General features: G+C 32.2%; 1 protein-coding gene and 1 long non-coding RNA gene across 2 annotated transcripts; both read left to right on the top strand.

Annotated features, from left to right (window-relative positions):
- Positions 1 to 58,864: 58,864 nt before the first annotated feature.
- On the top strand, positions 58,865 to 63,969 carry LOC127730820 (uncharacterized). Its single transcript, XR_007995314.1, has 3 exons — positions 58,865 to 58,980; positions 60,946 to 61,037; positions 63,825 to 63,969. It is a non-coding gene; the product is annotated as an uncharacterized LOC127730820 (long non-coding RNA).
- A 2,107-nt stretch (positions 63,970 to 66,076) lies between these two features.
- LOC127730814 (MAM and LDL-receptor class A domain-containing protein 1-like) lies at positions 66,077 to 117,390 on the top strand. Its single transcript, XM_052239404.1, has 12 exons — positions 66,077 to 66,255; positions 67,239 to 67,320; positions 68,009 to 68,182; positions 70,209 to 70,300; positions 96,485 to 96,635; positions 97,874 to 98,058; positions 99,757 to 99,838; positions 104,020 to 104,253; positions 104,710 to 104,804; positions 106,003 to 106,132; positions 114,808 to 114,986; positions 117,022 to 117,390. The coding sequence occupies exons 1-12, from the start codon at positions 66,103 to 66,105 to the stop codon at positions 117,109 to 117,111; spliced, it is 1,647 nt and encodes a 548-aa protein (XP_052095364.1). The 5' UTR covers positions 66,077 to 66,102; the 3' UTR covers positions 117,112 to 117,390.
- Positions 117,391 to 129,684: the final 12,294 nt, after the last annotated feature.

Genomic DNA, 129,684 nt, shown 5'->3' with positions numbered 1-129,684 from the left:
GATATTTCCCAAATGATAAGAAAGTCCTTACATCACTAAAACTAATCCATAAATGACATGCCAAAAAACACAGTCATGCATCAATTATAAACATTGCACTGACAAAGAAACTAATTCTTGAATAAAACCAATCAAGAGATCATTTAAGCCTTGAGCACTTTCCATATTCTAAGTTTGTAAGAGAATGATAATCCCTTACTTCATGATAAGTACTCGCTAACGCTCGTACTTAATCATGAAGAAAGGGATTATCATTCTCTTACATATACATAATGAAGAAGAAAGTGAATAGTAATATTCACTACTTTTTAATCTTATAATCAGTAATTGAGATGGTTTTAACATATGTATTTTAGTATGATGATTAATTTCTCGGTTGAATTATGATTTTTTTATGAAATTATACATATCTTACCATTGCTTTTATAAAAATAATACCTTCATACATTCAAAACATATTCGTCTAAGAAGCCCTATTTACGTATAAAAAAGAAACATAAATTATAAAAGTCTCTGTTTACACTGGCAGATTGTGTTATTGTATAATAATTATGATATACATCAAAATATTTTGGAAGTATCTTGTGGTGTAATACCACCAAATCATAGTACGTCACATCCGATTGCATACGAAAAAGGGTCGAAAAAAAAAATTTCCTTGAATTTGACAGTTGTAGGAAATTCATCCTTCATTTCATTGAAGTAAAAAATTTCTGAGTCATAAACATATATCTTTGGTGTTTCAAAGCACCATTCTTTTTGTTATGTGGTGTTTCTAAAAAATATTTTGGAAATTTGAGGTTACATGGTTACTAAAGCTTGTAAACAAGAAAGAAAAGGGTGGACATTTGATTGGTTAACTTCCAGTGATGGTTATTATCTTATATGCAATGAAGTGTTATGTGAATTGTTGTCTGTAGTACTGGACAGGAAAAAAACTTTACTCATCCCAAGTATTTCTTTATTTGAAACAAAGATAAATTCTGCACAATTTTTTGAAAAGTGCAAATTTAACAAAGACTTATAGGGGAAAATCAATCAGTCGGAAAGCAAGCCCTTAGAAACGACCGTTGTTGCTACTTTCTTAAGACAACAATGGGACTGATATTAAAACCCGCCATTCTGAAATTGCGTTAATTTCGCGGAAAAAATAATTTGGCGCCAATTTGGAATTTTTTCTTTTTTCTGTTTCTTACTTGCCATTAGGGTCAGAAATAGATTTCTTTCGATTTTTCAAGCATGGTTCTAATTATCAAAGAAAATAATACTTAAACATGTTATAAATTGTCCGTCTTTTAAAAATAAAGTAATGCCTTTGATCGTCGTTTAAGAATTATGCAAAATTGTCTGTTACTTTTTTCTTCTATTTTTTCCAGATAAACAAAGAATATACAAACTATATAAAAAATTAATAATAAGTATCTCAAAGTTAAAACAAAAATCAAGTCTAACGTTCTATCACCCCTTAGGAAACCCCGTTCGAACTAAATTCCAAACGAAAGACATTTTTTGACATTGTAGTTTTTTTATCTTACACATTGATGTCAACTTGCATCTTTACACAATGTACACACATTTAGTGTGTTTGTTTGAAAAAGCAATGGCGAGTTCAGCTGTGAATATTTGACTGGATTAATTTCGAGAGAAGCTCTACTGTGATAGTCGAGTTTGGCATATTTATACACCTTTATTGCTAGGATTTCAAACTCCTGTGACTTAGCACTCAGAATCTGCTCTGAAATACTTTTATATAAATATAAAAATGCATAATTGTTAAAAAATATTAAATAGAAGAAGAAAAATATTAGACCCAGTCTTTTTTGTTCTTATCTATTTTCAAGTTCATGATTAGAACCACTTATTTATTGGTTTAGTGTTTTTTTTTATAATTTGAGTCCATTCATTAGAATCTGCATGGAATCAGTGAGACAAAATTTATTGTTATATTTAGTTTGTTCATACAAGAATTGCAAACTAATTTCCTTTAATTTCAAATAATGAAGAATTTACATTCAGAATACTTTCATTATGGTCTCGTTTAAGTTTAAATGAAAAAGGTAGGATCAGGTATCAGTAATGAAAAGGAGTTCCTGTATTTGATCATTTTAATCCGGTCTTGATCCATTATTCATGAATATTTTGGCGACCCCTTGTATGATTAAAGTAGAAATTTATTTCTGTGTTGAAATAATTTGGTTACAGCAGTATAAATACTTACCAAAATATAAATATTAAATTAACTCTTGGAATAGTAATATTATGGCACATACTGACATAGGGCCTATTTGAGTATTTCACTGAGACTGAGTTCTGAAAAATGATAAAATGTGTTTCGCTAATTTTTTTGCACATGTCTTTAGTATCAAAATATATTCAATAAAATTATTTTAATAATATCCTCATGTAAATAACAGCATATGGTGCTTAATATAATAATAGTTTGATCATGAGAGTGTCAAACAAAGGGACGTAACTCGTAAATTACTATCGGCCCCGCTTCATCAGAAATATCGACACATCGAAGTGGCACATTTGCGTATTACAGCGTATTAAGTGGCACAAATTTGACATATCATAGTCAAAGTTTTGTTACATAACATAATTTAAATTCAGAATAGATTCCCGAGAAGTTAAGAAAGATAATTACGATTTTAATTTCCAGTGACCGATTTTTTTGGTCAACACCTAGACTTTGAAGACACATTTCGAGAGAAAAAATTAGTTTAATCCATAATTGAGTGGATCAATATATTTCTTATATACTCAAAACTGTTCACTTAAAAGCAAATTAATTTTAATTCATGCAAAAAACTACAAATTCCAAAAAAACGGGCTTCACTTTTTTTGGTAAAAAAATGCCCATATATGGTAATCACATGACTTCCATTGTTGCTTTAAGAAATGGGGTCAAACCAGGGTCAGCTTTCCGACTGCAATGGTGGTATTATACCTTGTTTCAACAATGAGATTATTTAACAAATAATACCACTAGACCAACGGGAATCTTCTCAAAATGTATCATCGTACCACGAAACCCTCTGGATTCTTCACCAAATGTAGCATATATATCATACCATCACACCATACAACCGTCCCCTTAACATTTTGTTTGAAACCCGACAGTAACAACCATGTACTACTGTTTTCATTTAGCACCAGAACGTTTATTTTTGCATTATTCCTTTAATTCTTCATTTTGTAAATGAAATTGACTGTTAATTGTTCAGTTTATTAAATAATATCAACATAAAATTCACAGGATTTATAATAATAATAAAAACAGCATGTTTCCTCTTGTTTTATTTCTTTTTATTTCGGAATGTAATTGAATGTCTATATAATCCCCTTTGCTATCAATGACGTTTTGATGACAATACAATTGATATAACTCGATCGTATATGACCGTATATGCAATATTGTAAAAGAGTAAAATTGAATCAGATACATTAATGATTTTTGTCTCTCAATAATCCACATTTTAATGAGTGCTCACATCTCATAAATCCCAGGATATCGCTGAAAGAAGTACGCCTGCTTTATATCTTGATCTTTTACTAGATATTGATACTTATGGACGATTTCAAAGTAGAATCTACGACAAACGCGATGATTTCAACTTTTCAATTTTGTCAACTTCCCATTTCTCATCAATAACATTTTAATACGCTACGCTCGTGCATGTTCATACTATACGGAATTCATTATCAGGAATGGGCTCCCTACACAAAATCCGCGCCAACAGAGTCTTGAGTAAGAACCACTAAAATCGACACTTCGTAAGTTTTACGATAACCTCACGAATCGGTTGACCAATATGATGTGTTAGTGTCTCATCTCACTAGCGACATGTTTTCGCGGTCTTAGATATTAAAATACCTGTTTAGATGTTTGATCTGTAATTTAACCGATTGGGTTCTTTTCCCAAATCTGGAATTTTTAACGAGTGTAAATTCGCATGGCGTTAAATGCATACATAGCCTGAGACACTTGCCCTGTCGACACATCCATTCTCGCTCCTTCTGCAGTTCATGCGATTCCTTCAGTATTTGGTCTGTTAGCCTAATTTGTCTCCTTTTAATGTATTTGCGCGATTTGAACATCGGTAAAGTACTGTTGTCTTAATTAGACTACCAAAACCGTTTTAGAAATCACTGCAAAAAAAATGAACAAATGACAATGAAAAACGTGATATCTATATGCCAAACCATCGATAGTTTTGGGGTTGTAATTACATTTAGAATTTCCTCGGCCGATTTGAAACCACAAATCATTCAACATGACCAGGATTACAAGATCTTACTCTCATTGAAAGAGTCTCTGATTTTGCCCATGTGATTTCATCGAAGCGCTCAAATCTAAACAGACAATAGCTTTTACTAATTGTCATTTAGGGAACACGTGTGCTTATACATATAAATTTAACATTTGGGTTGTTAAATGAAAAGAATAAAGAATAAGAAAACCATTAAAATGAAACATCAAGCAATGATAAAAGTTTAAACTTTAAAATTTTGACATTGACTTATATAACCGCATTTATACAATCATATTTTAGCTAGTATAAGTAACTTGAAAAAACGACTAACCAAAGACAAAGTCGTTTTTTCAAGTTACTTATACTAGCTAAAATATGATTGTATAAATGCGGTTATATAAGTCAATGTCAAAATTTTAAAGTTTAAACTTTTATCATTGCTTGATGTTTCATTTTAATGGTTTTCTTATTCTTTATTCTTTTCATTTATGCGAGATTTTTCAATACCAAAGAAAATGTTTTTAATGTTATCTTAAATGAAAACCATTCTGACGTTGCGCACGATGTTGGTACTATACTTAGCGTTACACGACGTTCTGCATAATGACGCGATTTCGACGATTTCAAAGAACGTTTCAAGCGTTCAAGTTTATAATTGATGAGGTCAATTTACTGTTGTGAATTTGGTAACCGATTTTGGTTTGTCTGAAAATGCATAGTTTAACAAATAAAACTCAAAGTGGTCGTACACATATTTTTTTTTAATGAATATTCATTTATAGGAGTTGTCAGTCTTTCCAGGCCATAATTGATCATTTTACTTTTGGCAGCAGTTCGCATTAATGAATCATACATTATATATAGTTTCCAAATTTATACAGATTTCTTTTTAATATAAATTAGATTTTGATTTTATTTTCCCTTTTTAATGCATGTTTATACATACTCCTTTTGTTGCATTTCTTTCCGTTTCCGTTTCCTTTCTATATTTTATCATTTCTTTCTTTGTCGCAAAATTTCTAGGTAGTTAAACATTTTGGATTCATGTTTTTCTCATTTCCGTATTTTTGTGGCATTATTCATATCCTTTGTTTTGTTATAATAACCAGCAATGGCTTTTCTCTATTTTATTTTATTAACAAAAAAATTATGCATGTTGCTTTTGATGATTTAAAACTTGCAGATAGACAACGTTCCTTGAATAAAACAAATGTCATGAATGTGCTGAAAAAAACTAAGATCCCGATATTTTTTATATCAATCTCATTTGGTCAACATTTGAATTAAAACTTAAACTTTTCCTTTATCATACATTGGTTATATTATAACTTATATTTTTATTTTCATTCGAATTAAACTGGAAACAAATAATTATGATATAAAATTAAAAACCCGAGCATGACATCAATTACGTTTTTGCGAACGTTGGGACAAAACGGCTATAAATTTTGAAACGATATAAACATCTTGTTGCCTATCGAAAAAATGTTGACCACTATATTGTTTAAAAAGAAAAAAAAAAACTTTTACCGCCAAGCTTTATTTTCTTCGATCTAACTATGCTTATTCAATATACAGCCAGTTAAAGCCTCAATTGTAAAGAAAATACAGCGTTTTTTTCGTTGGGACAAGATGGCTATACTTTTTGAAGTCATTGCAATAGAAACTATACGCATGGTTTCCGGCAAAAAAATATCATGAACCAGGAGAAAAGTAAAAAAACTTTCAAAATATCATAAATATTTTTCCTCTCAGCTTTTCCAATTTCACGGTATAAATGCGCAAACCCGATATATGCTTACCTTGCATATGCTTGGACATTTTTCAGACCGTTTTAAAAAATAACATTATCCGGTTTACGGTTTCAGTGATATTGATTTTGCTTTAACAATAACAATAGCAATACTTTTGTGAAGTTTTGCGATGGTCAGAAAAAAAATACTGTATGAAAGAAACGGAACTCCGATCTTGTGCACCCAAAATGTAACGTTGGACATTACGTTTTTGCGTAAGAATGGGATAATTAAGTGTTATAATTCTTGATATTTTAAATTTCGTTTCCTTTTTTTCTTTATTTTCAAGTCTAATGTAATAAATTCAACCAAAAAGTCTAATGTAATAAATTCAACCAAAAATCACTATATTTTTATCGAACTGACCAGTCTACGTATTTATTTTCATGCTAATCTATAGCAAAATGGAATTCGTACCAACATCGTGCGCAACGTCTCTGCTATTTGCCCCCAGGTATTTCATTAAAGTAAATCGTCATTATCAATTTCCCTCTTATCTGTACTGCTGTCATGCATTATATCATTAATTGTTGATTTGAAGAACAAAACTTGCAACCCTAAATAGATAAATGCATGTTTATTGAAATATAATATCTGGCAAATTGATATTGATCACCATAGTAAGGGACTTGTTTACATGTCAAATATTAAGCCCTTCATCGTCGCGGATAAACGTTTGCCTCTACTATCAAGGATGATAAGCTGACATTTTGAAAACTTGTGACCAGGACTCTTCAAACTCGTTTTTCGAGAGTTTATCTATGAAACATACAATACTTTCGGTAGTATTAAGATTGATGGAGAAATTTCTTACAAGAGAATGACAATCTCTGTCAAAATCGTGTCATCCTTCTGGATATTTCGATCCCAGGTTAATATTTCCAATCAACAGGAAGGGAATTTAAAAGGCCTTTTGTGTAGATATGCAATTCTAGCACAAAGTAATAACTCGACGACCTTATACTTTTTTAAAATCTTGACGTTAACATATATAGGTCTAGACTTTAAAAGAATCATATCAAACTGAGTCCTATCTTGAAAAAAAGACACGGTTGAATTTACAACTTAGCGTCTGGCGTGCCAAATAATAAGCCTGATAATATGATCAGTCTAACATATTTATAGCCGCGTGTATTAATGAATGCAAGTGCAACTATTTCATTACAGAAAATCTGAACATCAAATCTTTGAAATTATTTTTACGTAAAGGCTCATCAACCATACAAGGCTTAAAATGTTGTTCGCCAGACGCAGAGGAAAACATTTCGGATTTTTTCTTATATGCTGAAAACTAATAGTGTTTACAAAATACATTAACAACATCTTTACTTATCATCATATGCTTATATAGAAATGACAGTTGGTTATCTTCCAAAAGATTAACTTACGACTATGCAGTGATTTTCACAAAAGACGTTATTACATTAATTTTAGTCTAGAAGTTTAACGAGGTTTTAGTGTCAAAATGATAAGTACAAGAGTACGTAATAACAAGCGTCATGAAAATTTTACATTTGGACTATTTATTGGGCAGGTTTTGTTTATCGTTCCATTAACACGAGAACTTATAATTTTACTCAGAATATACAGTGGTATCGTAATGTATTTGGACCTTTAACATTTTTTTTTATTCGAGCGTCACTGATGAGTCTTAATTGTGCAGACGAAACGCGCGTCGGGCGTACACAATTATCAGCCTGGTATCTTTGATGAGTTTTTTTTTATCATTACGATTTTATCAGCATTACTTAAAGCTTTATCGAGTTTGTTTTTATATATTATATTTTTTTTAAACTAAATCCATTTGCTCACATTTCACATTAAAAGTATAGCTTAACCATGCCAAATGTTAAACATCCTGCAAATAGAAAGCTAGCAGTCATTTTATATGCCAATGAAAAAAACTCTCTACTAGAGACCAAATGACGTAGAGGTTTACAACTATAGGTCACCGTACGGCCTTCAACAATGAGTAAAACCCAAACCACATAGCAAGCTTTAAAACGACCCGAAATGACATATGTAGATAATTTCAAACGAGAAAACTAACAGCCGTCATAACAATAAACGAAAAACAAATATGATATGCAGCAACAAACTACAACCACTGAATTACAGGCTCCTAACTTGGGATAGGCACACATAGAATAAGGCGGTGTTAAAAATGTTTGCTGGCGTCATCCCCCTCTTTTCGCACTCCTAACCTTGGACAGTGGTGCAACAATACAAAAGAGGCAGAAGATTACAAATGGAGGAATCTGATGTTCAGTAGTTGTCGTTTGTTGATGTGGTTCATAAGTGTTTCTCGTTTCTCGTTTTTTATATAGATTAGACCGTTGTATTTCCCGTTTGAATGGTTTTACACTAGTAATTTTTGGGGCCCTTTGTAGCTTGCTGTTCGGTGTGAGCCAAGGCTCCGTGTTGAAGACCGTACTTTGACCTATATAGATTACTTTTATAGATTTTGACTTTGATGGAGAGTTGTCTCATTGGCACTCATACCACATCTTCTTATATCTATTCAAACTTATAAGTCGAAAATAAACTGACAACGCCAAGGCTAAAAAAGAAAAAGACAAACAGACAAACAAAAGTACACAAAACACAACATAGAAGACTTAAGCCTGAGCAACACGAACCCCACCAAAAACTAAGGGTGATCTCATGTGCTGCAGAAGGGTAAGCAGATCCTGCTCCACATGTAGCACCCGTCGTGTTACTCATGTAAGTACAAAATGTGATATGTCTAATTCAGTAGGTGTGATATGTCTAATTCGGTAGGTTATAACATAAGAACAAACTTTAAAAATCAGTAGAAAAGGGCTTAACTTATCAGTTCGACAAAACACAAAAGACACAAAGTACAGATGAGAGAGTACTCGCAGTTACTGAAAGCTAGATCAAAGGCAATAACAACTATTAATAAAATCGTATATCTAAAACTAAAATATCAATCACTACATATCTGTTAAGTACACATTTGTTAAGGCTATGTTACATTACAATACACGTTGATTGGTCCTTTCGCCCTGATATAGTATTAATATCGTGCTAACCGCAACATTTCTCTGGTGCAATACAACAGTTGACCTTTATTTTTAGATAGAATGTGTTCTATTCATTGAAAATTGTTATTTCTGTACCAAAAAAATCTGAGTAAGAGATTCATAGAGGACAGAGTTTCATCATTTAGAAGGGAAAAAACTGCAATTAAGGTGGTACATAACACTACAGGGAGATAACTCTGTAAAAATCAGTTGAATGTTTTAATCACGTTCTATTGTTAAGGAAATATTAAGCTTCTCAATGATCAAAATTAGTGTTTGTCAAACTGCTATATATTCAATGCAATTTTTCCGATAAAGTGTGTAGTTCAAGTTTTTATGAAATTTTTAAATTTTTGTCAAAAGGTCAAAGTAAATATTTTGTCAAAATTTTATGAAAAATAAACTAGCCAAATTAATTTTAGTCAAGGTGTTTGGTACCACCTTAAAAGAAGAAAAAAAATGATGTAACAGAAAAGAACTGACATCAGGCAATATAAGTCTTTATGGCCAATGGCTGTCAAATCCAAACTTTCCCCAAAATTTTATCACAGTATAAGAAATATTATCCAGGGACAGATTTACATGAATCCTGGTATGAATCAATTAAAATCATCTACAATATCAGGAGCCTGTAATTCAGTAGTTCTTGATGGTCGCTGTCTGTTATAGTTTTTTTTTATTGTTTTATCATAAATCTGGCCAGTGGTATTTTGTTTGAATTGTTTCACATATTGTCATGTCGGGCCTTTTATAGCTGACAATTATGATATGGGATATGTTCATTGTTAAAGGCCGTAAGGTAACCTATAATCGCTTACATCCACGTCGTTTGGACTCTGTTGGATAGTTGTCTCATTGGCAATCATACAAGTTTATATACAAACTAGAGGCTCTCAAGAGCCTGTGTCGCTCACCTGTATCTACTGTGGTTTTGGAAATCATGTAAAATAAGGTTAAAATCATATGGATACCCTAATAACGATTGAGGCCAAGTTTGGTTTAATTTGGCCAAGTAGTTAAATTAAAAGCAGAAGATTTTTGAAAAAATTTACAAAAATTACCAATAAATTGCAGAAAATAACTTTAAAGGACAATAGCTCCAATAAGATGTCAATTGCCAATTGGTCGTGTTAACTTATTTGTAGATCTTTCTTTCCTTGATATTTTTGCTGTTAACAGTATATCTCAATCTATAATGATATTCAAGATAATTAACAAAAAATTAAAAATTCCTTTCCTCCGCTCCAAAATTATTTCACCCAGGGCCTGTATAATGCTGAAAATGCCTTTAAATGTTTTTATGGAACACCCTTCGGGTCTGGGGGGCATTCACCCAATATAAGTATGCTGAAAGAAAAGATATAATAATTGTTTATAGAAAAAGAAACACTGAATAATCCGGAAAATGGAACATATCAAGGAGAAATTATTAACAATCCCCTCCCCCCCTGAAAAAAATGCACCCCCTGGAAAAAAATCAAGTCATCCCATTGTAGTCTTACAATAGTTACTGAAGACCCCTTATCATTATTTAAATTAGTTTTCAAGTTGTGACCATTTGAAATTGTTTTTTACATTTTTCCCATAGACTTCTATAGTAAACCCCTATGTTCTATTTTTACCAATGGGGACCATGTTGGTCGTAGGGCAGGGTCATCGGATACATTTTTCAATCAAGATACTCTTATAATAATTGTGGCTAAGTATAATTCCATTTGGCCAAATAGATTAAGAGAAGATTTTTGTAAAAAATTTACGAAAAATAGTGAAAAATTGACTTCCAAGGGCAATAATTCTTTATGGGTCAATTGACAATTTTGGTCATGTTGACCTGATGAACATTTTAACCCCGTTAGATTTGCTCTAAATGCTTTAGTTTCAGAGATATAAGCCAAAAACTGCATTTTACCTCCATGTTCAATTTTTAGCCATGGCGGCCATCTTGGTAGGTGAGCGCGGTCACTGGATACATTTTTTAAACTAGATGCCCTAAGGATGATTTAGGCCAAGTATGGTTTAACTTGGCCCAGTAATTTCAGAAGAAGATTTTTGTTAAAGATTACAAAAAATAGTTATTAATTGACTTTAAAGGGCAATAACTCCTTAAGGAGTCAATTGACAATTTTGGTTATTTGACTTATTTGTAGATCTTACTTTGCTTAACATTTTTGCTGTTCACAGTTTATCTCTATCTATTATAATATTCAAGATAATAACCAAAAACTGCAAAATTTCCTTAAAATTACCAGTTTAGGGGCAGCAACCCAACAACGGGTTGTCTGATTCGTCTGAAAATTTTAGGGCAGATAGATCTTGACCTGATAAACATTTTTACTCTGTCAGATATTAGCCAAAAACTGCATTTTACCCCTATGTTCTATTTTTAGCCATGACGGCCATCTTGATTGGTGGGCGGGGTCATCGGATACATTTTTTAAACTAGATACCCTAAGGATGATTTAGGCCAAGTTTTTTTTTAACTTGGCCCAGTGGTTTCAAAGGAGAAGGTTTTTGTAAAAGTTAACGACGACGACGACGACGGACGACGGACGACGGACGCCAAGTGATGAGAAAAGCTCACTTGACCCTTTGGGTCAGGTGAGCTAAAAATGTGTTACTAGGAGCCAATCCCGTTTCTTCATTCATAGTCGGTATCGAAAAGTTGGTGAAACTTATTGTAATTGGATCATCAGAAAACTCAAATGAAATGTTGCGAACTATTTTTTACTCTTTTCCAAATATCCCTGAAATTGGGGGCATTACGTATGGTATAGTCATTTTTCTATTGTTGAAGATATCCTTTTGTCTTCTTGTCTTTTTATTGTGGTATGACGATTGTCAGAATTTGGAATATCGATTGCAGGTCATTCAGTCTCTTCAAAATATTAGAATAAAGTACATCCTTAAAATTGATTTTGTTTTTTCTTTAGAGAATATTTTTTAGTGGACTTCTTTAATAAACATTTTTGAAAAAAATGCCAAGCGGTATTGGTAGCTCTTGAAATTCAAAACATAGTTCTTTTGCCATGGTTTTAATATAATGAAAGTTCCATTGGTTATAAATAAGATGAAAGAACAAGTAAATAAATGACAATTTTTTGGCAAATATTGACCGATAAAAAACACGTCTACTTTTTGGTATAAGTATTTTGATCAACACGAAAAAGGGCAGAGTATAAACAACATGTGATTAAGAAATTACGCAATTACCACTTCCCGTGAGTATCCTAACTGGCAAATCTAAAAGAAATTTAAAAATTTGTAACATCATTACAATAGATATGTTAAGCTAAGGGGACGACCATTTGATATTCTGGAGGGGGGGGGGGGGGGGGGGGGGGCAGGAGGATTTGTTTTGGATCGGTTATTTATTTTTGTAAACTAAGAGGACAGATTATCTATTTTCTGCACTATTGAAGCAAGATTTTTCATTTTCATTAAAGCAAGGGACTGATTATTTATTTTCACAACTATATTTATAATATTCGAAAACATACAATTTTTAAATTATTTGTTTATTATAAATAATTCATGTATAGTCAAGTCATTATGTACCATTTAATCAGAATTAATTATTAACCTCTGCAGAAATGAATCTTCTATATTCCCCAATGCATATACATGTATTGCATACATACACAGTATTAAAGTTTGGTTGTAAGTAAGGCTCTTTTAAAAGTATTGGCAAACATGTTTCGCCGAGCGGAGCGAGGCAAAATTTTTTTTGAAGGGTTTTTGAACCGCTGAAGGCCCAAGAAGCTATAGAACAAATGATGCAAAATCATGCCTTCTGGGTGTTCCCCAGACCCTTTCTTAAACTGAAAATGCAAGTTCTGTTTTAATAATTTTAAGACAATATTTTGGTCTCAAAGCAAAATCACGTTATAGATTCAGTGTTCTAGGAACAACATCAAAAGACAAATATGCATGATAAAGCAAAAATGTAATTCACATAGTTAAGTCTGTGGCTGCTGTGTTTTTTTAAACTCATGATCAAGTTAATAATAAAATTACTAAATTACAAAATGAATGCAACACTAACAGAATACAGAAAGGCAATCAATGAACAAAAGATAAATAAATAAGAAACATTGATCCCGAAAAATCAGGGGCTACGTCTGAGGGAGAACAGAACTTGCTTCTTGCAAGGCACTCACTGTGAACACAATTTGATATGGAGACAAGCGTTTGGTTTCGAAATTTCCTACATGAGGCATTTGTCTCAATGTATTTACGGCCCTGATTTAATAAAAGTGAGGTAAGTGTTCCTGAGACAATTAACCTCAAGTTAAATGAAACCAATTTTCTGACATTTCAAGTATATTTAAATAATATTTATACTTTTATTATTAAAAGATATGGGAAGTGTTTCCCGATTTTTTTTTTGGAAAAAAGATGAATTTATGAAGAATCTGGTGCCATCTCATACTTTCGATTAGACCTGCTGAGTTATTTATTTTCAATACATTGCAAGTCAGGTAATTTATTTTCAAACTACCACAGAACAAACCATTTATTTTTGTGATTATCAAGGCTGTGTTATTTATTTTCAAAATCCTCCTGGCCCCCCCCCAGAATATCAAATGGTCGTCCCCTAACTAGTGTGGAGCTATAGCCTAGTGTAAAGCTATTGTGAATTATATAAAACTGCATCAGCTATGAGACGGCTAGCTACTAGTAATTAGAAAAGCGATCACTTGTTTTATCACTATCATTAAAATGTAATAATTATGTGTTCTAGTGTGGTCCCGCTAATTAGTGTGTTCGTGTAATTTTCCCATGATCCAGAAAAGCGCTTCGAAAGTACGAAATTTACAAAGCGTTTATTTCATTTACTTATTTGTACTTATTAGGATCTGATACAACTCAACGACTTTATATTTAAATTCAAAATGATATAAACATAAACCTCTGTAAGATCTTTATTTCAGGACGGATTAAGACAAGGGGATACTGAAAGTAGGAGCTTCACGTGTGGAATGAGTTTTTGTTCTCAAAACGATAAAATATGAATTGAAAAGTTTGATTCATAAAATATAAGTAATCCGGATTTTTTCACAAAATTTTATCAATAGAAATGGAAATATTTTTTACATATGTATACAAGTGGTATGATTGACGTTTTGGTTGATTAATTATGAACTAACGATATTTTCATATTTATATGAACTAATCATACATGTCTATTTTTTTCTCTTTCAAATCTACTTATCTATTTAAAATACTTTTTAAAAAATTGGCAGAGCAGTCTTATTTACGCATTCAAAATGTGTAAACTGAAAATGATCACTTTGACTTTCGTCACTAAGCAAAAGAAATATAGATGAAGATATTAACCAAGTGTTATGTGATTGTTAGAGAAGATTATACGATTTACACCTTAGCAAACCATACAATGAGATACAAAAGTATTCCCAATAGGGATGTCATATATCGATGACCTCAAATCTTTCCCAGTAAATATCATGGCCTAAAATAATAGACTAATCTATTGCAAAGTGTAAGAAACAACCACATATTTTTTTCTGGGAAGAGGTGTTGGGGGGGGGGGGGGGGGGTGGGGGGGGGGGGGTGGTGACAATGAAAAATGAATAGCCTGGACTGGTGAAAGTTGAAAATAGATAAGCATGCGTATCAACAGATGGAAACTAATATTAAATTCCGATATCAATTGGTTGTCCCTAACCGTTTGTTGTTTTCGCACTCTGTTTTAATGATAATACTTCAAATTCTCTAAATTTCAAAAACTAAAACTGAGTGTTCACATAATCGGAATAGATTATTTCAAATACTAATTTCCATAGTATTTTGGAAGAAGTATTGACATTTATCTGTTGCTATTAAGTTGACCGGTATAATAATAGTCTATATTTATGTACAGTTCTTTGGATCCCCTCGTTTCTACGATATAGAAATCTCGAACTGTATATATGATTATAATCACTTAAATGTCAAATCGACGAAACCTCCTTCGTGTATTTTTGTGAATATTTCGTACCCAATAATTCCCAATCGTAAGAAATTCAATTACGAGGACCAATTGAAAAACGTTTCATGTTGTGCGTAACATGTATTGGGTATCGGGTATTTAAAGCGTTTAAATCCACCAAAAAGTTATAGCAATTTTGTTTGTCAAAGAGACAACCAGATTGACTGAGAATGTACATCAGTCACGCCATTTTGCTAGTTCTTTTTGTAGTTTTGACAGGATCAATTCATATAAAGAAAGGTAAGACATCACACGTATATGTGCATTAGATATAAATAACAGTTGCAATTACATTTTCTTAGCTACTACAAAACATTCTCGTGAGAACAATTACTTTTCCCACTAGGCTGTATTAAAAAATATAGCTTTCGTTAGTCGAGTGATGCCTTTCCTCGTCGGTTTTATCTGGGTTTTGTAACACACTGCATGATGTATTGTGATATGTAGACTGCATACTTTGCAGGTCAGTTATTTTTGTCGTAAAGGATGATAATTACTTACCATACAATCACATCAATATGTTTTTGTTTGTTCTACATATATGTGATAAATCTAAGACTAAGGCTCACATCAAAAATAATGTATACTATGCCTCATATGATTACCTATAATCGATGCATCCGCTCTGGTACCTTTCTATGTATATGTGATTTCTACAGATTAGTTTTTTCTCTGGATTTGTATCTTCTTGATGGATTTATGTGATTTTAATATTGGGTAAACTAATGTTGCTTCTAGTTAGATCTGCAAATTAAAAATGGCTCGGTTCAAATTCAGCTTTTAGGATGGGTTTGGAGGGGGAAAAGGGGGGGGGGGGGGGGCAAAACATCCCGCAATAAAGCAGATTTTACATTGTTGGGCTGGCTTAATTTGAGTTCGATTTTACTGGATTTGCTGAAAATATATTAAAATGAACGTGAGATACATACGTTTTTTTAATATTGGGTTGCTATTTCATCGGGGTCTATAAACATCACCTTTATCTATATAAAAAAGATTGCTTGAAAATTATATAGATATATATATATCAAATTGTTTTATAATGTTATTGCTTGCAATGGCAATATTAATTATTATTTTTATTTTTCCACACATTTTGTCCACGCCAGTTCCCGGAATTGAATGGACCGATCTTGTGTGTTTTAGTTTTACATGTACGACCAATGGTCTTGAAAGACAAATGTATTCTTAGTTTTTAATTGTTTTTCTTACCTTTCAGCTTTCACATCAAAATTTCATAAACTTATAACCTATTTGAATAACACAAACCCGTTATCTTTAGATTATTTAATTTCCTATTACAAATTACAGCCAATCTGTCTTATTCTCAACAGCACGCATCTTGTTAAAAAAAACATAATTTCAGTCTATAAATTTTATGTTTATTGTATTGTTTTTTTTTGTTTGATATTTCACTGTCCGGGATTATTGGGGAGAGCTTGAACAATGTGTTGACCCTGTTCAATCTCAAGCCAGAATCCTTTTAGTAGTACTACGGTTGTCTTTGTCGTTTAACATTATGTTTATAATATCGACTTCAGTAATTCAGTGGTTGTCGCTTTATGATATCGGCCTGCATGTAATTCAGTGGTTGATTTTTTTTTATGATATCGGCCTGCATGTAATTCAGTGGTTGTCGTTTTATGATATCGGCCTGCATGTAATCCAGTGGTTGTCGTTTTATGATATCGGCCTGCCTGTAATTCAGTGATTGTCGTTTTATGGTATCGGCCAGTCTGTAATTCAGTGGTTGTCGTTTTATGATATCGGCCTGCCTGTAATTCAGTGGTTGTCGTTTTATGATATCGGCCTGCATGTAATTCAGTGGTTGTCGTTTTATGATATCGGCCTGCATGTAATTCACTGTTGTCGTTGTTCGCTGTTTATCATATTTATTTTTCGTTTATTGTTTTGTACAACTGGTTTACATTGGATAGATATGTTGCATGCATTCATATTACAACCATTTTTAGCATCTAAGTCTTCATGTACAAACTTTATTGTTTTTTATTGAATATATGAACGTGTATATATAGTGTATTTTGTTAATAATTAATCGACAACTGTTATATTCAACACTTTGAGAGACTTGTTTTAGTAATAAAGAAATTAACCATTACCTATGGTTGTATTTCTTACTTACTTGAATCATTTACCCTTTAAAAGGCATGTCAAAGTCCGTGTTAGCCAACTGTTATACCCATTTCAGACATATATTGCCATTCCCTGAGCTCTACACTATCCTGCTTAGATCCTCATAAAATCCCATGTTTCGGATTTGACTAGGACTTTAGCAAGCCTTCTTCCGTTTAGATTCTAAAATAGAGAAGAAACTAAAATAAAACAACAAAATACAATAAAATATTTTCCGTATATAAACAATTGCTAAGTTTGTTTGTTTTGAGATTGTGACACAGTGATGACTGCTGTACCCATATTTTGACAATGTTACCTATTATGTCTGTTTTGTTCACGCATCGTTGTAAATATAATGGAATTTGATGCGACTGTCATACAAGTGAGAGGTTTAGCGCTATAAAACCAGGTTCAATCCACCATTTTCTACATTTGAAAATGCCTGTACCAAGTCAGGAATGTGACAGTTGTTGTCCATTCGTTTGATGTGTTTTATCATTTGATTTTGCCATTTGATTAGGGACTTTCCGTTTTGAATTTTCCTCGGAGTTCAGTATTTTTGTGATTTTACTTTTTGCTAAATATCAGCTTGTTGACAAAACATGCATTTTGTTGTTGTTGCACTCTATTGCATTATTAATGATATTAAGATACATCTTAACAGCCGGACCAAGTGGAGATAATTTAAAAATTGAAAATAGTTTCCCGCGGAAGACGATACGGTAGGAAATCGTGAATTTGTGAAATTTTATAGAACCAAACGTATCATAAGCGGTATACATGAAATCATAAGTTTTAAAATTATTTGAAAAACATAAGTAGTCAAAGTAATGTATCGTTGAAAAATAAATTCAAGTCATTAATTTTCAGTCTTCGGAACCGCCATTTTTCAACTTCGACTGTTATTGACAAAAATTGACACAGGCCTGGTTTACCTAGGAAAAATAAATGTGACTGGTTTATTTTGATAATTTGGAACATGGAGAACAGACCTGGATGGTCACATGATGTTACCTTTCGTTGTTTACACACGAGCACAAGTGCAATACACATCACAATTTGGTATGGCCGCGCAGTTACTCCCTGTTTTTTCCCCCTTAAAACTCTGCTCTTGACCAAAACAGCTCATAAACATGGTAACCATTTGAATCATTGTCACAGAGGGAACGACAGTCAAAATGTCATTGAAAATTCAAATGAATAAAATCTGGGGTTTTTTTTGTGATTAATTTTTCCTTTTCATGCCTCAATGTTGTTTTTCAGTACACAAAATTACAAAATGTGAACATTAGTTAGTCTACTTTCTTAAAAATCACACAGATATTCTGATTTCAGCACATTATCCATATAAGAATATTTATATAAAGCTCCCAATCATATCCTTAAATAAGTGCATTCTTTTTGGGAAGTCCAGTTGTAAATTATTGTGATTTGTTAGCATGTCAGGATTTCTCCTGGATGACATGACTGCAGTGTAAACATCCTAAGATCTGTGATATATCATAAATAAAATACAGAGGAAAACAATTTGAACAGAGTCAGATCTTTATTTTGTAGCTTACAGATGTAATTGCAAAAGACTGAAGATGATAGGATAATATAATTGTTTGCGCTCATTCCCTGTTCATCTTCTCCAAACAATCCTTCATAAGGTGTTACTGGCTACTGGCTCGGACGTCGCCCAGTATAAAAAGGTCCGAAACAGACGTCACCATGGACACGGTGTCGTCTGATAATGCAAGTGTCCCCTCATCACCAGACATGACAAATATCCCAAACATGACTCATTCAGATCATCATACTAGTGACAATAGCAATAGTACACATACACAGCTATGTTCAGTTCTCCTTAAAGACATTTTGGATTTTGATGACTCTGAACAACACTGTCTCATTTTGAAATGTGGAACTAATGGCTGCAAAACTTGTGAAATTTTAATAACAGATGCTCAATTCACTAGCAATTTAACTAAAAAGTCATATTTTACTAGAAGTTACGATGATCTGAATTGTAAATCTATAAATGTCGTCTACGGATTAGAGTGTAACCTTTGCGGATTGGTTTACGTCGGTGAAACGAAAGGAAGGCTAAACAAACGTATATGCGGCCATAGATCAGATATCAACCTCAATGCAAACGACATTCTGTACCAGCATTTTAATCAGCCTGATCATTCCATCGTTTCTATGACAGTTCGTATTATCGAAAAAATATACCACAAGACTAACAATCCTCAACTTGCAACGCCTCTCCGTAGACAAAAAGAGGACTACTGGATTCGACAATTGGGAACTGCGACACCATATGGTTGCAATGACAAAATTGATGGTATAGGTATTCTATCTAGTCCTTCCTGTAGCTCGGTGAATGTGATGAATATTTTCAACTCTACTCCTCGACGTAGACGCAGTCATGGTCATCGTCATTATACGTCACCTACTTTGCATGATGTCTCTATTAATGACTTGCTGCCATTTATACAAAAGCCGTTAGGTATTAATCACATTCGCACGAAACTGTATTCATTACCCCTTTCAAAACTTCATTCTCTGTTCAATTTATGTTTGGAAAACACTGTTATAAACCCTCATTCAAACCAATACAAACTTACAGCTATCATTTCGGATATTGCAAGACACAGACTTTTCAAACCAGTTCGCATTGGAAAAGATGAAAAAGAGAAAAGATCTTTTCTTAAACTTTCCTTTGCCAACAAAGGTCTCGATGGCGTCAACTTAGGCACTATCCTTCATCATAAATTAGTTCAGTCGAAAATACCTCCTTATTTTAATGATCAGTCTGTACCAATAATTTCTTATACCTATACCAAACTATATTGCAACTAAAATTTTCAATTACAAACACGGTTTGCAGGATCTCAACATTGACGACTTCAAGTCTAAACCTCCTGATTGCACCTGTGCTAGTTCCCAATTCACATATAATCCGGCTGGCCACGTTATTACCGGAGACCTCAACATTGTCAATAACACTTCCCTGCGAAATTTGTTATCCAAAGGTCCGAAATATCGTGAGCCTAAATCCATCAATTGGAAATACAACTTCAAAATACTGATGGATTCAGTCGAGGATTGTGCCAGGCAATGGACTTAACGCGAGAAAGAAGACGTAGATACTCTTTCCGAATGGATTAAGGCTGTGAGGTCGTTGATACAAATCCGAATGAAGAAACTAAATGGGCCTATCAATACCCACGCTACGTCAATTTTTAAAGACCGTTAAACAATCGTTTTTGTGTGTAAATCATTACATAAACTGCTTGATAAATGAATTAGGTATTGACATTTCACTTGGAAACTCAACATATACCCTCACGACACTTACCAAAGAGGAAATCCTGGATAATCATAGGTCTGTTCTATGTTCCTTTGAATTTTCAACTAAAGATGAAGAACTGGATCTTCCATCACTGTATTGGATACCTAAACTACATAAGTGTCCTTACAAACAACGGTATATTGCTGGGTCTTCCAAGTGCTCCACGAAACCTCTTTCTAAATTATTAACATCTATTTTATCAGCAATCAAAGCCGGGCTCCAAAGTTATTGTGAAACTGCCTAATCTAGAGATGGCGTGAATCAGATGTGGATACTAAAAAATTCCAAAGATCTTTTAGAGTACATACAAGCTAAGACTCTCTCATCTTGCAATAGTATTAAAACATTTGACTTTTCTACACTTTACACAAGTATTCCCCATTCCAAACTAAAAGACAAATTGAAAGAGTTGGTATTACTTTGTTTCATTAAAAAGAATGGCGAACGTAGATACAAGTATCTTGTCCTGGGGAGGGATACATCCTACTTTGTAAAGAATCACTCTGATTCAAACAAAAATTATCTGAAACTGACATTATCAAGATGCTTGATTTCTTGATTGACAACATATTTGTTACGTTTGGAGGACGTGTTTTTCAACAGACTGTCGAAATTCCAATGGGAACTAATTGTGCCCCTCTTCTTGCCGACTTGTTTCTTTATTATTATGAGGCTGACTTCATACAGGAATTTCTTAGGAAGAAAGATAAGAAGTTAGTAATATCCTTCAACTTTACGTTCCGCTATATAGATGATGTTCTCTCACTAAATAATACAAAATTTGGTGACTATGTTGAACGAATCTATCCCATCGAACTAGAGATAAAGGATACTACAGATACAGTTAAGTCTGCCTCATATCTTGACTTACATCTAGAAATTGACAATGAGGGTCGGTTGAAAACAAAACTTTACGACAAAAGAGATGATTTCAGCTTCCCAATTGTGAACTTTCCATTTCTATGTAGCAACATTCCAGCAGCGCCTGCATACGGAGTACATATCTCCCAATTGATACGATATTCCCGGTTTTGTATTTCCTATCATGATTTCCTTGATAGAGGATTGCTGCTCACAAGGAAGCTATTAAACCAAGAGTTCCAAATGGTGAAGTTGAAATCATCCCTTCGTAAATTTTACGGACGCCATCACGAGTTGGTTGACCGTTATGGAATAACCGTTTCACAGATGATATCGGATATGTTCCTTATGTCGTAACTACAATACCCTTCCCTTTTCCCAGAATGTGACATACCGAATTAGACTATTTACCGGATTTGTAATAACATAAGCAACACGACGGGTGCCACATGATGAGCAGGATCTGCTTACCCTTCCGGAGCACCGGAGATCACCCCCAGTTTTTTTTGGGTTCGTGTTGCTTAGTCTTTAGTTTTCTATGTTGTGTCATCTGTACTATTATTTGTCTGTTTGTTTTTTTATTTTTGGCCATAGCGTTGTCAGTTTGTTTTCGATCTATGAGTTTGACTGTCCCTCTGGTATCTTTCGTCCCTCTTTTGTTCAATCTACATCCAGTTTACCTTAATAAATCCCTGTTTATGATGATTTAGTCCTTACTATCAATTATATATATATATCAGGACTCAACATTGTTTTTAATTAATATTCTACTTCATTATTATTTATGTTACCAGAGATAGTTATATATGTCTATGATGGTACAATTTAGAATTTAAAAAGCTTTTTATACCCATTTATATAATTAATTTTCACACTCCATGGCCTTGTTTTATGTTGTGATATTTTTTTAATTTGATTACATTTTATTCCATTGAAAGATACAAAATTACGTTTTACTAGTGCAAAGAAATTTTCAGGTTATTAACAGTATATTGGCATTTTACTTTAGCATGTTTATTGCATGTTTTGCAATTATATTTAGTAATTTTATATACATGATTGGGGATTGGGCTTTAAGTTGACAAATACTTAGTAGCTGTCACACCCAGAATACATCCTGATACTCTTGGCATTGACAATAACTGTTATTGCATATAAATATGTACTAAAATTGAGAATGGAAATGGGGAATGTGTCAAAGAGACAACAACCCGACCATAGAGCAGACAACAGCCGAAGGCCACCAATGGGTCTTCAATGCAGCGAGAAACTCCCGCACCCGGAGGCGTCCTTCAGCTGGCCCCTAAACAAATATGTATACTAGTTCAGTGATAATGGACGTCATACTAAACTCCAAATTATACACAAGAAACTAAAAATAAAAATGATACAAGACTAACAAAGGCCAGAGGCTCCTGACTTGGGACAGGCGCAAAATTGCGGCGGGGTTAAACATGTTTTTTGAGATCTCAACCCTCCCCCTATACCTCTAGCCAATGTAGAAAAAACAAACGTACAACAGTACGCACAGTAAAACTCAGTTTAAGAGAAGTCCGAGTCCGATGTCAGAATAGGAAACAAAAGAAAATAAACAAAATGACAATAATACATAAATAACAACAGACTACTAGCAGTTACTGACATGCCAGCTCCAGACCTCAATTAAACTGATTGAAAGATTATGTCTTCATCATATGAATATCAGGCACAATCCCTCCTGTTAGGGGTTTAGTATTATACCATCATAAAATATATGAAAAAAACATAACCCGTGTCATGCCAACAACTGGTTTTATAATAAATATGTTTAAATCCGATGCAAAGACCCTATAAGTGAATCAATATTAAAGCCAAAATATGCAATTTCTAATGACCTGACAACAGTATCGTAACTATATCCCTTCTTAATAAGTTTGTTTAAAGGTTTTTTTTAGCTTTTGAGGTGAATACTGACATTTTTGTGCTTTGTAAAGAATATTACCATAAAAGATTGGATGTGAAATACCCGAACGTATAAGATGTCTGTATGTTGAGTTATATTTACGAATGATGTCCTTATACCGATGATAAAATTTAGTAAATGTTTTGACTAGTTTATGATATCGAAAACCCTGGTGTAATAATTTTTCAGTAATATATAAATTTCTCTCGCCAAAATCTAATACGTTGTTACATTCACGAGCGAATCGTACAAGTTGAGATATATAAACACCATAAGATGGTGACAAGGGAACATCACCATCTAAAAATGGATAATTAACGATAGGAAATGAAAAATCATCTCTTTTATCATAAATTTTTGTATTAAGCTTCCCGTTAATGATATAAATAGAATCATCTATCAAGATCGAGGAAAGGACAGTGATGTTTTATAAAGTAATTTTACCTTTTTTTTGGAGACTGAAAGTGCATTTTTTATCATCTGATTAAGCTTTCAACATTGAGGGACTGGTGTTTTCATTTTATAATAAGAGTTGAAAATTTTATTTTCTGTTGAAACATTGAAAATTTAATATATCTTGTTAAATAAAGGCATGACAACTCAAGGGGACTGTAAATGGTGGATAGGTATGTTATTATTATGTCAAGCTCTATTTCTCCCAAGTCCTGACAATTTCTAAATGATTTAAAACAGAAACAAAGTTCTACATTAATAAATGTTTTTTATAACCCCCCTTTTCTAAAATGAGACAACTCACAACAAAACAAATAACAGGTTTGCAACCACTGTCAGGCCAAAGGTCAAAATAGAATGAAAAACATCTGCAAAGAAAAACAATCTTCAAAGAAAAAATCCAAATCTGACATTGATTTGTTCAACCTAGCACAATCAAGCTTCCTTTCACAGTCATGATTTATGAGAGGAAATAAAATAAGGAAAAGATTTTAACATTTCACTCATTCTCTAAATAAAGCCCTGATAAATTTTTAATTTATTATTTATTAGTTTTTCTCAATTTTAATTATCTTGTTATATTGCTACCTACATACACATAGAAATCCCATGTTTGATGAATGGGAAGCCCTTTTATAGAGTACCTTGATATTTCCATTTGTAATAAACATTGTCATGAGCATCATATGCCGATGGCCAATAGTTGTTACATTTCAGTGTTTAGTTTAAACATATTTTAATTGCTAAATATCAGCAAAATGGAGGAGACACAAGAAAATCATACTTATGAAGTCTTCTCCATATTACAAGATATACAAGAACATTATGCACAGCATGTAAAGCAAACAAATTCATCATATAGTATACGAACTATAAATAAAAATAATAAAAGAAAAACAAATGCTTCTTTTTTTTATTTCTTTTGAAGCTAATTGTGTGTAGTATTATAGTTTTAAAAACAATGTGTTCTGTTTTTAAACTGAAAAAAAATCTAAATGTGATAATTGTCAATTTTCCTAGCAATATCCATGATTTCTAGATGATTATAAGGCAAACAAATTGGGAATATTTCGATTGAATAGTGATCTAACAAAACAGACATACATTCTGTAGTACTTTCTCCCATTTGTTTCTCCTCACCCAGTCCGGCACTGTTTAATTCCTATCACTTGACAGGTGCTCTCCGATGCCAATGATTAATTATGATTTCCAAGATATTTTTCATATTTACACATTTTACTACCGCATACAGATAAATTATTGGACATTATGCCTCAGAAACACTGTTTCCCTTACTTAAATTGAGCGAAATACTTATTTTCACTCGTTTCTGATCAGTCGTCCCTTGATTTAGTTATCGTTCGAGTTATCTCCCTTTGGTCGGTCGCCAATTTTGGACCTGTTGAATTGACACACGAACGGTTTACCTGGCGAGTTTTGATAACAATAGGCATTTCATGTTCATAATATCAGAAGGTATCATCCCTCTTAAGGAAAACACGTTACCATTCCGTGTGTCATTTCAATTTGCATTTATTTACCGACAAGTGTCACTGCCGCGGCACGTTTTTCAACTTTGCCAATCAAATTATCAAGGAAATTCTAAATTTTCATTCTTAAAAGAATAACGTAGTGAAATTTTGAAGCCTTCCGTATTAAATGATATATTTTGTTAATAACAATATGTTTTTTTAACATGTTTAAGTTTGTATCTAAAATAAAATAAAAAATGAAAAAACAGTGTAATTCACCATGATTTTATATAAATTATTATTTTTTCTTTACTTTCAACAGGTTTTATTTGTTCTTTAATCAGACATTAATGATTAAAACAACATATTTTGCAAAAACAACATTTATTGTTCTTTCTATGTAGGAATAGCCAAAATATGAAAATTCAAAATGTAGGAATAGCCAGAAGACACCTTGGTCCGGTAGTTGTCTCTTTGACACATTCCCCATTTTCAATTCTATTAATGAATAGAGTAACTTTTATTTAGGAAATACATTATATTTTTATTTTTTTTTATAGAAAAAGAAGTAGAAGAAACCCCTAATGAATTGGATAACCTTTATTTAAGGCAATTACATGAGGTAAGTTTGTAAAAGTTTCTTAAACCAGATATATATATATATATCTGAATTTCCTATTGTGACGGCATGAAAAAAGGCGACCATGCCTGATGACGTCACATAGAAAGAACACATCTTTTTGCAGATCATTCGAAAAGAAGGAATAAATTTGCCTGCGTATTGTTTGAAAATCATTAGAGAAACAGATTCCACCACCAAATCTCGTGTAATACGATATTTATCCACTCTCGACAGTTAAATTTTAAATATTTAAAACGCTCGGCGAGCCTCGCGTTTTAAATTTGAAAATTTAACTATCTCGAGTGGATAAATATCGTATCACACTCGATGCAGTGGTAGAATCTATATATATATATATATATATATAAGTCTAAATTGAAAACAACGTTCAAACCTATGATTGCTTTGGTAAAACCCGCAATTTTTATACGTGTGCATGCAAAACAAATTTCTTGGTAGAGGGGTCTAAATACAGCACAAACAACATTTTCCAAAAGACCAAAAAAGTGGAAAAGTATATTTAAACAAAACGCATTTGACTAACAGGTCGAACAACGGATGTTCTTAAACCCTGCTGACTGCCATTGGCAATTGCCAAATAAACGGATCAGAAGATGTAACAAAATGGATCTTTATTATTAATTTAATACCAAACAGAAAACAATAAACTTACGGAAAAGATGGTATACCGCAAACATGAGTTGCAAAAATTTGTACACCATATCCGGATTTCGTGTAAAAGTAGCAACAGTCAGCATAAAATCTATCTTGTCGTGGGTCAATTTGAAAATAAACTGATGCAGTTACTAAATTAAATTATATAAATGATTAAGAGTGTTACTTTAACATGCAAATGTGTATTATAAAATTGTTATATTCTGTAGATTCGACAAACTAGCTCAGTGGCGGATTCAAAAAAGGGGGGTGATGTAGAAGGCGTACATCCCCAATTTGATTGAAAAATATATTATTATTTAGCATAATATCTTCCAAAAATTTTGTAAGCCTCACTACGGTCGGCGGTAATTCTTTACTTTTATGGAATTACGTCCCTTTAAAAATCCTGGATTAGCTTAATCAGGCGTGTGCAGACACCAAGGTAAAATCGCCGGCTGATACGAACTTTTGCAGCTTATTGTATAGTTCGTTCAATTTTTCACAGATCACGCGCCTGATGAAGCTACTTTGTCTTGTGAAGTACTGCGTGAATCTATAAAATATAACAACTATTTTTATAACACATTAGCGTGTTAAAGTTTCATTCTTAGAGATTTATTCATATAAATATATGTAGGAGATGATGCTTTCTAGTATCGATTTATCCCATTTTTGTTATCTCTTTAATTTGAATGACGCATTTTTTTAAAACTATTGCACTGCTAAAAGGCTACAGTGAGAGTAACGTAAAATTATGTTATAAGATTATGTCTAAGACCTGAATAAAACGTTCACCGTTGTCCATATGTCTTTCATGGATCGTTGTCTTGGTAGCAATCATACGAAATCTCCTTAACTTTACATTACGAAAAAGACGTTTAAATTAGGGTATAGCATGGTTCCAGCATCAAAATCCTTGAAATCCTGTTATACATGTACGTCAATTAAGTGTATGCTTTTGTTCCGTAAAACAACTATTTTTACTCATGTCTGAACTTATATGATTGTCCACATATTTCTCATACATTTAGAACATAAAAGTTTTGTGGATGTTTATAAGAAATAACCGTAAATCGTATAGTACTTTGCTATTTTTTTCTGTGTATAAACGCTTTTATATTTCACATAAGATGTTTTTTTCCGTTATTACTGATTTTTGATATGTATGACATATGTCGTTGCATTGTAAAATACGACTGTTTCAGATAAGTGAACACAGACAATTACAGGATAAAAACGAAGGCGATATCAGAGACGATAATGTCTTACAAGGGTACAGACAAATTACGGGAAACAGTGCTCATAATAAGCTGCAACGACCAGGAAAGAGAGACGGTAACCAGCAACTGCAGATAAATGAAGAGACGAAAGAAAGTCCCTTGTCCAAAGTTGTAGGCTCAGACAAGAATCGTAGGAAGACACTTAACCAGAAATCAAACATGGAGAAAAGAAAGAAATATGGAAAGCCAAAAGGAAAAAAAGGTCTTGAAGAGGGGTATAAATTTGATAAACCAACGGTATGTTTTTTTGATTTATTTATTATTCTGAGAAACAAAACAATTAGTTTTGTAATTATCTTATAAAACATTCAATCTAAAGGAGGAGGTTGGATATGATCTATATATAGAGAAAAGGAGGAGGTTGGATATGATCTATATATATATACAGAAAAGGAGGAGGTTGGATATGATCTATATATATATACAGAAAAGGAGGAGGTTGGATATGATCTATATATATATATATACAGAAAAGGAGGAGGTTGGATATGATCTATATATATATACAGAAAAGAAGGAGGTTGGATATGATCTGTATACATATACAGAAAAGGAGGAGGTTGGATATGATCTATATATATACAGAAAAGGAGGAGGTTGGATATGATCTGTATCCATATACAGAAAAGGAGGAGGTTGGATATGATCTATATATATACAGAAAAGGAGGAGGTTGGATATGATCTATATATATATATACAGAAAAGGAGGAGGTTGGATATGATCTATATATATATACAGAAAAGAAGGAGGTTGGATATGATCTGTATACATATACAGAAAAGGAGGAGGTTGGATATGATCTATATATATACAGAAAAGGAGGAGGTTGGATATGATCTGTATACATATACAGAAAAGGAGGAGGTTGGATATGATCTATATATATACAGAAAAGGAGGAGGTTGGATATGATCTATATATATATATACAGAAAAGGAGGAGGTTGGATATGATCTATATATATACAGAATTCTATCAAAGGTTTTAAAATGAAAGGTTATCAGTTGTACAAACATTCGTTCATTTTCAATATATATGTTATAAAAGAAGAGTTGTCTTGTTTTTCAGTAAATTTAAGATTTAAGTGTCTGTTGAGTGATCTGAATTTAAATATATTTTTTTAAATCTTTAAAAAGAAAGTTCCTCATTCAATAGAAGCTAATAACAAAACTTTTATTCTATCAAATGATGTTGGGATATAACGTGTTCATGTATAATCTAATGGTATTAAAATATTTCGTTTTAAGCCTTGACGAAGCGAAAATGAATAATTCATATATGGAATGTTACATATAAAAGTAAACAAATGAACCTTTCAATATGATTTGATAAAAATGTCAATCCTTATAATCGCGATTTTTGTTACCTAACGAAGGGAACGCTTAATCATATACATTCGATGTTAAGTCATTACTTTCAAACCATTACATAGCCCATCTTATAATGTATCAAGGATTTTAGCACAAATAACATTGATGGCGTCACAAGTGCACAAAAGCTGCATACTCTATTATTATACTAGAGGACTTGTTGCTCAATGTTCAGTTTTCTGTGTAATGATTGTAGACTGTAGTTTTTCTTTTTCAAAGTTTAACAAGTGTCTTTGGACTGGTGATATTTAATCTTGTTGCTCAACATCGAGCAACTTAAACAAAATACTATAGTTGCATTTTTATGAAAAAAGAACATTTACGAAATACTTTCCTGAGACAGCAATCTCTCAACATTAAATAATCTAAATACACAATGCATTTAGAGGTGTAGAGTGTTCATATATATAACGCATGATGCAAGCATTTGAATATTGGCCGAAACTCATTTTTTCAAAATTTAAAGCAAAAAAAAACAAACAAAAAAACAATAAAAATAGGGCTGTCGTCTGATGAGGATCTATTATTATTTTCGAAACTAGCCGGCATAATTCTGGTTCGACAATTTCCATATTTTATATAGACTGTGACGCCCCACGACCCAACCAGTCTCAAAACAAGCTCTCGGACGTTAGAGCAAGTCGGAATATATATAATCGTGACAGTAAAACAATGATAGACGACCAAATTACACTATAATTTTATCCCTCAAAACAATGATTTTATTCTTAAACTTTTTTCCAGGATCTTGACCCTGATTCGAATTTGGCGTTTTTATTCGATGGAATGAGTATTGATGACCACGGAAAAATATACCAGGTACAGTTTACTTCATAGAAATTCTATGTATTCAGTCTTCTGAGTAATCTTGTAATCTTTATATTGTCATTTGAAAACTTGTGCAGCGACCGTGGTGATGGTAGATTGGACTGTACTCCACAACCCCTTTTTTCCTTATTTACTTATCTGATGATTTTGATTCATGTTAAGAATAACAATCAGTAACAATTACTGATTAAAATTGATACCAACACTCACACTTTTTTCATTTTTTCTTCTCATGGATAAAACAATTCAGCATAACAAAAGATGTACTAATACATATTTTCACACACTAGACTAAATTGATATGGAAATGTAATATGATACAATAACGACGAGGTTTTTTTAAAGACCTAGACTACCCATGAGGGTCTTACACGGTCGGGTGATACAATAAGGCTACTATTCACCGGAGACAACTAAACGTCTCCGTATGGCCTTTAACAATAACCATAACATATGAAAGGCCACAGCATGACCAAATGTTAAACAATTCAAGTGATAAAACAAACCACCTGATTTGTGGACAATTTGGTATTACTGTAACAGGCAAAATATAAATGAAAGGTTGAGATATTAACCAATACGACCTGATTTATGGACAATTTGGTATTACTGTAACAGGCCAAATATAAATGAAAGGTTGAGATATTAATCAATACGACCTGATTTATGGACAATTCGGTATTAATGTAACAGGCCAAATATAAATGAAAGGTTGAGATATTAATCAATACGACCTGATTTATGGACAATTTGGTATTATTGCAACAGGCCAAATATAAATGAAAAGTTGAGATATTAATCAATACTACCTGATTTATGGACAATTCGGTATTAATCTAACAGGCCAAATATAAATGAAAGGTTGAGATATTAATCAATACGACCTGATTTATGGACAATTCGGTATTATTGCAACAGGCCAAATATAAATGAAAGGTTGAAATATTAATCAATACGACCTGATTTATGGACAATTCGGTATTACTGTAACCGGCCAAATATAAATGAAAGGTTGATTTATTAATCAATACGACCTGATTTATGGACAATTCGGTATTAATGTAACAGACCAAATATAAATGAAAGGTTGAGATATTAATCAATACGACCTGATTTATGGACAATTCGGTATTATTGCAACAGGCCAATATAAATGAAAGGTTGATATTAATCAATACGACCTGATTTACGGACAATTCGGTATTATTGCAACAGGCCAAATATAAATGAAAGGTTGAGATATTTATCAATACGACCTGATTTATGGACAATTTGGTATTACTGTAACAGGCCAAACATTAATGAAAGGTTGAGATATTTACCAATACGACCTGATTTATGGACAGTTTGGTATTACTGTAACAGGCCAAACATAAATGAAAGGTTGAGATATTAATCAATACGACCTGATTTATGGACAATTTGGTATTACTGTAACAGGCCAAACATAAATGAAAGGTTGAGATATTTACCAGTACGACCTGATTCATGGACAATTTGATATTATTGCAACAGGCCAAACATAGCTGAAAGGTTAAGATATTAACCATGCAATACAAACACTGTTCTAATGTAAAAATAAGGAGATGTGGTATGATTGCCAATGAGACAACTATCTACCAAAGTTCAAATAAAGTGGATGTAAGAAGTTAAAGGCAACCGTTCGGCCTTCAACAATGAGAAGAAACCATACATTTCATTAGGATTTGAATCTTTTTCCATGTTTTATAAGCTGAAAACGATCAGTAATATACTAGGTTTTCTATTGGGGATTTTGGATATTGAAATATAAGCCTTAAAACAACAAGGCTAACAAAATAGAATAATTACATTACAAAAATAAGAAAAAGTGGAATATAATTGTCAGTATTGAAATGGATTTTTTTGTTGTTTACATAAAACATGCAAATTTCAAACTGAAATATTTTCAAAACGTATGTCATGCAGGTATATTTTTTTTTTGGCAAAATTAACGAAAAACAAATATGACAGACATGAACCAAAGACAACCACTGAACTACTTTTTTTTAAACATTTGGCAGTGAACGATGAAAGTTATTTCAGAAACACTTGTCATGTGCAGTTGAATGGGTGTTAAACGTGTAAAATCACCCGACAATCTTGTCGTATTCAATTTCATTTACTTATATTTAATTATACATCTTTGGTTTTCAATTTTTGGAGGTTTAGCGTTCCTGACTTCGGACGCAAGATATTCGAAATATTTACATCGAACATTGCATAGGTAAGGGATTCCTCTTTTTACATAATAATGCGGTATCTGAGGACAGACATTCGCCTTGGTAATATAATTGCAAAATTTAAAGTTAGTTTACACGTCATCATAGAAGTCATCTTCAAAATAGTTTGCTACAAAGGAGCTACAATGACTACAGTGATACAAAAGCACAGTAAGTGTATACAGATACCTTTGCGTGTCTGCGTTTTTCCTTCATTACCATAACCACTTTTTATGACAATTTCATTTTTTACGTTTTAGCCCATTGGACGTAATATCAAGAATAAAGCGCGAGCCATTGCAGACAGCTTGGATTATCATCCAAATCCACCTTCTGTGAGTAGTTTCCAGTAGAGTTTGAGCTTATGACAACATTTTACTGTCAATTTATCGTTTTCTGTTGTAAATTTTTTTTTAATTTGTTTTAACCAAAGTAAAAGTAATGTCTACTGGTATGATTATAACAGAAACATATTTTGTTCAGGATGAAGGTCAACACATTTGGGCTGCCACTGGAAAAAAGGGATATGAAGGGTACGGACTGAAATTCGACTTCGTATCGGGCAATCTCAAAGAAATTTTCAAGAATTCTTTAACATGTAAAGACCGTTTCATTACCGGTTAACAAGGAACGAATTCTTGTATTCCTTTTCTATTTGGCTTCGTACAGCTTCACAGTCAAACTGACTCCTCCTCAGCGTAGTTTTACCATCCACAAGAGAGACTTCCAGGTGACCATATCACTTTACCTTAATCAACCATTGGGGTGTAAACATCGAAATAGCAATGCATTTTTATGTTAATAAGAAAGTTCTTTTGTAAATAAAATTATTTATTTTGACAAAGAAGTAAACGAAAATCATACTTGATAAATTTTGGAACGCTCAAATCTAACCGATTAGAAGCCATCGATGTATAAATACGTCGAACGAAGCGTCAGTAACTATATTTCCGAAAGGGACATAAAATGAATAGCCAAATGAATCTTAGGTCAACTTTGACTGTTGAATTAGAACTAAAATAGATTTTTCCGACAAAAAGCTTCCCATTGCCTGATAGCCAGTACATTTAGTCGTAGTATTATACATTGGAGCCGTCAATCAATAGTTTGCTCATGTGAGAAGGTGAAACTTAGTGCAATTGTTGTCTGCATCCTCAAAGCGCTCATGAAACAACTGCAATACGATATGAAATAAAAAATCAATCATTGTCGTCTGCTTCCAAAACAAAAAGCGTATAAAGCCTTATAAGAGTTTAATAATTTTTATTTGCTTTTGGTCTTGTTTAAATAATGGATAGTTTTGCTTAATTAAACATTTACAGTCAGTATAATGATAAGAATAATGTTGTGTTTAGCATTGACAATACAAAATGGTAGCCTTGGTCGCGCCGAGCGGAGCGAATCGCAAATTTCATTGGACAATTTTATGCTAAAAAATTATCTATTTTCAATAAAGAGGAATACTCAAGTCAGGAATCTCTAGCCTTTGTCAGTCTTGTGTGTGTGTGTTTGTTTTATGCCCCCGCCGTAGCGGAGGGGGCATTAAGTTTTACCCTTGTCCGTCTGTACGTACGTCCCAAAGTTGGTTTCCGTTCTCTAACTTTAGTTTGCCTCAACCAAATGTTATGAAACTTATACACAATGATTATTACCACAAAACACAGATCAAGTTTGAATTTTGGTGGCGTCACTTTAACCGTTCTAGGGTTATTATTTTTATTTTGGTTCATTTATATGTTCGGAGTTTATTGTGGCGTCAGTTTCGCTGAACTAATATACATTATTGTTTAAGGGTCAGGTGAAGACCGCCTCCGGATTTCGGAATTTATCGCTGCGTTGAAGACCCATTGGTTGCCTTGTGCTGTTTTCTGCTCTTTAGTCGGGTTGTTGTCTCTTTAACAATTGGTGTAAACGTGGGAAATCTGACAAAAAATCGTATGATTCCTGTTTGAATAATTATCTGAATACAAAGGCATGATAATCACATATGACATTTCGAAAATAATTCAGAAATTAATATCAAAAACTTTCTAGGAATAAAAACAAACTTCGAATACGCGCAAAGCAATTTGTGTCCGTGCCAGGCTGACAAAGCCGTCAGCAATGTGGTAGTACTATGACGTAAATACTATACGGGATTTCTTATAAATGAAATTATGAATTCTTTTACTTTCAAGGCCTTGCGCTGAACAAAAAGTTAAATAGTAAACAATCATGTTACAATCACATCTCAGCTGAGGCCTCTCATGGAATTTGAAGTTCCCTACTATGTATTGGCTACATGAACTACACAAAACACTCGTCAAATATTGTTTCTAGAAGTGTTATACAACAAATCTGCTTGTGCTTTAACTAGTTCCCTTACTATAATTAAAAAAAAATCTTATTAACGTTTGTAATAAAGTATATGTTAATAATAGAATTAATATCAAAATCTTTTGATGGTCCGTTCAATTCGGTAAATTTTGGTAAATTTGTAAAGTTAGCTTCTTTGGACGGTGAAGTTCTTTTGAAGCGTTCTTATAGTGTGTGTACTAGTATTAACCAGCTCGTTCGCTATTCCCGTGTCTGTCTGTAGTGACGTTTTTATATTTAATTGAACGTAATCTATGCATATATGCAACTTGTAAACTATTACTCATGGTTTTCAGTACCACAAACTACTTTTTGTTTTACTAAAATCTTTCATAGATACAAAGATTTTGTTTGGAAGTTTGGAAAAGCACACACATTTATATGCGATTCATGTAGACTAATTGATCCTTTGAATAAACTTATTCTAAAATTTTATTAATTCAACATCGTATATAGATCTTTGAATATTGGTTTTATCAGGACTTACATTGATTTTGATTTTGAAAAAAAAAACTATATCTGTATTTCTAAACAGTTTTTTAATCTAGCATCTAACAGCATATTTTTATATCTTTGGCGTACTTTTTCGCTCACTTGGACCTTTCCTCATCACTTTGAGTTTCTCATATATTAAGATATAAATTTTGCTATTGTTTTTACAAACGGGAAGATCATCTTATTTGCGTTGCACCTCATCAACCAGGGAGTCGATTTCAATGGGACTAATCTAGAATCTTTCTGTTATTATGCTATTTTGAACCCTATTTTCATTTGTTTTTTTTTTTTATCTCACTGTTATTTCATGTTTTATACAAGTAACTTTAAGGATCTATAAGCAACAAAACATGAACTTTGCCATATATATGAAAGAGGGATCTTGTATTCACAAATACTTTGACACTATTGATAGAATTTCTAGGAGACTTAAAAAGATTATTTCCTACATTATATCTATGTGACCCTTTTTTCGTATTTTAATCGAACACGTGGAGACCTTGTATATTTAATAATTGGTCATTGAGCGTGTTTTATTTAAATACACGGTCAGTAGTGGTGTCACGTCCCTTCATAAAAACAACTTGGCATTGAAAAAAAAATCTGAAACGTTTCGCCCAGACATCAGATGAGAATTGAAGATAAACGATTGAAAACAAATACAGAAAACACATTAAAAGCTAACAAATTGCTATTGTTGGCATTTGTTTTTGTATAAACCAATGGAAACTAATAATATTTTTCATATCTACTAAGAGTGAGATAATATTTCATCCGAATGACCAAAATCAGAGCAACTGTTTTTCATTGAAACTTTCAAGGAATCCTTCTTTTTTTTTAAATTTTCCAAGGTATTTAACAATGATTTTTGCATATCCAAAAAGTTCATAAAGGTGGGCATAATGCATTCATAACTTCTACATCTCGTAGTGAATGTCAATAAAATTGTCACATGATGTGTTAGACTGCTCATAGTCCTTACAGCTTTAATGTTGTTAGATTTTTTGTTCCTTTTTAGGGTGAACTTAAGAGAAATTTTGACCAAACTGTTGCATTTTGGCCGAACGGAATTGTTCCTTATGATATTGATTCAGCCTTTAGTAAGTTGATTTATATTTAAGACAATTGCAAATAGATAATTGACAAGTATTTAAACGGTATATTTTATCATACACATACACATTATTGGTTACCACATGAAAGTACAGTTTTGTATAGCTTTTGAGGGTGGTTTTTCTATCAACGACAGTCTTGTTTTCGAACATTAAAATAAAGTTTCTACTGCTAAATCCGGAAATTAATGATTGCATAACTTTAATGCATGATGCATAAATGCCTATCGGTTAAATCATTTATAAATAATTACATTACACGAGAATCCGTTAGTTTGATTGGCTAACAACAATCGCGCGTCATTAAAAAATTAACCTCCATATCAAAATGAAATGTTACAAACGTGCTTCCACAAAAAAGTGCACAGGTAAATAAAAGAAAAACTTGATAAAACTTTTTCCCATGGTCTTATAGCCTAAAAATTTAAATATAAGAAATGATTGCTTCTTTTTGTAATTTTATTTGGGTATAGAAGTGTTGATCGTGCACACATTTTTAAAATGAAGCGCTATACAAAATGTGCTTTGATCAACACTTTTACACTCCAATAAAATTACAAAAAGAAGCATTCATTTCTTTAATATATACATTATTTGCATTAAAATCGAATTTAGGTTAATACTGAATACAGTGTAATTTTTCGAATAAATGAAAAAATTGCATTTATTTTTTAATATAAAATATTCATATGAAAAATTACAAGGGTTTGACCTGACTAGGAATAACATGGAAAATTTTCGGGACACATTCCAAATATTTCTGATTATACAAATGCAAGAAGAAGATACCAAGGGACAATAAAAACTATAAGTCGACGAAAGACACACAATACCATGACCATCAGGAAACGGCAAACAGACAGCAAATTGATGTGTCATAACGAGAGTGATGTTTACCCAGACTAAGATCTTAAGATTAAGGCTTGTAATACATTATATAAGATGACGCAAAGGTAACCTTTAGATGAACCCGGTTCGGTTTCATTTTGATTTTATTCAATTCTTCCGTGTTTTTACGCTTTGTTTATGTTTTCCAAATAATTAAAGAGTTTTTAACATCGGTAAACTGTTCTTACACTCTACAAATTTGTTACCATGAAGCATGTACGTGTAAATTTAATGTTTCAAATTGAATGTATGCCGATGTTTCGTTCTTATTATCTTAAATAATAGATGTCTTTGATAATTGTTTTTCACTGCAAATGTCTGCAAAATAGAAATACCGTCAACTTAAAATTCTAACATTCGACATTAGAACAGGCCCTTGCAGTTCTATCTCTGGAAAAGTTTTGGACAACTGTATCAATTCATATAGTTATTTATTTATTAAGTTTATCTAATCTATTATTCTATTATATCTTATTAATTTTATTTACTTGCCTATCTACTTTTTTTCTTTCTTACTTTTTTTAAATTCATTTATCTATTATTTGTTTTCTTTAAATTCTATATTATTTCAAACACAATTCTGTGATATCGTTGTTACTTTAACTTTGAATTATTTAGTTTTTCTTAGTCGTTTTATTATATTTTTTTTTTCATTTGAGCTAAATTATTCAAAAGCCAAACTATTTGCTTGCAGTGTCTGTTCCCTGCTAACCACTAGGTTGAGCAAGATAAGTCTTTATATCACTGAATATTGTTTAAACTATCAAGTACAACGTGAAGGTATAAAAACAGCTGTGATAAGATTTAAAAGGTACATCCAAGAGAACCTTAAAAACTGTTATCTTGTGATACTGTTATACTGACTGATCTTCATTATAAACTCATTTTAATTGAATGGTATCAAACTCAAAATTCATTCCTTTTCAAGCTAGCATAGTTCCTAATAACCACATTTTATGTAGTTTATATTTTCGCCCATTTGATATTCATATATTTCATATCAAATGTTTATATAAATACATTTTACCTGTATAGCTGTATAGGTTAAAAAATAATCAGCTTAAATGTAAACTCGATTCCAAAATTTTTAGCCCAAATGATACCATGGTCACGCTTATGATTTAGCCCAAATGTCTTGCGCCCCCTGCAATCTCTGTCGTTTATTGTTTGTATAACATGATATTGCTGATAATTGTATATCTTGTACAGGTACTTTAGTTATTCAAATGACGATTAATAATTTTTACAAAGTATAGAAATAAGACGATTGGTGATTGGTCATGATTTGAATGTCCTTTAAAAGTGAATGGTCGAAACAGTGGTCAAATTCCTCAAACTTCAATACGATGCAAATGAAACGCAAGCAATATATGTCATCTCTCTCGCACTCTCGCTCTCTCTCCGGATGAGGGTATTGTTTTAACGCTTAAATGCTATTACGTTTAAAATTGTAGGAACATATATGCAGGCTTTAAGTATAGTCTAATATACTATATAGAAGGGTTATAGTTTGATACACAATGCCTTATAGATAAAACTGTAACCCAGTAATGTTACTATTCTATCTCCCTCTTGCCAAACCACCCATATTTAAAATTATTTAGATGACTTTTTATTGCAGCTGTGAATCAAAGAGCAGTTATTACCAGTGCAATAGAAGAATTTAATGACAAAACCTGTTTAGACTGGACATCATATGATAACAGTACTCATACTAACTACGTTAAATTCGTTACTCATGCTGAGTGAGTATATAAAATTCGTTACTCGTGCAGAGTGAGTATATAGTTGAAGATTATTTAATGTGTCAAAGTTACTAATATTACATCAGAATGGATAGCAAGAATCGCCAACAATACCGCACAGTACAACAGACAACAACAACTACCAATACCCGACTCATCTAAAGAAACACATACACCGAGAAACGTAGGAACCAGAAAGTATTATTGATACAGAAACAACCTGAGGTTGGGTTGAACTAGTTATACATGCGTCCAAAACCTCTCACTCTGTTGTATGTTATTTACCTTAAGCACACAATAACATATTTCCACAGTAAGGCTGTGGAAAGGACGACCGCTAGCTATAACAGGGAAGTAAAAAGCGGCACAGGAAAGGAGGACTACAATTTGTTCACATCTACAGGAAGCTAGCGCAGTTGCTTAGATACTGCCGCCAAATTAAACAAACAATCATATCAAAAACTATATTCATAAACCTAGATGATAAGGAATTGTCAGTTGTCTGTTTAAAAATTTAATGTTTACTGTGATCGTCTGTACCATGCTGTACAAGTACGAGTTAAGGATTTTGTTGAAAATTGCGGTCATATTTTCAAAAAATTGTTACAATTAACATAGTTTAATTGTTAGCGGCTTGGTCTTTGTTATATATTATTTTATTTGTCATTTACAGTGTTCTTTCAAGATAATAATCAGGGATGAAGTGTTCTGTCGTTTTACTACTTTGACTTTGTTCTATATTTTTGCCTTTCTTTTTTCATATCTCAAATCCACTATCTTCATCAAAAGACTTTCGATTGATTTATAATTGATTAATTGGTGTTTAACACCACTTTCAGAACTTTTGGTTATTTCGTGGAAGTCAGTTGTTATTGGTGGTGGAAGCCAGAGTGCCCGGAGAGAACAACATACCTTCGACACGAACACTGACAATCATAGTCAATTAAGATTGGGGTCAAACGGGATACGAATTCTCAACCTCAGTGTTGACAGGCTAGTGATACAATAGTTGAACTACTTAGATACTTATACCACACCGAGGCCCCGAAAACTTTCGATAGCATGTGATAAATTATGATTTAGAAATATTACACTGATTCAAGTTTATTATTATTATTTATTCAACTAATTAGTCAATTTCAGTCTTTACATAAGCACATCAACATCAAAATATACTAAATGGTCACACCAGTTCAGTCGAAAACTTTGTCCGAGTGATTGATTCGAAATTCAAAATGGTTTCATATTCTTTAAACTAAGAATTTAATATAAAAACCTGTATGATTTGAATTATACTAGTACACATGCATTGGCTTTTGACGAATGGTGTCCTTGGGTTCAAACAAACACATGAAACAATTTTATATTTTATAAAGATTTGTGTAACAATACTGACAATATGTCATAATATATACGAATAAGTTGAAATAATGTCGTATTGAAAGACAAACATCTCGCCAAAACAAAATGACCTTCGTCAGTGTCAATCTTTTTTCCAAATGTATGAAAGCAATCTGAATTTTTCTTCTTATTATGGAGCTCATGTCTTTATCGGGTAATTTTGAATTTTAATCCGTGATCTGGAAGTTCACAGAACAAACGAAACTCAATACTGACCTCTTGTGCGTGTATTAACTTATACATCATAAAATGTCCTACTGCGTATAAAAGAAATCAACCTTCTCTAAATACAAGTACTAATTATATGTATAATTTGTCTACTATTGTACATTATTAGATTTTATTGATGCTACATACAGTACATCTGAGATTTGACTTTTTGATTATTTGATTTCACAAAATATCAGATCAAAGGATTCAACAAAATATTAGAGCAAATGATTCATCAAAATTATGGTCGGTAAAGCAATAAATTATATCTAAGCGGTTTACGTGGTGAAATCGTTACAGTATTCAGAACTTGAACTAATGAACAAAATTTACAACAGGAAGATTCTGCCAAGTGGGTGGTCCGGGATGAAGGACGGGAAATTTAATATGCTGGTAAACTATAAAATAATAGATGCAGACGTGATTAACAGTCATACCTCCTACTGACCCAAGAAAAAGTTATTACAAGGTTTGTTAACCGTGCAGAATGGTTGAAATTCGCCCTACACGAGGTTCTCATTCCAACCGGACGTGACTGCAAGACCACTGTTTTATGCCACAGTTAACCTTGATCTAAATGTGATAACTCAAGGGTACCTAATAAATGTTTGACACTAGTAAAGTCCGTTATGAAATGCCTGTTATAGCTTTATAAACAGATTTTCATTAAGAGCCATAGTTTTAATAATTTTTTTCTTACTACTTGTAGAAATTGCTATTCGTATATTGGAAAAATTGGCACTATTCCACAAACGATAGGTTTGGCTTCTAGCTGTGTAAACGTATGTATAAGGTGCTTTAGTTTCAGTTTTTTTTTATTATTATTAGTATTATGATAATAATCATTGTGGCCTGTTATCTATTTCTTGCATGAAGAGATATTTCCCGTATCAAACTGCACGGAGTGTGTTACGAAAAAGTGATACGAAAATGTGATACGAAAACTGCGTTAATTTTGATTGGCTTATCCAGCATCAGGAGACGATATCACGACATTTCCATTGGTTATTCGTTAGATCGTTGTTAACTTTCAAAGGTTAAGGCGATGTACATTTCGTCCATCAATGTCCGGCGCAGAGATCATATCCGTTCCGTTCCATACTACGTAACACTACACTCAATTGACTCAGTGTATCATATAAAGTGTAGTATTGCGGAGCATGTACACAGGCAAAATTTGCTCACGTGAATTTTACCAGAATCTCACATGAAATTCACGTGACAAATTTCACGTGAGGTTCACATCAAACGAGCTTATACATGAAACTCACGTGAAAAATTCCATGTGAATTTCGCGTGACCTTTTTCAAAAAATAAAATGGTATTTTTCATGATTTTAATTAAATTTGAAAATTTAGATGTTATTTTATATGTTGAATTACTTTATTTTAAAAATTCACGTGAACAAATCATGTGATTTTCACATGAGATTCACGTGAAACTCACATGAATTGATTTCTCGTGAGTTTCACGTATAAGTTCGTTTCGAGGTGAAATTCACGTGAATTTCACGTGAGATTCACATGAATTTAAATTCATGTGAAATTGATGTGAGTGAAATTTCCTGCGTAAGGAACGAATATGATCTTTGTGCCGGAGATTGTTCGTCCGTGGGAACGGACATTTGTGATTTCTTCAATAATATACAAAACACTCCCACTTTTCACCTAGAAATCCTCTGTTTATCAAATTTTATTACATTCTGAAGCGTACACAAATATTTAGAATGTATGATGTTAAAGTTTGACACAGGAAAAGGACATATGACGTCATACTGGTATATGCAAAAGACTAGATCAACGATTCGCCGATTTTTTTTAATACAATGAGAGTGTTGATCATAAGAGAACTCGTGAGAATAGGATATCGCTTGATATCAACTCTAGTTATTCAATTTAAATAGTAATAATAACCTCGCCGAAGGCTCGTTTATTATTATACTGAAATTAAATAACTCGAGTTGATATCAAGCGATATCCAATGCTCACTCGTTATGAAACCTATAATTATCATTATCATTCCCAGTATTATAATTTACATTAACGAATATAGTTGTTCTTATATAAATGTTACAAAATGTCCTCTTTTAAGTATAGTTTAAATTCAAACGAAAATCTTTTTTCATAATTGCAATAATACTCCAAAACAAAAAGTATCAATAGGTCACTCACTATTTAACATCATATTTATCATACCATCCTACAGCTATTCACAATTTGTCGCTAAAATAGAGGCGGAAGATACATAAGGGGTAGTCAAACTCATAAGTCTCAGTGGAAATGCCATGGCAAAGACGTCTTTTATGAAAATTTTGGTGTTTTTCAAACATAATGATGCTTTTGGGTCATTTTTTTATTCATTTTAGAATTTCAGTTCAATAAACATTATTCTTAAAATGACTTCCGTGTATCTTTGATGATTTTAATTATGGTCAAATGTACGGTCAAAATAACTTTATTACAAGCGCATAATTGAAAAGTGTTTTCAATGATTCTGTTAAATCACCTCTTCAACCTTTGTATAATGCTTTGGATTCACCAACATGTGGTTACTCTTGATTTATATTTTTGTCAAATTCTGTACAATTCACAATCTAAATCTTGTAAACCAATTCATCTTTTGTACTGAAATAATAAGCTAATTAGCATACCTTCAAAAATACCAGTGTCTTAAAATAGTATACCTGACGTGCGTTTCGTCAACATAATATTCATGAATGGCCTCCGATGAAGAAATGTTGGAAACCCAATCAAAGACACACATATACATACTGATATGATGTGAGCAGACCTGTTAGGACTAGCCAGAAGAGGTCTAGTTTGTCTTATCTGACCTGTTCCTGGTAAAATGTGCACTTTCATTATTAAAATAAAACAAGCTGCGCTAGCTGTTGCTTTGAAATATACAAATACAAATCAACAAATGAACGAAATAAGTCTTGACACTATAAATGATAAAAATGTTCTATTTCCATCATATTCCATGGCCTGAACCATGTTATATTGTTTCGTTTACAGACAGGAACAGTTGTTCATGAAATGTTACATGCCATTGGTTCTTGGCATGAACAGTCTCGAAAGGACCGAAACAATTATTTGACTATTGATATAGAGAATGTACAAGATACAAGGAGAGCTAACTTCGATATAAAGCAAACAAGTTTTGATTCTCCGTTTGACCCTGCATCTGATGTAATGTATGGTGTATATGTAAGTCTTATTTAGCAGCAGCATTTGTATTATTTTTTTGTATATTCGGGTTTCTGCTTCATTTATTCATAACCACATCTCCATTTATAGACTCATTATACAATGTAGATATAAATATGTAGCTATAGATTTTTTGTATACCTTGACGTGAAGTATATCGTTTGTTCCGTATTTAAAACACTAATATGATATTGGTTTGGGTCAGCTTTATACGGACGATTTGCGTATTTGTCATGGAGATAAGACAAGTCTTGCAATATTTTTGATTTTTTAAAAGGTTGGTGTTGCACGATTATTTGAAGGCTCAATGTCACCGCCTTATACAATTTGGAAACATTATTGTACGCGTTGTCCTGCAGTCTGGTATACTTCTTGACGTGGTTCATACATATTTAAAAGTTAGCTTTCCAATATAAAAAATGATCCTATTAGTTTTGTATTACTTTTATTCTCTCAGTGAATATTTCGAACGTTTGTCCCCACTTTCTACCGACAGAAGTCAACAGTATTCTAACTTATTATTTTTCTTTTGTGATAGCCTTGTGTTTGTGTTGCAGATATGACATTAACGGAAAGCCATTTATTATACTATCTGGCTGATATAGGGCCGATATCGGCATCTTTGAAATTTTTACCACAATTGATATCAACCCTAACGTGTAAAGTCCGCATTTATCCTCTTCCGGCTTAGAAAATTATGTTAATTTTGCGAAACTTACTGGACTTGAAACTGAACTTTAAAAATCTGCATGAACACAGTAATGTTCAAACAAAATAAGTATATAATAAATCCTTATAAAAAAGGATATATATAGCCGAGTCGTCAAGATGTTCCACTAAACATTGTGTGTTCTAACGTTCCTTCCGCCATTCTTTTCTACAGTAAAATATGGCATTAAAAAATAATAAGATTAGGTATATTCAATCAGTGTTTCCTTTAGAAATATTATGATTATATGTATTAATCCAGGGGTGTGGAATGAAGATCTACTGCAAAATCTACAATCACAATCTGTACAATTTTGCAGTGATATTAAAACTTTAGATTTTTATACGAGTTCATCTCATATATACCAGGGAATTTGGGAAATTTAGAATACTAACGAAACTAGATAAATTGCTTCATATCTTTGAGATTCTCCTCGATATTTACACATATGGACAACTTCAAACTAGAACCTATGACAAACGTGGTGATTTCAACTTTCCAATCAAATTCCTATTTCTCAGCAGTAACATACCCTCTTCCGAGTCGTATGGCGTTAACATATTATACATGATTGCTTTCGCAGTCTTATGTCTTTAGATAACAGAAAAATTGCCTAATATGTAGTTAAAATGACATTTTGACTGAGAGTGGCGGTTTGCGGATAATGCATGCATAGACGAATACAATGTGGAAGTTCCCTTTGGAGTTTGTTGTATTCCCTTACCTTGATTTGTCTTCTGAATGGATTTTTGAGATTTGAACATCGGTAAACTACTATTGCCTAGATTTATTGCATACAATAGGCTGTATTCCTCCTATTCATAAAACAAATGTGCTAAATTGATAATTTAGATAGCGATTTTTATTGCCTTTATATTATTTTTTTCGTATTAAAGGCATCAGTAGTGTATGTGATGAAATGAACAAACTCTGATTGTATTTCCTTATAGGTAGCGTATTTTTGTAGTAATTTATCACCATCTTTTTAGTCATTCACAAAAAATGGGGATAAAACAGAAATTTTCCATGACTGGAGAAAGGAGTTTCTTGCAGGTACTGGTAAAACTTTAAGTTTCTATGATATTGCTGATGTTACTGCGGCTTATGGATGTACAGGTAAGTCAATTGTTGAAAGATACAACCTATGTGTGTACAGTTGGCATTGTTAATTAGTGTTTTGTATACGTTGTTCACCATAAATCCCTATTTGAAATTGAATTATGCGATAAAAGATAACAGTTTATTTTTTTGGTGAAATTTTCTCTTAGTTGTAGAGCATTAAAACAAATTCGGATTTTAACTATTTTTTTAAATCTGGCTAAGTAAATACATGTGCTAAGTGTAGAGTTATGGGTGTTTCAAACAATTAATGATCAGAAAATTTACAGAAATGATTGCAGCTATAAAAACATTTTCCCTTTTTTCGCTTTTTGTATGTTTATTATGATCGGACATCGAAAGGACAAAATCATATCTAAGTAACGCAAATATCTTCAAACTTAATACTTTTATCCAATGATGTTTTAACATTTTTATTTATTACACTTGTATGATATAGATACGTGATTTTCCTACCTGTACCATTGTCTATATATATATAGAAGTCTATAAAAAGGACCAACCAGCAAATTTACTATGTACCGGATCGTCTAGAATAGACGATACTGTGCAGATAAGGAAAACATTATATAAGTCTAGAGATTTGCACAACGATACTAATATAAGATGGTATTATACGAAGATGTTGTTAATATATATATACAAGTCTAAATTGAAAACAACGTTCAAACCTATGATTGCGTTGGATTAAAACCGCAATTTTTATACGTATGCATGCAAAACAAATTTCTTGTTAGAGGGGTCTAAATACAGCACAAACAACATTTTCCAAAAGACCAAAAAAGTGAAAATATATATTTTAACAAAACGCATTTGACTAACAGGTCGAACAACAAATGTTCTAAAACCCTGCTGACTGCCATTGGCGATTGCCAAATAAACGGATCACCGATGTAATAAATGGATTTTAATTATAAATTTAATACTAAACAGAAAACAATAAACTTGCGAGGTTTTTGTACACCATATCCGGATTTCGACAATTAATGTCTCTTCAGTGATGTTAGGAATCGAAACGGTATTTGGAAAGCCATACAATTTACCTCAATTTAGGATAGACTCTTGAATTTTGAGGAGTCAAAATAGGATAAACGGATCATATAAACCAGAAGGCAAATATAATACATGCCCAAACGAAAAAATATAAACAAGTCTAAATTGAAAACTACGTTCAAACCTTTGATTGCGTTGAATGAAAACCGCAATTTTTATACGTGTGCATGCAAAACAAATTTCTTGTTAGAGGGGTCTAAATACAGCACAAACAACATTTTCCAAAAGACCAAAAAAGTGAAAAAGTATATTTTAACAAAACGCATTTGACTAACAGGTCGAACAACAAATGTTCTTAAAACCTGCTGACTGCCATTGGCGATTGCCAAATAAACGGATTACCGATGTAATAAATGGATTTTAATTATAAATTTAATACTAAACAGAAAACAATTAACTTGCGAAAAGATGGTATACTGCAAAAAAAAAGGTGCAAAGCTTTTTGTACACCATATCCGGATTTCGACAATTAATGTCTCTTCAGTGATGTTAGGAATCGGAACGGTATTTGGAAAGCCATACAATTTACCTCAATTTAGGATAGACTCTTGAAGTTTGAGGAGTCAAAATAGAATAGGATAAACGGATCATATAAACCAAAAGGCAAATATAATACAAGCCCAAACGAAAAAATAAAAACAAGTCTAAATTGAAAACAACGTTCAAACCTATGATTGCGTTGGATAAAAACCGCAATTTTTTTACGTGTGCATGCAAAACAAATTTCTTGTTAGAGGGGTCTAAATACAGCACAAACAACATTTTCCAAAAGACCAAAAAAGTGAAAAAGTATATTTATATATATATATATATTCTCAGAAATGTAGATTGAAAAGGGGAAGAACTGGTTTTAAAATAACTACATATCCTCGCCATGTTTTCATGTACCTGTCTAGGGACAAGAAAATCATGATTATATACTGCTTTTAGGTTTAATTCTTTTTCAGTTAAAAATATGGCTTCAATTGCAGATCTTTGACAGTGTTTGTTAACTTTATCTACAACATATAATTTGGAATACTTAATCCTTGACATATTTCATAGATACCTTTTTTATTGGTGAATGTTTATATTTAGATATTTTTGTCTAAAGGTTGTAGCTTCTTTACATATAATTCACATTTCCTTTATTGAACGAAAATTAGAAATTCCTAACGATTTCTTTATGTATTATGCATTAATTATGATAAAATAGTGGTGAGACGGTATTTGAGATTTGTGACGGGCATAAGGTCATAAAAAGAGAGTATTCTTTAATATTAAAATTTAAAACGAATTTTCCTGATTTAGGCATTTTTTAAAAACAGTTTTATATATATATCAAAAACAGGACCATGAGATCTCTTTGTCTATTTTCAAGTAACACCAATCAGATGTTTATCTATATTACTAGATTCATGTATCTCACCGCCTACCTGTCAGCATGGAGGATTTATTGATAAGACTTGTTCATGTTCTTGTCCTGCAGTACTAACTGGCTCTACTTGTCAACTACTAGTTCCAAGTAGCGGTATGTAAAATTTTGTGACTATATAGTGTCTTAAACCGTAATGTAATGCTTTACAGTGAAAACAGTACTTTACATTTTAACATATATACTATTATACATTTTTTAACATTTCAAACAATTCCTGCTTCAGAAGCACTTTTCTGGTTATATCTTCATCGGGAACACTAAAACCTAAAAATTTGAAAGCAAGGGATGTATAAATAAGTAGAAACGCTAGAAGCTATATGATTAAAGGGAAATATTAAGAATAGCACAATTAATCTAAGATCGGCATTGCCTGAGGGATTTGGAACTCTTATGTTCTTCGTAAATCGTAATTAATCAATGGGGGGGGGGGGGGTTAGAAAAAGAGTGTGTTATAAATCATGTCAGTACCGAGGCACTGACTACTGAGCTGATGATACACCCGAAGACTAACAGTCTACCAGCAGTAGAATCAACCCACTTAATTAAAGGGTTTTGAAAATCTTGAGATGTCATATTTTTGGGATAGTATAAAGGGATCGATATTATATTTTCTCAAGTTGAATGTCATTAATTGTTTTGGAGTTAAAAAAATCCCCTTTTTTTGTAGTACGCAAAAAAAAGCATTTACCCATTTACCCGGAAATATGTATCTAATTATAGCGAGGTGTGTAAAGATGCTAATATCAGTGACTATACACCTTTGAAAAGGACCTAAATATCGTATATTGGTGGTTTCGAATCTGTTCAAAGTTTTGATTTTTCTACTATATACACCACTTTGCCTCATAATCTCATTAAGAAAAAAATTCACATAACTGATTAAATGGGCATTCCCGTTTGAATAGTTTTACACTAGTAATTTTTGTGGCCCTTTATAGCTTGCTGTTCGGTGTGAGCCAAGGCTCCGTGTTGAAGACCGTACTTTGACCTATAATGGTTTTCTTTTATAAATTTTGACTTGGAGGAAGAGTTGTCTCATTGGCACTCATACCACATCTTCTTATCTCTATTTGAAATGTCATAATGTGAATATATCTGTTGGTATGAGCCAAGGCTCCGTGTTGAAGGCCGTACTTTGACCTATATTGGTTTACTTTTACAAATTGTGACTTGGATGGAGAGTTGTCTCATTGGCACTCATACCACATCTTCTTATATCTATATATGTTCAAGCTCTTTTAGGTAATTTTTGATTAACAAAAGAAAAGAAAAATGTCAATTGGACCTGAATTGATATGATAACTGCACTTGAAGTTTTACACGTTAACATTTTTGTTCGCTATGGAGATTCCGTATATCGCCAAGTTATCGGAATTCAAATGGAGACTTACTGTGCACCACTTAATGCGGACCTGTTTTTGTATTGTTAAGAATCACAATGTATGCCCAATTTCAGCAAAGACCGATCGAAACAACATTTGATACAAAAATTTAATAACACTTTTAGATATTTGGATTATGTTTTGGCTCTCAATAATGACGACTTAGTATGTACACTGAAGAAATAATCCTATTGAACTTACTTTAAATAACGCTAATACTAACTATGAACACTGCTCGTTCCTTTATCTTGATATCTATATCTCTAACGAGTAGCTTAATGCTAAAATATACGATAAAAGAGATGATTTTTCATTTCCGACTGTTAATTATCCTTTATTAGATGGTGACGTTCCCTTGGCACTATCGTATGGTGTTTATATATCTCAACTTGTTCAATTTGCTTGTGTATGTAACAACGTATTCGATTTTAAAGAAAGAAATCTCTGTATTGCTGAAACATTATTACACCAGTTTTTTCGACTTTAACTCAATTTTATCATCATTACAAGGACATCATTCGTAAATATAAATCAACGTGCTGACATCTTACACGTTCATGTTTTTCACATCTAATCTTTTATGGTAATATTCTATACAAATAAAAAAAAAGCCAAATATTCTATTAATCACACATGCTACAAATCATTGATGCCATTATGTAACAAGCGTTTAACTGTTTTCATAAAAGAATTATACTTTTTAAAAAACCTAACTAAGGACTTCGGTCACAAAGAAAATAAGAAGCTGGAGTTATGTAATGATTTATTGAATTGACGCATACCTTGTTGTTGAACATGAATCTGGGCATATAATAGAAACGGCGGTTATTTTGAATTATTAAAACGGCATAATGTACTGGTATTCATTTCAGCCAATTGTGGAGGTACTATAAACATAGCAGGCGGTGAAACATATTTGCTGACGTCACCAAATTATCCATCGAATTATGACACCGGTTTGCAATGTACATGGTTAATACAGGTTAGTTCAATTGTATTTCCAGTGGTAAATATTGTTTTAGAAAAACAAAGGATATTGCGTTTATATTTGGAATACAAATATTAAATATATGTTGATGAGGAAGTATTTGTATACATTTTAGAGCAGTTATTGTATCCCTATGGCATTTACTTTGATCAACATATTTGATCTTTACTTAAGGATCTACGGTTTCAGAGGTTGATATTTTTTTTTCAAAAATTTAACACATTTTGTATGAAAAATACGAATGAAAGGTATTCGGTACTCACCCTAAAGCGTTTTTCACGATAATTCATTTTTACCAGTCCACAAAAATTCCTAAAAACACGCTCATAACCATAAAATCATCAATTACACCAATGATGTGCAGGCGTACAACATTCAATTGAGGGATAAAAGAAAACGTCTTAACCAAAGCAACAAGGAATCTGCGTGATATACTATGCTTGATATACAACTGAAATAAAGTTAAAGACAGGTTGTAGGTATTGATATGGACACCAATCGCGCTCCTTTAACGGCAGACGTTTTCCTGCATTGTTAACAATTTATTTTCAAACACAGTTAAGACCTGACTCAACTCCATTTAATTGAAAAATTAAAGAAAACTTACCGTTATCTTGATGATATTGTTTTCGTTAAATGATAAAGATTTCTCTAAATAAACTGCAGATATTTACCCAAAGAAATGTACTTGAAATAACTCAAACATAAGTAACAATATCTATCCTTTCCTAGATTTAGATATTTCAGTTTCATATGGGAAACTGTACTCAAAACTTTACGACAAAAGTGGCAATTTTTAGTTCCTTGTTGTTAATTTTCCTGTTTTTGACATACATTATTTATATATCCGAATTCGTTTGCTATATCGCATCCTTATTTTTACGATAATGTTTTTAATCGATCCCGTAAAGAAGATATGATCCGTTTTAACTTATCGATCATATCAATAAACACTGTCATAAGATCTTTGAATATTGTTTATCGGCATAAATATTGATTTTGTTATCAATTTATTATAATAAAGCTTAACAGCCATGATCATTCACGGTCCTACATTCTGTCGATACCTATACGTTGGCATTGCACAGTATTATGTTGATCTCCGACTGTTTATGACGTCTTTACACTAAATGCATTGACTGTTTACTAATGTATATCATGATTGTTTAATTAGTTTTTATTGATTTTGTTCTAGCTTTTAGTAACTGCGAATATTCTTTGATCTGTACGTTATGTCTTAGTGGTTTTTGTTATTTGTTTTTGTGCTTTGTATCGTTCTTATGAGTTATACTGACTTTGTCTGGAGACAAAATAAGAGACTTAGAAATGCTGTTTCGGGCGGCGGCGGTGTCAACAGTTTGTTAAAATTTGTGATTAGGTCAGTATAAGGGGAACCACTGAAGGTGAATCAATGATATTTTTCTCGCAGTTTCATAAACATTGGCACATCTCATTTCCATTGGGATTATTTGTCCATGTCCCCTCAACCATTGTCTATTGTCTTTGAAGCTTTGGCATGGTTTACATGTTAAAGATTATGATTAGGTAAGTTTAAAGGGAACCACATATGATAAGGCAAAGATATTTAGTATGCAGTTGTATTAGCATTAGCATATCTTATATCTCAAAAATTATTTGGTCCTGTTCCTTTAGTCATGGTGCATTGACTTTAAGTATTTTGCATAATTAAAATGTAAACGAATGGCTACTTTAATTTGAACATTTGCATTTTACTATGAAAATTATATACAGGAAGACATATCTCTGTTTCGACAGTTTATTATAGTATTAATCCGGTCACATTTTGTATGTACCTGTCCTAAGTCAGGAGTCTGCAATTTAATGGTTTTCGTTTGTTGCTGTTTATCATATTTGTTTATCGTTTATTGTTTTGTACTTAAATCAGGCCGTTAGTTTTCTTTTTTGAATTGTTTTACATATGTCAAGGATGTTTCTTTAATTACTTGTTATGCGGTACAGCTTAATGTTGTAAGGTGACCTATAGGTGGTAACATGTACGTCATTTCGTTTCTTGTTGATAGTTGTCTCATTGGCAATCATAACACATCTTCTTATTTTTATATGAACTGACCACGTGCAACGGATAAATGTGATACATGATGATACAAACGAGATTTTGAGTGTGTAGAAGGATTCATTTGTAGGGCTTTTGCTCTTAATTACGATCATTAAAGTATTGAAAATGATAATGAAACATATTCATATTGATATGTATAAAATGACCAAATGTTCAGTTTCCACCCGAAAACATTACTTTCGAGGATACTGTTTCTTTAACTGAATCCTAAAAGGTTTTCATGTGGTCTCAGTTTTATATTGTTTGTTGTAAGAAAGAACTTGTTTATGTCTTCGATTATTTTATATTTTGTAATTCTTTGTCTTCTTTCTAGTATCATTTTGTCTTTTGAACATTAATGATTCCTCATAAAGTAGTAAACCACACTTATTAGTAATATAAACAATTATAAACAATTTTTGGAATAGATTGTCTATGACGTAATTGACACAAGGTTTTTATTTTAAAATTTTCAGTTTTTTATGCTCTTCAATTAAGTTTTAGATTTTACCTCTTAACCATTTTGATTAGAGTTCCACTGATGAGTCTTATGTAGACGAAATACGACTGTTGTAACAAATTATAATCCTATTAATTTCTTTGATGGGTTATTTATTGTCTTAACTTTACAGGGAGAACCTGGCAACCATGTAAGAGCAACTGTTACTGATATGGATATAAGCAATAATGGTAATGCGTGTTATCACTGGTTAGAAATTGTTTATGACCTCCTTGGCAACAAAGGTCCAGAGTACGTTATGTAATCTATATGTATGAAATTGTGTAATCTATTTGTATGAAACTACGTCATATGCAATTAAATTATAATGATATTCAAATTTCTGTTTGAATCAGACTTAAAAGCATTCAAAGATAATCTTACAAAGAAAGGATTACACAGTCGAAGTCACAGTCGACAAATACTTATCTCATAGAAATAAAATAAAATGCAATAAGTTCGCACAATTATTTAGTAACTTACTTTTTACCTTTCAAATTTTCATAATCATTGCAGTAAATTAAACTATTGCTGTGGATTTCCTGATAATTTGTTTTTTAGAAATATTCGTTTAAAGGTTTTACAATAATACTTCAATTTTATAAACTTAATAGGCTGACATAATAGTGATTATTGACTGATTATTTTAAGGAGATGCGGTTCTACAGACTATGAAGTCTGGGATACATCTTCCGACGAAGAAATGAATACAATGATCATCAAATTTGACAGCTTTGTAGGAAGTGATAAGGTGGCTGCACGGGGCTTTAGTATTACATTAGAATCAATTGGAACAGGTCAGTTAAAAGTAAATATAAGTACCGTGTAATGTGTAAGAAACCGCCGTCTAGTGGTTTACTATTTTAAAGAAAGCGATTTTTTTTTGTAATATGATTGTTAAAAATAAATGTCAATATAAACGTGTATCATAGTACATAAAGTTCTATAAAAAGTCCAACATAGCCGGGTATTCATTCGATATTCCTTTGTTACTAGTATTGTTTACGACGATGAGCTGAACAGACTGCAAAATAAAAACTTCTGAGTATATTTATGGTGTTCTATCCAGTATTTTTAATTGTATCAATAGCCATGAGGCTTGTAGATGTATAAACTGGTTAAGTGTGAACGCTTAATTCGTAGTCGTTGAAAAGTGTGATGATTATTGTTTGATTAACCCTTTTACAAACTCAATACTGAGACTAACATAAAAAGGGATAATAAAGAAAACAAATATTTTTAGATTCGACCAGCGCTAAATAGTTAACGATTTTATTTCAATATTTTCTTATTGAACTAGAATCTTGCAGTCTAATGCAAATGCCCCTTTGAAAATAACACACCGACCAAGCGAAGTTTTACTGGGTAAAACAAAGTTTAGCAACAAATTTTAAGTTGACATTTCAAAAATAAAATAAACACCTTACTCAAATCAAAAAATAAAGTATTGTCATAAGGTGCAATTTTACTTATCAAAATTGATATTATCAAATGTGTTTTTGCTAAAAGATATGTGCCTAATAAAAATTCTCAGTATGTTAGCAACCAGGGATCAAGAAAAATTATCTACTACTCACAGCAATATAAAGTGATACATTTACATGAATTTAAATGATCCTTAACAATAATATGTGTAGTATATTAATAATTAAAAAAAAAACCTAAACAAATAAGTAATTCAATTTGTTTTCAATTCTCTGTTTTTGCTTGCCAAGTCAGTAAAAGGAAAGTAACTTTATATATTTACGTCTGCTAAGATGGCGGCGAAAAGTTTTAGCCGGTATAAAAATGATTTAAAGAAACTTCCCGGGGGATATGAATTTGCAACAACGCTGTAAAGTTCCGTACAACCCTGATCACACCTAATAACTAATAGTACATACTTTTCCTTAGCGGTATTTGCACCTTAATATTAAGTTTATATGCAAAAGTTGACTCCATTTAATATGATATTTTGGATGTCACTGGTACTCCACGTCTATCTATATTTATGTTTTTATTTGGTCATAATCTCGATGGTTAATTAGATGGCGGCTAGCCTAAAATATGCACTAAATGCTGATACTTTATACCGAGTTGTTAATTGTTTCTTTTGAACTTTTGTAATTTGAATATTTTATGATATGAATCAAATGACAAATATGAGAATTTAAGTCAAATCGGTGATCATGAATTTGACAGCTAATGCCCCTTTAAAGTCTAAAGAAAACAAATATCTAAAATTAAAGATTACTGTTAATGGTTTAGTTTAAACAGTATTTTATTCAAATAAATTGAATTGGATTGGGCAACAGGCATAGCCTATGTAAAATGTTAATAGTAATGTTATAACCTGTAATGGTTTACCTCCTTTTCGTTTGGTCATTAGTGGAAAGCTGTCTCATTTGCAATCATACCATTATTCTTATTTTTATATCAAAACGGGTTTTTTTTTAATATTTGTGCCAAACGAAAATTCTTATCTATAATTGGACACGAATGTTTTTTGACAATCATAATTGATTAACGGGAGCAAAAAATATATATAAAGGAAAGGCGTTTACAGGTGCCTTTCGTATAATTCAAGACAAAAGCATGGGAAACAAGAATGTGTCCATAGTACACGGATGCTCCACTCGCACTATCATTTTCTTTGTTCAGTCGACCGTGAAATTGGGTTCAACCCTCTAATTTGGCATAAAATTAGGAAGATCATATCATAGATATCATAGGGAACATGTGTATTAAGTTTCAAGTAGATTGGACTTCAACTTCATCAAAAACTACCTTGACCAAAAACGTTAACCTGAAGCGGGACAGACGGACGAACGGACGGACGGACGGACGAACGGACTCACAGACCGAAAAACATAATGCCCCTAGGTTGGGCATAAAAATGTTTGTTTTTGCCTTCGAAATATCAAAGGGGGAGCTTCGCATAAAACCTCACACTATCATGGTGGCATAGCCCTCTGTATGAGTTTGATTTTTTTGCTCAACAGACTCGACATGATTATCTCGTCGAACTGTATGTTTGTAAATTCTATGCGAAAAGTTTTTCCTTGTGATAGAACATGGATATTCCATACAACAAAGCATTTTTCAGTTTCAAGAATTTTTTAAAAGGGCAAAATAAGTTTGAAATTGCAGAAATACCTTTTTGAACGAAGTGTTATAATATCAATTTCTTTCAGTCTTCTATTTTTTACACTTGTGCAAAGTGTTCTTTGCTATTTAACTTTATAATATTCCAATTATCGATATAAAAAGGGGAATTTAGTTACTATATCAATCCAGGAATATTCATGGTATTCTATATATTACATTTTTTTTCGTTTTTAATAAAAAAAAAAAACCACAAAAGGGTAAAAATGGGAGGTGTAGAATTTTGTTGCCACAAATCTACGTAGATATATTGTCTTTGAGCAAAATATGTTTAATTATTGAATTAACAGTATGTCTTTCTCCAAGTTCAGCACTCAGTTCATCAAATTTTGTTCAGTTTATTTCTAGGATGTCTCGCAATGTTCCAACAATTACAAATGTCTACTAACGATTTATGGCTTGTTCAACGTAAACACGGCACTCTCATTCATTATTTATTTCATGTTTTTACACTTTCGTCTTTCCCTGTGATTGTTCAGCTCAAATTTAGTCCCAATTATGTCACATTGCAATCTTTTTCAATATTAACTATTACACAGTATGATACTTTTAAGTTACATGTGTATGCGTGGAAATAGGAAAGTAGATTTGCTATGAGTAGGTCCGAAATAAATCTGATTAAGACATAAAACATTTCTTGATATAAAGCCATTCTGTCAATTTTCATTCCATACCAATGCAATTAAAGTTCTAGTCAAATAAGCAGTTAAAAAAAACTCATCATAGATACCAGGGTGATATTTTTGAATTGTAACTTAATTTTTGACTACTAAACCTATTCTACAATTTATCTATGTAGGATTGTGGCCGCAATTTTCCCTTTTTTTTGGTTTTTGCACTCCTACAACAAATCAAAGTTCGATATAGTCAAAATTTAAACAATGTTCCAATGCAAGTTGTTAAGGGCATACGATACAGTTTGATTCCACGGTGAATTTTGACGAAAGTTTGCATACAAGCTATTGTTCACCTAGTCAATTCAAATATGTAATAAAAATATACCTTTATGTGCTACTTTTAGAGATAAGTGTGGTCGATATTTTAAACATTTACTGGATATTTCGGTTTCTTGGACAAATCTATCTAATGGAAAGACATACTTAACTTTTTTTGTTTCAAAAGATAAACACAAGCGGAGTTTTGTAAAAACAACATCTGGAAAATCTTCTTTATATAAGTGTGTTCTGAGTTTGTATAACAACTCTTTGGAAATAATTAATTTTTATCATATTTTCATGATTTTAGTCAATAAACGACATTTTGGGCTGTATATCTATCTAATTAAAAAAAATCACCGGTGATTTGTTCATAAAATTGACACAATGAAAATTCATACATTATCAAGCCTAATGTCATTTTTAAAAAGAACTCGTTTTCAAGTTAAATCAGTCTGATTGATAAAAATCAGTCGAAAAATGCATCTTTTCTCGATATGTTACAATTTGACGTCGCGAAAAATAGTATTTTACTTTAGCGACGTCATTACCTCTCCTGTAACTGTATCGTTTGTCCTTAAATGTAATCTTTGCAAAACACAACGGTTTACTATGCTAAGCTTGAATACCTTTCAGTGCATTTGTGGTTTGATAAATTTTACGCTTAAAACTTGCACGGTATTGTTATTTATTATCTGCGTTGTAGGTACATCTCTGTCTTAACATATCTAATTCAATCAATATATAAATTTATAAACAAAGTTTTACCCACCACTGTCTTCGAAAAACGCCTGTACCAAGTCAGGAATATGGCCGTTGTTTTCTATTCGTTCCGTTCGTATATATAGTCGAGCGTTTGATTTTGTCAGATTTTATTGACTTTCCCCTTTTTTTTAATTAACTCGGAGTTTTGTATTTTTGTTAATACTTTTTTGTGTATGAAAAAGTGCCAAATTATCAGATGATAAATATCAGATTAAATATTTATCAAATTCTTATCCTTCGCGACTTCGCATTTAAAAAATTTGATTCCATGATATTATTGCGATGAAAGAATGAGTAAGCATGACAGTTTAAAGCTTCTGAATATTTTTTTTTCATTGCAATTGAATTTGCACAAAATAATGACAAAAAGCCATAAATGAGTAAAATAGGCTGTGTGAATTTGATGCTTAGCGTTGAAGTATAAGAATCCAATAATCGCAATACACATTCAAATATCCGCATTCGTAAACTCTTTAAAGTGCAGGTATCCTTTGAAAAGTCTCGAGTCAACGTGTTAAGTAGCTTATCAAACGTGTTCTATCGGTATGTTGATTTAAGATCTTTCAAATCCAATTGTTATATTCCTGACTTGGTACAGGCATTTCCATATGTCCAACTATCGATGACCCTAGTGAGTTGATTTTACAAATCTACAGAAATTCAATTGCAGTTACAGATATCCAATCACACGAAGCTTTTTATTTACCTCTTTTTACGGACAACCATTAGATTGAAGAAAAGAGCAAGTTGTTTTTTGATTTTTTTTTGGATTGTGAATGTGTATAGCATTGAATTATAAAGAAAAAGGCATACACTATGACATTCAGTACTTGTAGTCCAGTGTATGCTAAAATGTATTTGTATTTTTGTACAGTCGGTGAACAGGAAGTACAAAGATGTATGATTGTGATATACTTGCCAATGACACAATAATCTAATAAAGACCATTTTTTAATTAATATTTAAAATTGACCATTTTTAATTAGTATTTAATAAAAAATTAATCTAATAGTCATGTATTTAACACACATTACAATGAACACAAATATTTATAAATGTTATTAATCTTTCTAGGATGTGAGGATAATCCATGTGTTTATGGCTCATGTTACAGTCCAATTAATTCAGCCAGCTATATATGTACATGCAACCAGGGATTTTCTGGAACCAACTGCAATGAACCCACAGGTATATAAAAAAAATCCGAAATATGTATCACTGTGTTATTATATCAAATTAATTAGAAATATGATATCGTATCATTGGTTGCAATTATATATTTTGAATTGCGACACAAATACTAGCGATATTTCGCACATGAAAAAAATCCCGTTTTTTGTCACACTTCTGACTATCGGCCGTGTTAATAATTTTTTTTATGGAACATATTTGCAGTTTATATGCTCCTGTTTACAATGGTAAAAATAATATTAATTTCATGCAAGGGGTTCGACTGTGACTTCTTTAATCTATAAATAGATAGCATCGAGCTCGTTAACATTGATAAATGTTTCATTTGATAAAATCATCTAAAAACATTTTGTTTTCTTGAAAGCGTTTATATCATATACGAATCACTTTTCTCAGCGAATACGATATATTATTTCCTTAGATGTCACCTTTTTAAATGCTGTTAATACATTTTTATTATTTATTTGAAAATACATTTAAACAAAGCAGAACACACATTTGAAATCTATCAAGCAACAAAACACAACAATCAAAAGCAAAAGAAAGGTACTTTATTTACAGCATGCAAAACATATTATTGGTACATCTGACATCAAGTATTCCAATTAACTAATTGTTCACCCGATAGACAATTGGATATCGTAATCATATGAAACAGAATTAATTCATAGCCTAGATACAAAGAGAAAAACATGCAGAGAAAACCTTTTATTCGCATTAATTATAATGTCTTTCAACTCAATGGAGTGAGAAATTTTAACTCATATATCCTTTTGAACTAGCAATTTAGTATACTACCGATACAAAAAGGTCTGTTACATATACGTACCCTACTAGAGCATCTGATAGCATGTGCTTTTTTTAAGGTTTGGTGTTGTTCAGTCTTAAGTGGTATTTTTTTTAGTGCTTTGGACACTGTTGATTGTCTTTTTTGTTTTTTTTTTGTTTTTAATATGATTTGGTCAGTTTTTCTTCGACTTATGAGTTTTGATTTTCCCTTTCGTACCTAACCCACCCCCTCCCCCTTTTTAACATATCTTTGCTATTTTCTTGCAAACTAAGATATTTAATAAACCGGGTGAATGCAGTTTTTCCTATTGTTTTTATCATTAAATATTTGTTTTTAATTAAAATAACATATTATGGACCCTTGCCTTGGCAATTTGCATATATCGGTTGATAGAATATACTAAAATGTTTTCTCCTGATGGAGATTTGGCGAACATTTTTCTGAATTTTCGGTTTTGGATGCTCTTCAACGTCGTTTCGGATTTGGCATTCTAACTGTGTGTTGGCGTTTTTTTTTGGTTGCAATTCGGTGTTCCTGTTGTTCCTTTGTTTTCCTCTTATAGTTGATGTGTTTCCCTCGATTTTGGTTTGTAACCCGGATTTGTTTTCTCCAAATCGATTTATGACTTTTGAACACCGGTAGACTACTGTTGCCTTTATTTAAGTCGTATGTAGACGACATGCGCCTCTGGTGTACCAGATCCTATAGTCATTGTATTTTGTTTGCTTTTTACAAATCTCAGTCTCTTAATTCATTACATCTTAGCTTTGTCGTAGGTCCACTGGCCATTTTTCCGGTTTTGTGGTAAAGCTAACTATCATGCTGAATATGGACTGTGACTTTGAATTCATGTGACCGGTGTTGCTTGCACTGCAGATGATGCTTTCTAATTTGATACACCAGATATTACTCCGTTTCGGATTCATGTCATTCCATTCATTCTAACTCTCATGCTTGTCTATTGCACTTCGTGACATTTCAGAAACGTATTGAACATGTCTTTCCTACCTTTACATTATCAAGATCCGATTTCAAAAATAGACGTTTTTCTCAGGTTTAATCAAAATACAATGCTACAGCGGTATGATTTTAAAACAATACACAATCCTGTCATATTCTCAAAAATTATTTCATCATCCGGTCGTGATATATGTTTTTATTTTGCTTTACAGTGTATTCAATATTCGAGTGTACTGCAGAGATTGATCAAAGGTGCATGTTTGTTCAATCCACTAATGATACCTTTAATTGGGGGAAAAGATCAGTGAGTAAATATATCAGTATTGTTTTTAAATGTTGTTCATGTATATGGATTTAAGTCTTTGCCGTTGACAAGACAATCAAACATCATATCAAGAATTCCTCATTAAATATAGGCAAATACATAATAGCTAGACAATGGAAAACTAGCAGCTATTAGGGACGATTATCATAGTACCACCTGATAAGATTACTGTATCTTTTATCAAGATTTTGATGAATTTATCCGAATATCGAATGATTTATTTTGTTTTTTCTTCTTATTCAACTGGAGTTCTAACTCATGGCTTGTCACTAACGACACGAAGTAAAAATTTTATCAGGCAAGCATGGGAATAAAACCAAACACAAAAGTCTACAGAGATTAATAAAAAAAATGAAAAAAAATTTAATCCATTTTCATAAATGGGTCGATTCCTAAGGAATACATAGAATGGGTAAGATGAATCACTAAAACATTAGACAGTACAATAGACCACACCAACAAAGAACAACCTACTCCATCGATAAAATAGACGTACAAATAAAGACTACCAACAACAAACAACACATGGTTCAGAAACCCTGACTTTGTACAGTTAAACACAGTTGAGCGGTTAAATCCAGACCCCCATTTTCAAGACCAGATGGGGTAAAATGAAACACACAGTACAAAACCTTGCACAGATCAGTTACAAAAATGGATGACCACTAACTTGAGCAAGGACATAAAATAAAATGATTTGGAAAGCAGGATAGAAATGTGTTTGGTACTACAAGAAGCTAACTAAGGCAGTTACAGCTGTTGGTTTAATACTATAGCTCACGAAAATGAAAGAATAAGAGACAAAACTTCTTACAGCTTACAAGAAGTCTCCACATGAATAAAATTTCTCGGTTTTTCTTTTTGTTTTGGTCTTTGGTTGATAATAGCTTTATTGGCAATCATGTGCCATTTTCTTGCAACCATTTTTGAATAAATCAAACCTTAACATGCAAACTATTCACATGTTTACTTAGAATTACTTGATGGGATTATTTTTTCAATCTTTGAATTACGTTCATTTTTATTAAAGTGCAGCATCCAGTTTTAAGGGCATACGATACAGTTTTGATCCCACGGTGAATTTTTGACACATGTTTGCATACAAGCTATTTTCACCTAGTCAATTCAAGTATGTAATAAAAAATATACCTTAATGTGCTACTTTATAAATAAATGGGGATCGAAATTTCAGATATTTACTGGAAATTTCGGTTTCTTGAACATTTCCATCCTTTGGAAGGACATTCTTATCTTTTTTGTTTCAAAAGATAAACGCAAGCGGATTTTTGTAAAAGCATATAACATATCTTTTTTACATAAGTGTGCTTTAAATGTGTAACAATTCTTTGGAAATTATTCAATTTTATCACATGTTCATGATTTTAGTCAAAGAACGGAATTTTTTTTCTGTATATTTATCTAATTTAAAAACATTTCATCGGTGATTTGTTCATAAAAATTGGCACAAAGAATCATACATTATCAAGCTAAATGTCATTTTTAAAAATAGCGGTCCATCAACTCGTTTTCAAGTTAAATCAGTCCGATTAATAAAAATCAATCGAAAATGCATCTTTTCCCGATTTCACAGTTTGACGTCGTAAAAGTAACATTTTACGTTAGCAACGTCGTTACCTCCCCCTGTAACTGTATCGTATGCCCTCAAAGCGGTATTAGCTGCCTAATCCATGTCCACCGAATTGATTCACAATTTGAAATTATTTTTTTTACATACTCAAACGTATAACAGTTTCATGGAAATCGATAAAGAATGCATGGAATATATCAACAATTCGTGCGTATTTTGGAAAGGTCCGCTATCGATATGAGCTTCGAAATGCGATGAACATGTTACCCCGATATGGATATAGATATAGATAACATAGACACGAATGGAATCGATGTTAAGGATGTGCAATTTGTTCCTATATTTTTCTAAATCTTATATCATTGAAAAAAAACACTAAGGTTGTGAGTTCGAATGCCGCCTCAGTTTTCCTACCGAAGGTCGATGGTTATCTCCAGGCGCTCCGGCTTCCTCCAACAATAAAAACTGACCGCCACAAAATAGCACAATAGTGCTGAAATAGACGCTAAACACCAATCTATTAATCAATGAGCAATCGATGTCCAACCGAGGTCACATCATAGGTCGATATATACGGTGCTAGTACTAGTAAAGCGAGGCCTATTGAATGTCTAGCAGGACAATCATATATATATCAGTTTAGTATCTGAGCTCCATTTTTTTTACCAAATTGAACTAAATGCACTAATCAGAGCGAATTATTAGATAATATTCTGTGCCTTGAACAATTTAGAGTAACACTTAATAATTAGTTATCAAAGGTACCAGGATTATAATTTAAATGTTTATGCATCTGGAGCATCTTTTTGGAATTTACCTTCAACTGGAAGGCTCATAGTCAAATATTTGAAAACCAAAACATACTTTTCTTTCAACTTAAACAATGCTATACAGTCAAAATTGTACCTAATGTCCATTTAGTCGTCGGATGCATGGTTCATTGACAATGTTCAAATCACTCATTCTGAAAAATATTATTTGTGTTTACTTAATCTTTGTTGATGTATCTATATAATTCCAATGTAAGAACTCCATACACAAATTTTAAGTAATTGCATTTATGAAACAGACACTTCGAGTAATTAAGTGAAACGTGGAGTTTCTTACCGTGAAATTAATTTTATCACTTTGACAGGCGGGGTTTTTCTCTAGTCTAAAAACTTTCAACTTTTCTTCAGGGTCCAGCTAAATATTATACATATAGTGGAATAACGGGTGTGACTGGTCCTGGTGGTGCAAAAGAAGGATTTGTATATTTATATACAAGGACTTATCCAGATCGGAGACCGGGCGACGTTGCAGTTATGTCTACTGATATAAATTTTCCAAGTGAGAACTTTAAACTTTGATGTTTTCTGTGTTTGCTTGTTAGCTGACAGGTAGAATTTCGTAAAAATACTGAGGTCACTGGTTTATTTCTAACGATATACTATACACCAATTACGGTCATATTTTGATGATAAGATGTTGTTAGATCGAACGCGTATACAGGCAGTTCTTTTTACTATGCGTGCATGACGCTTTGGAAGCTCCAACTTAAACTAAAACAGAAACTAAGAACACGGCAAAACCGATAAAAAATTCACATTGAGGATATGGACTATCAAAATGAACAACACGTCATACATTTCATGAATATTTAAAAGCCAATGATGTATAAGAACCAGTTGAAGAACAAAATCCGTCTAAAGTCAACCACGGCGTTGAAACCTTAATTTCTTTATAATTTCAAAAATTATAAACGGACAATTTTAAAAAGTTTTTTTTATAAATCATGCTTCATCAAAATAGAGAAGACATTTCTCTTGTGATCTTTTTATACGACCTTTTACCAGGCAGTGTTATCCGACTATTAAATTTAGTGGGTTTTTTTCTTTCTTCAGAGATTCTTAAATTATGGTGAACTGATTCTAAATTTAAAAACCAAAACTTGCGTATAAAAAGCAAGTTTGGATTAATTTTAGGGAGTCAGGTAATTCTCGTTGCAATTCAAAAAATAATAAGGGAGGTAAATGTTGTGTTTTGTTATGGAGATTATATTATCAACAGAAACTACTTGATATAAGTTTGTTGAAGACTTGATTTTTGTCATAATTTGTCTCAGTCTCATAAAATGTAATTTAACAAATACTTGCCATTAAAACGAAAAATAAAACAGACAACACATTGACCAATACACTGCCTTTACACTAACGATGGAACAACTAGTAGCCTATCAAAAACCCTGGGTAACACACTTCTTGGACAACGGTAAAGAGTTACAGATCATTAAGTAACACCCGGCGTGTTGCGACAAATAAAAATCCGTTAATAAGTCATATTTGGTGATCTAATGCGAGGAAAACAGAATCGCTACGACAAATTGAACATAACCGTGGGAATCTGCGACACAGATATTCTATATTTAACGGCTAATCAAATCATGAATGCGTTCGCAAACTTTCGACGAAACTTTTAAAACCTTGGTTAAATAGCTTTAGGGAATGAAAGGTGATCGTTGTAATATTACTTTATAACAAGAAAATAACTGCAGATAAAGATGCTGTAGAAATGTTGCTATAAATAAAACTGTTCACAAGGAAATAACTCTTGATACAGGTGCATTAGAAATGTTACTACATAAAACTGTTCACAAGGAAAATATTGAAGTTATCTCTATGATTTGCAAGTTTAGTTCTCAATCAATCACCATTGTCAATTTCTAGGTGTAGGTCAATATATGAAATCACTACTGACCTAATCAAATCCGTGGTATCCTATATTTCAATCAGATTGGATAGATGTGATCAACATAGTTACCAGACTTTTTTAAGTGAGAGAACATCACCTATATATCGGAACATAAATTTAAAAAAGATAATGCTAGCTTTGTATCAATCTCATTGAGAATCTTCTGTGCGAGGTCTGGTCTATACTGAAAAGGTAACAAGTTGATGAGAAAAGAAACACGGTATGCTTATTGTAAAAATCTTTAGCATATATGCTGTCTAAAAATTTTGTGTTGCTCTTACCGTTTTGAGTAAAACTAAACGTAAATATTTTAACACATTTGCTATGCATTTTCATCTTATTGTTTTCCTTATTAGGAAAGCCCAAAGCCAAAAGACTTTAATTACCAAAAAATGAACAAATACAGCTTCCTTCTAGGTTATATTATAAAAAACGAAAACTTAGAATAATGAAGTTCATTTAATATTTAATATTTGATTCGCCGATTAATGTTAAGGTCTTTAAACAAATCCAAAAATATCAGAAATCCGTTCGAAACTGGTGTATCAGAAACTGTTTGAATAGAATGAGTACTAAAGCTGATTGTGTTTGTATTATTATTTCCAAGAATCTTAAGAATTAATTGGAATTTTCTTTTTATTTCGTTTACATTAAATCTACTGCCAATGCACTTTTTGTCTTTTTTGATTGATAGAGGTCGAGAGATGTTTGTCTTTCTGGTATCATATGCGCAGTTATTATGCTGCACATATGGGGACCCTAGAGGTTTCTATGACAGATGGTAGTGGTAGTGAAACGATATTGTTTAGCCAAACAGGTAATCAGGGCAATGAATGGTTACAAGAAAAATTAGAAATACCAGCTGTAGATGATTTGGAGGTAAGTAAAATTTTACTTCTTTTTCAATTTGAAAGATGTGATACTTATATGCCTAAATAGGAAAATAAGGAGATGTGGTATATGACTGCCTATGAGACAACTATCCACCAAACACCGACGGACAAGGAAGGATAGAAACAACTACATATCGACATTACACTGTATATTATGATACAAAAGGCTTGATTTATAGCATCATTTGTATAAATAATTTGTTTAAATCAAGATAATTAATTTGGCATTTTTGTCCATTGTTCAACATTGCAATGCTTATTAGACGTTAGATTTTCTGAATTTACAGTATCTTGAATGCAATTAAAGAAACCGTAAACAGCCAAAATTATTTGCTAATCAAAATCTAGGAATACTTTATCATGACCAAAAACCGACTCCTTAGCAATTATTACCATTATAGGGCTTTTTGAATATCATCTTCGTGGCTTCTATTTTTAAGATTATAAAAGTAAAGACTAACTAGGTAGAACCTCCGAATACCCATGATATAAGCAAACCAAGATTTACGCAAACAAATTAAAGGAACACAAATATCAATGGACTCAACCTAAGTGATTTCCTTTAAAAGATGATTTTTCCCACTTTTGCAGATGGTTAATAGCTTTGATAGAAACAGAGAGACTTTAGACAGCAAAAAATATCAGTAAGACCATATATATACAAAAAAATCAGTATGGCCGATATTGTCAATTGAATCTCTAAAGGAATGTGAGTCTCATTTGTTTAAATGATTTCCAAGAGGATCAAACCTGGTAACAATCTTATTTAGCGATTAAAATATGCAAATGCTGTTAAAGGTTTAAATGTTGCATATTGCTTGCTAGATGAGCGATTCAAGCTCCTTTAGTAGCTTCTATATTTCTGTAGTTTCTGTAATCATTTAGAGTTTTTGATCTTCTTTGTTGTTATTGAAGACTCGATACCACAGCCATTGTATAAACATATTACGTAATTATTGTTTCTTACAGATTATAGTTAAAGGAACCTCAGGAACTGGTTGGATGTCAGATATGGCTGTTGATGGTATATCATTGGTTCCTGGTACCTGTGGTTAGTATGAATAAGACTTGGTTATACGAAAAAAGAGCTAACTGTAATTGTTAAAGCTCATCTTGAGTACGTAAATTAAGAGAAAAATGCCATACATCAAACAGAGCTAAATCAAGTGCATAATAACCGTATCGAGATTACACCTCGTATGATATATCTCAGGTTTAATATATTTGAAGCTAGATTAAGAGTATAGAATTGTAAATGCCAAAAGAATGCTTGTAAAATCGATAACATGCCTGTAATGTCATTATCAGGTTAATATACTCCTATACATTTGACATAGGTAATTGTTTCAATATATATGTGTTTCCATATTTGTTAGGTAAGCTTCAATCAATTAACTAGATATTTGGTATTTGTACCTTAAGAAGTTACTAAGTTAATGAGAAAGTTTAGTTCTGGTTGGTCGATTTTTGCAGGTAATTTGACATAATAATTTGTTTGAAAGTTTTCAGCAGTTTGTTTCAAATATTTCAGTCTATAAATTGTAGCCTGCCAAAATCGGAAATTGTGTTAAAATATATGTTACCCACACTTTGGATGAAATCACAACTGTATTGGCAACAAATTTTTCTCAATTTTCTCAAGTCTGAAATCGAATGCTTTTCTCAATGTAATGTGTCAACTCATCGAATGTATATCAATACCATTTGCAATCTCATTTAAACGTAAGTGAATTTTGCAGCAAGTCCTCTGGCAACACCTGATCCAACCAAAACAACAACTACTACCACAACAACTACTCCAACCACAACAACTACGCCTACTACAACAACTACTCCAACCATAACGACAACAACTACGCCTACTACAACAACTACTCCAACCATAACGACAACAACTCCTACGACAAACCAAGGTATAAACGATTGGAATCATGGGAAATGTGGATGGATTTTCCAATTATATTACTAAACATCTTTTACTATTCTTGTATCACCCCTACTCATTCATGAGACTTCTTTTTGGAGGTATTTGATATTGAGGGAGTACAGTACGGCTTTACTGAATTACAGGCTTTTGACTTGCGACAGGCACATAAGGAATGTGGCGGGGCTAAACATGTTTGCTGGTGCCAAACCCTCCTCCTAACCTGGGACAGTGATGTAACAGTACAACATTAGAACAAATTGTAAAAATCATCTGGATAGGGCTTAACTCATCAGATCGATACATAGCACACACAAAAACTAACAAAAACACAAAAGACACAAAGTACAGATCGGAGAGAACTCGCAGTGACTAAAAGCTACTTGAAAGCCAAAAACAACTATTAAAAAATCATATATCTAATACTAAGCTTCATTATCCAGGTTGCATAATTTCAAATAGACCGTTTTGATTTACTGTAAATTCAGAAATTATTGCGAGGTTTTTATTAATGCGAATAATGCGACTAGATGAGTATCGAAATAATAAGAACTCGCATTTTGATAACTAAAACATAGAGCTGTATGTAGATTTTTCTGAAATCGCAATAATTAAACTCGCATTCTTGTCCATTTTTTGAAAAATCGCAATAATAAAGGCACGCAATTATTTCTGAATTTACAGAAACAGAAAGAATTTATTTTACTGACCTTGAAATAAAACTAACTAAATATAATTAATTACAATATAAAAGCTACATACAACAGGTATATTTCGTTTAACATTTCTTTAACGGACATATTTTAGGATGAAAATATAGAAAACAATGTTAAATAAATATTTGAATTGTGTATGAAGGGTAGCTGTTTGTTCAAGCGGAAACAGACATTTCTTGATGCAACCACTTCCGTTACTTATTTCTTTTTTAAATATAACAGTTGCTTTTGATTTTATTTATAAAATATCTCATTAAACTCACACACGTTGTTTTCCTGTACAGCTTCAAATATTTAACATAACGTTTAGTATGATCAAACCCGTTGAAAACAAGCAAACATCTGAATTAATATAAATACATCTGTTATTTTACAATGAATCTTTCTGGTGAACATAAGTAGTATTTACTAATTAGGAATTTCAATTATGCAGAAGTTTCTAAAATACAAATCACTGTCATTTATCGAAGTTTCCCAGCTGTCTGATATTTCTCACCTTAAAAGATTTTGATGACAAGATCGATTAAAAAAAGACCCGTTTCATTTGTATTGTAATCAAAAGAGATGCAGAGTATACATTTATTGTAACAGAAACTAAACGACGCAATGTGGTAAACAAAATGAATACCACAATGGTAATTTGATAGAATATGCTAGAAAGTTTTTTCTTAATGAAAATTTTGAATTTTCGGTTTTGGATGCTCTTCAACGTCATTTACGATTTGGCCTTCTAAATGTGTTGATTCAAATCACATGCTGACGAAACACGCCTCTGACGTACCAAATTCTAATTGAAATAACATATTATGGACTCTTGCCTGAGCAATTGGCATATATCAGTTGATAACGATCCTCTGGCGTACCAAATTTTACGGTCACTGTTATGAATAGTTTTCACATCCTAGTTTCTATATTCATTACATAATAGCTTTATTGTAGGTCCACGTTTTATCGTAAAGCTAACTATCATGCTGAGTATGGACTGTGACTTTGAATTTATGTGAACGGTGTTTTCCGTTTCTCCGTTTCGGATTCATGTCATTCCATTCATTCTAACTCTCATGCTTGTCTATTGTACATCGTGACATTTCAAAAAACCTATTGAACATGTCTTGCCTTTGCCTTTATTTACTACCTTTACATTATCGAGATCCGATTTCAAAAATAGACCTTTTTGTCAGGTATAATTTAACTACAATGCTAGAGCGTTATGATTATAAAACAATACACAATCCTGTCATATTCTCTAAAATTGTTTCATCTTTCGGTCGTGATACATATAATTATTTTGTTTTACAGAGTATTCGATATTCGAGTGTACTGCAGAGACTGATCAAACATGTATGTTTATTCAATCCACTGATGATACATTTAATTGGGAAAAAAAATCAGTGAGTAAATATATCAGTATGGTTTTAAATGTTGTTCATGTATATGGATTAAAGTCTTTGCTGTTGACAAAACAATCAAATATCACATCAATAATTCCTCATTAAAGATAGGCAAATACGTTTATTATATAATAGCCGGATAATGGAAAACTAGCAGCTGTAAGGGACGATTATCAAAGTACAAGCTGATGAGATTACTGTCTATTTTATCAAGATTTTGATGACTTTATCTGGAAATCGAATGATTTATCTTAATATGTCTTCTCATTCATCTGGAGGTCTAACTCACTGTTGTCACTGACGACACGAAGTAAAGATTTGATCAGGCTAGCGGGGGAATAAAAACAAACAAAAACGTCTACAGAGGTTCATAAAAAAAGGAAAGAAAATTTAATCTATGTATCATAAATGGGTTAGTTCTTCAGGAATACATAGCATAGGTAAGATGAATCACTAAAAACATTAGACAGTACAATAGACCACACCAACAACCTACTCAATCGATAAAAATGACGTACAAATAAAGACAAACATCAAGTGATACAAAGAAAGACAACCAACAACGAGAACAAATAAAGACAACCAACAACGAACAACACATGGTTCCGAGACTCTGACTTGGTACAGTCACAAACTGTTGAGCTGTTAAATCCAGACCCTCCATTTCCAAGACCAGATGTGATAAAATATAATGCACAGTAAAAACCTTGCACAGATCAGTTACATAAAGGATGACCACTAACTTAAGCAAGCAAATAAAACAAAATGATTTAGAAAGCAGGGTCAAAATGTGTTTGGTACTACAAGACGCTAGCTAAGGCAGTTATAGCTGTCGGTTAAATACTTTTGCTCACGAGATGAAAGAATCAGAAAAACTAGTTACAGCTTATATAAAATCACCGCGTGAATAAAATTTCTCAGTTTTCCTTTTGTTTTTGTCCTTGTTTGATAATAGCTTTATTGGCCGTCGTGTGTCATTTCCTTGCATCCATTTTTGAATGAATCAAACCTTTACATGCAAACTATTCAGATGTATACGTTATAGATAATGCATATTTTAAGGTTTTTTTTGTCTTATAACACACCTCAGAGTATCAGGATTGCCTAAAGAAAGACCTCCTTACGGTCGGTCTTTCATTTGATCAATCCTGACACCCCTCAGTGTGTTAAACGACAAGTATAACCTTAAATAAAGGCAACAGTAGTATACAGCTGTTCAATAGTCATAAAGATTAAGCGAAAACAAATCCGGGTTACAAACTAAAACCGAGGGGATCACATCAACTATAAGAGGAAAACAACATCAGAAACACTGAACTGCAACAAAAACAAACGCCAACATACATATAAACGGACTATTTGATAACCACTGCCATATTCTGGACTTGGTACAGGACATTTTAAGAAAAAAATGGTGGGTTGAACCATGTTTTATGGCTAGCCAAACCTCCCGCTTATATGGCAATGTTAAAAATACCGCTAAAATGGAAACACTATGTGACAGGAATACAGTACAAACAAACGCAAGAACACTCAGCACAGAGACATACATAAAGAAATAATATAATAGTACTTTACAACATGTAAACCGCAGAATAACAACGGACACCTCCCATGAAGTTACGACAGCACATCAGGACACCACAAACGAAGTATAAACTGCGCGTTACATGAATGGTTCAACGCCACAAAAAGTGACGTATTTTTGTGACGTATATATTATCACAGGTAAATTTCTAAAAATAAGATAGATTTGTTTTATTTATAGACACGTACAAGAATACTAAGTTGGGATTGAGTTTGTAATGAGTTTAAAATATGCATTATCTATAACGTGAAAATCTAAATAGTTTACATTATCTGACTTATATACCGTCAAAAATATTATTTTTTGCAAAGATTTGCAGGATTTGCAATCTAATTTTACCGCCCAAACTGAAGTAGGATATTCTTTTCTAATGCGTTCGGGCTTTAATGCGCCCTACGGCGTATGCATTATGTGAAATAAAACTCACTAATTAATTTATATATAAACTTTAGAAATCATTATCAAGTTACAATAAAAATATTACTGTAACTGCATGAAGCAAGACACAAATAAATTGTTGCGGTGTATGAAAAATACAAGTCATTTTGTAAGTATTCTATTGTATCTACTTAGTTTATAAAGGGAAATGCTATGTTTTTTTCTTTTATTTCATGACATTTTTATCGTGGAAAAGCTGATTATTTTTCAACAATTTTTTACAAAATATTCAGAAGTACAGTGTGAATCAATAAGATTTTCAAAATCCTACACACGAATGTGTTAAATCTGGCTTATTTTTAAAGTGTTATGAACAGTTTTGCATTATTAAATTCATCTAACATAATATCCCTTTATTGTAGCGATCAATTATGTATGTGAAGTTAGAGCCCAATAAATTAACAAAACTTCACATTATTTGTTTCGAAAGTTAAAATGTGGGTCAACGACGATTTTTTATATTTCAGTCTAACAAAAGTAGGAAATAATTTTTCTGCCTAAGCCCTATCAAAGATGGTAAAATAAAAAGTAAAACCAAAATTGCCAACAACACACGATAACTATCAAACAAAATAATTTCATTGATACTTGGTATCGTCATTGTTAATTCTTCAAAAGAAATCGCTCTGAACGAAAATAACTCCATGTAGATATATAATTAGAATTATTTGATGGGATAATTTTTTTTATCTTTGAAAAACGTTCATTTTATCAAAGTACAACATCAATTTTTAAAGCGGCATTAGCTGCCTAATCTATGTCCACCGAATTGATTTACAATTTAAAATTAATTTTTAACAACCTTAAACGTATAAAAGATTTACAAAAGTTTCAGGGAATTCGATGAACAATGCATGGAAAAAATCAACAATTCTTGCGTATTTTGGAATGGTCAGCTATCAACAAATGCTTTGGACATGTTACCCCGATATGAATATAGATGTAGATAAAAATAGACACGCATGGAATCGATGTTTTTATTTTTCTAAATCTTATATCATTGACAAAAATGTAAACGATCGTTTCACCTATATTAGAATGATGTTTTGCGTGCCTAAACCGGAAAAGAAATACATTTTCCTGTCGCTTTCTCACTTTTTCATGTGACATTACACCAGCTTAACATACTTAGTCCATAAGCAATCAGGGGCTTCGGTGACCGAGTGGTGTAAAAACTGACCTCCACGAAAAAATAGCACAATAGTGCTGCAAGTGGCGTTAAACACCAATCATTCAATCCATGAGCAATTGATTTCCAACTGATGTCACATCATAGGACGGTGAATACGGTGCTAGGAATAGTCAACTGAGGCCTATTGAATGTCTTGCAAGACAATCATATAGTTCAGTTAATTAGTATCTGAGCCACATATTTTTACCAAATTTAACTAAACGCACTAATTAGAGCGAATTACTAGATACAAGTAATATTATTAATTTGGAATAACATTTGGAATAACACTTAATAAATGTATATGCATCCGGAGCACTTTTTGGGATTCACTTTCATCTGGAACGCCTGACGCGAAATATTTGAAATCCCGAACATATTTTCTTTCAACTTAAATCACATTTACAGTCAAAATCGTAGCTAATGTCCAATTAATGGTCGGATGCATGGTTTATTGACAATTTTCAAATCACTCATTCTGGAAATATTTTTTATGTTTACCTAATCTTTGTTGCTGTATCTGTATAATTCCTCTTAAAGAACTCGATACGCTAATTTTACTTCTAGGTATCTGCATTTATGAAACAGACACTTCGAGTAACTTAGTGAAAAGTTGAGTTTACTACCATGAAATTTATTTTATCATTTTCATGGGCGGGGTTTTTCTCTTGTCTAAAACATTAATATTTCTTCAGGGTCCAGCTCCATATTATGAATATAGTGGAATAACGGGTGTGACTGGTCCTGGTGGTGCAAAAGAAGGAGATGTATATTTCTATACAAAGACTTATCCAGATCGGAATCCGGGCGACGTTGCAGTTATGTTTACTGATATAGATTTTCAAAGTGAGAGAACTTAAAACTTTTAAATTTTCTTTCTTTGCTTGTTAGTTTACAGGTAGAATACCATTCAAAAACCGAGGTCACTAAAATGGTTATATCTCACGATATACTATACACATGTTACAGTCTTATTTTGATAATAAGATGCTGTACGATCGGTCGCGTAGACAGGCAGTTGTTTTTCCTCCTATGCGTTTATGGCGCTTTGTAAGTTCCAACTTTTTCTAGTAACAAGACTAAGAACACGGCAAAACCAAATAAAAAATTCAAATTAAGGATATTGACTTAAAAAAATGAAAACAACACGTTATAAATTTCTGGAATATTTGAAAGCCAATGATATTAAGGAACCAGTTGAAGAGCTTTATGACCAAAAAGGCCCTACAAAGAGCCACATCCATCTAAGGTCGACTTTGCCTGAGGCCGTTGAAACCTTAGTTTCTTTAGAGGGCCTGACAGTAAGGATTGAGAATTTCATGGAAAGTAATTTTTTTCGATTTTCCTAAAAACCTGTGTGTATCATGTATTTGAGTAAAGAAACAATTCTCTGTGTTTGAAAATTAAAAAAAAAATTATTTTATAAAAAAATACATTATCATTGTTGCCATGGAAATCGCTTGGATTGAACCTGCAAAAATCAAATATATGGTTATTTCAATGCATAATATTATTAAAAAAAGTCAGTGGTGTGTAGACATGAACATTAATTCCTTGTACCATATAAGTTCTTGTACAAGTAACATAAAAAAAAATCAACAAAAAAATGTTTGGTTACCATGACAACACCTTAATACCGTATATACTTGACAAATTGTCATTTTTGGTAGAAATTGGTCTTTTTAAAAACTGTATTGCAGAAAAAATGCAACCACCCACGAAGAAATGAAAATGTCCTAAATATACCTTGAACTATAGGTAATCATATAATAAAATAAAAAAACTGGTACCTGATTTCATTTTTTTACAAAAATTACTTAAAAAACAGAAAAAAAATGGAAATTTTGCATAGTTTGAGATTTATGTGAATTGTGAGTTTTTGTCTCCTTTTTTACCCACAGTAAAAGAAAAATATCAATAATTGCATTAACAGTTATTAAAACAAATGAAATATTTTCAGTATTGTGTAATAGTTTCTAAAGTAGAAGATGCATAGCAACAATTAATGTTCCCTAGCAACGGACCAGAAAGGGTGAAAAAAATTGGTTTTTTTTGCCATTCATCATCAAATAATCAACATTGAATGAAAACGATATTGAATATTCTGTTGCAATTCATATACTTTCTTTTATAGTAAATAAAACAACAATAAATTATTGCCTAATTCTATTTCTAATAGTCAAAATTATATATATATATATACCTTTTACTGCATTCACCATGTCCGTTCGTTCGTCTGTCCTTTCGGCCAAGAAATGTTTTCGTCACAGTTTTCTCATAAAATAAAGGGCAGAATGACTTCGTATTTGGCCAACACCTAAACATTGATGAGTTGAAATGTGTTGTCACTTGTTTTCTCATGTCTGTCCAATACATACTTCCTGTTTGCTTATACTTTGAAATTTCAAAATGTACAAAATGTATTATTTACGTTGATATTTATTTTGTCAGTTGTGATAAGGCACCGGGCCAGAATGACTTCATATTTGGTCAGCACCTTAACAGTAATGAGTTGTAATGTGTAGTCACTTTCTAGTCTGTTCAATGCCTACTTCCTTCTTGAGAATACTTAGAATTTTACTAGTGGTGTTAGTCTTAGCACGACATCACGTACAACATCTTGTTGATGTGTGGTCCATTTTTGAAAAGCATTTAGAAAGATACTACTAGTACTCGGACTTGCATCTAGGTGGTGTAACCTTACTAAAGAAGCCTTATGATTAATCCTTTATACTTTGATTCTTATCATCAGTTGTGCCTTTTCTTTTTACATTATTATAACCATTCACCCAACCCCTAACTGCAAACACAAGTGACACGATTGAAGGTGTATATTGGTATATTTTTGTCCATCCGTCTATCATTGATATTTTAATCACAACTCATCTTACACCACTGCACTGTCTGCACATGTTTGGTGAAACTTAACACAAAATTATTTAAGAACACCATTTATAGTAACAGTGGCCTACACTATAATTCCAACTTCAAATAAAAAAAAAAGAAGAACAGTGCTCTAGGTACTTCATTGCCTCTAAAACCATATGTAGCATATCCATGAATATCATCAAAAACCTAAGTAATGTAAGTTATTACCCAGAAGCAATATTTACAGTGAACAGTTCATTTTTATATATCATAATCTTGCCCTTTGACCTCGAAATCAATTTAGATCTGGTTCTACCTTCCTTGTAACCATATATAAAGTCTATGTAAACATCATCAAACTATACATATAGACAATATATATATTATATACAATATATAGACAAACTAAGTTACTGGAAATTCAGAATTTTTTGTGATGTGTTTTTATTATTGCAAAAAATGCTCTAGTATTGTAATCACAATAATTTAAACTTGCATTTTGGAATTTTTTATATGAATGAAGTGGGATTTTTGGTCTAGAACCACAATAATAACGCATGCAATAATTTCTGAATTTACAGTATTATCCAGATACAATTTTTCCAGCGAAACAATTCTTGATATAGACATTGTGATTTTACTGTTGACCTGCAGAACTCAAAATCATTATGATTTTCCTAGTCATCTCTCAACTTTAATTTCAATCATTTCAGGGAAACCTTATGACCTATGGAAATATAAGGATTCTTCCAGCTAACAACAGTTGTAATAATGTACTGAATGACAACAGTGCACTTGTCATATATATATATATATATATATTCCTTTCTAACCTTTTAACAGACTTATTCGGAAAGGATATAGTTACTATACTGTTGTCAAGTCATTAAGGATTGCATATTTTGGTATTAATATTGATTCACTCGTAGGGTCTTTGCATCGGAAATAAACACATTTATTCTAAAACCAGTTGTTGGCATGATACGGGTTATGTTCTTCTCATATATTTTATGATGGTATGATACTAAACCCCTAACGGGAGGGATTGTACTTGATTTTCTTATGATGAAGACATAATCTTTCAATCAGTTTAATTGGGGTTTGGAGCTGGCATGTCAGTAACTGCTAGTAGTCCTTTGTTCATTTATGTATCATTGTCATTTTGCTTAGTTTCTTTTGTTACCTATTCTGACATCGGACTCGGACTTCTTTCAAACTGAGTTTTACTGTGCGTATTGCTATGTGTTTCTTTTTTCTACATTGACTAGAGGTATATGGGTAGGGTTGAGATCTCACAAAACATGTTTAACCCCACCGCATTTTTGCATTTTTAAAACATAAAATAAACATAGAATATACACGATGTACCTTATCAAATGACATATGAATAATAATTTATAACAATACATATACTATAAGCAAGATTTGATTTGCAGCAGGTCAAGTTTACGAGCTTATTCCATCTACGCCAGCGACTAACAACCTGACGACTTTTCACAGTGCGCCAGAGGGTTGCATCCTGTTCTGCAAATTATGTTTTGTATCCATAATGAATTTGTTTCACCAAAAGTTAAAAGATACTAAAATATTTTTATAGAGTTATATAAATGCTGGTTTTAAAACTTTTCCAATATCATTTGTCATTTGAAAAGATATAATTTTATTAAATATTGCTTCATATTATAAATGAACAGTCAAAACTGATTTCTAGAATAACAATTAAAAATTTCATTAACATTAACACAATGCTGCAATAAACAGATTTATCTACATAATTTCTAAATACTGTGTGCAATTTCTTAAATAAGAGTGGTATCAAATAGATCCTAATATCACATATTTTAAATTACTATACAGGTAGGTCTTTTAAATTAGAATTTGTTACAAATAGTGACCACTACAGAATGCATATCTGAATCAATTATCGCAAATTTTGTAAATAGAAAATGAAAGGATATGGAGTAAATGTACATGGGACAAAATCGCACACAATACATAGAAAACATAGAAAATTATCAATGAACAGGGCTAAAAACTGGTCTGTTCCATTATCATATAATAGGTATGAATCAAAAAATGAGTTTGAAAAATTGTTCAGATATGATTTTTTTATGAACTTTTCGGATTAATTCAGTCAAAGAAATGACCACAGGACTGACACTTTGATCCTGTAAATTTTCATTAATTTGTAATTCAATCTTCTTTAAAAAAATCAATATTAATGATTTTATTAAACCTGATGTCGATGACTGGATTATGTTGTGACTTTCTTGTTATATTGATGTACCAAAATTCCACTGGCATTCAATAGAGTGAAAATATTTATTGATTTTGGATTTTTTCATTTTTGACTTAATTATTAAAATTGTGAAACATGAACAACATAAAATGAATGAAAAAAAAAACACGCTGTCCTAAATGATAGCTAATCCCCGCTACTGTTCATTGCAAAGCAACAGAGTCACATGCATTAACAATTACATTTGTCACTTCTTCAGCCTGAAGGTCTTCTTCTTGAAATGCGGTATTTGCATTTTGTCTTTTTTTTCAAAGCAAGTCTACTGAAATAACTAGCTATTTGTGTGGGGTAAGGAAATCGCAACACTTGAATATACGCTTTCCATCCTTGTTCTTGGCTGTTCTCATTTCATTGCCCACTTCTTCTGCTTCACATTTATGGCCAGTGACCTCCCCTTGATTAAACTTTTGAACCAAGAAATCTTTTTGTTCTACTGAGAACCGTTTTACTTCTCTCTTGCCTTTAAGCCCCCATCGTTTATTCAAAAGATGTGAAGTTTCAATTACTGGTTCATAAGGAACAACAGGATCTTTCTGAAGAGACTTGGTTTCAATGAGTTCAGAATACATGATTCTGACTCTATCTTTCAAGTTGACATTTTGCTCAGAGAATGTGTGGTTTCTAATGTCAAGATGTCGCAACATGTTTCCAAAGTTAATGAAAGTGCAAATGCATCCATCCTCAGGACAAGAAAAAAGATTGATAGCATCTTCAACTTGTACTGTTGTGGGATTTTCGTCTGGCTGTATTTGTTGTGACTCTCCTTCCTGCACATGCTGCAATAGTTTTTGTTTCAATTGTTTGACTTTAGGATCTGACATAGATAAGGTAGTTATAGCAGGAATGCATGTGTTTGCATTGATACCAATATCTTTAAATGGGTACCTTTGACCTTTTCCAATATCATATTGTCTCCATACTGTCATGCTATTATTATCATACAAAAAGTTGTTTAAACAACTTATGGATTCCATTTTTGGGCATTTTAGGGAATCAGATTTTGAGTCCGGAGGCAAGCAAACAACAACTTTAACATTTGACATTGTTGCCACGGCTTTTCTGAAATCGTCAGCTGTTACAACATTGTTCCCTTCATTAACGTATTTCTTTATGTGACCTTTAATGTGTGCTGCCTTTCTGTCACATATACATTTTCCTCCCTGAGGATCTGAAAAGTCAACTCTCTTTATTTTAATCAGTGACTTCTTATTGATCATAGGAATAGTTGTTAGTGAGTATGATGAATGAAAGCAACCAGCATTATCAGACCTCAGAAAGAGCGTTTTGAATTTCTTATTTTCTTTATTGATACGGTTGATAGTATCTTGCAGTATTGATGTTGATGTTAATGCATCTTGTGTTGCATTATCAAAGACATGTACAATGGTGAAGTTTTGATAATCATTCTGGTCTGTCTTCATTGAAACAACACCAACATGCCAAGAAAGCCCACGCTTGGCAAACCATTTGGACTGGGACTCTCTGCAATAAAGAAGGATTTCTGTAATATTTCTTTAAATCTAAGTTTTTTTGGCTAAATGAACAGGATACACTAATGGGTTCTTATACAAGAGTTTTAAGATCTGGGTTTTCTTGCATGAGTGGGTAAAATTGTTTCTTTTTATTGAACAGATATATCATGTTATGGAGGGGTATTTGCGAAAAATACCAGCCAAGGGACGGTTACATTTCCCAAGCCTCTAGGCGAGGGAAATTTGGTCCCAAGACTGGTATTTTTCGCAAATACCCCTCCATGACATCATATATCTGTTTAATTACACCGAATAGATTTTGATTGAAACTATCTGTACATGTGAAGGGAAATCGTAGTACCGCGGGAATTAAACATGTACTTATATGCGTTAGTGCTGTCTTTTTGTAACGTCATGGTATCTATATGTGTAAACGTCATTGTTTTACATCATTAAATCGTTCATTTGTATAGACATTTTTTCCCCTCTTTATATGTATATTTTTGACAGTTTTTCGGTTTAACTCAATCAATAGTGTTTAACCATGTTGTCGGGATAAAGTGAGAAAGGTTCCGAATAATTTTGGCGGGAACAGGCTCGCGAGGGTAAAAAAGAATATCCAAAATGGCAAATACCACGGCAGAGAGGGGAATTTGAGGCAAATTCACCGGCAGTGGTGAAAAACAGGCAAATTCGTTTGAAATCAGGAAAAAATATTAGAATATGCGACAAATACACTGGCTAACAACCAATCAAAATTCGGCATTCTTATATAAGGTGTAATTATAATAAAAAGTCAATGAATTTCTCACACGAGTGGAAGAAATCCTGATCTTCGATAGATAATGATTGTTAGTCCCTATTTCTTCTGTTTCACATTGCAAATTACACTGAGAGTCACGATATATATATATATATATATATATATATATATATATATATATATATAGGTCAAGGGTAATTTGCATACGGAATGAAGGATCATAATAAATGGCGCTGAATCAACAATGACAATTTACAATCATCCAAAAATGATTGTATTTTAAAGCTAATAATAAAGTTTCCATTAACATGATTTAACAAAAGCTCTTTTAGATTTGTAAACATTAATCTTCAGAAACCAAGAATATTTAGGTCTTTCCACTTTTCTGTGGAGAAATTGACAATTTGGGTCATACGAACTTATTTGTAGATCTTATCTTGCTGAACATTTTTGCTGTTCACAGTTTATCTTTATCATTAATAATATTCTAGATAATAACCAAACACTGCAAAATTTCCTTAAAATTACCAATTTAGTAGCAGCAACCCAACAATGGGTTATCAGATTCAACTGAAAATTTCAGGGCTGATAGAACTTCACCTAATGAACACTTTTACCCCCATGTCAGATTTGCTTTAAATGGTTTGGTTTTTGAGATTCAAGCCAAAAACTGCATTTTACCCCTATGTTCTATTTTTAGCCATGGCGGCCATGTTTTATGACGAAACAGTAAATAAAACACAAACTTTATTTTAGATACCCTAAGGATCATTCAGATTAAGTTTGGTTGGAATTGGTTCAGTAGTTTCAGAGAAGAAGATGTTTGAAATAGTTTACACCAGACGGACGACGACGAACGCCAAGTGATGGCAACAGCTCACAGTTCCAAACAAAGGAACTGTGAGCTAAAAATGTGGTGAACACTTTTAAATAACCCGCATTCAGTGTGCACCACTTTTTTATGTTATCTCTTCATAGACAGAAAAAATATATTACAGTCATTCCTTAAATAAATCACTAAATTTTGTTAACAAATGCATTTTTAAGAGAACCTCCAGTAATCATTTCATTTAAGTTTTTTATGCTTTGATCTCCATGTAATAAGTGAACACATAATCAGTTTCTTCATGCAAAATGGCATATCATGAAGTTTTATATGAACTACAAGAAAAGAAAATGCTGACTAGTGATAATTTGTAACCTACAAGAGAGAAACAGAATACTGCTCTCCTTTGAAGCAGGGGTATACTAATAAGAGAGTTTTATTGAAATCCATTCAGCTGTATCAAAAATATTTTTAAAAGTCAAAGGCCAAATGTTCACAGTTGTGTCTCTTTGACATGTCATGTTGTTTTAAGCAATTAAAATAAAATATATTCAGTGGTTTCTGTAGTTTTTTTTAATAAAATTTTAATGACAAACAAATGAAGGACAGGTAGGATGTATTGGTATAATATGCAAATGTGCATACTTCATCCACCATTTTGATTCATCAAATTTTGTAAGAATTCTGGGACTTAGACCATTTTCATCATTTGTTCAAATGGAGGGAAATACAGCTACTTGTAGCAATCTTGTTTTTTTTCTTTTACTTTTATTGTAAATGTATGTCAAAGGTAAAATAATCAAGGACATTATAAGCCACGAATGTTGTACACATACCTTATATTGAACTTTCAAGTACTGTTTACCATCATTCAATAATTGATGAACATTCTCTTCCCACTGCTTTCCCTTTCCTATCTGACCAAGAATGCTGGAAGCTGTTTTCATGTCATCAAAAGCTTTTCCTCCCTCTGCAGCATAATTGTCGAGTCCTTTTATGCTCTTGCGTACACTCGGTTTTATAGCTTCCAACAGTCTCATGTATGATCTTTCTGATAGCACAGACAAATAATTCATTTCTTCACAATATTTCAAATAAAGATTGACAGTTCTTGTTCTAACTGTATTAAGAATTATTTTAGGTGCTGTCAATTCTGACCCTGATGCCAGTTTAAAATTACATTCCCCAAACGGTGAGTCTGTCATAATAGCTGGAGACAAAACAAACTGCAGAAAATGGTCAATCTGTTGTTTGGTTGCTTTTTCTCTGTACAACTTACCTTCAGTGACTGGCATACCAACACCATTAAGCTCGGCATGTTTTTTGGCTGATGTATATTTGTATCTACTTAAATTTGGTATCCCTTTCTGAATCTCAACAAAAGAATAATCTTTCACTTAAGGTATAAAACCACTAATTCATAGCCCCATTGCTTTCTATGTTAAATTCTGCAATTTCAAGCATAAATGGCTACTTTATCTTAATTTCAAATAAAGTGGCAGTTATTTCATGTCTAAACTGTACCTTATGCTGACTTGTGCTGAAAAAATCAACATACCTTTAATTGCATATTAGAGCGTACTGGTTCCCGGAAGTTTGATAGTACAAAAACAGGAACTTCTGATCTGAACAACAGGCCAAATGAGCCCTCCTATTAAAATTTCCTATACTTCTTTATTATTCAAATAAAAGTTTCAACAAGGGTTCTACAGTGACCCCAAGTCCCCAACCTTTCATTTGATACTAAAACTACCCAAATATTTCCACTATTGACAAAGATGCAGCTATGCGTAGGAACTATTTTGTTTAAAATATGTACTACTTTCTTGTATGTTCTTTCCGACCGGGCCTGAATTAGTGGTTCTATACCTTAAAGGGACAGAAGTTGTCTCTGTACTCCCCAACTGGTCATCGTCGTATATGCTGCTGAAACAGATTTCAGTAGGTCATTGTTTTCCTTATGGGGCTATTTAATTGTACAGTACTACATGTAGATTGAGATGATGCCATGTCAAGTTGCCACTCTGAGGCGTCACTAATTGTGCTGGCTGTGGACTGAGATAATTCAATTACCTACAAATCAAAATACATTCTGTATTACTAAAAACATACAATGACAGCTCATATGATGCCCCTCTTGTTTTCTTAAATTTTCATATATGTGTAAAGGTTGAACTAACCTAAACCATGTAGTAAAGTGAATGTTTTTTTTAAAACTCTCAGATCTTTGCTGAGAATGTTCTGTGTATCATGTATATGTGGTATTCATGACAATATCATAGCCAGCATTTTTTGAAGAACTATTGGTATTTTTTTTTTCTTTAACATTTATCAAGATTTGTATTGTTATGTATACAAATTTAATAAAGAGCTACACCAAACACAGCACATACATGTTATACAACTGTAGCATCTTGAACACTATTGGAATATGCAAATTAAGAATGGTGGATTGACTAAACACTAAACGTCTTGGATTCTTTCTTGGTCGAAAGACCCTTCAGGAACTGTCCAGTTGAAGAACAGGAATAAGAGCTACGTTCTGTGAATATTTGTACTTTTAATGTATTGTGTGTTTTTTGTCACATGTACATATTTACTTCATAACCCTTAAATTTGGTATCCCTCCCATCCTCTTCAATTTTATGCAAAAAGTCTGAGAACCAATTAATCAACAATGCATTGCCTTAGTATACCTCACACATTGAGTCCTTATCATTATTGTCAACTGTATCCATCACTCTGTCAACATTAAATGTCTCGGTCATCTCAAGTTGCTTGTGTTGAATAATTGGTTCTTCCTAAAATATGAAATTGCATCATTTAGATTGCAACACACAAACTTTAAATTTGAAAATTGTCTGTACATATAAGAAAAAAATTATTTCAACAATCATATATTTGTTATGAAATAAAATATATGGACAAGTCACATATTTTTATGACACCATTTCACCAAATATTGTTCATGTAATGTTAGCAAAATGTGATACAAATTTCCTCTCTGCATGAAATAATTGCACCAATATTATATGTTATTCAAGATCATAGCTATATAGGGTATCAATCAGCCCACTGATATAAAACTAGAGGCTCCAAGGAGCCTGAATTGCTTACCTGTTTGAATGGTTTACACTGAATTTCAGTTTACAAAGAGAGATAACTCCTTAAACCAAAAATCTGTGGTTTAAAAGGAGAAGATTTTTTAAGAAAAGTTAACAGTCAAACAGATGGACAATGGCAATGTGATTGCTTTTAGTGAGATGAGCTAAATATTTTTAAACTGCAATTTCAACTGTCAAAATTATCATGTTTGAAATGTTATTTCTAAAATTAAAATACACCAACCTCAAATAATTTCATCCTTCTAATCAGTTCTATCCTACATGCAACACAGACTCCTGAAATATAAGTTAATAAGCCATTACAATTGATATTTTAAAGTGTGCCTTTCTACGTTGTAATGTTACAATAGTATTTCAGCTTAGGGTAAAGGTTGACACCTGTTTATACATTTAAATTCACTGCATTTGTTTGAACCTGTCAAAAGTCAGGAGCCTGTTGTTCAGTGGTTGTCGTTTGTTGATGTGGTTCATAAGTATTTTTCATTTTTTATGGAGATTCGATTGTTGTTTAACTTTGACCTAGGAAGTTGTACATACATTATGACACACCCTCTGGTGTTGGTTAATAAACATGTCAAGTATAAACTTTTAAATCATAACTGTTCTCTAGATATAGATCGGACACAATTTGTTACGGACGGACGGACAGACTGATCACTATAGGGCGTCCGCCATTCGGCGGGGCCCTAATTATAAATAAAATTGCCATAACACTTAATGGTGTACCTACCAGATCCAACAGGTATTAATCTATGTTCCTCCTTCCACATGTACAAACTTTGCTTACAGTTCACACTGCAGTCTTGTCTAGCCTTTCTTGGTTTCTTGTTACCACCACAGGCAAACTGAAGAACACAGTACACAGATTTTCTCCATGTGACCCCAAATTCATATCTATGAGTTGGACAAATTGTAAGTGATGATGAACTTTCTTCAAAATACCCTCCTCTGAAGCGGAGTAAGTCGTCTTCATTCTTTATCTGACCCTCACGTTGAAAAGGCAGTTTCTTAAGTGATTGGCAATGTCATGTTTGCACGTTGACAAAGATGTTATGAGAGAACTTCCTAAGTGGATGGTTCTACAAGGCTTTGATGATACTGTTTTAAATGAGCACTGCATTGTATGTTAAAACTGCAATATAAAAGCAAGCAACAGTTGAATGTGCTGTTCATTAAAAAAAAAGTAACTTTAAAAATTGCTGTACATGTATGCATAAACATAGGTAAATGCAAATTATATATATATCTGGAGTACATGAAAAGTTCAATGTAGGACAAAAAAACTGAATTCAAATAGTTTATGAATAGACCCCCCTCTTCTTAAAGAGATTTTGATTACTCCACAAAAAAAAAATATAGTATATTGTATTGCAATTCATTTATTCTATTCCCTATTTGCGGTAAACAGGATCTCTCTCCATTTGCAGAGTAATCTTTTCTTCTTAGTAGGTATTTTATGAACAAAAACAGTTTTAGTCTTAGATGCATGATTTTTTTTATTAGTTGTTAGTGGCTTTGAACTAGCTGTCAGTATATAAACTGCGAGTACTCTCAGATCTGTACTTAGTGTCTTTTTGTTGTTGGGATATACAAGTACCCGGCCATATCCACTGTGTTTTTTTGTTAAATGTATTTCTATTTGTATCCATCTGATGAGTTGAGCCTTTTTCAACTGATTTTTATTTAATTTGTTCTTATGTTGTGCTGTTGCACCACTGTCCCAGGTTAGGAACTTAGGGGGAGGGTTGGGATCCCGCTAACATGTTTAACCCTGCCACATCCTGTATGTATGTGCCTGTCCCAAGTCAGGAGCCTGTAATTCAGTGGTTGTCGTTTGTTGATGTGTTACATATCTGTTTTTGTTTATTTTTTTTACATCAATTAAATTCTCGTTTGAATTGTTTCACATTTGTCATTTCAGGGCCTTTTAAAAATAGCTGACTATGTGGTAAGGGCTTTGCTCATTGTTGAAAGCCGTACGGTGACCTATAGTTGTTAATTTCTGTGTCAATTGGTCTCTTGTGGAGAGTTGTCTCATCATGCTCATCGGCAATCATACCACATCTTCTTTTTATATTTATTGTAGTTAATTTTTTATACACATTGCATAGCCTTCAATCAAACATATGAAGTAAAATTTCATAGAAAATGCTGAATTTTTATGGGTTGACAAAGTGTGAGTATCAGTTTATATCTCTGTTCAATGGCGTACGTAGCACCACAATTATTATTGGTACAGGAACAGCAAAGTTAAGGTGTTTTTTTCTTTTTCTTTTTTGTATGGCAAGGTATGGCTGGAATAAGAAATGCAAATTATTTGTACAACAATTGCGGTACTAGCTGCTTTATAAACGAACAGTTTTTTAATGTCTAATCTAAAATCAAAGAAGACATTTCTCTTATGATTTTTTTTCCTTAGATATTCTTTAATTAAGGTGAACTGATCCTCAATTTAAAAATCAAAACTTGCTTATAAAAAGTTTGGATTAATTTCGGGGATTCGTGTAATTCTTGTTGCAAGTCAAAAAATAATAAGAGAGGTAAATGTTGTGTTTTGTTATGGTGGCTATATTTTCAAAAAGGACTACTTGATATGATAAATTTGCTGAAAACGTTTGATATTTTTGTCATAATTTGTCTCATAACATGTATTTTAACAAATACTTGTGTGTAAAAACAGTAAAAAGATACACAAGGGACAATCGAATACCATTAAAACGAAAAATAAAACAGACAACAGATTGACCAAAGACAGAAGACAAATAATAAATAGCAGTTCGCAATATACTGCGTATACACAAACGATGGAACAATTAGTAGCCTATCAATAACCCTAGGTAACACACTTATTGGACAATGGAAAAGAGTTACAGATCATTAAGGTGTTGCGACAAATAAAAATCCGTTGATAAGTCATATTTGGTGATATTTGTAATGCGAGGAAAACAGAACGGGATAATTGCTACGACAAATTGAACATAACCGTGGGAATCTGCGACGCAGATATTCTATATTTAACGGCTAATCAAATCATGAATACGTCCATAAAACTTTCAACGAGAGCTCTACACCCTTGGTTAAATAGCTTTAGTGTATGGAAGGTGATAATATTGCATTAACAAGGAAATAACTCCAGATAAAAGTGCTGTAGAAATGTTGCTCGATATATACAACTGTTCAAAAGGAAAAATACTCCTGATGCAGGTGCTCTAGAAATTTTGCTACATAGAAATGTTAACAAGGAAAAAAACTGAATTTATCTATCTCCTTGGTTTGCAACATTTGAAACATTTATTGACCTATCCATATATGTGGTGTCCTTTATTTCAAATCAAATTGGATACATGTGATCAACATCGTTACCAGACTTTTTTAAGTGAGAGAACATCTCCTATATTTCAGAACGTAAATCTAAAAAGATAATGCTAGCTTTGTATCAATCTCATTGAGAAGTTTCTATGTGAGGTCTGGCCTATATTGAAAAGGTAACAAGTTGATGATAATCAAATCATGAATGCGTTCGCAAACTTTCGACGAAACTTTTAAAACCTTGGTTAAATAGCTTTAGGGAATGAAAGGTGATCGTTGTAATATTACATTATAACAAGAAAATAACTGCAGATAAAGATGCTGTAGAAATGTTGCTATAAATAAAACTGTTCACAAGGAAATAACTCTTGATACAGGTGCATTAGAAATGTTACTACATAAAACTGTTCACAAGGAAAATATTGAAGTTATCTCTATGATTTGCAAGTTTAGTTCTCAATCAATCACCATTGTCAATTTCTAGGTGTAGGTCAATATATGAAATCACTACTGACCTAATCAAATCCGTGGTATCCTATATTTCAATCAGATTGGATAGATGTGATCAGCATAGTTACCAGACTTTTTTAAGTGAGAGAACATCACCTATATTTCAGAACGTAAATCTAAAAAGATAATGCTAGCTTTGTATCAATCTCATTGAGAAGTTTCTATGTGAGGTCTGGCCTATATTGAAAAGGTAACAGGTTGATGATAAAAGAAACACGATATGCTTATGGTAACAATCTTTAAGATATATGATGTCGAAAGATTTTGTGTAGCTCTTATCATTTTGAGTAAAGCAAAACGTAAATATTTTGCTACATTCGCTACGCATTTTCATCTTTGGATTTTCTTTATAAGATGTTTAAGGAACGCCCATTTCCAAAAGATTTTAATTACCAAAAAATGAAAAAATACACCTTCCTTCTAGGTAATGTTATCAAAAAGAAAAAACTTGGAATAATGAAGATTATTTAAAGTTTAATATTTGATTCGCCGATTAGTGTTGAGTTCTTTAAACAAATTCTATAATAACAGGAATCCGTTCTAAACTGGTGTATTAGAAACAGTTTGAAAAATATGAGTACTGAAGCTGATTGATTATGTATTATTATTTCCAAGAATCTTTGAAATTTATTAGAATTGATTTTTATTAGTTTGCATTAAAACTTAAAACTACTGCCAAATAAACTCATCATAGATACCAGGATTGAAATTTTGTATTTGCGCCAGACGCGTGTTTCAAACGACTCATTAGTGACTTTTTGATTTTTTTCTTGATAGAGGTCGAGAGATGTTTGTCTTTCTGGTATCATATGCGCAGTTATTATGCTGCACATATGGGGACACTAGAGATTTCTATGGTAGATGGTAGTGGTAGTGGTAGTGAAACGATATTGTTTAGCCGAACGGGTAATCAGGGCAATGAATGGTTACAAGAAAAATTAGAAATACAGGCAGTAGATGATTTGAAAGTAAGTAAAATTTTACTCTTTCTCAGTTTGAAAGATGTGTTACATACTAGTATATGCCTAAAATTGACAATAAGGAGATGTGGTATATGACTGCTTGTGAGACAACTATCCACCAAACACCGAAGGACAAAGAAGGATGGAAACAACTATATGTCGCCGTTACACTGTATACTATGATACAAAAGGCTCGAATTATGACAAAGCAATAAAAACAAATATAACAGAAAGCAACCAACGACAACCACCGAGCTACAGGCTCATGACTTGGGATAGACTCATAAAGGATGTGGCGGGGTTAAGCATGTTTGTGTGAGCTCACTATCTCCCTCTAACCTGGGACATATGTGTAACAGCACAACATAATAAAAACAATAAAAAGTCATTTTGAAATGAATATGCTGATTAGATTGGCACGAAGCAACAAAAACAACTAACATAAAGCCAACATGATGGAAATCGTCAGTCGACTCTTACTGAGTAATTGCACAAAAAACTTTACATAATTAAATCTAATCGAAGTATCAATTGACTTTTCATGTTCAGATTTTTGTCCTAATAAAACAACGATTTTTTTAACTGTTAACCGATTTGGCAATTCCTGAAAATTAATTTGTTTTGCGAAGATTGCGACGGTAAAGGTTTAAGCAAAAAATAAACTTAGATAGCATCATTTGTATTTACATCATATGTTGAAATCATGATAACTAATTTGGCTTTTTTGTTCATTGTTCAACATTGCAATGGACGTTAAATTTTCCGAATTTAAATATCTTGGATGTAATTAAAGAAACTGTAAACAGCCAAAATTATCAGCTAACCAAAATCTACAAATACTTGATCATGACCAAAAGTCGACTCCTTAGCAGTTATTACCCTTCTAAGGCATTTTCAATATCTTTTTTTTTTTGCTTCTATTTTTAAAATTCAAAGTAAAGAGAAACTAAGTAGAAACTCCGAATACCAATAAAATAAGCAATACAAGATTTACAAAAATAAGTTAAAGGAACACAATTATCAATGGACTCCCTCGACCTCAGTTACTTCCCTATAAAGATGATTTTATCTACTTTTGCAGGGGGTTAATAACTTAAATAAAAACAGAGAGACTTTAGACAATAAACTATCAGTAAGGCAATGCCTACAAATAAATCAATATGACCGATATTGTCAATTGAATCCCTAAAGGAATATGTTGCCCAATGTTTTAAATGATTTCCGAGAGGATCAAACCTTGTTGCAATCTTACTAATAGAAGTGATTAAAATATGCAAATGTTGTTAAAGGTTTATACGTTGCATACTGCTTGCTAAATGAGATATTCAAGCTCATTAAAATCTCTAGTTTCTATATTCATTTAGAGTTTTTCTCTTTGTTGTAATTGAAGACTCGATACCACAGCCATAGTATAAACAAATAACGTGATTATTCTGTCTTACAGATTATAATTAAAGGAACCTCAGGAACTGGTTGGATGTCAGATATGGCTGTTGATGGTATATCATTGGTTCCTGGTACCTGTGGTTAGTATGAATAAGAATTCGTTATACAAAAAAAAGAGCGAACTGTAATTGTTAAAGCTCATCTTGGGTACATAAATTAAGAGAAAAATGGCATCCATCAAACAGAGCTAGACCGAGTTCACAATAATTGTATCTTGATTAAACTTCGTTTGATTTACTAGTATCTCAAGTTTAAAATGTTTGAAGTTAGATTAAGAGTTTAGAATTGGAAATGCCAAAAGAAAGGCTGGTTAAATCGATAACATGCCTGTTATGTCTTATAGAAGTTATTGACCATAAAGAAGAATTTTCCTATTTTTTTTCATTTATGCCTTTTATCTTGAAAATTATAATAGACAGACAGAAAATTTTTGGATATCAACAAGACAAGATCGAAATCCTCAGTCAATATCTTATTAAAGTTATTGCCCTTTAACGACGATTTTCCCATTTTTTGTCTTTTTGCCTATTATCTTGAAAACTATAAAAGATAGATGGAAACTTTAAATAGAAAAAATGATCAGCAAGACAAGAGCTACCAATAAATTAAACATGACCGAAATTGTTAGTCCTTATTGCAGTTATTGCCTTTAATGATGATTTTCCTCCATTTTTGGAATATTAAATATTCAACTGTTAAAGATACAAAGAAAACATTCAAAAGGAAAACAATAATCAGCAGGATAGCATCTACAATTACGTCAACATGAATTTGTCAGTTAACTCTTTAATAGAATAATTCCCGTTTAATGATGATTTTTACTAAAAAGCAACCATTATTGAAGATGCAGGTGAACGACACTGGCTTTTTGGAGCCTATATTCTCCTCCCTTTTGCTTATTTATGGGTTTTCTTTTAATTTATTTACCCTATTTTATTATTAAAAAAAAATACCATTTGCAATCTGATTCAAATGTAAGTGAATTTTGCAGCAAGTCCTCTGGCAACACCTGCTCCAACTACAACAACTACTCCGACGACATCAACTACTCCGATGACAACAACTACTCCGACGACAACAACTACGCCTACTACAACAACTACTCCAACCACAACAACTCCTTCGACAAACCTAGGTATAAAAAAGTGGAATCGTGGGAAATGTTGATGGAGTGTCCAATTATATTACAGAGCATCTTCTGCTATTCTTTTATCACCCCATCTCAATCATGAGACTTCTCTTTGGAAGTATTTGGTATTCAGGGAGTGCAGTACGGATTTCAACCATTAGTAAAACCATAACCACATAGTAGGCTATAAAAGGACCCGAAATGACAAATATAAACAATTCGTACTAGAAAACTCGCAGCCTGATTTATATACAATAAAACAATAAACGAAAAACAAATATGATATAGAGCAACAAGCCTCAATTACTGAATTACAGGCTCCTGATTTGCCACAGGAACATAAAGAATGTGGCAGGGCTTAACATGTTTGCTGGTGTCAAACCCTCCTCCTTACCTGAGACAGTGGTGTAACAGTACAACATTAGAACAAACTAAAAATCAGCTGAAAAGGGCTTAACTCATCAGATCGATACATAGAAGAAACACTAACAAAACAATACAAAAGACACAAAGTACTCACAGTGACTAAAAGCTAGTTCAAAGCTAAAAACAACTTTTAAACAAAATCATGTATCTAAGACTAAGCTTCATTATCTAGTTTGCATAATTTCAAATAGACCATTTTGATTTGATAGAAAGAATTTATTTTACTGACCTTAAAGTAAAACTGACTAAATATAATTAACCACCACATGGACTGCATGTGAATATAAAAGCTTAATACAACAGGTATATTTTGTTTAACATTTCTTCAACAGACATATTTTAGAATAAAGATATAGAAAACAATGTTAAATAAATATTTGAATTGTGTATGAAAAGGGTAGCTTTTTGTTCAAGCCGTAACAGACATTTCTTGATGCAACCACTTATGTTACTTGTTTTTTTTTTTTTTAAATATTACAGTTGTCTTTGATTTTAATCATCAATATCTCATTCAACTCACGCGCGTTGTTTTCCTATACAGCTTCAAATACTTAACATAACTTTTAGTATGATCGAACCCGTTGAAAACAAGCAAACATCTGAATGAATATAAATACATCTGTTATTCTACAATGAATCTTTCTTGTGAACATAAGCATCATTTATTAATTAGGAATTCCAATTTTGTAGCAATTTATAAAATACAAATCACGGTCACTTATCGAAATGTGGTAAACAAAACGAATACCAGAATGGTAATTTGATAGAATATGTCAGAGAGTTTTTTCCTTATGAAAATTTTGAATTTTCGGTTTTGGATGCTCTTATCCGTCGTTTACGATTTGGCCTTCTAAATGTGTTGATTCAAGTCAATTGTTGACGAAACGCCCTCTGACGTACCAAATTTTAATAAAAATAACATATAATGGACCCTTGCCTAAGCAATTTGCATATATCAGTTGATAACGCGCCTCTGGCGTACTATGTTATACGGTCACTGTTATGAATTGTTTGCAAATCCCAGTTTCTATATTCATTACATAAAAGCTTTCTCGTAGTTCCACTGGCAGTTATTTACGGTTTTATCGTTAAACTAACTGTCATAGTCAGTATGGACTGTGACTTTAAATTCATGTGACCGGTGTTGCTTGCACTGCAGATGATACTATCTAATTTGATACACCAGGTATTACTCCGTTTCGGGTTCATGTCATTCCATTCATTCTAACTCTCATGCTTGTCTATTGTATATCGTGACATTCCAGAAACCTATTGAACATGTATTTCCTAATTTTATATTATCAAGATCCGATTTAAAAAATAAACGTTTTTGTCGGGTTTAATTTAACTACAGTGCTACAGCGATATGATTATAAAACAATACACAATCCTGTCATATTCTCAAATACTATTTCATCTTTCGGTCTTGATACATATTTTTATTTTGTTTTTACAGAGTATTCGATTTTCGAGTGTTCTGCAGAGATTGATCAAACATGTATGTTTGTTCAATCCTCTGATGATACATTTAATTGGGAAAAAGAATCAGTGAGTAAATATATCAGTATGGTTTTAAATGTTGTTCGTGTATATGGATAAAAGTCTTTGTTGTTGATAAAACAATCAAACATTATATCAAGAATTCCTCGTTAAAGATAGGCAAATACGTTTATTATATAATAGCTAGACAATGGAAAACTAGCAGCTGTTATGGATGTTTATCAAAGAACCAACTGATGAGATTACTGTCTCTCGTGTCAAGATTTTGATGAATTTATCTGTAAATCGATTGATTTATCTTGATTTTTCTTCTGAATCATCTACAGTTCTGACTCACTGCTTGTCACGAACGACACGAAGTAAAGATTGTATCAGGCTAGCGGGGGAATAAAAACAAACAAAAACGTCTACAGAGCTTCATAAAAAAAGGAAAGAAAGTTTAATCCATGTGTCATTAATGGGTCGATTCTTAAGGAATACATAGCATGGGTAAGATGAATCACTAAAAATATAAGACAGTACAATAGACCACACCAACAACTAAGAACCGACTCCACTGAGAAAAATTGACATACAAATAAAGACAACCAACAACGAACAACACATGGTTCAGAGATTCTTACTTGGTACAGTCACAAACAGTTGAGCGGTTAAATCCAGATCCCTATTTCCAAGACCAGATGTGATAAAAAATAACACACAGCAAAAACCTTGCACAGATCAGTGACATAAAGAATGACCACTAACTTGAGCAAGAAAATAAAATAAAATGATTTGGAAAGCAGGGTTAAAATGTGTTTGGTACTACAAGAGTTTCAGCTGTTGGTTTAATACTTTAGCTCACGAAAATGAAAGATTCAGAAACACTACTTACAGCTTATATGAAGTATCCGCATGAATAAAATTTCTCTGTTTTCATTTTGTTTTTTTAGTCCTTGGTTGATAATAGCTTTATTGGCAGTCGTGTGCCATTTCATTGAATCCATTTTTGAATAAATCAAACCTTTACATGCAAAATATTTCGATGTTTACTTAGAAATATTTTATGGAATTATTGTTTTTATCTTTGAATTACGTTCATTTTATTAAAGTACAACATCAAGTGTATATAAGTTTTACAAAAGTTTCAGGGAAATCGATAAACAATGAATGGAAAATATCAACAATTCGTGCGTATTTTGGAATGGTCAGCTATCAACATGAACTCCGAAATGCTATAGACATGTTATCCCGATATGAATATAGATATAGATAAAAAGAAGACACGCATGGAATCGATGTTCTTATTTTTTTTGCTCAATCTTATATCATTGACAAAAATGTAAACGATCGTTTTACCTATATTAGAATGAGTTTTTGCGTGCCTTAACCGGAAAAGAAATCAATCTGCCTGTCGCTTTTTCTCTTTTTTATGTGACATTACACAAAATTAAAATGCTGAGTCCATAAGCAATCAGGGACCTCGGTGGCCGAGTGAGGCTGTGAGTTCGATCCCGCCTCATTTTTCCTACTGAAGGTCGATGGTTCTCTCCTGGAACACCAGCTTCCTCCACCAATAAAAACTGACCGCCACGAAATATATATCAGTTAAGTATATGAGCTGCATTTTTTACCAAATTTAACTAAACGCACTAATTATGATGTTCAGTAGTTGTCGTTTGTTGATTTGGTCCATAAGTGTTTCTCGTTTTTTATATAGATTAGACCGTTGGTTTTCCCGTTTGAATGGTTTTACACTAGTAATTTTTTGGGCCCTTTATAGCTTGCTGTCCGGTGTGAGCCAAGGCTCCGTGTTGAAGACCGTACTTTGACCTATTATGTTTTACTTTTATAAATTTTATCTTGGATGGAGAGTTGTCGCATTGGCACTCATACCAAATCTACATATATCTAATTAGAGCGAATTACTAGATACTAGTAATATTATGTGCCTTGAAAAATTTTGAATAACACTTAATAAATGTGTATGCATCCGGAGCACTTTTGGGGATTTACTTCCATCTGGAACGCTTGAGATCAAATATTGAAAAGCCCGAACATATTTTTCTTTCAACTTAAACAGTCAAAATCGTAGTTTATGTCCATTTAGTGGTCGGATGCATGGTTCATTGACAATTTTCAAATGACTCATTCTGGAAATATTTTTTTATGTTGACCTAATCTGTGTTGCTGTAATTGTAAAATTCCTATTTGAAAACTCCATACGCATATTTTACTTCTAGGTCACTGCATTTATGAAACAGACATTTTGAGTAATTTAGTGAAACGTGGAGTTTCCTACCATGAAATTGATGTTATCGCTTTCACGGGCGTGTTTTTTTTTTCTAGTTTAAAAACGTTCAATTTTTTTAGGGTCCAGCTCCATATTATGAATATAGTGGAATAACGGGTGTGACTGGTCCTGGTGGTGCAAAAGAGGGATCTGTATATTTCTATACAAAGACTTATCCAGATCGGAATCCGGGCGACGTTGCAGTTATGTTTACTGATATAGATTTTCAAAGTGAGAGAACTTAAAACGTTGATGTTTTCTTTGTTAACTTGTTTGTTGACAGGTAGATTATCGTTGAAATACAGAAACCACTGAAATTGTTATCTCTTAAGATATACTATACACAAATTACAGTCATATTTTGATAATTTTGAAGAGTTAACGTCATTAAGTAACACCCGGCGTGCTACGACAAATAAAAATCCGTTAATAAGTCATGTATCGAAAAATGAACGGGATAATTGCTACGACAAATTGAACATAACTGTGGGAATCTGCGACACAAATGTTCTATATATAACGGACAATCAAATCATGAATGCGTCCGCAAAACTTTCGACGGGAACTTTAAATAGTTAAATAGCTTCAGTGTATGAAAGGTGATCCCTGTAATATTGCATTAACAAGGAAATAACTCGGTGCTATAGAAATGTTGCTATATATAAAACTGTTCACAAGGAAATAACTCCAGATGAAGGTGCTGTAGAAATGTTGCTACGTCTCTATGGTTTGTAAGTTTAGTTCTCAATCGATCACCTTTGTCAATTTCTAGGTGTAGGTCAATATATGAAACAACTATTGACCTATCCATATCTGTGGTGTCCTTTATTTCAAATCAGATTCGATAGATGCGAACAACATAGTTACCAGACTTTTTTAAGTGAGAGAACATCACCTGTATATCGGAACATAGATTTAAAAAGATAATGCTAGCTTTGTATCAGTCTCATTGAGAAGTTTCTGAATGAGGTCTGGCCTATACTGAAAAGGTAACAAGTTGATAATAAAAGAAACATGGTATGCTTATGGTAAAAATCTTTAGGATATATGCTGTCAAAAGATTTTGTGTAGCTCTTACCGTTTTGAGTATAACAAAACGTAAATATTTTGCCACATATGCTACGCATTTTCATCTTTGGATTTTCTTTATTAGGACGCACATAGCCAAACGATTTTAATAACCAAACAATGAACAAATGCACCTTCCTTCTACGTAATATTATCAAAAAGGGAAACTTAGAATAATGAAATTTATCTAAAATTGAATATTTGATTCACTGATTAGTATAAAGGTCTTTAAACAAATCCAAAAATAACCGAAATCCGCTCGAATCTGGTGTATCCGAAACTGTTTGAATAGTATGAGTACTATTTGTTTATGTATTATTATTTCCAAGAATCTTAAGAATTTTTTAGAATTGAGTTTTTTCATTCGTTTACAATGCACTTTTTGACTTTTTGTTTGATAGAGGTCGAGAGATGTTTCTCTTTCTGGTATCATATGCGCAGTTATTATGCCGCACATATGGGAACACTAGAGATTTCTATGACAGATGGTAGTGGTAGTGAAACGATATTGTTTAGCCGAACGGGTAATCAGGGCAATGAATGGTTACAAGAAAAATTAGAAATACCAGCTGTAGATGATTTGAAGGTAAGTATAATTTTACTTCTTTCTCAGTTTGAAAGATGTGTTATGTATATGCCTAAAATTGAAAATAAGGAGATGTGGTATATGACTGCTTGTGAGACAACTATCCACCAAACACCGAAGGACAAAGAAGGATGGAAACAACTATATGTCGCCGTTACACTGTATACTATGATACAAAAGGCTCGAATTATGACAAAGCAATAAAAACAAATATGACAGAAAGCAACCAACGACAACCACCGAGCTACAGGCTCATGACTTGGGATAGACACATAAAGGATGTGCCTAAAAAAGTAAAATAATAACTCCTCCAAAAAAAGTAAAATAACAAAAATACCGAACTCCAAGGAAAATTCAAAACGGAAAGGCACTTATCAAATGGCAAAATTAAAAGCTCAAACACATCAAACGAATGGAAAACAACTGTCATATTCCTGACTTGGTACAGACATTTTTTTTATGTAGAAAATGGTGGATTAAACCTGGTTTTAAAGATAGCTAAACCTCTCACTTGTATGACGGTCGCATATAATTCCATTATATTGACAACAATTTGTGAACAAAACAAACAGAAAATATAGGAAAAAAATGTCAAAAATAGGGGTACAGCAGTCAACATTGTGTTATAGTCTTAATCACCATAAAACAAACAAATATGTCAACAAAACAAAAAACTAAAAGACATATAGACATAGCGCATAAGCAAAAATGAAAGAACAAAAAAAAAACATAGACAGCTTTTCACGAAAACCGACGGACAAGGCAGATGGAAACCATTACATGTCGCTGTTTCATTGTAGAGAATGATACAAAAAGCTGTATTTATGACAAAACAATAAAAATAAATATAATAGAAAGTAACCAACGACAACCACTGAGTTTTTGGCAATTACTTTAAAGTTAATATTTTTGCGAAAATTGCGACGGCAAAGGTTAAAGCAAAATTTCCATATAGATAGCATCATTTACATTATTTGCTGAAATCATGAAAATTAATTTGGCATTTTTGTCTATTCTTCAACATTGCAATGATTATGGCGCGCATATTTTTCTGAATTTAAAGTATCTTGAATGCAATTAAAGAAACTGTAAACAAAAAAAATTATCAGCTAACCAAAATCTACAAATACTTTATAAAAACCGACCCCTTAGCAATTATTACCCTTATAGGGCCTTTTTATTATCTTGATTTTTCTTCTTTTTTCAAATTATCAAAGTAGGTAAACGCTCGGAATACCAATGAGATAAGCAAGACAAGATTTACAAATATAAGTTAAAGGAACACAATTATCAATGGACTCCCGTGACCTTAGTTATTTCCCTTAAAAGACGATTTTATCCAATTTTCAGAGGTCTTAATAACATAAATAGAAACAGAGAGTCTTTAGACAGCAACAACTATCAGTAAGGCCAATCTGCAAATAAGTCAGCATGACCGATGTTATCCCTAAAGGAATGTGTTTCCAAATGATTTTCAAAGAGGAGCAAACCTAGTAACAATCTTACTGAGCGATTTTAATATGCAAATCCTGTCTAAGGTTTAAATGTTGTTTATTGCTTGCTAAATGAGCGATTCAAGCTCCTTAAAGTCTGTAGTTTCTATCTTCATTTAGAGTTTTTTTCTCCTATTTCTTGTGATTGAAGACTCGATACCACAGCCATAGTATAAACATATTACGTAATTATTGTTTCATACAGATTATAGTTAAAGGAATCTCAGGAACTGGTTGGATGTCAGATATGGCTGTTGATGGTATATCATTGGTTCCTGGTACCTGTGGTTAGTATGATTAGGAAAAAAAAACTTGTAATTTGTAAAGCTCATCTTGAGTACATAAATCAAGAGAAAATGGCATACATCCATCAGAGCTAGACCAAGTCCACAATAATCGTATCTAGATTAAATTTGTTAGATTTATCTCAGGTTTAATATGTTTGAAACTAGATATAGAGTATAGAATTGGAAATGACAAATATAAGGCTGGCAAACTCGTTAATGTGCCTGTAATGTCATTATCAGGTTAATTTTTTCTCATATGCATTTGACATAGGTAAGTGTTTCAAGATATACGTCTTTCCATATTTGTTTTATAAAGTTTGGTATTTGTACCTTAAAATGTTTGTAAGTTTCGTTCTGATTGGTCGATTTCTACAGGTCCTTTGACATAATAATTTGTTTGAAAATTTTCAGCACTTTGTTTCAATCTATAAATTATAAAATTGAGAATGGAAATGGGGAATATGTCAAAGAGACAACAACCCGACCAAAGAGCAGACAACAACCGAATGCCACCAATAGGTCTTCAACGCAGCGAGAAATTCCCGCACCCGGAGGTGGTCCTCAACCGGCCCCTAAATAAAATTGTGTACTAGTTCAGTGAAAATGGACGTCACACTAAACTCTTAAACATATAAATGAACTAGAATTAAAAAAGCATACAAGACTAACAAAGGCCCGAGTCTCCTGACTTGGTCAGGCGCAAAAATGCGGCGGGGTTAAACATGTTTTGTGAGATCTCAACCATCCACCTATACCTCTAGCCAATGTAGAATAAAGAAACACATAGCAATACGCACAGTAAAACTCAGTTTAAAAGAAGTCCGAGTCCGATGTCAGAATAGGTAACAAAAGAAACTAAGCCAAACGACAATGATACATAAATTAACAAAGGACTACTAGCAGTTACTAACATGCCAGCTCCAGACCTCAATTAAACTGATTGAAAGATTATGTCTTCATCATATGAAATTCAAGTACAATCCCTCCCGTTAGGGGTTTAGTATCATACCATCATAAAATATATGAGAAAAACATAACCCGTATCATGCCAACAACTGGTTTTAAAATAAATGTGTGTATTTCCGATGCAAATACCCTATGAGTGAATCAATATTAATACATAAATATGCAATCCTTAATGACCTGACAACAGTATCGTAACTATATCCCTTCCGAATAAGTCTGTTTAAAGGTTTGGTTAGCTTTTGAGGTGAATGCTGACATTTTTGTGCTTTGTAAAGAATATTACCATAAAATATTGGATGTGAAATACCTGAACGTATAAGATGTCTGCATGTTGAGTTATATGTACGAATGATGTCCTTGTACCGATGATAAAATTTAGTAAATGTTTTGACTAGTTTATGATATCGGAAACCCTGGTGTTATAATTTTTCAGTAATACAGAGATTTCTTTCGTTGAAATCAAATATGTTGTTACATACACGAGCGAATCGAACAAGTTGAGATATATAAACACCATAAGATGGTGACAAGGGAACGTCACCATCTAAAAATGGATAATTAACAATAGGAAATGAAAAATCATCTCTTTTATCATAAATTTTGGTATTAAGCTTCCCGTTAAAGATATAAATACCAAGATCCAGGGAAAGGGCAGTGTTCATTGTTGGTATTAGCTTTATTTAGAGTCAGTTCGTCAGGATAAATCTCTTTAGTGTACATACTGAAGTCGTCATTATTGACAGCCAATATAACATCAACCTGACGATATACGGAATCTCTATAGCGAACAAAAATATTATCTAGTAAAAATTCAAGGGCAGTTATAGTCTCAAAGCAGGTCCAATTGACATAGTTCTTTCGTTAGCCTTCAAAAATTACAAATAATGTTACCCACACTTTTGTCTGAAAATTCCCCCGTCTTTCTTTTCCGCACAATCAAATTATTTTCTCATTGTAATGTGTCAACTCGTCCAATGTGTCAACCGACAAAGGGGAATCGTATTGCATATTAAATACCTTTAGACTGCTAGGTCATATTAAAATGGTTTTTTCAAGTAAAATCTTTTTTCGCACCAATGTGAACTTTTGCCATCACTTGGCGTCCATCGTCGTCCGTCGTCCGTTAACTTTTACAAAGATGATCTCCTCTGAAACTACTAGACCAAATTGAACCAAACTTGACCACAATCATCAATGGGGTATTTAGTTTTACAAAAAAATTGTGTCCGATGACCCAGCTTGCCAACAAACAGAACATAGGGGTAAGATACAATTTTTGTCTATTATCTTGAAAAACGCTACCGATAAAGAAAATCTGATGAATCAAAAACGTTCAGAGTGATAAGGTCTCCATATTGTCTATGAAATCAAACATGTCAGACAACTTCTTATAGGAGTTATTGGCCTTAAACGAGATTTTTTCCATTTTTTTGTTTTCATTTATTCCTTTTATCTAAATAGACAGAAACTTTGAATTTCAAAAATTATCAACAAGACTAGATCTACAAATAAGTCAACATGATCGAAATCCTAAGTTAATATCTTATTTAAGTTGAGTGTCGGTTGGTGGTTTAATGGATAAGATCGATGTCTACAGTGCTGGAGGGTCCGATTCGATTCTGACTCGGGGCGCTGGAAATGTCAGTACATTAAAGGGGTGCTTTTCACCCTCCCACACACATCTCAGCTACAAAGACCGGAGTTTAGATTAGAATGGGTACTTTGGGGGCCTCTTGATGGCCTCTTGGGGGCCTCGGATCACCAGGTTATGTATATCTCTTCGGTTTGTCGGTTTTCGTCGAGTTGCCCGATGGTTCTCTCCGAATACTCTAGCTTCCTCCACCATAATAACAGACTTCCTGGTGTCCTAGCACTCCCATGATGTTGGGTTGGGGATTTGTCCTTGGTGGTGGGTTGTACATAAGTTATTCATACATCTCCTCAATCCTGTAACGGAGTGTACATTGATACATTGTATCGTTGCAGCTTTCGAGGGGAGCTCCGAATAACGGAGTTATTAACCAGTATTTGCCATTTAAAGACGATGTTCCCATTTTTTTTCATTTTTGCCTATTATCTTGAAAACTATAATATATAGATGGAAACTTGAAATAGAAAAGATTATCAACAATACAAGATCTTCCAATAAATTAGCATGACCGAAATCGTTAGCCGACTCCTGACTAAAGTCACTGCCCTTTAATGACGATGTATCTTATTTTTTTTGGCATTTTCACTATTATCTTGAAAACTGTAATAGATACATAGAAACCTTAAAAAGGAAAGAAAATTCAGCAGGATATCATCTACAAACGCGTCAACATGACTGAATTTGTCAGTTAACTCTTAATAGAATTATTCCCGTTTAATGATGAATCTTACTAAAAGTTAGTCATTGTTATAAGATGCAGGTGAACGACACAGGTTCTTTAGATCCTCTAGTTTCTTTCCTTTTTGCTTATGTGGGCTTTTCTTTCAATTCATTTAACAGATTTTATAATTAGAAAAATACTATTTGCAATCTCATTTAAAGACATATTAAACTTCAAATTTAAAACGAACAGATGAATATGTTTTATATACTTGAATTACTAAGTTTAACAATAAATCAAGTGCACTTGTAAAGTAAATCCTTTATATTAACAAAATCTTCATAAATGTACTGCTATTGAATTAATGTCTTCCCTTACACTAATTCGTCGATATTTTGGCGTATGCAGTGACCTAGCTACGAGACGTCTCGTTAGAACTTCGGGCACCACACAGCGCAAGTGCGAGAAAAAACCGTGATTAAAGAATGTAAACAAACGTGCTCAGGAACGTAAATAGTAATAACTGATTCTTAAATTTAATACAACAAATCTTTTAACAACTGTTAAGAAACAGTTTAATTAACAAATAGGAACGTATGGAAAATATGGAAAATAAAATCTTGGCTCTATCAATTCACTTCTTTGTCATGTGCTCCACGTGATTTGTGTTGATTGTTTATCGATGTCACTATCCGTTTAACACGGCAACAAACTCAAAAGTTAATAAGTTTACGATCAACAATCACTGAATGAAATGGTATTTGTCGATAATACATTATATACTCGTAATAAATATAACAAACGTGCATACATGACTTAGTTCGGTATATATCCATGCATTTCGATATCATTAAAATTACAAAAACTCTTTCATATGACTTTTAATGAATGTGAATTTTGCAGCAAGTCCTCTGGCAGCACCCGCTCGAACCACAACAGCTACTCTAACCACAACAACTACTCTAGCCACAACAACTACTCCGACAACAACAACTTCTCCAACCACAACAACTACTCCGACCACAACAACTACTCCAACCACAACAACAACGCCAACTACAACAACTACTCCGACGACAACTACGCCTACTACAACAACTACTCCGACGACAACAACAACTCCTACGACAAACCTAGGTATATAAACGAGTGGAATCGATGGAAATGTGAATGAATTGTCCAATTATATTACTAAGCATCTTCTGCTATTCTTGTATCACCCCTACTCAATCATGAGACGATTGTAATAATGATAGATCACATAGAACGTATGCAGCCTTTTTCTCTTTGGACGTATTTAATATTCAGGGAGTACTGTTTAACTAGACGACACGAATATCTGCAAGTAGATTATCGTCAGTTTGGTTTGTAAATAAAAAGTGTACCCACCGGCAGTTCTCATCTGCTTTCTATTGTATTAATTGACTTTGAGCACAATACTTTACTTATTCATATGAAGGAAATGACAAATGCCCGGTTAAAGATGTAAATTATTGATTGAGCTAAGCATTCGTTGCCAAACGGTTGCTTCATTAAATGCTGTTTTTTCACAAAAAGCTGATACAGATTTTATCTCTGCCTTTTTCTCTTCAGTTATTGAATGTGGCTTTGAACAAGGACAAACATGTGCGTTCGAAAATATTGAAAATCCTGATATAGAAGACTTCGATTGGACTCTAGATCAATCAGTAAGTTTTATTTCAAAACAAATGAAAATTACTTTTTTAACTACACTTGTATTACTTATTGCTGCTAATTTAATTATATGTGTTGTCGTCGTCGTTGTGTTATTTTTGTGCGACAACTTCTAACTTTAGATAAAATTGGCCATTCCTCAAACATGTAGGGATCATTTGATCATAATATGATAACATCATTGACTAATGGAATTCTTGTCCAACATGATTTGAAAAGTGATAAAAATAGTGCATGAAAGAGTTGAAGTCAACTCATCTGGATTTTTATTTATCCCGCTTTTCTTTTTTTTTCTTTTAAAAGAAGTAACTTTCTTGCTCAGAATACAGTAAATACGAATAGTTAGAAATGAACGGTGTATGTCGATGAGGCAGAAATCAAACGAACCAAACAAAACCAATATAAAGCGCTTGTACAATTTTTCCAAAAATAATTATACCTTTGATCAAAGATTTCTAAATGTTTCAATTTGACTTGATATTAAAAACACCTTAAAATAGTAGTTGATGGTAAGTTTGATTATAATGCCAAAGACATGTATCTTTTAAATATTTTCCTGCAAGTACAATGATATCGGTAGATTTCAAATGGTTTTTCGAATTGTGTACATAATGCGAAAATGGACCAAATGATTTACCACAATGGTTGTCTATATGAATAACTGTTATATACACCTCTGTTCTGAGAATATTCTTTGCGGTGCACGCGCTCGATGTTTTTTGGCTTACCGATATATTTCAAAACAAAGAATAATTTTGAAGGAAAGCAATTTAAATACTTTTTAAACTTTACAATCTAAGTTCAAATTCATATTTAAAAATCTAACAATCGTGTTTTTTTCTCATACATGTACTATCGGTCTCAATCTCGTTGCCAGCTATTATAGCATAAGGTTCTACAATAAGACATTGTCTCGTACAGCTAAAGGCATACATTGAACACAGAAATAAAACTCACTATTAGACGTAGTAAAGTTAAAAAAAGTGCAATCAAGTTGGTATCAAAATAAGATAATGAACAAAGTATTGTGATAAAGCAATCACTGAAATGTTTTCTAGTGTCGAACAAATAATCGTGTGAACCACACATCAAAGAGGGAACTGCAAAACATGACAATAAAACAACACATTCGGATTTTATTTTATATTATAACTACTAGATTTGAACGACAAATATGTCATTGTAATACAGGGCTCAACATCTACCAAAAGAACTGGTCCTGCGGCTGCACACAGTGGTGACAAATATGCCTATATTGAGGTTAATAGTCAAGAGTCCGGCGATATTGCAATTTTGTCCTCAACTTATACTGACCTGACCTGTAAGTATTAAAGATATTTATCAATTGTGGACTTTTGACGAGGTCAATACGTTATATATGGCCCTGTTCAGATTATATTGACTGAGGTTCAATATAATCTAACAGGTCCATATATAATGTATTGCCTGAGTGAAAGTCGTTAGTTTATATATTACATATGTAAATAGTATATTATGGATATGGACTTCAATGTTCTTTCTGTGTATTTTTCATTGTGTTTTGCAAGTTTCTTAATATTGACCGTCACTATATATATATATATACATATCAAAAGAAACAAAGCGTTTTGCAAGATTTTTTTGTTTAATATTGAATGTCACTATGTATATAAATAAATAGAAACAAAGCGTTTTGCAAGATTTTTGATATTGACCGTCAATATAATCATAAATAGAAACAAATCGTCCATATACTTAAATATCCTTCGAAAGACATGATCGTAATATCCAATGAAAAAAGAAGAATGCTACACCAAACGTAATCAAATTAGTTTATTGCAAACCAGAATCAATACAGCTTATAGGTATATCACAAATATATACATGTATATCATAACAGAACATTATAAATACAATCGGAGGCAATACTACAAAGTATATATCATTCAAAGAATTGTCCTGAAAATTTTATATATGTGGCGTATTTGGAATATTTTCCTTAATTAGACAATTCCTTTACATTTTTTGTTGAAAATAACTGAACTAATTTAAAAACAAATGCATTTGTTTAATAATACCTTTAAATAAACAATTTTCTTATATTGTCATATTTTAGACATTTTTGAATAAAATGAACTTCATGCTCAATATCACCATAGTTACATAAAATGCATAATCTTTCATTTATTGCTCTATTTATGAATCTACCTTATTCAATATTTAGCTTGTGTAATTTATACTTAGTTAAAAATCTAATACATTGTGGAGATAAGATTTGGGAAATAAAACTGAAATTGAAAAAAACAAATATTTCTTTCTTGAAGAAAATGGTTAATAAAACCTTTGTTTGAATAATTTTTAAAATATGTCTTCGCATACAATATTCTGGGCATACCAAACATGCCCAAAACCTAAGCTAAGTAACATACATCTAACATAATTAACCCATGATGACTTATTTTCTGATTCACCCTCATCATATATATCCGTAATAGACATAGTTTGGACATTTTTATAGCAATTCAAAATTACTACCTATCACCTTTAGCATGACAATTACAATAAAATTTGAATAAAAATTGATAGACTGATTTTTCATAACATCATTGAAGTGGAATTAAACCAATGTCGTGACGTCAGCCTATTCATTTATCGTGGATTCTTTTTCTAGAATCAACGCTTCCTAAATCTGTCGCTGAAATGGACTCACCAAATTATATTCAATTGTTTCCTTTGTGTGCCTTATTTCATTTAGAATATAGCAAAGTGCTCTCGACCAATCAAAGTAAAGAATTTGGTGTTCCTTTATTGTGAAGAATGAATGTAAACATGCTCTTAGTAAGGGATTATCCTATTGTTTAGGCCTATTTACAGTTCAAAACAAAGAATTTATATAAATGAGTCACAACTGCTCGAAGCACATTTATCAAATTGACAGGATTATTAATTGAAAGTTGAATTTTGAAAAAAAAAAAAAAAAAAAAAAAAATTAGTTCGAAGATTACGTATGCAGTATAATTGGTATCGTTTATGTTATTATGTGAATATTTAGAACTTCAAAATTACAAACAAATGTAAGCAATATCAAAGCAACGTGAAAAGAAGAAAAAGAAAAAAGAATTCTAAAATTAAATTTAACCATAGTCTTTAGCTGATACGCTTACCAAAATCAGATTACTGTATCCGCAGTAAGTAGGAATAGTCATTTCCAATATACCGGTACATACATGAAATCGAACAACAAATGTAACTTTTGAATTTCTTAAAAAAAAACATTTTCTTTTAATTGTTAAATTTTAGTTAATCAAGTCACTACAAACCAGTAAAAGTCTGAAATGGCCTATATCTGTACTCGACTGTACTGATTTTTACTCGACCAGTCTGAATTGGTCTGAAATTTACTTGATAATACTCGACTGTAGTCTGAACCATACTTAACAGTCTGAACTTGTACTCGACCAGTACTTAACCATTTTATACACGTCTGAACCATGCTCGACCTAGTCTGAACCATACTCGACCTAGTCTGAACCATACTCGACCAAGTCTTAACCAACCTAGACCTATTTTTTGTATTTATCTTTTGTATTTCATCAATTTAGGAACTGTTTTTAACAACAGCTATTTCCCCTGGCTAGAAATTTGAACAAAAATTTGAAATTAAAAATGCATTCAATATAGCATTGAAACCAAAATTTCACAATAAACATAATATAACTTCAACACCATATTCATCAACACTTATATACATACATATATATCACCTTTAAAATAAAAATAAAACAAGCTGATCAAATAATCTCAAAACTGAATTGTGACTAATATTTTCAATGTTATTCAAAAATTTTTGAATGTTTCAGATATATTTTATGGTTACTGGACAATTTTCATCACTAACTTAAGCCTAGTATAGATTTATGGTGTCAGTTGAGTTTAGTAAATAATGCAGTGAACATTTTTTTTTATTAAAATATATATAAAATAGCATATAAAGCAACTTGATAAATTTAAAAAAATGACACCTTTGTTTTGTTAAACCAAGAATTTAATATAATCATGATAATAGAACTTCCATAGTAATCCTGTGATAAACTTTTAAAAAAGGAAATGTGTTCCAAAGTTACAGTAAAAATTTATTTCAATTAAATTTAAATAATTTTTGTCAAAATTAAAGACATGGCATGCAAGAAGCACTTTAATAAGGTTTAATTACCTCAGTACATGTATGTTTTACAGGTAAAAAGAAAGCCCTATTTTTCTTAAACTCGTGTATTACTTATCTAGTGAATTCATAAAGGCCTTGTGATTTAAGTTTCACAGGATGTTGCAATTTTGAATGAATGTTATTTAGAATTTAATACTCTCTGACCAGGTGTGATCTTTTTCATGAGTTTGCCCCAAGCAGGAGGTATTACTTTATACTTCACCACTAATCAGAAGAACAATTTTATTAATTTCTTTAATTTTTATCCCTTTTTGATATATATTGTATATAATATATCCCAAATTATAATAATAGATATATTTCTAAAATAAGGTAAAACAGTTTTAGTGATTTTGTTGGCTGTTGTTACCTCATTAAAAAGATAATTATATAACTATTGTACATTTTTTGTATGTAACCATGAAACCTATGTAGTTTTTATTTAGGAATTTAGGAAAATTAATTAAAAAAAAATCATGCCAAACAAGAAGCACCTTAATAAGGTTTAATTACCCTCAGTATAGGTGTGGTTTTTAGGTAAAAGAAAATCTTTTTTTAACAAAACTCTAAAACTTTAAAATTAATATATTTAAATTATTACATAAGATAATTTGATTTAACTATCTCTATTTGAAAAATCTGAGAATCATGTAAGAATGTAAAAATCTGTTTCTATAATATATCTTTATTTTATTGTGGCTGTTGTCATGTCAATTAAAAAGAAATTTAATTTAACAGTTAAAATTTAGAAAAAGTAGAGGTTATTTGGTCAAGTATGGTTCAGATTGGTCGAGTATTGTTCAGACCTTTGGTCGAGTATGGTTTAGACTGAAAAAAATAGGTCGAGAATGGGTTAAGACTGTTTCAGACTGGTCGAGTAATAGTTCAGACTATTTTCAATGGCAAAGATAAGGGTCAAGTACAAATCAGTACAGTCGAGTATGGTTAAGACTGGGGTCGAGTAATGTCGAGTAAAATTCAGACCAATTCAGACTGGTCGAGTAAAAATCAGTACAGTCGAGTACAGATATAGGCCATTTCAGACTTTTACTGGTTTGTAGTGAGTAGTATTTGGTGTAAAAAGCGGGAATAAAATTGGTTGTGGAACTCTGATTTTGAATTTATAATTTGAACTGTAAATAAACAAAAAGATAATTCCCCATTAAATTATTACATAATTTACTCATACTCACAATTAAGAAACTTATACAAAATTTCTACCATTTCATTGTACCGCTGTGTCAACTAATGTCTAAAACACAATTTATTAGAATTTCACAAACTAAAAGTAAGACCTCACATCACTTAGACTAATATATAAATGATATACCTACAAAGGGAGTCATCCATTAATTATAAACATTGCACTGACAATGAAACAAACGCTAACGCTCGTACTTAATCATGAAGAAAGGGATTATCATTCTCTAACAGATACTAACTTTGAATTGGCTAATTTACTGATTTCTGTTCACAAATGGAATTAATTTTAAAACTTACCTTTAACTTTTGTAATTTCTTCACTTGCAATCGAACCTCTCCTTGAAATCTGTTATGTGTGACGAATATCAACACATCGACGAAACCTCTCTGCTACCAATGGGTTGCGATTTAGATGTCTATTTTATATATATATATGAACATATGATACACATCGGTACAACGGACACACAGGGTTTGTACCTTTATATATACGAAATAGACAATCGTATAGTATAAGATGGTAGCCGCGAGGTTAAGATCCATGAGTTATAGAGCTAAGTTAGAAGTAGAGAATTGTCGGTTAAGGTTCGAATCCCTGTTTTCTCTTTGTTGTCCATATTCTTTAGTTTTTCCGTTTTTCTTATTTCTTTTATGTTATTTTGGATATTTTTGTAATAATAGCGGGTTTTCCCGTTTATTTTTGGATTATTATTGGCCAATTCATGTATTGGAAAGACAAAAAAAAAATGATTACATTCAATTTGACCTTTTTTGTTTAATAAATATAGTATGATTTCATCTGTTTTACTACATATCTTTACAAATGTTTATTTGCAAATACCTATGCGAGTAAATTGTGATGTGCCTAGAATTAAATTTCTTGCTAGAAATTTCGGTAACATACTTATTACAGAGACATATATATATATTATATGTCTCTGCTTATTATATATTACTATGTTGTAATGTTACACTACTATTTTAGGTTAGGGTGAAGTATGGCGCCTGTTAAAAATGAAAGTTTTGAATTACCAAATATTCTCATATTAAGTACATCTGTCTTTTTTTTATTATTATCGCCAGTCTTTAGAAAATAAGATCATGTATATATCATTTTCTGATAAAATAAGAGATTTTGTCAAGATTAAGACCGGTAACGTTTGAGCACTTACATAAAAAATATTGATCATTAAGCTTGTTATCAAATTGTCGAAGCCAATACTTGCCAATCGCATTCCAGCTTTCTAATGGTTCATGAAAAATGCGATAAATAATAATATACTTTATTTTGAAACACTCAGACACATATTTACATGTGTAACAAGAGGCAAAATACATAATCATATTTATGGTTGCGACAAAACAATGTTAACGTAATCATATAATTTAGAGTATAATTACAATATTTTAACTAATTTTTTAATGAACTGTGATAAGTTCTTTATAACTTTGATATTACAAAATGAAAGCAGTCAGTTCATTTTCTCAATACATGGATACGTGCGGTAATATTCTGAAATATGTTTTTTTCTTATATTTTTAACAGTAACAGACTGGCACTCAAATGGATAGCGAAACTCATTTCCAATTGAAAAGGAGCAGAGATGACACTGTCTTTCATCTCTAGGAATTCCATTCCATGAGATGACACTGTCTTTTATCTCTAGGAATTCCATTCCATGAGATGACACTGTCTTTCATCTCTAGGAATTCCATTCCATGAGATGACACTGTCTTTCATCTCTAGGAATTCCATTCCATGAGATGACACTGTCTTTCATCTCTAGGAATTCCATTCCATGAGATGACACTGTCTTTCATCTGTAGGAATTCCATTCCATGAGATGACACTGTCTTTCATCTCTAGGATTTTGAAAAGACCGTAATATTCCCCCTCGATGAGTTTTGGATTTGAGTGTGCCACTGTTGGATGAATTCATCTGTTAATCTTTACTTAATGTTCGATTTTATCTGAATTGGATAAAGAAACTTTTATTTGTATACTTCTAATTAACAAATCGATACTAATCATTCCATTCCACCCTTTGTTATCTCAAGACAACAACCCTGTCTTTCTATTTGGTTAACTTTCCAATCCCTTATAACATGTATAAAATTCCAAATAATATTGTTTATTTCTTTTGAATATTTTTCAAGAATTCCCCGCATTTCAATTTCATAAGAGCACATAGGCAATACGAAATGTTTTTCTATTAAAGTTTTACCACTAAATGAAAGTTTCCTGCTTTTCCACACGTGGACACATTTTTTTTTTATCTTTTCAATAATGCTTTGCCATATAGCATCATTATCAATATCATATTATTATTTACTCCGAGAGTTTTTACATTACCTGTTATCCATTTTAGTTTGTTAAATTTTAGCTTTTCCCTTTTAAGAGATCCTATAAGTAAACCTTTTGTTTTGTAATTTATTTTAGATCCCGAAGCTTTTTCATATAGTGTTAGGACATCAAAATAGTTTCTACTGATTTCTCATTTTTATTAAAAAGTTGTGTGTCATCAGCAAACATGCATAATTTAGTTTCAATACTTTTAACCCCCTCGCCAGTTATCTGAATCCCTTCAATTTTCTTGTTGCCTCGTATGGCACATGCCATTGGTTCTGCTTGCAAAATGTATATAAGGGGAACTATTGGACAACCCTGTCTGGTCAAACGAGTTCCCGAGAAATATAATTTGAAACATGTCAATTCGTTTTTATGCAAGTTACAGCTTCATAAAGAAACATTTTGATCACTTGTCTAAATTTTCCCTCAAAATTAAACTTTTCTAACACAAAATCCACCCAATCCATTTCAACCCTATCAGAGGCTTTTTGTTGGTAAAAAATATTATTATTCCATCTTCGTCTTCGTTGTCTATATAGACTATTATATCCTGAATTAATCTGTTAGCATCACTAATGTTTCTATCTTGAACAAATCCTTTTTGATCTGGATGTATTATTTTTGGTAAGACTTTTTTCAATCTCATTGCAAGAAGTTTTGCTATGATTTTATAATCGGTGTTAAATAAGGGAAGAGGTCTCCAGTTTTGAATATTTTCTCTTTTACCACCCTTATGTAATAACGGAAGAACCCCTTTATGTTGAGATTTACTAAAACATTTCTGCTTAAAATTTCCCTAATGAGTTTAAAAAAATCGTTTTTTATTATATCGCAATACAAAATGTAAAATTCCGATATTATGCCATCCTCACCTGGTGATTTGTTGGTCTTGAGAACTTTGAGCACTTTTTCTAATTCTTCAATACTTATATTACTTTCAAGCATCTCCTTATCGTCGGAACTTACCTTATTTTCAATAAATTGGCAAAGCATTTCACCGCACTGTTTGTCCAACCATTCTAAATTAAAAAGTGTGGAATAAAAATTTACTTGTTCTTTTAATCTCGAATCAATATCATATTTATGCATACCCGTTTCTGTTTTTATACGATTCCACAATTGGTTTTGACCAATTTTCTTTTCTAAATTAAAAAATAAAATATTTCGTAGATTTTTCACCTTCTTCTTCCCATTTAACTTTTGCTCTGGTTTTCGCAGATTCTGTCAAATTTGTATAAACATCCTTTAGTTCACGTTCAATTTCAGTTATTCTAAAATTGGTAATATTTGTTTTTTTCCTTTACATGTACTAATTGTAATGCTTCTGTAACGGGTCTTTATTCTGTACGTTTTGTGACTACTCATTATTTCGGATCTATGTATCCGGGATCGTAATCCATGTTGCCCGTTAACATAGGGAACTAGCTAATGTAAAGTTTCTCCGTAAGCTCCCTTAGTACTGTCTATCATAACGAAGTCTGTTTAGCTGAGAGTTGGCCTGAACATAAAACGTTTTTTGAATATTTATATAATGTTTTTTACAAATATCTTACCAAGATGTTTTAAGAATATTGGGAAGACATCCATAAAACATTGTTGAAATATTTAATTTACATTTTCAAGAGATATTTCTACCTAAACTTGCCTCTGATATTTTAAAAACATTTGGTAGACATCCATAAAACATATTATAGACATGAAAAGGATATTTTTGGATAACGTTTGATATATATGTTGTCTGGATATTTTCCATCGACACTGAATGATATCAAAATTATGTTATTTAAATATAAAATCAAAATATTTTAAAAAAAATGTTCTTTAAACATTCAGAACAAATATCTGCAGAAAATATGCTATACACATGAGTACAGCCATACATTTCACGTCAAAACAATATTTCTGAATGATATTTTTGTGACATTTTGCAATATATTTTAAAAATATCAATAAAATGTTTTTGTGCTACCTGGGAACCTGGTTTGTTTCAAGTTATTGTATGTGTAGCTCAATTTACAGAATGTTCGTGCTTTAACCGTCAAGTTAAGAGCAATTCAATTTACCAAATGATCATAAAATTGAAAATAATTTAACATATACTAGTACTCTAAATTCCTGTTGTTTATTTTCCTATTCATTTATTTGAACGTTATTTTTCACTTGTTTTGATAATGAATTATATAAATATTTTGGTTTATTTTCAAGTAACCGTATTTTACCTCGTTGTACACTTGTCGCATTATTATTGTGTTTATTTCAGCCTCTTCGTATTGCCTCAGTTTTTACTATCACATGTATGGTAAACATACCGGAGATCTAGCAGTGTACACAGAAGAACGTGACACAGGCATGTGGTCGACTCTTTGGGATAAATCCGGCAATAAAGGAGATCAATGGATATATGCTAGTATGGATATTACTGGATATTCAGACCTTGTCGTAAGTATATGATAAGAATATCGGTTCTCTCTTCACATTGTTATACAACAGAAAACATGAAATACACATTCATTTGTTGTCGGTTTGTAGTTGTACTGCTCTTATGTTAGCTTATTAATATATGCACCGACCTTACATTAAACTTCGTGGCCCTTTGATTTCGGGAATTGATATAAAGTATCATATTTAAGAGGGAGAAACTGATTCAATCTAATTAAAATATAGAACTCGGATTTCGTTATACTACATACGTATGTAGTATAACGAAATCCGAGTTCTATATTTTACTTAGATTGAAACTGATTCATCATGGGTTTGTTTTGACTGTCAGTTTTGGAAAATATCGGGACTATTAAGTAGTAATATTCTACGCAAAAGTGTATGAATATTCTGATTCTAGTATCAATAAGATAGAAATTTTCTATAACGCCATCAGTATAACATTCTGGAAAAAGTAATTAAATTTAATAGGCCTCCTTCTCAATCAAATGCTTGTCCCATATTAGTGTAAAATCACCTAATCTGTTCCTAGCAGTGAGGGACATTATATTGCATATCGATAGCCTCAAAATGAATGCTACTTTTGGCACTGCTGTTGTTTGTTGTTATTTGATATTATTATATGGTTTGTGCCTTTGGTATCTTATTTGTAACCGTTTGTGTTTTTTTTACCGAAAAATTCGGGTACTAATTTGGGAAATACGGTGGCTGGTCAGACGGACGAGCGGCTGCAACTGTTGCCATGCGATAACTTGATAACCGTTCAAACAGTGCTTTTAAATTGTTATGTATTTATGTTGTTTCTTATGCTACAACGGAGGTCAAGTTCGATATTGACGATTTCCACTTTTGTCCGTCAGAATTAATGGTACTTGATTGATTGGAAAATGTTTATTTCCGTGTAGTAACTTGAGAACTATCCAACCAATGCTTTTCAGATTTAAATATTTTGTAACTGGTGACAAAGTGGAGGTCATAAATGGTGTTGACGATTTTCACTTCTGTAGCTCAGGAGTTATGGCACTTAATAGCTTTAAACGAGACATTAATAAATGTCAGTTTGACTGCCTGGTGTTGTAACAATGATTCTGCAGAATGATTCAAATGACGTTTACATATAGTTTTTTTTGTAATTTAGAAAACTAAAATGTTTATTTATGCATTGCAATTCCTAAAATACGGATAATACAATTAGTCAACTTCATAATATTCTACTTCATCGATGTTACATTTCCTTTTTCGAACCTAATATACTTTATCTTCCCTTCTCATTTTTACCTGTAGAGGTGTCCAGATACTTTCTGATATCGTTGATAAGTTTGCCCTTTATAATAGGGTGAATGTATAAAAGACAAGATTTTGTGTAACATGATTTTCCTTTACGCATGCCACAAATCTCCTTTTATGCATAGCAAGAAATACTTAATATGGCTACTCACCTGACCTAATCATATATTGGAACAACATTGCCAAATGATTTTTCCTATAATTTCAAAAAATGGTTGTCAATTAAAACCAGGTTAAATTGTGAATGCGTTATAATACCAACATTTTCTAAATAAGGTACGCAAAGACATTTCAAACTAATCAGAATGTAAAATATCAATTATCTAGAGTTACTGACTGAAACATTCAAAACTCAAAAAGTTGTGCAAGTTAATTAGAATCATAAATAATTAAAAAAAAAATGGATCCTCTCTGATAAAAAATAATCCTTGAAACCTATGCATTATTTTCCTCTCGATAAAGACTTAGTCTGCTTCAATGGCATCACATGTATCATATGTCTTATTATATTATTATGTATACCTCTTTTTTTCTGTATACCACTGTATCAACAATGGTTTTTTTTAGAATAATATATATATAGGTAATGACTTATTTGTACGAAACAAAAAAAGATAACACAAACTGTATTTCAAGTTGACCAGTAAAAAAGAACGTATTAAAAGTGTGAATGGCAATTAATTTCAAATATATATATATATAAAAAATTCTTTTAGTAATATTTTCTATGTATCGATATTTTTTTCAGATTGAAATCGAGGCTACGAAAGGAGGAACATGGAATAAGGGTGATATTGCAATTGATGATATAATGTTAAGTATCGGTTCTTGTAATTAGCTGTTCATTTTTCACACTACTCGATATTGCGTGAACTGAAAAAGGACATTGATTGACTACCGTTATCAAAATTATCTGTTCCAGAAATGTAACTAATAGTCTAGCTAATATTGCTCTATTCTTCTTTAAATCTTTTTTTAATATCAGAAGATGTATGATAAAAACCAATTAGTGACCGCTTTGAATAAAGTTATAAGTTTAAGAGTGTTAAATCACATTTTTCTTCATGTAGTTATTTTTGAGAGAAAACATATCTTATTAAATGTATTAAAAACTAATAAAAACATGTCCATTCAACAAAAGTGTTCATTCTGTAGAATAATCTCCTTGGACCATACCATCATTTGCGACACAGTGAACATATCTTTTGGTTTGATCAGCTCTTCAACGTTTGTTTAAGATTTTGGATTTTCAAACATTTGGGCCTTGAGCATCACTGAAGAGACATGAAATGACGAAATATGGTACCGTTAGTGTTATTTCTTTTTTTCATATGTAAACATCATTGAAAGAAAGTACTTGATGGCTTATTTCCAGACAAAAAATCACCATGCACTTTAAGAAACACAATACATCTCCAAAGTGAGGGTATCAACACAGATGATTTGGCTATTATTTTTAGATCCTTTTTGGTCATTTAGCTGTTCAACTGTTTCAATTCTTAAACATCCTTGGCTTTCAAATATTCGGTTTTGAGCGTTACTGATGAAGGTAAATCCAGAAAAGTGCTTTATTATGGAATTAATAAAGTGTTGTTTTCATTGTTTACATCACTGAGTTGATACTGCAATTGGTGTACTTATCTGTTCCCGAGGGTATCGTCGGTTTAGTAGTCATTACTTCGGTACTGACATGATTTATTACAAACCTTTCGCAAATTGTCCGTTGATGAATTTAGAAATTATTAAAGAAGTAAGGTTTTACCTCCCTAATGCAAAGTTGACCTTGGATATATTTTGCTATTATTTTAGGTCCTTTTGGTCGTATAGCTTTTCAACTATTTCGGTTCTTATACATCATTGGCTTTTAAATATTCAACTTTCAGCGTTTCTGATGAAGGTAAATCCAGAATAGCCCTTTGGATGCATTAAATTTATAAAGTAACGTTTTAATTTTTTAAAGAGAAGCAACATAAAAAAACAACAAAACAGAAAACTCGAATTAGAACAGATAAAAAATAAGAAGATGTGGTATGATTGCCTATGAGACAACTCTCCACAATAGACCAAATGACACAGAAATTAATAACTATAGGTCACCGTACGCGGCCTTCAACAATGAGCAAAGCCAATACCGCATAGTCAGCTGCAAAAGGCCCCGAAAAGACAAATGTAAAATAATTCAAACGAGAAAACTAACGGCCTAATGTATCTACAAAATTTATGTACAGATGTCTGAGTAAGCTCATTAGAGCAGCGTTTTAAGAACCAAAATAAAAAGATTTATTAAACTCGTAGTCGGGTGCATCCCCTTCTCGGTGACAGCAAACCATTCAGATCTCATAGATTTGGAGACAATTCTAATATGTATAACAACGGTACTTAATGTTGTTTTAAATATTTACTACTTTCCTGTATGTTCTTTTTTGACCGGGCCCGATTGGGTGGTGTTACATCTTACAAAGTCTATCCAAATTATCATGTTTTGCAAAGAATTCCGATCAAGCCGGTGCTAGGGGCCGTCTTAAACTTGCAGTGAGGTGAGAGTTTTTTTGCTCCGTGTTGAAGGCCTCACTGTGACTTTAAGATGAAGAACAGCAGTAAAAGCGCTGTTCCTTTGCTTTTGGTGTGTTTTTTGTTTGTTGTGCATGTACTGCATTTGTGTCATGGATAGATACCCCATATCCTTTGTTTTCTATAATACCAATAAAGCTATTGGAATTGCATATTTTACAAATGATGGAATCGATCGGCAAACAACCGATATTTTCATGTATGAACTTCTTGAAAATTGTCCAAAGTTAATCCATTCTGGTTATGAAATTTTACTTGTGGATGACTTTAACGGAAAATGTATCGAAAAGTGTCAAACCACAAACTTAAATATCATGTGTGAATTAGCATCCTATAATGGAAAAAGGCTTCGTCAGTTTATAAATGCGAGTGACTTACTTACTGTACATTGCCTCCCCATTAGTGAGGGACTTTTATTCGTATTTTGAATAACCAAAGGTCCGCAATCGATTACGTTCTTCTTTCTGAAGCCCTGATTTGCAACGTAACACGTGTTATAATAGATGAAAATGGCTTTTTTTATCTATACATAGTGATCATGTCATAAAACAAACCGAAATAAACACTAACACGCGGAAAATAAAAACGAACCTAAAAAACCTGCTTTTATTTGGAAAATAAACAACAAAACTGATTGGAATATTTTTCAAAAAACCTTAAAAGATAAATTTAGGGCATCTGAGCACACTATGAAAATGTCTTCGGACATCAATACAATTTGGGATCATTGGAACTTGAAAAGTCTGTCCGTGATGCTGTTGAATTTTCTATCGGAAAAGTTAACAAATCAAATCGGTATCGTAAGTTTTGGGACAACGAACTTGACATTTTGATTAAAAACAGAAGAGAAAGTAATCGCTTGAAAAGAATTCATGACAAAACACACGACTGTAATAGCGAGAATGGTAGGATTTTATCTGACATTTATCACGTGCGAAAAACTAAGGTCCAAGAAGCTATCAAAAGAAAAGCAAACACTCTGAAATTGAAAGAATTTCATGATAAATGTGTTAATTCTTCCAATAAGGTTAGAGGATTCTGGGATATTTTACAAGGCAAAAATAATAGTATTGCTCCTCAACAGATTATGAACCCCAAAAATAAGTCCAAACTATTTACGGAAGAGAAAGACATTAGTGCTGTTTTAGCTACACAGTCATTTTAAATCTTTCGGTAAGGATTCCCCAATCAAATGCAATATGCAAGATGAGGATAATGAATTTCTCTTGAGTATTGAACACGACGAAGTTCCTCCCGATTCGAATATTTCAGTAAATGTAGGTAGACCACAAATTGATCTAATTCTAAGGAGCCTTGCCTTAAGTCACATAAAGTTAGTGGCATCGATGAATTTCTAATTAATTCTTAATGTTTGGCAGGATGCGCTAGTTGATTCACTTGTTGATCGTTTCACCATAATATCTGACCTCGAAACTGTACCTGATGATGGGCAAAAAGGCATCATCAAACCCACACATAAATCAGGATCTGTTTTTGATTATGATAATTATAAAGGCATCACGCTTACTTCTAATGTATATATAGTATATTCAAATAATTTGGAAGAATGTGTAATGTCCTACTTGGAAAAAAATAATATTTAAGGCGAGTTCCAGGGAGAATTTAGTAAAAACAGAAGAACCAAGGACCATATTTTTACACTGCAAGGTATTTGTTCTATTCGTAAAGCTAAAAAACATAAAACGTTACTCGCTTTCCTAGACCTGTCAAAGGCTTTTGATAGAGTCTGGCGAGACGGCCTTTCTATAACTATTGTGGAAAAACGGTATTCAAGCCAAATGCTGGAAATTGCTCAAATCACTTTATAGCAATGTATCTAATAAAGTATTGTCACAGTTGGTGGTGCTAGTGAAACAGGTTTCTTCGGCCAAGAATTTGGCCTGAAACTAGGCTGTGTTTTGTCTCCAACACTGTTTTCTGTTTTAATGAATGACCTCGTAGGTATGCTTTGAAGCCAGTAATTTGGGCTTCGAGCTCTCCTCACAAATTTTGAACTGTTTAATGTTTGCTGATGATGTACTTCCGAGAAGGAACTACAGTGTTTTCTAGATATAACAGCCAAATTTGCATCAAAGTGGAATTTAAAGTTTAACCCAAACAAATCCAAGATTATGATAGTAGGTAAACGCTTAGATAAAACTAAGAAATGGCACCTAAGAAATGAGCATTTGGACGAGACTAATGAATATAAATATCTTGGGGGTTTATTTTACCCGCTCTTTGACTTTTGCTTACCATATCAATCATTTCTTAAAAGATATTTTCGAGTGCAAACTGAATTATATGACTAAGCTACTTAATGAGCACGATATTTTAATCGCATATCTTTTGGGGATGCTCTCTGGAACTCGGTTATCAGACCATCTCTAGCACACGGATATGCCGTACAGAGGCGGATTTAGGGGGCAGGGTGCCCGGGCCCCCCTTTTGTGGGAAAAATTTTGCTGATTATTTTAGGAATCACTGAAGCATGACTAAGCGAGCCCCCTCTTATGTCAGTCAGTGCCCCCCCCCCCCCCCCCCCCCTTTATGAAAATTTCTTGATCCGCCACTGCCGTATGGCTACCGTCATCCGCTTCAAGTCACCAAATACTTGAAACATGGCAATATATATAAAACGGCTAAACTGTTTTTAATGCCAAGATTAATATCTCAAAAGCTGCTCTTTTCCTAGACTTGGGATGGGAGCCAATATACGATTTTCTTGATAGACAAAGGATGTCTTATTTTGTAACTCTTAGTTCAATTTATATTTTGAAGTTCTACATAATATGTAATTGCATACATAACTTGACACATTCAAAATCACTTTTAATAGCATTGTCTTGTTTGAAGAGACAAGATTTCCAATTTCACGATCAATGTCACACAGCAGAGTCCTCAGCTTTATAATAAACCATTTTCTCACAGCTTGCGAACGACTTCAATGTAGCATAAAATTCAACGTCAACCATACACAACGGACGTATCGCCGACAATACTTCATACTTCATCTGCTTAGATTTGATTGCAGTATATATATACACTCCTTTTAATAATCTGGCTTTAACATTAGCTTTCATAAGAGAAGTACAATCAAATCCTGTATTTGCCTTTATATCACGTGCAGTGCCAAATTTCATTGACTGCGTATGGTTTTTCTTCTGCCATTTTCATTGTTTTCTCTTTCAAAAAAAATTATATTCTCTTTCTGACATAGTTTGTCCAACCTTTTTTTATCCGGTATAGCTTAGAATGTTAAATATGGATTCAGAGTAACAACTCTACCATCTTTTGGGCTAAGTGACCATGATATTGGCCATGCCGAAGCAAACATCTGGCTTAAGAGGATTAGAGAAACACCACGTAAAGTGTACAAGTACAACAAGGAACACTGGGAATCCATCAGATTAGACCTAGAAAAAAAATCACACACAGATCTGTTAAATATTTATCTAACTACAAATGTAAACAACCTTTGAGAACTATTTAAAACAAAACCCACTGAATCAGCGGAATCAAACATACCATCAAAAATGCTATCATACAAACATAGATTACCATGAAAAAAAGATCACTCATTAACAAGAAAATAAACTGTACAAGAAGGAAAAAAATTAAAAAATTACTGTGATGAATATAAAAATCTCAAATCACAAGAATACAAAGAACAAAGAGTGGCATACTGGAAATACACAGAGAAATTAATATGTGACTTCACCATTAACGAACCCGACACTCCATCCTTCAATCAAGCAAACCAAAGAAACTCTTCCAGTACATTTATTCAATCAGGACAGACAAATCTGTAATAGCTGTTCTAAAAAACGATGGAAATTTCTTTACAGATACTGCCGAAAAAGCTAATATCCTAAACGAACCTTTTCAGTCAGTCTTTACACTAGAAACTATATAATGATTATAAACTAAATAAAGGAGTAAGCACTTATCATATTACAGGATTATAAATCACAATACCTGGCATAACGAAACTCCTTAACAACATCAACGCCCAAAAAGCCACTGGCCCAGACAATCTCAGTGGCCATATTTTAAAAAGAAATGCAAGATATAATTATAGCACCAATTCTAACACAAAACACAATTACTATCTTTTATTCGAGAAATTTAAGCATTTCTTGACTTATTTTAAATTGGATCTCTGCATTCCTCTCAAACCGCACACTAGTAAACAGTTGTCATGGATGGAAAGTCATCAAATATCAGGGATGCTTCAAGGTACTGTCTTAGTTACAGTCTTATTTTCGGTCACCTTCCAGACTACCTAATTCATAGCAAACAGACTATTTACAGACGGGACAGTATTTTAAACAGGCTAATCAAATCCCAAAGTGTATGCAACAGACTTCAGGCTGATCTTGATGCAGAAGCAAAAAGGAAATGTGATTGGTTGGTGGCTTTTCATCCCGACAAATGAACAGCCCTATCTGTCATGCAGAACAATAACACCCAATAAAACATAATTACATCCTTCACATTCACACGTTAGTATATGTATCATCTGGTATTACGATTTTGTCAAATCTAAAATGGGACAAACATATAAATGATATAACATCTTAAAATAACAAAACACCATGTTTACACGATTTAGTTGTATTGAAAGATTGTAAATATAATTTTAGATATTCTAATATTGTAGATATACCTAGTGCATGTTCGAACATCAACCTATGGTAAGAACTCTTTTAAATATACAGCTGCTGTTTCATGGAATGATCTAACTGAAGATTTTAGAAAAATTGCTAATTTCAGTCTATTTAAAAATATTTTAAAGTAATGGAATGGAAATGACTGTAAGTGCAAGCAAATCCCGACAAGTTTCAAGTTTTGGCTGTTGGCAAAAAGACCTTTGAACAAAACCCATCTATACATATTCAAAACTCGAACCTTACATGTGAAAAAACAGTAAAATTATTAGGCATTGAAATTGACTATCAGTTAAATTTTGATGTTCATATCAGCTCAATCTGTAGGAGGGCATCACAGCAATTAAATGTTTTAAAACGTTTGGGCTCAGTTTTGGATAGACTTAGTAAACTTACTATTTTTCATACCTTTATTCTTAGTAATTTTAATTTCTGTCCTTTGGCATGGCATTTTTGCACTGAGAAAAATTCCAAAAAATTAGAAAAGGTGCAGGAAAGAGCACTCCGTTTTGTATATGAGGATTTTACCAGCCCATACGAGGACCTCTTACTTAAAGCTAAGGTGCCCTCCTTGCAGATCAGATGGATTAGAACAATGGCTCTAGAAACTTTTAAGATTATAAATAATAAAGCTCCTGTGTGCTTACAAAATTTGGTGAGCGTAAAAAAATCTAAGTATTCTTTCGGGTATGTAAATATTCTGGATGTTCCACAGGTAAAGTCAACCCGTTACGGTAAAAAATCTTTCAAATTTGCTGCGGCTACTTTATGGAACAGCCTTCCAAACCATTTCAGGACTGAAAATAGTTTTTCACATTTTTAAAGTCTTGTTCAGTCCTGGAACGGTTTGGAATGTCGCTGTTCTGCTTGCAGATAATTCTGAGATGTTTATTATTTATGTTGCTTTTGGTTGCTCTGGTCTAGCATGTTTTATTTCATTTTAAAATTTGTTGCTAAATTTTTATTGCATGCTATGTAAGTGAAATTTAACTTCGTATAACAGGTTGTTTTATATGTCAAATTAGACTGTTTTTATGTTATCTATATGTTTTTTATATTCGGTCAAAAGCTCCTAAGAGCTTGTGTTGTGTCTTTTAACTTATGCCGAATCAAAATAAAGTTTTCTTATCTTATCTTATCTTAAGTGCACAGTTTGTGCGGATTATTAATTAATCATTATGGGTGCAATCAACAGTTTTTTTCTATGACGTCATATTTTAAGGGACCATGCCTAAGTGACCCTTAGTGGTGGAATGGTTAATAAAGATACTTGTATATAACTAGATATTACTGGAATCAGAATTTTCTCTAGTTTATATTGAAATAAAAATATACTGTACTTTTAATATAGTAAAAAAGTTCTATCCAGAGAAAATGGGGAAAAAGTTGCCTAATCTGAACATAAAAAACCTGAAATCAGGTCATGTTCATACCCATGTAAACATGATACAGGCACATTTCCCATAATCAAAACTGTATGAAATTCATAGGTTTTTACCTGGCCTTTAATAAAAATCTTGTTTCAGGGTACGGTTTCCTGCTTCGAAAAGAGCTACAGTGGCTGCAAATAAGTTTTCAATTTTCACTGCCAAAAAAACAGGATGTTTACAGTGTTGTCTCCCCTCAAAACATGAATATTTAATCTAATTTTTAAAATTATTTTAATCATTCAACCTGTTTAATTTGAAAGCTAATTAACTAATTTTTACAATCAAATACAAAAAACATGATACTTTTTCACCAATTATATGAATAAAAAGGGATTTCCCTCCATGGTTATTTTTAGTCGGGGAATAACCCCTAGTTTTTTATACGAAACTGTTTATAGCACCCTTAAGCAAAACTTTGTATGCGATATATAAAAAATTCTCTACTTTTCTGAATCTGTACATTATATCGATTAAAATGATGTCTTACTTTAAGGATTGCGACCATCGATAGTGAAACTACAGCTCATTTTTTATGTCGCATAGTATTGGCATATTGGCCAGTGGCAAATAGTTAAACTGGCATATTCCAAACATTTCCTGTATCACATTTTCATCAGTTATACAAAGAAAAAAATTTATAAAATTGGGTTTCTATTGAATAAATAGAATAAAAACTATGAAATAAACATAAATAAAGTTACTTTAAACAGATTTTGTCCCTAGTATTATATGAACTAAGGTGTAGCTGAGTTGAGAAAAATATTGAAATAGTGTATTTCTTAGGAACGGCACTTGTAGCTATTTGACTATAAAAAGTACCAAACATATAATATAATGAATAAAAATGTATGTTACACTGATCAGTAGTAAAGGTCAAAGTAGAAAAAATCTACACTTTTCATGTGCAACTTTTTGTTCCAAATATATGAGAGAATGAATAAAAATATTATGACGTCGCAAAAAGATGAAAAAACTTCAAAATTTGCACACAGTCTGGTTTTCTTATATCTGGTTGCTATGTACAAATCTGTAATATTTGCATTAAATATACCAAACTGATGCTTTTAAATTAATGTATGCATGCCATATGATATTTTTCAGAATTGTTTTACTCCATTCAGTAACACATTTCTATGCTAAAACCTCACTATATTATATGTTTGACCCTTTAAGGGTGCAATCAACAGTTTTTTTCTATGACGTCATATTTTAAGGGACCATGCCTAAGTGACCCTTAGTGGTGGAATGGTTAATAAAGATACTTGTATATAACTAGATATTACTGGAATCAGAATTTTCTCTAGTTTATATTGAAATAAAAATATACTGTACTTTTAATATAGTAAAAAAGTTCTATCCAGAGAAAATGGGGAAAAAGTTGCCTAATCTGAACATAAAAAACCTGAAATCAGGTCATGTTCATACCCATGTAAACATGATACAGGCACATTTCCCATAATCAAAACTGTATGAAATTCATAGGTTTTTACCTGGCCTTTAATAAAAATCTTGTTTCAGGGTACGGTTTCCTGCTTCGAAAAGAGCTACAGTGGCTGCAAATAAGTTTTCAATTTTCACTGCCAAAAAAACAGGATGTTTACAGTGTTGTCTCCCCTCAAAACATGAATATTTAATCTAATTTTTAAAATTATTTTAATCATTCAACCTGTTTAATTTGAAAGCTAATTAACTAATTTTTACAATCAAATACAAAAAACATGATACTTTTTCACCAATTATATGAATAAAAAGGGATTTCCCTCCATGGTTATTTTTAGTCGGGGAATAACCCCTAGTTTTTTATACGAAACTGTTTATAGCACCCTTAAGCAAAACTTTGTATGCGATATATAAAAAATTCTCTACTTTTCTGAATCTGTACATTATATCGATTAAAATGATGTCTTACTTTAAGGATTGCGACCATCGATAGTGAAACTACAGCTCATTTTTTATGTCGCATAGTATTGGCATATTGGCCAGTGGCAAATAGTTAAACTGGCATATTCCAAACATTTCCTGTATCACATTTTCATCAGTTATACAAAGAAAAAAATTTATAAAATTGGGTTTCTATTGAATAAATAGAATAAAAACTATGAAATAAACATAAATAAAGTTACTTTAAACAGATTTTGTCCCTAGTATTATATGAACTAAGGTGTAGCTGAGTTGAGAAAAATATTGAAATAGTGTATTTCTTAGGAACGGCACTTGTAGCTATTTGACTATAAAAAGTACCAAACATATAATATAATGAATAAAAATGTATGTTACACTGATCAGTAGTAAAGGTCAAAGTAGAAAAAATCTACACTTTTCATGTGCAACTTTTTGTTCCAAATATATGAGAGAATGAATAAAAATATTATGACGTCGCAAAAAGATGAAAAAACTTCAAAATTTGCACACAGTCTGGTTTTCTTATATCTGGTTGCTATGTACAAATCTGTAATATTTGCATTAAATATACCAAACTGATGCTTTTAAATTAATGTATGCATGCCATATGATATTTTTCAGAATTGTTTTACTCCATTCAGTAACACATTTCTATGCTAAAACCTCACTATATTATATGTTTGACCCTTTAAGGGTGCAATCAACAGTTTTTTTCTATGACGTCATATTTTAAGGGACCATGCCTAAGTGACCCTTAGTGGTGGAATGGTTAATAAAGATACTTGTATATAACTAGATATTACTGGAATCAGAATTTTCTCTAGTTTATATTGAAATAAAAATATACTGTACTTTTAATATAGTAAAAAAGTTCTATCCAGAGAAAATGGGGAAAAAGTTGCCTAATCTGAACATAAAAAACCTGAAATCAGGTCATGTTCATACCCATGTAAACATGATACAGGCACATTTCCCATAATCAAAACTGTATGAAATTCATAGGTTTTTACCTGGCCTTTAATAAAAATCTTGTTTCAGGGTACGGTTTCCTGCTTCGAAAAGAGCTACAGTGGCTGCAAATAAGTTTTCAATTTTCACTGCCAAAAAAACAGGATGTTTACAGTGTTGTCTCCCCTCAAAACATGAATATTTAATCTAATTTTTAAAATTATTTTAATCATTCAACCTGTTTAATTTGAAAGCTAATTAACTAATTTTTACAATCAAATACAAAAAACATGATACTTTTTCACCAATTATATGAATAAAAAGGGATTTCCCTCCATGGTTATTTTTAGTCGGGGAATAACCCCTAGTTTTTTATACGAAACTGTTTATAGCACCCTTAAGCAAAACTTTGTATGCGATATATAAAAAATTCTCTACTTTTCTGAATCTGTACATTATATCGATTAAAATGATGTCTTACTTTAAGGATTGCGACCATCGATAGTGAAACTACAGCTCATTTTTTATGTCGCATAGTATTGGCATATTGGCCAGTGGCAAATAGTTAAACTGGCATATTCCAAACATTTCCTGTATCACATTTTCATCAGTTATACAAAGAAAAAAATTTATAAAATTGGGTTTCTATTGAATAAATAGAATAAAAACTATGAAATAAACATAAATAAAGTTACTTTAAACAGATTTTGTCCCTAGTATTATATGAACTAAGGTGTAGCTGAGTTGAGAAAAATATTGAAATAGTGTATTTCTTAGGAACGGCACTTGTAGCTATTTGACTATAAAAAGTACCAAACATATAATATAATGAATAAAAATGTATGTTACACTGATCAGTAGTAAAGGTCAAAGTAGAAAAAATCTACACTTTTCATGTGCAACTTTTTGTTCCAAATATATGAGAGAATGAATAAAAATATTATGACGTCGCAAAAAGATGAAAAAACTTCAAAATTTGCACACAGTCTGGTTTTCTTATATCTGGTTGCTATGTACAAATCTGTAATATTTGCATTAAATATACCAAACTGATGCTTTTAAATTAATGTATGCATGCCATATGATATTTTTCAGAATTGTTTTACTCCATTCAGTAACACATTTCTATGCTAAAACCTCACTATATTATATGTTTGACCCTTTAAGGGTGCAATCAACAGTTTTTTTCTATGACGTCATATTTTAAGGGACCATGCCTAAGTGACCCTTAGTGGTGGAATGGTTAATAAAGATACTTGTATATAACTAGATATTACTGGAATCAGAATTTTCTCTAGTTTATATTGAAATAAAAATATACTGTACTTTTAATATAGTAAAAAAGTTCTATCCAGAGAAAATGGGGAAAAAGTTGCCTAATCTGAACATAAAAAACCTGAAATCAGGTCATGTTCATACCCATGTAAACATGATACAGGCACATTTCCCATAATCAAAACTGTATGAAATTCATAGGTTTTTACCTGGCCTTTAATAAAAATCTTGTTTCAGGGTACGGTTTCCTGCTTCGAAAAGAGCTACAGTGGCTGCAAATAAGTTTTCAATTTTCACTGCCAAAAAAACAGGATGTTTACAGTGTTGTCTCCCCTCAAAACATGAATATTTAATCTAATTTTTAAAATTATTTTAATCATTCAACCTGTTTAATTTGAAAGCTAATTAACTAATTTTTACAATCAAATACAAAAAACATGATACTTTTTCACCAATTATATGAATAAAAAGGGATTTCCCTCCATGGTTATTTTTAGTCGGGGAATAACCCCTAGTTTTTTATACGAAACTGTTTATAGCACCCTTAAGCAAAACTTTGTATGCGATATATAAAAAATTCTCTACTTTTCTGAATCTGTACATTATATCGATTAA

Source organism: Mytilus californianus, unplaced genomic scaffold (assembly GCF_021869535.1).
Source record: "Mytilus californianus isolate M0D057914Y unplaced genomic scaffold, xbMytCali1.0.p SCAF_2, whole genome shotgun sequence".
In the NCBI taxonomy this organism is placed as follows: Eukaryota; Metazoa; Mollusca; class Bivalvia; order Mytilida; family Mytilidae; genus Mytilus; species Mytilus californianus.
The sequence above is the reverse complement of the archived record's forward strand: the minus strand, read 5'-3'. Positions and strand labels throughout refer to the sequence as shown.

Bases quoted from the DNA above. Each gene is read 5' to 3' on its own strand.
- LOC127730814 (XM_052239404.1), top strand. From the start codon at position 66,103: ATGCGCAGTTATTATGCTGCACATATGGGGACCCTAGAGGTTTCTATG. The intron at 104,254-104,709 runs GTATATAAACGA...TTTTCTCTTCAG, and splicing joins AACTCCTACGACAAACCTAG to TTATTGAATGTGGCTTTGAA. The intron at 106,133-114,807 runs GTAAGTATTAAA...TGTTTATTTCAG, and splicing joins AACTTATACTGACCTGACCT to CCTCTTCGTATTGCCTCAGT.